Genomic DNA, 125,594 nt, shown 5'->3' with positions numbered 1-125,594 from the left:
CACTCTGTGCCTAGTAGTTCATTAACTGACTTATTAAACTGTTTATATGCATGATTCAGGCTGAAGGCAAATCTGAAGTAGTGTTTATTCTTTTAGCACAAAGAAGCAACACAACTTCTTTTCCTACCTTTCCCTACCTAATTCTGATCTCAGGAGACTGATGTAATGGTAGTTACTATACTTACTTCACCACATTTACTAGTTATAGTTTTATATGTCTAGATATTTATAGCTATATAATCCTATGCATTTTAATATATCCCCTAAGTCATCTATAATTCCGTAATCTCCTCAGATATCCATGTAATATTTGTAGTTCTCATAGGATGCCATAAATGTTCCTTTTCCATTTTAGCCTGTTCGAATTATGATTCAACCAATCTCTGTACTTTGTGTTTGGTTATAATATGCTCGTCTCTATTTCAATGTACAGTGCCACAGTTTGGATTTGCAATGTTCCCTCAAGGCCCTTGGGTTAAAAGCATTGGCTTTATCTTGACTTTATTGTGGCTTGGTGGAAACTAGTGATGGAAATGGACCTAGAGATGGGCCTAGTGGGACTAGAGATGGACCTAGTAGGACTAGAGATGGGCCTAGTGGGAGATCCTCTGGTTGGGGGAGGACAGCCCACTGCAGGAGATAGGATTCTTGCCCCTTCTTTTACCTATTTTTTTCTAACTGGCAATGAGATGCGGGTTTTGCCCTTCCACATGTTCCCCACATGATGCACCACCACAGACCCAAAAGCAAAGGAACAACCTTGAAAAATGTAAGCCCCAATGGAACCTTCTGCGTTTTAAGTTCCTTGCTTTGGGTACTTTTTTTTTTTAAAATAGGTTCTTCTGTTTTTCCCGTTTTGCAACTTTGTTGTTGCTGTTGGATGAGGAGACGCAAGAAGATGAACAGCAGAAAGAGTGGTGATGCTATTCATACAGAGCTTTCTGCAGTCTGTATTCTCGTTTGGTTTTGTTTTCTATAGGTTTGTCAGCCCCTGTATTTCTAATGTATTTAGATGGGATCGAATTCAAGTTTGTTGGTGACAGTGATTTGGGGTATGTTTACCAGAAGCTTATAATGACCATGTCTCATGTTGGAATGTTAGTAATTTATTAAGAATGGCAAAATTTGATGTTCTAAGTATACTTTTCCTTTTTTATGTTTTAGCCAGTATATGTCTAAGGAAAGATGTTCTATCTCATCCACAATTTGGAAACTCAGAATTTGAATAGAGGAAGCAGAATGAATGCTTTATGCTTTTAGTTTTCAAAATAAAAAGTAAAAGTTCTAATATTCTCCAAAGAGACCATACATCAAAGTGTTATCTTTAACTCATGGATTTAAATATTATTTAATGTTTCAACTGATGGCAGTTCATATTTTTGTTGATACAAGTATCATCCTATCTTTAAACAGTGGGAACATATTCAAATTCTTTTTGACAGAAATCCAACTAATTTTTGGCAAGAATTCCCATGGTCATCTTGTGCATTATCTCTTTGATCTCCAATCCATATTTTCTTTTTTCCCCCCAAAGAATTATATTTCTTAGCTGGTGCAGTGGCTCAAGCCTGTAATCCAAATTACTTTGGAGGTAGAGATCAGAGGATCTGGGTTCAAGGTCAGCTCATCCCCAATGACTCAGGGAGTACAAGTAAGGTCTCAGCCTAGGCCTGCCTGGGCATAAAGTAAGATTCTACCTCAAAATTAACCAGTGGCAAAAATGGCTGGAATCATGATTCAAGTGATAATCACCTACCTGTTAGGCAGGGAGCCCCAGCAAGTAGCAAATCAATGCTCTGGGTTCACCACCACTGCAACCACCAAATAAAAATCTTTTAGTAGAAAATGATGTTTAAAGACTAAAACTATTCAGCAGATTATTCATTACTTCTGGGCTGGTTAACATCTCTAGGCTATTTCAGTAGTGAATGTTTAAAATATTTTTTTTCTTTATGTAAAAAGAATGAATTCACACTGGTATTCTAAGTTAATTTAGGACTCCAAAATTAACTCACGTATTTTGATGGATACCTTACACTAGTCATACACTCCTCACAGCCTCAAAATACCCCTACTGACACTAGTATCCACAAAGTGTTTCTGGTGATTTCTTCAACCCAAAAGCTTCTCCAGGGAAAATGATGGAATCTGAAAACTGGCAACGGCCAGGAGAGCGTTCTTTTTTAAAACAAAGACTAATTACATAAGCTTAAGCATTTTTCTGTTATTTGAGATCTAGAGAAATATATTGAAATGCTGTATTAATGTGTTGGAAGTCCAGCTCAGGAGAATGGGAAAGTTTTCCTCTGAAAATTAGCACCTGTAACGCCACGTGACTTCCAAGGATGTCTATAGCTAATTCTTATCTATGTTGTGCATTAACCAGAAGTCTGACATATTTGCAGAGGAGCTCTCTCTTAATGTGACAAGACTTACAATGAGTTGGTCTCCCTCCTTGAGAAAGGCACAGTAAGGGTCACACCATACCGATTATGCCATGACTCTGTCTGGGATCCCCAAACAGTTACCATAGTCACTTTGAAGTACTCAAGTAACAGATGGTAAATTTGAAAGAACAGCTTTTAAAAATTTAAAATGAGTCCAAATGTAAACCTCCTTCGCCTTCTCCATTCCTTTCTTTGCCAGAAAAAAAGAGAGAGGGAGAGAGAAAAACATCACAACTATGATCTGAGCTGTTTATTTTTAAAGTATTACTTATCCTAAGTTTCAAAATCCATTGTAATTCATATTAGATACTTTTTAAAAATAAGCCAATGCCTCATTTTTCCCAACTTTTCCAAGCTGATGACCAGGATAGGGAAAGGAGAAGAAATTTCTAGAAGTTAGTGGCACAAACAACTGCAAGCACTGCCTAATTTATTCTTCCTAATCAACACAAGACCTTGTCCATGCATGTGAAAAGATTCTTAAAAGGTTTATAATTTTTAACGAGTTATACAAAGGGGTTTCCAATTCACCATAATAAATTATGAATACAATGCATCTTAAGGTCTGAATGTAAACTTTTAAGATTATTTCTTTTTAACAGAAAAGTGTTTTATAAAACTTATTTTTCATAGATGACTAGTTTAAGACTAGTATAGCTTCCTTTCATTCTTGAAGCCTGGTAGCTAATTAACTAACATGTTATATGGTGCACTGGAAGCTGACATTGACCAATGATGTTAAAAGACAGCATGTTGATTGTGGTATGGAGTTGTGGCACACTGTTCATTCAGTCTTTTAAAACAGATATTAAGCCCTACACTAGTAGCTTATGCCTGTGATCCTAGCTACTCAGGAGGCTGAGATGGTTCAAAGCCAGACTGGGCAGGAAAGCCTGTAAGACTCTTCTTAACTCCATATCCTTAACAAAAGTGTTTGGACTGGAAGCATGGCTCAAATGACAGATCACCAGCCACGAGCAAGAGAGCTGATTGAGCTGGGCACTGGTGTCTCATGCCTGTCATCCTAGCTACTCAGGAGGCTGAGATCTGAGGATTGTGGTTCAAAGCCAGCCCTGGCAGGAAAGTCCATGAGACTCTTATCTCCAATTAGCCATCAGAAAACCAGAAGTGCCGTTGTGGTTCAAGGGGTAGAGCACTTGCCTTGAGCTGAAGAGCTGAGTTCAAGACCCACCACTGACAATAAAAGTGTGGGGGGAGGACTGATTGAGTGTGGAAGACCCTGAGTTCAAGCCCCAGTACCAGGACGTAAAACAAATAAATGAGCATAGACTTAATATCAAAATGGTGTTCAAGGTTCACACTTTTAGGCACCCGTACCCATATTCAAACATACAACTTTTGGAGAAGATAATAAAATAAATTGGATAATCCTCTCTTGGGGCGAATATTTTTATTTTTTTAAGTAGTTATACAAAGGAGTTGCATTCAATAGAGAAGTTTATGAACACAGTATGTCTTGATCAATGTCACCCTTTCTAACATTCTCACCCACCCCTCCTACTCTACCCCTTTCTTCACTTTTCTTAATTTTTAGGTTATGTATTTAATTTTTGTCACTTAACAAAGCAACTTACATATACCATGCATCTTGATCTGTGTCATCCCTTCAATGTCTTCAACTCCCTTGGACCCACACCTTCTCTTATTTTTCTCAATTTTGTGGGATATACAAAGCATTCTTGCTTACAATCTATTCCTTTCTCCCATTCATTCTTCTGCCCATTTCCCTTTGGCCCAACCCTTTCCCCTTGCAAGTACCCACTTCCTGGTACTTATTTTGTTGTGCTTTGACTTAGTCTTTCTAAAGAATTATACTCTTGTGCTCTCCATTGAGTCTATAATACTTCAGTTAATTCATTTATAAACACTTGGATACCACCCAGTGTGTTTACTTATCGATTTATAGGCACATTCTCGGGGTAATCCTCTTATGGAGCATGATCTGAAGGAAGGTATAGAATAGAAGTCTCAGCAGAGTCAGTGAGGACACTACTAGGACCAGGTAGAAGTGCTTATGAAGACAATCATTCTCCTTCCTCCTTTCCTGTCCTTCCACCTCTAAAAGAGAAGCAGAAAAGAAAAGTGCTGATGGTTGCTGCCTAAAGTTACAGCTTACAGATCTGAGTGCCAGAGAGGATAACAGGACAGACTTACTCTTCACCACCAAGTCTGCCCAACAAATCATCCAGTCCTAAACTATTCCCAGTAATGGTGGGTTAGGAGCACTGAGCCATGAAAGAAGGCTTTATTTGGAGAGTATAGATATAAGAGGCTGAGCTGTAGCAACCACAAAACCTCTGAAGAGGAGGAAGAGAGAGAAAAGGAAAAGTTGCTCCAAGCAAGGTGGATCTAAAACAAAGTCAGGTAGTAAGATCAGATACAGTGATCCCCCCTTATTCACACTTTTACTTTTACATGAATGACTTCACAGTAATCATGTCCTGAAAATATCCAAAGGAAAATTCTGGAGACAGGCAGTTTGTAAGTGTGAAGTTGTACCATTCTGAGTAGTGTTGTACGGATGTGTGGCATTTGCACTCTGTCCTGCTGGAGATGTGAATCACTCCTTTGTCAAACTTATCCATGTTGGACACCGTTCATGTCAATATACCCCTCAATAACGGTCTTGATGATCAGATCAACTGTCACAGTATTGCTGTTTGGGTTCAAGTGACCCTATTTTATTGAACACAAGTGTAATGATGTGGACAATTCGGACATGATGATGAAGAAAAGCCATAAAGTACTTCAAGTGAAATGTAAAAGCTCTCAAGTAAATGAGGAGAGAAAGAAAATGGTATGTTATAATGGCTAGGGTTCACAGTGCCAAAAGATACTTTATGTGAGGGGCCACATTCATATAGCTTGTTGTATATTGCTAAGCTTGTTTTACTGTATCTGTATTTTCTGTTAATTGCTTGCTATGCCTAACATATAAACTTAGCTTTATCATAGGTTTGTACATGAAGGAGAAAACATAGGTATGATGGAACATAGGCCTTGTGAATAAGGACTTATTAATTGAACACTAACTAATCTTAGGTAAAATGAAAATAAAAGTACTATTTAAAAAGACTTTTGAGTATTTAGGTGTATACAAGATAAATAAATATATGTATGTATATGTATAAGTATTATTATAAGGAAGTAGGAAATCATGCCAAATTTTTTAACAAACAAGTAATATAAGTAACTTGATTTCAAACAAGTATACATGCTACATATCCATATTAATATAAGTTTAGATAAGTTTGTTATATATTTATATACTATATGTGTATTACCCTGTATATAAAAAATTACATATGTATATGTACACACACAGTGTTCACATACAAATGAGGTATTTCTATACATTGACAGTATGTTAAGCTACAAAGCAAGCCCTTTAAAATTTTAACAAGTCAGATTTATTTATTTATTTATTTATTTTTTGCCAGTCATGGTGCCTGAGCTCTGGGTCTGGGCACTGCCCCTTAGCTCTTCAGCGCAAGGCTAGTGCTCTACCACTTGAGCCACAGCACCACTTCCAGCTTTTTCTGCTTATGTGGTGCTTAGGAATCGAACCCAGGGCCTCATGCATGCAAGGCAAGCACTCTACCACTAAGCCACTTTCTCAGCCCCAACAAGTCAGATTTATATAGATCACAATTTCTGATCAAAATACAAAGATTTAATCATTCAAGTTGATAATATAGTTATATACACCTATATGCAAATGCAATTAAGAATTGTATTCTTAAATTATGCCTAAATCAAAGACATATCATAGTGAATTTATAGCCACACAACTACAAAATCAGGAGATTACAAAATTTAAGCCAGAATCTTTAAAGATAAGCCTTAGCTTTAATTTAATTCAGAGGCAAGAAATATTTACCTAAAATACTATTGTAGTTATTATACATTTAAGAATTTCCAGGGGCTGCGGAGTTGGCTCAGTGGTAGAGTGCTTGCCTTGCATGAATGAGGCCCTGGGTTCAACTACACAGCACCACATAAGCAGAAAAATTCTGGAAGTGGTGCTGTGGTTCAAGTGGTAGGGCGCTACCTTGCGCTACCTTGAGCTGAAGAGCTGAAGAGCCCAGGCCCAGAGTTCAGGCCCCATGACCGACAAAAAATAAAATAAAATAATAGTACACAAAGTTGATTTAAAAAAAAGAATTTCCAGTCAACTGTTCATATTATCCTAGTTGTCATATTCTGATTCTCCCTCCCTCCCTCTCACTCCTTTCTTCCTTCTTTTTCTGTTTCCATATATGTAAAATGTGATACTTTAACTGCTTTGCTTAAGATGATATCCTTGAGTACTACTCATTCTTCTAGAAATTAAAGTATTTATTTTTCATGGCTAAATAATATTTATGTTTATATAACACATTTTCTCAATCTATTAATCTCTTGATGGTTACATAGGTTGATTCTGTGTCATGGTTCTTATCAGTGGTGACACAATAAGCACAGGTATATAGGTATCTTAAAGGGGCTTTAAATATGATTTTATTCTTTAAGACTTTAGTAATAATAGGCAGCTATCTTCAAAAAATTAGTAAAATGCTCATTTACTTTAGATAAAAGGGTTTTGATTTTGAAAAACAAACTTTCTGATTTGTTTTTGCAGTTTTATATTTTTAGATACTTCCCAAACTAATATTTGAACTATTCAGAGAATCCAAAAGACTAGAAATGAAAAACAGTGTAGTTTTTGTGCAGTTTCTGTCATCTGCTCAGAAATAATCACTGAATGAAGAGCCATTGTACTGTCAAAAATGTTACAGCCACATTAGCAACTTTGTTGATCTTGGAGGCTTACTATTTTCTGATCTGTGCATGGTGATCTTTAAGGTTCCAGAAATATTTTCTTCTTCATGAATTACACTTTGTTCTCAGCATCAAAGCCACTGCTTTTGCGTTCATGTATAGTTTTCATTCATAGGCCATCAAGACCAAAGCAGGATACTCTGCTAGGTGCTGCCTATGGCCCCAATAGGAGTTCAGACTCTCAGGACAGACTGCCTCCCTGGGAATCTTCGCTTGGACACTTACTGGCTAGGTACCTTTGCTTAGATGAGCCTGTGACTCCGTTTTCTCATGTATAACTATTTCAAACAATGTATGTGAAGTGCTTAGAGTAATTCTGGGAGGACAAGAATTTTCTCAAGAAAAAACTGTAGAAAGTTTCTCTCTAATGGCAACTGTAAATATATGAGCCATAAAACAAAACAACAAACACCAAGTGAATATCTATAGAGGAAACAGTAGTAAGAATTAGAGCTGATTCCTTTTTGTTTTGGGACATTCCATTGTGTAATGTTTCCATTACATTCGTTTATGCCTCCTGGCTGTATAAAGAGAATCAACCAAACAAAATCATGTCACTTTCTCTTTTTAATATGTTTTACATTGTAAAAATAGTGTACAGAGGGGTTACAGTTACATGAGTAAGGTAATGAGTACATTTCCTATCGAGCATTGTTACCTCCTCCTAATCATGTCAGTTTCTATGTGAAGGTTTCTTTCAAGTCATAACCAAAATTTCTCCTTGGCAGTCCACATGCTGTACACACACACACACACACACACACACACACACACACACACACACCACCACCACCACCACCACCACCACCACCACCACCACCACCACCACCACCATCACCATCACCATCATCATCATCATCATCATCATCATCCTTATTACACTATGTCTTGTGCTATAGCTAGTTTTTCAGGTGCTTCTTTCTCCAATTAAGTGGTATGGAAATGCTATCTTACTCATTTTCTTCCTTCCTTTCTTTCTTCCTTCCTTCCTTCCTTCCTTCCTTCCTTCCTTCCTTCCTTCCTTCCTTCCTTCCTTCCTTCCTTCCTCCCTTCCTTTCTTCCTTCCTTCCTTTCTTCCTTCCTTCCTTCCTTCCTTTCTCTCTTTCTCTTTTCTTTTCTTTCTTTTCTTTTCGCCAAGAGCCTGGGCACTGTCCCTGATCTTCTTTTGGCTCAAGGCTAGCACTCTACCACTTGAACCACAATGCCACTTCTGGCTTTTTCTGTTTATGTGGTACTGAGGAATCAAACTGGCTTCATGCATGCTAGGCAAACAGTCTACTACTAAGCCACATTCCCAGACCTCAATTTCTAAAAATCATAGAAAATATGACTTGAATATAATAGATGTGTAATAAGTATTTATTAGGAAAGCACAAGTGCAGCTTGCTAAATAAACAGAAATATTATTGTTACTATAAGACTACCAAATGAGGCCTTTTAAGGTATAATTGCATTGGGAATTGCCATTCGTTCAGGTGTGGTATTAGGTGAGGTCAGAAAGTTACACCCAATACAGGGATTATTCTTACAAAATATGGCTTCTTGTCCTCCCAACTGTATATTATTGTCTTGTATTAAAATGCAACACATTAGATTATAGCAAGTGTTTTTCTAGTTTTATTTGTGTTAGGTGGAAAAGAATTCGTTTTACAGAATCTAAAATATTGTTATCATATGATAAATGCTTATGGAAATAGATAATTAAGTTCTGATCTAAATTCTAGCTATAACTGGGTATTCATTTTATTTATTTTTCAGATAGTTCCTTATCTATCTCTGTCACTAAGGCTAGCCTGGAACTCATAATCTTTTTGCTTTAGCCTGAGAGTTCTGGGATTACAGGCAGGAGCCACCATGCTTGAATATTCATCTATTAAAGATATTTTCCATTGCTACTTCAAGGTAATAAAAATAAATTAAAATCTTTAAAAATCATTTCAATTTTGTTTAAATGTAGTGATGTGTCTAAGTCCCTGTGGGACTACACGGACTATGGAACTGACAGTATTCCCTTTGTGCCACTTGGTTAACTAGGAATTTCTGTTAATAGGTATAAGTCACTCAGGCTCCATAGCCTGAATTAAGTTAGGGATCTTTTTTTTTTTTTTTTAAATTTAATTTTATTTTATTTGAGAACATACTGTACAGAGGGGTTACAATTACATGGGCAGGATAATGCATACATTTCTTACCAAGCATTGCAGCCTCCTCCTTTGTTTACCCTTCACCTCCCTTCCCAGCCTCCCCCCTACCCCCCACCCAATCATACCCCCCCTCCCCCCCCCCACCGACATTGTAAAGCTGGCTTTGACATGACATTTTGTACTTCTTATTGTTGCAACAGGTCCACCTGAATCCTTAAACGACTTGTTTGTCCCCTTCTCCTCCACATGTTATACTGACATCAAATATAGTGAAAGCGGGGGTTACACTGTGGGGGAGGGACATACAAAGCAACAACGAAATAATCTTATAAATGTGTTAGAAACACATGCATGAAAGAAACAAAAACATTAAAATACATATTTGAGGGTTCGTTTTCCTAACATCACATTCTCTGACTTTTTCCCCTTGACTCATACCTATACTAGATATTGCAAATAAGGGAAACCATGGGACCTATGTTTCTTTGGGCCTGGCTTACTTCACTTAATATAATTTTTTCCAAGCCTTTCCATTTCCTAACAAATGGGGAAATGTCATTCTTTCTGATGGAGGCATAGAATTCCATTGTGTATATATACCACATCTTCTTGATCCATTCATCTACTGAGGGGCATCTGGGTTGGTTCCATATCTTAGCTATGGTAAATAATGCTGCAATAAACATAGTTGTGCTGGTAGCTTTAGTGTGGCCTTGTTTGTGATCATTTGGGTAAATGCCCAAAAGTGGGATTGCTGGGTCATTGGGGAGCTCTATGTGGAGTCTTTTGAGGAACCTCCATACTGCTTAAGTTAGGGATCTTTGATCTCAGTTTTATAAATTAGGTATTTAAAAAAAATTCTTGTAATTTGATCTATGATCTTCAATTAATATGGTATAAGGAAAGCAAAGATAATTAGAAATTGCTAAGAACCACCATCATTTTTGTTTTTTTTTTGGTCATGGGGCTTGAACTCTGGGCCTGGGCAATGTCCCCGAGCTCTTCAGCTCAAGGCAAGCCTCTACCACTTAAGCCACAGCACCACTTGCAGTATTTTGGTGGCTGGCTTTGAACCGTGATCCTCAGATCTCAGCCTCTTGAGTAAGTAGGATTACAGGCATGAGCCACCAGCTTCTGGCTACCACCACCATTGTTATGATCAAACTTGGGCAAGTAACTTAACTATCTCATTTGCAAAACTAGAACAGGCTTGCCTTGATTTCCTTGGGAAATCATATTGGTATATTTAACAAGAAATTATGTTGCCTGTGCAATTCTGTTGTTGAGTTGATGATCAAGCTGCAGATTGATACCTTTACTAGCAGAGATGTCTATAGATAATACAAGTTATGATATGTTTATGCTATTCCTTAAACTTACTAGAATGGTCTCAGCCATAAGCATATTTTACCTAATTTTGAATGTGAGATATATGGATGTTATGCATTCTTAAAGCATAAAGTTTTTTTTAATGAGACATGTACTTTCATGTTCAGATCCTCTTTGAAAACTTCTGAAATCACTTTTTTCTTTCATTTGAAATAAAAATTAATTTGAGCAACCATGTATGTAATTTCTTTCAGAGGACACAGCCTAAAATTTGCATCAGAAAAAAAGTAAGACTGCTTAATTAAAACCTTGACACCATCAACCTCTTTAATTATGTGTTAAAGAGAATGGCATCCTGTGGCTACCATGTTAAAGTCAGTGAGCATATTGAGGGTCTTTGCATGTGTACATACTGTTCTCTGAAGGGGGAAAATGAGGGCTTTAATAAAAAGGAATGATCTAAAATTTCTCTGAGCATGATTTATTTCAGGCTTTCAAAGCAGGAAGAAGACAAGTTTGTCTTTTTAAGGATAATACAGAAGAGTAATGTAAAACAGAATGTCTCTGTCTTTCTATGTTTAAATTGCCACGTGTGCTTTTCTTTTAAAACAACAAAGATTTTTCTTTAAGCAATAATTGTTACTTCGAAAACAGTTCTAAAGCTTGACTTCTGTTTGCTGGGATGTGTTCCATAGACAACACTGGGCGAGTGGGGGAGGAGAGGGCTGTTTATTTCTCTTTCCTTAGTGTGCATAAATTTCATAGCAAAACGACTGCTTTTCCTTACATCTTAATTCTTATTGTCTTCACTATGATGTGCCTATCCCCAATTTCTATCACTAATGTGGAACCCAGCAGCTCTTTGTTCTCATTGTGTCTGTCCTCTTCCTTTCTTTGTGTTGCAGAGATACTGCTACCCGCATCTGCCACTGAGCATGCGGAGAAAAAAAATCCTTCAATAGATTCTTTACTTAGGACTTTCAGTAGTATGATTCCACTTCTCCAGGTTTTAGAAGTAACCAACACATGGAAAAGACAGACTGGAACTTGGAAAGGTGATGGGAGACACAGGTGGTTCTGAGGGAGGTAGGCTAGAAAACTGGCAGTTGTCACACACATTTGTCTTATTTATGGACGTTCTCATCAAGCAAGTTAAATGAGAACACCCACTTTGTGTGCACACAGAAGCTAGCGATGCAGAATGACAACTGAGAAGATACAAGTGGTTAAGCACGAAGGCACAAAGCCAGATTCAAACCCAATAGATACAATGTGCTAGAGGTTCAGCAGAGAGGCAGAACATTGTCACAAAGATTGGTATGGTCAGTTCCTGAGAAAGGAACTTCCACTGATAGTGTATCATCTGGAGAACCGCCAAAATAGGCTTTTCTCATGATACAATGTCAGGCTTTTTTTTTTTTTTTTCTTTTTCTGGTTGGGCTAAACGAAGTGAACAGTAATTGAATGAAACTTGATTCACGTCCACTGTTTATAAGTTCTGTTGTTGAAGTAGAAAGAAAGATCGAGTCGGGCTCTGGTGGCTCTTGGCTGTAATCCTAGCTACTGAGGACTGTGGTTTGAAGCCAGCCTGAGCAGGAAAGTCAGTGAGACTCTTATCTCCACTTCAGCACCAACCAAGCTGGAAGTGGAGTTCAAGTGGTAGAGCACTAGCCTTCAGTACAAAAGTCAGTGACAGCACCCAGGTCTTGAGTTCAAGCCCCAGTATCTACACAAAGGAAAACAAAAATTGCCCATCATGGTTTCTAAGAGGTTCGGAGGTAGCAGGTTTGCGATGAGTCTAGAAGGGTTTGGGTAGCTTTCTGAGGTTGCTGGGTTTGTGTTCTAGCAAGTCTGATATGAATAGTTGGGGGATTATTTAACAGGTGAAGGGAACGTTATAAAATTTGGCTCCTATTTTTTTCCCTACAATGAGTTTTGCCTGTTCCATTTTTTGCTGGTATACCCAGCAATAGAACCGTCTGGGGGCACACAGTAGGTTCCCAAAGATCTTTTTGTCTAAAAAGTGTCTGAAAAAAGCAACGTTTGCTTTTATGGTGACAAACTGGCGGGAATAGTTCCAAGATGGCCATTTTAGAACAGCCTTAAGTGAACACTTTCCCCTTTGCTTGGTGACAAGGGATGCTCTTTCCTTTTCCCGGCCTCCGCCTTCCTCCTTCTCCCACCATCTTGTTTCGGTATTACCAAGCACTGCATTCATCGCAGACTTGCAAAGCCTTTCTGCTCTGGGTGTCTAATTTCTGGCTCGTCCTTTTCGGTACTTTTCATGAAGAAATGCTGTGAAATCAAACAGGGCTTTTGAAAGGCAGCAAACCAGCAGCCAGAGATACAAGCCTTCGACCGCAGGCACCTGCGGGGGCATTTTTAGAACCCCGCCCTAGACTCGAGTCCCGCCGAGGCGTCCCAGTGCTCTAGGGCGGCCGAGCCAGGAAATGCCAGTGGCGGGAAAGTTCCGGCCCGGTCCGCCCAAGCACCTGGGGTTAGGTAGCCCCCCCAGGGGGCAGGTCCGGGATTCAGGCCCCGCCCCTTTGGGAGGAACCTCAGTCCTCGGCTGGTCCTGGGACCACCTGGCCCCGCCCCTAGTCCTCGCGCCCCGCCCCACCCCCGGGCCGGGACTAAAACCCGGAGCCACCACGGCGCCCAAGGGACTGGCGGGCCGCACTGAGCATGTGCGGCGCTGCTCGGCGGTGGCTGCCTCCGGCCGAGGCTGGGCCGGGGTGCTGATGCTGACACACCGCCCGGCCTCAGTCCCGGCGTGGTGGGCTCCGCGAGCTGTGGGGACGGCACCGGAGCCGTAGCCTCCTCGCGGCCCGAGGAGCCCGAGTGGCGGTCCTCCCTGCCCGCCCTCGCCGCCTTGCTGGGTGGCCGCGGCGCCCTCGGGGCCCACGATGATGGCGGAGCAGGTGAAATGCGCCTCGGCAGGGGGCGGCTCCGGCGCGGGCTCGGGGCCGGTGGTGAACGCGGAGCTGGAGGTGAAGAAGCTGCAGGAGCTGGTGCGCAAGCTGGAGAAGCAGAACGAGCAGCTGCGCAGCCGGGCGGCCAGCGCGGCCGCCGCCCCGCACCTGCTGCTGCTGCCGTCGCCGCCGCCGCCGCCGCCGCCCTCCGCGCCGCCCCCCGCCGGGGCCTGCAGCCCGCGGAGCCCGCGCAGCCCCCCGGCCGCGGCCACCGCCCCGGGGAGCCTGGGGCTGGGGCTGGCCCTGGGCTCCGGCGGCGGCGGCGGCGGCGGCGGCGGCGGCTCCAGCCCCACGTTCCCGGGGTCCTACTGCCTGCCCAGCCCCGCGCCCTCGCTGCTCTGCAGCCTGGCGCAGCCCTCCGAGGCGCCCTTCGTCTACTTCAAGCCCGCGGCGGGCTTCTTCGGCCCGGGCAGCGGCGGGCCGGAGCCGGGGGGCGCGGGGACCCCGCCGGGGGAGGCCCTCGCGCCGCCCGCGCCGCCCCCCACGCTGCTGGACGAGGTGGAGCCGCTGGACCTGGAGAGCTTGGCCGCCTGGAGCGACGAGGACGACTACACTTGGTACTGACGAGTTCCACTCCAGTCCCGGGGACCCCGACCTTGGGGACCCCGAAACTGCTCGGGAAGAGCGGGGACGGGGGTGTGTGTGTGTGTGTGTGTGTGTGTGTGTGTGTGTGTGTGTGTGTGTGTGTGTGTGTGTGTGTGTGTGTGTGTGTGTAAACCTCGCGGCCGCCTGTATCCTCTCCCCACCCCAAGTTCCGGATCACAGTGGCCTAGCAGGTGCCTTTTCACGGATGCAGAAGCCAGCTTTCTGATAACGCACATCGATCCCAGGCTGGATGGACTGGCCCCACCATCTGCCTGGATCCCCAGCTCCTCATTAGCATGAACTGCAAAATCCATGCCATCTTGTTCTGATGACCTATTCTGCTATTTCCCCCATTTCCCCCCCCCCCCCCATCCCTGTGTGTGTGTGGGGAGGGGGCATGGAGGTAGGGTTTGAGGACGGGGATTAGTAGCTTTTTTCAGCAATTTTTCTTTTTTCTTTCTTTTCTTTTCTCCCCCCCCCACCCCGCCCCAAACGAATGTGGGATAGGATTGGCATCCGAAGCCACCTAGTGATGGATCTCTTCCTCAGAGAGAGATTCCAGTTTGCATTTGAAGTTGAGCAGTGCTCTGCCCTCCTTTGCTCGATTTTCACTGGTAATTTTTTTGCAGACACTGACTTGCTTTCCTAGATGCGCTTGACCTCATGATCTTTCCCATCGGCGTTGGTGTCAGAAAGACACACTTATTAGAGAAGGCATTGGGGCGGGTTTGAAGGCACTTAAATAAATAAATTAAAAAAAAAAAAACACCAAACACCCTAGGATCCAAGTAAGTTGTAGATTGAAAAATGCAATTAGAGAAACTTTATGTTTAGAAACTTGCAAAGTTGGTTAGCAGAAAACTTGTGACTGTTAGTATTGGTTCAGCTCTGTTGTTACCTTTGTCTGGTTTTTGTTTTGATTTGTTTTTGGTGATTGACTAGGTTTTGGACATGAAGTTACCTAGTTCCTTGATTATGTGTTTTTCCCACCGATTGCTGGTGAGTAGGGGTCATTAATAGACTGACTTTTTTTTGGGTCGGTTGTGGGGCTTCAACTCTGGGCCTGGGTGCTGGCCCTGAGCTCTTCAGCTCAAGGCAAGTGCTCTACCCCTTGGGCCACAGTGCCACTTCTGGTTTTCTGGTGGTTACTTGGAGATCAGAACATTCCTGCCTCGGCTGGATTTGAACTGCAATCCTCAGATCTCCGTAGTTGAGTAGCTAGGATTATAGGCTAGGATTATTTTTTTGCTTGGTTTGTATGATTTCCTTGGTCACTAGACATATACATACATACATACATACATACATATAGTAGGATATAACCAGATGAGTTGGAACCCGAGTTCCCAAGGGAGGGGAATAGCACTCACCTCAACACAGTAGTGACTTGATGACTAAGTTGTCCTTTTATTTAGGTCCTTTCCTGTTTTCCCAAATTGGGCTTCCTCACTATGCCTGTCTTGTTGGGTGACTGGAAAGGAGGGAAACTAGAGATGGAGAGCCTTGTTGGTTTGCTATTGGAAATTCACTCTTAGGTGACAATTGGCAGTAAAGTACACTAGTTGGTTTGATTGAAAACTGTCCTCAGCTTTCCTAAGGCATACCCACCATCCTTCTTTGTACTTCACTTTTATGAAGATGTGGACGTTAGGTGAGACAAATCAAGTAATCATCCTTCCTGGAACAGTTTGAAGTAATTCATTAGAGGCTAGACTTTAAAAGAAATTGTTTATTGTTTTGTTATTATTTTTGTGCATCTTTGGCTTTATTATTTTCAGCCTGAATTTGGAAAATAGTGTGAGGGTGGCTTTTACATATAAGCCCGATGCTACTTTCAAATTGGAGAGATTTAGACCCTTCTTGGCCTTTTTAGATGATATACTTGAACAGTGTGAGGAAACTTGTTTTTTTCCATGTAGATACAGAGGAATAAACCCCAGCTTTGAAAAACTCACTAAAAATTTTGTTGTCTTATTATTTAATAAGTGTATTTGGCTTATAAGGTACATATATAATTTTAGTAGTTTCTTCTTTTGATTTCTACCGTGTTTGGTTATCCAACTGTTCCTAGTACTGTCATGTAGGTTTATGGTTTGCCATTTTATTGGTTTAGGTATTACTGGCATTGCTAAAAAAGAGTCTGATTAGCACATTAGATTTTCAGATGGTTTTAAGTTATTCTAAATTAAAGTAGCTCCTGTTGATTTAATTCATCAAATATGTAGGTGAATAAATCAAAGCCTCAATACTTTATAAATACTTCTGTGGCCATATGGCACACTATTTATAGAGCATCTCCCTTAAACATAGGAATAGACCTCAGGTGGATAAACAAGGAGAGATCATTAATCTTGGTGAGATGCATGTGAAAATGTTAAGGTTACTTGATTTACAGAAAATTTGTGTATCATAACATTTTGTATCTTGTTTTTGTATTGCAACTTTGGCCTCTTGCAACATTTGACATTATGATGAAAAAATATTTGCATATAAAGTATGTTTTAAAGTTAAAATTACTTGTTGCTTGGTGTGGTAATACAAGTTTACTTAGGAGGCTGAAATTTGGAGAATCTTAGTTTCAGACCAGCCCAGGCAGAATTCTCTAGACTCCATTTCCAAAATGGGTAGCAAAAAGTAGAGCTAGCAGTATGACTCCAGTGGTAGATTGCCAGTCTAACAAGTATGAAGCACTGCTTCAAACACTAGTACCTCCAGAAACAAAACAAAGGGTAACAAATACTTGTTAGTGTTTACAAAGCACTAAGAAGTTTCTTTATCATTGTAAAGTATCCAAATCGGTATTCTGTAGTTTCACAAGAGTACTTTTCATTTCATTACCTGATAGATTTGTAGGATGACAACTTGTTTTCATTTCCTGTGTACATTAAGAAACAATTAATGAGTGTATTGTTCCTGGTGATTTAAAATATATTTAAACACATGAAGTATGTTATATGCATATATGAAAGTGTTGCAGTGAAACTTGTGCAATTGGTATACACTAATGAAAAGGTAACTTAAAACTAGAAGTATGTATAAACTCACAAGTACAACTCCTTTCTCTTGCTCCAATCCATTATTATGGCTCAGAATCAATCCTATAAACATTCTGTAGATGCTCAAAACAAAGAACAAAAATCCCCTATAATTATATAAGTCATTATGCAGATAGATACATGGCAGGATTTTTACACTTACTTTAAAGCATTCAAACATATCTTAGACATCTTTGTAAATGTAGCTTCCTACATTTACACACTGTGTGATTACCTGTAATCACCAGAGTACAATCGAAGGACATCAGATTGGTGGGAAATGGAACCATCAGCTGCCTGCCAGACCTGGCTCAGCTGCTCAGTTCAACATGGAGAGACCTAAATGACTTATGTGAGATTCAGTAGTTGTTTACTAAGAGTTTCAACTAAACTTTAGGTTGTGTACACAGATCCACAAGTGTTATACCATTGACATTTCCTCACAAGCAGGGTTATGACAATCCAGTAGATTATAATTTAGTGCATTTACCAGCATAAAAAAAATGAATTGCAGCAAAATAAAAACTGATTAACTTGTTCCAATTCTACACGTGTGTCCTAAGTAAATACATTTGTGTGTTACCGTCAAAGTGAGAAATGATCCAGTTTCTTTGTGTTGTTTGATGGAGTAATGGATTCAGAGAAACAGGTGAAAAGGAACAGCTCTTTGCAGATTGTGTAGCACCTTGGAAAGTCAAATCCTAGACACAAATCAAGAAGAGACATATTTTAATATAATAAAATGCCAAGAAACGGCCTGTCAATAGAAATACAGCATTTACAAGACGGTTTATTTTAGTGTAGTGATAATTAATAGAATATTGAGACTGTGGGAATATAGCAGGAATTTCAAATGTGCCCAACTGGAAGGGGCAGGAAAATTATACAAGGGAAAATGTACACATTAAGGGAGATTTAATGAATGAGACGTTCATCTTCCTCGTTTAATACCAAGACCCCAGACAGCTGGCTAAAATCATTGCCAATTTTTCATCAAAGCTGGTGAACACCTTAAACTGTACATATGGCATGTCTAAATTAGCCCACCTAAACTGTTTCTTTTGCATAATTGATTTTCAGTGAAAAGACCAGAGGGTGCTTCACTTCCTGACAATGCTAATTGAAAAATGTTTAATGTTGTGCAAGAGCAAATGGAGATGACTAAAGTATATGAGATTCTTTTTTTTCAGTGTGTGTGTCAGTATGGGGCTTGAACTCAGAGTCTGAGTTCTCTTGCCAGGCTTTTTGGCCGATTGGCTGGTGCTCTACCAGTCTTCAGTCCAGTATTTTGCTGGTTAGTTGGAGATGGAGTCTCAGGATGTCTTCAAATCTTGATCATCTAGATCTCAGCCTCCTAGTAGCTAGGATTATAGGTCGAGGCACCAACTCCCAGCCTTAGTTTTGTTCTCTCAGTTTTAACCTTGTGTAGTGGAGGTCCAGAATGTGAAATGTGTATATTAGAATGATAGTTTCTAAGCACGTACTTTTTGAAGGTATTGGAGACACAAGTTGAAGGAAATTAGACTGTGACATTGCAGGTGGTAGTAGTTCTAGTATTTGAAGAAATGTGATGAGGTCATTTGAGGCTTTCCAGATATTTTGACACCATTCAGCACACCATTAACGAAACTACTTAAGTGTAAGAGGAATTTGTTAGCCATAGCAGGATCTTTGCATGTGATAGCAAGATAGGGTACTGTAAATGTCAGTGGCACTGTAACAAAAACAAATATGGTGATTCTGAGTTCTGCTTAGAAGGTCAGGATCATTTAAGGGTAACATTCTTCTCCTTGCTTTTCTAATCTTGGAGGGATATTGTACTCAAGGGGTGCAAAACTACAGGATCTCTATAACTTTCCCCTTTTCTTTATTTAAGTCTAGTTCTAGGTCTCATGGTGGAAATAGGCTCATATATGTGAACTTGTTCAGGAAAGTGAAGATGTAGTTGTCTTTTCTTCATTCCCAAACTTCACATCTCTTTTCCTTTCTCTTATTATCTTTCTATTTAATTAGAATGTTATTAGCTGAGCTGTGTTCATTGTCTTACTTATTTTGCCTCTGTTCCTCTCTTCCCTCTCTTTTACTTAAAAACATTCTTATAAAATTATTTCCCCATACACTGTAATGGAAACACAAACTTCATCAAGAAGCTTATCTACAGTTGATAATCTCTTCAATTTGTTTTTTAAAATTTCCTTTTTAGTCCTGTCCCTTCTAGAACTCTCAAGCCCAGTAGCCTACAGAGGCCCAGTACTACTATCATGAGAATTCCATCTTGCCTATTTCTTGAATTTTTTATCGTTGTATTTTGTTTGCGTTAGGTGGTGCACAATTTCCTTGCTTCCACCAACCTTCACCTTCTGAGAAAGGGAACATTCATGAGATCTTGCAGATTTGAAAATATCTTTACACTCATAGAAGAATCGGAGTTGGGAGAGGTATAAAAATGTTATCCGTCATTCTTCCTCATATTCAAAGGCATATTCTATGTGTTGTATTTTTTTTAATGTTCTAGCTACTATCTATCTAATAATCCACTGGGTAGCTAGTCCTTTTTAGCGTTTTCTTTAGCTTTCTTTATCTGCTGTAAATATATCAGATTGTGTATTGTTATGTATAGATCTTCCTATTCATCGCTGTAGTGGGCATTTGTGGATGCTTTTACTCTGGAGTCTGATGGTCTACCTTAACTCTTATTTTTTGCTTTAAGTCATTGTCTCTTATCTCCACCTCTCCCTCCTTCCCTCCTTTTTTCTTTTTCTTGCCAGTACTGGCACCAGTACTGGCATTAGAACTCAGGACTTCTCACTTGTTTACCTGGCACTTTCCCACTTGATCCATGCTTCCAGTCTAGCTTTTTCCTAGACTGGTAGAAGTGTGGAGTTTTCTGCCCAGGTTGGTCTTGAATGGAGATCCTCTGAATTTCTGCCTCATGAGCAGCTCAGATTACAGGATTGAACCTCCAATGAACATCTACATTTTTTTTCTTAAAGAAAAATTAGGTTCATTTTCTTCCATAATTTAATTTTCATATTTCTCTTTTCTCATTGCTAATTGCTAATCTGCATCATTATTTTGTTTTTGGGAGATTCCTTCAACTTGATATTCCAAATTTGTTTATTGATTCCTGTTTTTGTTACAATAGTTTTATTCTTCCGTAAGGAAGAGAAGATTTTTTAATATGCCATTTTCTTCTGTGTGCACGTATCAGTTTCTCTTAGATAGTATCTATTCTAAGTCGTCTATTCCTTGTATTTTCTCTTTCATTCTAGTTTCTTTTGCTTTTATTTTTCTTTAATTTTGTGATGGTCCTGGGGCTAGAACTCAGGGTCTGGGCACTATCCTTGGGCTTTTTCTTTTTTGTTTTTCATTCAAGGTTAATGCTCTACCACTTGAGCTACACCTCTATTGTTGGAGCTAAGAGTTTCACAGACTTTCCTGTCTGGACTGCCTTTGAACCTTGATCCTCAACCTCCTGAGTAGCGATGGTTTACATGCTTGAGCCACCAGCTCCTAGCTTAGTTTCTTTATTTTTAACCCTGGCATTTATGTTGATGCATCCAGTTACTTACAGCACTTAACGAAAGCTTTATTAAAGTACACTCAGATGTACAATTGGATGGTCTTCGGCATGTGAATATGGCCAAGAAATTATCATAATGATGAAGACAGCATACTTTGATGCTTAAGTTTTTTCTTTGAGGCTCTTTGCATTTCTTCCTTCCTAATTCTATCTACCTCCAATTTAGGCAGCTGCTGGTTTATTTTCTATCAGTATGGATTAGTTGGCAGTTTCTATAGCTTTCTTTCAGTACAATCACATAGCATGCTCTCTTTTTCATTTGTTTTGAGTTGGCTTTTAAACTTTGTCTATGTTATCACATGAATCAGGAATTTGTTCCTTTTTATTGTGGGAGCTATTAGATGGCCTGGATACAAGTGAACTGTGGTTTGCTGATCCACTCTTCTCTGGATGGCCATTGGGTTGTTTTCGATTTTTGGTTATAACAGGACTGCTGTGAACATTAACGTGAGTCTTTGTGCCACTACTCTTGTTTCTCTTGGGTAATCCTCATCACTCCAGTAACTGGAGCAGATAGGAGGTGGGAGGCATGTTAAGTTTTTAAGGTGCTGCCAGACTGTTTTCTGAAGTAGTTATACCAGATTCCATGTCCACCAGCAGTGTGGATTTCAGTTGTTCTACATGCTTATCGTGCTCATGAGTAATTGCTTTGGTGAGGGTTTGCTTTTTGTGGGTGCTGTTTGATTTAATTTTAATTATTCTCATGGATGTATAGCAGTACTTCATTGTGGTTTGAATTTGCGTCTTTTTTGTATCCTGTTTGCCACCAGTAGATCTTTGATGAAATTTCTTTTGAAATCTTTTGTTCATTTTTATTAGATTGCTTGTTACTGAGTACACACACACACACACACACACACACACACACACACACACACACACACACACACACACACACACACACACACACACACACACACCACATAAAAGTTCTTTGCAAATATTTTCCCCAACGCATGGGTTGTCTTATTGCAGGAGTGTGTTTCAAACAGTAAAGATTTTTATTTTTGAGAGTGAAGTTTAGTGTACTAAGCTTTTAGTTTGAGAAATTGTATGTAAGCAGTATTTGCCAACCCAGGGACACAGACTTGCATCTGTGGTTTCTAACAAAAGGATTTTATAGTTTCAGGTTTTACAGTTTGGTTTGATCTGTTTTGCATTAATCTTAGATACTGTGGGAAGTATGGGTGAAGGTTTACTTTCTTTTGTATGTGGATCCCTTTTTGTTCTAACATCATTTGTTCAAAAGACCACCTTTTCATTGAATTTTCCTCATATTGTATTAAAAATTCTTATTCTAAGGGTAGTTCTGTTTCTGGACCCTTTGGTATATTTTCCCCCCTTGATATATTTATCTTTAAGCTATACAAAGCTGTTGTATTACTATACCTTTGTCCTAAGTCTCAATCAGTTAGTGATGGCCATACAATGCATTGTTTTTAAACAGCTGTTTGCCTATGCTGAGAATTTCCCATTCCCATATAAATTTCAGAGACAGCTTCTACATAGAAAATATAAAAAAATTCTCTTAGGATTTTTTTTATTGGGATTCTATTAGTTACATAAATCAATGTAAGGAGAATTGATACCATAAGAATATTTAGTTTCAGAACTACAAGTCTAGTATTTATATCTTTTTTACTATCCCTTATTTTGTATTTTTTTAGTGTACAAGTCATGCATATCTTTTAATTGTGAAAATACCATATAGAGGGGTTACAATTACATGGGCAAGATAATGAGTGCATTTCTTATCAAGCATTGTTGCCTCCTCCTTTGTTTCCCCTTCCCATCGCTTCCCATACCCCCACCCCCCAAAGTTGTAAAGTTTTTCAACATAACAACTTGTACATCTCATTGTTGCAATGGGTCCACCTGTATCCCTAAATATCATTTAGATCATTTTTTTTTCGCAAATATGTGCAATACACAATCAATCTCCCTACTTTAATCTGGTTCTATAGTATTGCTACCGAATGGATTCATTTTTATACCTTTTATTGTGGCATCATCTAGTTTTTTTTTTTTTAAACCATAGGTAACTCATGTCCTCTGAAGATGAATACAGGATAATTTTTCTCTATAGTCTGAATGTTCTTGTTTGTTGCCTGATTGCACTGGCTGGAACCTCTGAAGGGTGCCGATGGAGATGATATCTTTGCTTTGTTCTACTATTAGAGGAAAAAATGTTCAATGTTTCATCATTGAGTGTACTTTCTTGTAACATCCTTAATCAGATATTTAATTGGATTGAGGACATTTCCTTATGTTTCCAATTTACTAGGAATTTTTTTTTTAAATCAGGAATTACTGTGCATTGTTTTTTCTTTGTTGAGATCATCATCATCATCATCATCATCATCATCATTATCATTATTATTTTGGTTTGTTTCTTTTGTTTTTCTTTCTCATTTTGGTTGGTACAGGAAGTTGCCTTGACATTTGGATTTCTGAGATTAGTCCAACTTGGAAGTTACGAATTTTCCTCTTTGATATTATTGGACTTAACTTGCTAAAATATTTAGATTTTTGCATCTGTCCTTGAGTGAAATTGCTTTTAAAAAATTTTATTTTCTTTCCTGTAATGTCAGTGTTATATGATCAGGATAAAAACAACGTTATAGAATACCTTCCACTTTGTTTTTTTTGAAAAATATATGAAGAATTATATTTTCTTAAATTTGTATTAGAATTCAACAATAAACATTCCTGGCATGGACTTACCTTTGTGGATAGTGTTTTTACTTTTGAAATATTTTACTTTTAATCTGTTAAGATGGCTGCATTTAAAGTGAATTGTTCCTTTATCTTCATTTGAGACAAACTCTAGCTATGTGGTGCAGGCTGACCTTGAATTTAGTGATCCTTCTCCATCTGCCTCCTAAGTGCACGGTACTATCTCTGTAATGCTGTTAAATAGGAGAAAAAACTTGCCTACAAGCCCTCTAGATGATTTACTTGCTTTTATTTGCTAGGACTATATGCAGGGCTTCAGCCTGAACCAGTCTTGGAGAAAGGGGGATAGTGGAAGGTGTGATCTGTTAATAGCATCACTTGACAACTTGATAGAAATTCAAATTCTTTGGCCCATACCCCAAAGCCATTAAATCAGAAACCTGGGAGTGGAGTATAATCTAGCAATTAGTATTCAAAGCACCAGAGATTGGCAGGAATTATGCTACTTAGACTAGAAAGTGGTACACTGTCTGTGCACACCAGGAGACTGTTAGCGTGTGTCATGAAGTGGGGCCCATTAATTAATATTCTCTTAATAGAGATAGACTACATACTAAGGAAAGAATGATATATTACGATCACTGTAAATTGTTTCAAAGAGGTATTTATTTATTTATTTAATTTATGGAGTACTGGGGTTTGAACCCAGGGCTTCACTGTTGTTAGTCAGGTACTCTACCATTTGAGCCACACTCCCAGCAGTTTTTGCTTTTTGAATGTGATCTCACTTTTTCCCTTGGTTGGCCTGGAATTTAATCCTCTTACATGTATACTTTCCATATAACTGGGATGATATGCATGAGCCACTATTCTGCAATATACTTTAGAAATTCCCTCTGTAGCAAGAGTGTACAAACTATGTGCCTAGGGCAAATTAGGGCTGTTTCCTGCTTGTATGGCTGGAAAAAATGTTAAATATGAAAATGATGGTAACTTTGTTGTAATTTTATATGTTCTATAAATAAGATTTATAAGGACATAGCCAAGCATATGTAATAATTTTCATGTCATCCATGATGTTTTTGAGCTGGAACAGCAGAGTTGTGTTGCAGCTAAGATTGTGTTCTGAAAACTAAAAGTATTTACTTGCTGGTCCCTTCATGAAAAAATGTGCCATCTCTGCGCTATAAGAATTAAGGTACCAAAGAACAATGCATTCTCCTTCCTACTATGAGTGGATAGGTAAAAGTCCTATAGAATTATAGTAAAAGTGTACATAATGAAGTGTGTTAGTGTAAGAATATGTGTTCATTATATTTGTAGTAATCTTAAAGGTGTGTTACTGTAATAAAATTTATAATTAGAATATGCTTAAGAAAAGAAAGATCAGCTGGGTGCTGGTGGCTCACGCCTGAAAAAATCCTAGCTACTCAGGAGTCTGAGATCTGAGGATCGTGGTTCAAAGCTAGCCTGGGCAGGAATGTCTGTGAGACTCTTATCTCCAATAAACCACTCAGAAAACCAGAAGTGGTTCAGTGGCGCAAGTGGTAGAGCTCTTGCCAAGAGCAGAGGGGCAGCGTTCAGGCCCAGAGTTCAAGCCCCATGACCAACAAAAACAAAAACAACAACAAAAAAGAAAGATCAATGACTAGATCCAGCAATTGCTGGGAAATAATCCCACCCTCTATACCCTTTCTTTCACTTTCTCTCTTTTGTAAAAATTTTATTTTATTGTAAAGATGATGTACAGAGGGGTTACAGTTACATGAGTAAGGCAATGAGTATATTTCCTGTCGAGCATTGTTACCTCCTCCTTTGTTTTTCCTCTACCATTCCTTCTCTCCCCACCTCCCCAACTCCTCCTTCCTCCTACTGAAGTTGTAAAGATCGTTTTCAATACAGTGTCTTATACATCTCATTATGAAATAACTGTTAAGCTTAAGTTAGCATTGTGTATCAGAGACAGAGAACTTCCATGGCTAGTTGCAGTGCCTCCTGGTGATTATTTTGAGTACTTCTCGTTTCTCTGACAAAGTAAAATGTTCTTAAAATGTATCTTTAAAGTTGGATCTTTGACTTTAATTTTTCAAAAGAAGCATCTACCCAAGTTAAGTGTAAATTAGAGATAGGAGAGATTTCATGTAAGGTTCTGAGCTTATTAGTATCTGGACAGATTTTCTTTAAATGCATGTAAGGCCATATCACATTTTCATCCATTAGCCCAAGTTTGTGTATACAGTTCTGTTGCAGAAAAGAGATGAAGGTGTTCATTTTTAGACACTAGATCATAAGATCCTCAGGAGGCCTAGCCAGTAAGAAAAGTTCCTGTTCCCTGACTCTGAAACATAGTTTAGGGAAAATGGTTAGACATGTTTTTGAAGTAGTTCTCAGCAGGCTTTGGAAAGTAGCATGTTCTATTTGGGGAATATTTGCCTGTTAAAAACAACTTTTTGATACTTTGAAGTACAAATGCAAGTTCTTTTTTTATAGGAACTGTTAAATATATGTTGTTTCCCTCAGAAGACCAGTATACTCTCTACCTATATTTTACCTATAATGTAGATTTCCTTTTTTTAAGGTTGTATGTGGGCTCTTCAAAGACCTCATCAGAGAAATCCTTGAGTCCTTTGCAGTGGTGTAGACATGTCCTGGATAATCCGACTCCAGAGATGGAAGCAGCCCGGCGTTCCCTATGCTTCCGACTGGAGCAAGGTATTGTGAGCATTTACATTTACATTTACCAGCTCTTGCCACTCTGACTTGGCTTTTGTTGTTTTTTGTTTGTTTGAGACAGACACTGAAATTGAAAAAAAAAACAAACAAACAGCAAACCAAGAAACTTATTCCGAGGCACAGGTGTTGCATGCAATTTTTTTTCGCATACCCTGCATACCAGTTTCTCAATATAGACTGTATCTACCTTTGTGCTTGTTTTAGTGTGTATTGTAACATAGGAACACTTTTTTACCTTTGTGCTTGTTTTAGTGTGTATTGTAACATAGGAACACTTTTTTTTTCTTTTTGAAAACATGCCGATAAATGAAAACTGTCAGTCTTCCATTTCCTGGAGTTACGAAACAGGTTGTGTGCTGTATCCTAAAGCAGAGAACTAGGATTCCATTGGAATCTGAATGCTAATCTTATTGGGCTCTTTCAGTGTTTAGTTAGTTGTGTAACTGGATGTTCCAACCTTCAGAAACTAGGAAAGAATCTTTATAGTGTATATAACATTACTTAAGCTGTGGAGCCCAACAGAAATGTCACTAATAGAGAGAAAAAAAAAGAGGAGGAGGAGTAGGAGGAGGAGGCAGTTATAAAAGTTATATTACTTAGGTTTTGGGTTTGTCTCTTAACCTTATTGCATCTGTTTCATTATCTAGGATCTTTTTCTGTTGCATAAAGCTCTTGTATCCAGGTGACCTTGCAAGTACAGTGTCCTTCTCCCTTCCAGAGTAAAGACTCAGGGTCTTTGGGAGTAAGGTATAGGAAATCTTCATCAACAAGTTCAACAGCATGATTTATTTATTTTGGTTAGAGACCAGAACTTGAACTCAGTACCTGCTGCTTTAGCTTGTTGGCTAGCACTCTACCAACTGAGCCATGCTTCCAATCCCAAAAGCATGATTCTTACGCACACTGAAGCTTGAGAATGCTGCTTCTGAAGCTTGGCCTGGAATGGGCCATCTCGGGCTGCAGTTTTACCACAGCTGCTTTCATTGAGTTACATATACTTTCAAAAATGATTTTGAAAAAGCAGAGGAAAAACTTTTGTTCATTTGTCCAGTTATGACGCTTTTTATTGGCCAGGGCCTCAAGGAAAGACTTAATTCATAAAAGGAATTCTGAGATCTTGGGGACATTTCTTGGCATGTTAGAGGTTTTTTTGTCCTGTAAGTTATTTAAATATTACAATACAGAGTTTAGAATTATATGTGTGTGTGTGTGTGTGTGTGTGTGTGTGTGTGTGTGTGTGTTAGAGGTTTTTTTGTGCTGTAAGTTATTTAAATATAAATAGTACAATAAAAAATTTAGAATTATATATATTTTATATATATGTATATATATGTGTATATATATATGTATATATGATGTGGTTGGGCACTGGTAGCTCACACTTGTTATCCTAGCTCGTAGGCTGAAAGATGGAAGATCACTATTTGAGGCTAGCATGGGTAGAAATGTTTGCTAGACAACCCTGCCCTCCCACCATCTCTAGGATGACCAGTGAAAAGCAGATCTATATGTCTGGCTCAAGTGAGCAAATTCAGAACTCTGAGTTCACACCCCAGTACTGCAAGAAACAAAGAAAAAAATTTTAAAAACTTAACATTATTCCTTAACCAAATTTGTGTGTGTACACACACAGACACAGACACAGACACACAAACAGACACAGACACACACACACAGACACACACACACACACCCCTTGCTTTTGCTGTAAGACTAAAAGATTTACACACACACACACACACACACACACACTCACACACACACACACACACCCTTGCTTTTGCTGTTAAGACTAAAAGATTTTGTTGTAAGGATCCGTAAATGATTTGGGCTGGGGATACAATATACAGTGCTTCCTTGCCTAACATGCCTGAGGCCCTGGCTTTGATGCCCAGCATAGTTGAGAAAAAGAGGCGTATGGGTTGTTTACTGCATAAAATTCTACTTTAGTGCTTATACTTATGAAATGTCTATAGTTTTAAAAGTCTGAGCTTATGGGTATTAAGATAAAAATGAAAACATCAGATTCCTGCTCCTATTTTATTTCTCAGGTAAATTAACAGAAGCCATTTGTTTTTATTTCTTCTTTCCACCTTCCCTCCACCCTTGCTGGGAATTGAACCTAGGGCATCAGGCATGCTCTGCCACTGTTCACTTGTTTATAAATTTCATTTCTTGTCTATTGGCTTCTGTTCCCAATTTAAACATTGTCCATTAACATTTGACTTCGATTTTGTAGGCTTAATCCTTTTAACACTTTGCTTGTATCTGGTCTCTGCATATCCTTCCATTGTGGCTTTATATAAATTTTAGGATGCATGAGTATCAACTATGTTAGAAACATTCATAAGGCTTGTGATATTTTATTATATGTCTTTTGTCATTAACATTTTTGGTTTTCACTTTATTCTAAAAAGACATCCTGTTGCTTATTTTGCTTCTGGCTATTAGTTTATTACCAGACTTTTCAGATATCTCAGTTGAGTGAAACTCACAAGTCCAGGGATTGGTCTTGTTTTTGTTCCTCCTGGCCACAGCCTCTGCTGTCTTACTCTCTTTGGAATTGGTCCTTTGCATCTTCCTCACAACTGTCATGATGGAATCTCCTTTTGCTTTATCCAGGGAGTTCCTCTGGCTTCTCTTCAATGTTCCTCTGATTCCTTGATGCTAAGACTTCTGTTTCCTTATATTTCCTCCTTCATGGAACCCATTCTTCAATTCCAATTTAGAGTGAGTAGGAAGTGAAGGAATGTATGTAGAAGGTGAGCTTTGAGAAGTTGTATGTTTAGAAATGTATTTATTCTATCCTCCCTCTAACACTGGGTTGTTCTTTGGGCTAAGCCTAGAATTCTAGGTTAAAAACCATTTCCCACATTTTTTGCGGGTGGTGGTGGTGGTGGTAGAGGTGGTGGAGAGATGTTTCTTTACCTGTGAAGATACTTGCTAGAGTTTTTAGATTTTAACTGAAGAGTTTTAGAAGTAGTTTATTTAACAACATTAAAATGCTTAGAAAACCTTCTTGGTCTGGCCTTTTTCTTCTGCTTCTTAGATCTACATGTATGAGTTGGACATCTCTAACCTGAAAATGTAAATCCAGATTTCTCCAAACTCTGAAAAATTTCGAGAGCCAGTATAACATTATAAGTGGAGAAATCCCAAACCATGAAATTTTAGTTTATGCACAAAATTATTCAAAATATTGGTTAAATTATATCCAGGCTACTGACTGTAAGATACATATGAAACAAATGCATTTTGTATTTGGGCTTGGGTGCTATCCCCAAGACACCTCATTATGAAGATGCAAATATTCCAGAATTTGAAGAAAATCTGAAATGTGTACCATGTCAGGTTGTAAGCATTTCATATATGGTCTATTCAATCTATATTCCATTTGCGAAGTGTCTATCTTTAGACTTTCCTACTACCTTCTACTCTGTCAGATAAAAGTAACAAAGCCCTATAGACTTCCATGGGTAGGATTAACTCATATGATTCCATAAATTGGAATAAGGATAATATAGGATTTTGATATGTCCATGTCACGAGGGTGGGATGTTAATCAAATAATGATCAAAAAGCTTATCTCAGTAATTCAAAACACTCAGTATGTGGCTCAGTTAATATGGGGCCAGGTAATAAAAGCTTATCTTGACGTAAGGTGCTCAAATACCCTTAACTATTGAATCAGGACAGGTCACATTTAAGGAGTGTAGTTTCACAAATAGCATAGACCTGCATAATTACCATCCTGGGTCATGTTTCCCTAGCATTTTCTCTTATTTCCTCCAGTATTGTCCAGGAAAGATGTGAACAGACAGTCTTCTTTCATTGAGCTTTTCTTTTATCTTTCTATAACTGCTCCCAATCTTGTTTCAGTGGTTATGAGGTAGGGTTTACTTCTATAGTTAGCCAGTGAAGAAGAAAGTTGTGGACTGACCCAGTGTGCTGATGGTGGCCTTTTCATTGGTAAAAACCACACAGATTGAACCAAGACACTAAAAAGCTTATCAAGTATTTGTCTCCTGGAAACTGTCCAGTCTCTCCTTGCTTGGCCTAAGATGCTATCCCTGTCAGCTCAAGTTTCCATTCATGAAGTGCTCTGTCAAATTTGGAACACAAAATTAAAACTTAGCTTATGGAGTTCATTTTAGGTAAGGTTTACAAAGGATTCCCTTTCTCCCTGGGAAAATTAATTTGAAATCAGAACTAAGATTTTTGTGCAGAGACAAGGTCTCCTGATATTTGGTAGTATTTCTGTGTGCTCAAAGTTGAAGACAGGTGCTCTTACTAAGGGTTTCTTCTATTTTATCACATTTGCTCTGCTCTTATATTCAGAATAGCCTCCATGCATTTGTTTTAGTATTGACAGTGATCTAGTACAATAAGTTAGAAATAACCAGGGATTGTATGTTTATGAAATATATAGTTTCTCTCTGTTATATCCAGCAACCTGGATATAATGTGTTTGTCAGATACCTTAAACAATCTTTTGCTCTTATCTATTGTTGATTCTATATGTGTTATGTATATTGTTCTACATTTTCATCTTATATATATAAGCTATATAAGGTATATATAGCTGAGTAATGGTGGTTCATGGTCTGTATTCCTAGCTACTCAAGAGGCTGAGTTCTGAGGATTACCCTTTGAAGTGAGTCCAGGCAGAAAAGCCAAACGTGGAGGTATAGCTCAAGTGGTAGAGTGGCATCCTTGGCCAAAAACTAAGCAGGAGCACACAAAGCCCTGAGTTCAAGCCTCAATACCAGTACACACATGCCATGCACACACACACACACACACACACACACAAGCAATTTATTAAAATAATTAGCATGACAGTGTGTAATAGTTGTTGCAGCAAATTTGTAAGCGAACATATTATTTTGTTACCCATGCCTACCGAGAAACAAAGTAATGGAAGTTCTTCCAAAGAAGGTTTTGTGTGTGTGCGCGTGTGTATGTGTGTGTGTGTGAGAGAGAGAGAGAGAGAGAGAGAGAGATAGAGAGAGAGCACATGTATGCGTGTAAGTGTGTGTGCTAGGATTAACCCTAGGCCTCCTGCATGCTCAACATGTTTTCTACCACTGAGATCCACCTTCAAATCCCCAAAATAGTTTCATTCTGCTTTCATACTGACATGATGCTGATTAAATTTGACTGTGTGACAGTGAAATTGGTTTTATTGTTTATGCCTATTTTTGAGACTTCTAAAAAGTACAGCCAAATTTAAATAAGAATTTCTAGACGCTTGTTTTCTGAAATATTGGGGTTTAATCAGAGATGATTAGGATGCTTAGTGGTGTGAAGTACTGAGTACTTATTAGCTGCAGCCATAGTGCTAAGGGTAAGTACTGAGGATACAGAGGCAAACAAGACCAGCTTAGTGGCCAGGTGCTTGTGGTTCATGCCCATAATCCTAGCTACTCAGGAGGGTGAGATCTGAGAATCATGGTTCAAAGCCAGCCTGAGCAGGAAAGTCCCTAAAACTTTTCTCCAATAAACCACTGAGAAAACCAGAATTGGTGCTGTGGCTTAAGTGGTAGAGCGCTACCATTGAGCTGAAGAGCTGAGGGACAGCACCCAGGCCCAGAGTTCAAGCCCCATAACTCACACACACACACACACACACAAAGACCAGCTTAATGCCTCACTTTTGGAGTCTGTCCAATGCAAGGAACAGATGATAGTACCCATGCCTTTTGTTCTGTATTTTCCTCTGCCTCAAATCAGGGGTGTGATGCTAAGAGGAGACCTAACTAAGTTTGAGAGGTTTCCCATCTGGGTTTTGAAAGTTGGTGAGAGAACCAGCCCCATCACTGTGGGGTGATGGTAGAAGAGTTATCATAGACCATAGGAACAGAACAAAGGCCTTGCAATAGGAAGAGAAATCCAACATGAAAGAGACTAGCTGGGCATTGTGGTTGGGGTGTAATGGGAACTGAAGAGGGACAGATCCTTACCTGTAAGACTTTCTAGACAGGCACTCTAGTGTACTGTTTGAGCCATACCCCTAACCCTTTTTGCTTTTGTTATTTTTCTACTTGAGTCTCATATTTTCCCCTGTATGGCCTGGACGAAGAGCTTGAAATAGGGCCTCATGAATTTTTTGCTGCAACTGGCCTCAAACAATATCCTTTTTGAGCTTGGCCTTTGAGTAGCTAGAATGACAGTTGTGAACCACTGTACCCAGCAAAAGATCAAATGTTTAACTTGGCTCCAAATTCTGAGAAAACTTTTGGAAAGTGGAAAAGGTGGGTAAAGGGAAAGAGATTTCTGCTTTAGACCTTTAGCTTTATTTTGATGTTCATTGGGGAGCAGATATTTTACTGATGTCATGAATGGATTTGTTTGGGACCATAAAATAGTTTTCTCTTGATCAAAACACTAAATTTGTATATTAACTTTCTACTGCCTTTGAAGATGAAGAGGCCAGAGGCCCTCTGGAATATAAAGGAAATATATTGTGCTCCAAACTTGAAGAACATTTTAGCCCAAGAGACACTGGAAAGGAAGGATTGTTGGGAGTTTTGATCTCCTTGTTCTTCTATTGGGGAACTTCACAGAGCTTTCTGACAGTTGACTGGGTTTGGCTTTTCTACCAGAGTGAGAAGACTCTTGTAAGTGACCTTCTTTTTGGAATGAGCAGGACTCTCTTCCTTTCAGACAGGTGATTATTTAGCCAATTTTTTTCAGAGAATTAAACTCCATAGCACTTTATTTATGTAATGATTGCAGTTTAGAACTTGTAGGCTCTTCTGGCTGGTAGTTATGGCTTCCATTGTGGCTTTAGTCTGAACTGGAAACAGCTGACTAGTTTGCATAACAATGTCACATTGTTAGCCAGACTAGGTCACTCTTTGTTTTCCTGTTCAATTATTACTTTCATTAAAATCTCCTTACATATTCTGTGGCTATTTTCATTATCTTCAAATTTGATTTAAGCTGCAGTGAACAGGCCTAAGAGGAAAAGGGCTTCCACTAAATAGAATTTTTTCTTTTTGTTTATGGTACTGGGCTTTGAACTCAGGACCTCACACCAGCTGGCTAGGCACTCTGCCTCTGGAGCTATACCTCCAGTCATGCATATATACTTATATGTATTTATATATACTTATATATTTATTTGCATATATACACATGTATATGTGTATACACATACATGTTTGTATACACACACACACACACACACACACACACACACATTTAACTATCTCTACCTCCCAAGTAGCTAGGATGATAGCTAGTTACCACCACTCTTGGAAATACAAATATTAAACAGGAATTTTTTCTTTTCAGTACTGGGGATTGAACTCAGGACTTTGCACTTGCTAGCAAGTAGAGAAATTGTTACACATTCCTTTGAAGTGAAATTTCTATAAAGTTTGATATTTACCTCATTATGGAAGTCTGATGATCACTTGGAATTACAAGAGCATTCTGGTCTTGGGTAATACTGGATTCAATCTATGTGTGCTTTAGGCTAATGTCCTATCTTCAGTGTTAGTCAGTGATAATGAGAACAAAATGACAATCTACAGGAGCTCCCTTCTGATCCTCATTTCTCAGGTGTACTTTTACTATCCATGTTGTTAGAGAGATCTTCCAGAAATACAGTAGTCAGAAATGCCAGCGAGGATAAGCTATGAGTTAAGATCTGAAAAATAGAAAAGATCTAATTCTTTAATTGTGACACTTATCCAATGAAATTATAATAACTACTATGACCTAGGAAACACTTGACCTATTACATTTTAACATTAAATAAATGAAATAAATGGTATTAAGTAATAAGCCTTCCTAAACACAGTGAAATTTTGTAGCTGACATTGAGCAAGTGTTTATTAAATGTTACTTGTCGTATTAGTTTCACAACCTCTTAGTTCCTTTAAACCAAATAAATATATTTTAAGCTTAATTGTTGAAAGGACCTTTCTTGAGTAGATCAGGGTATTAGTGATTAAGTAATTGAACTTGTATTAGATGTTAATTAAGGGTGATATGAGAATCATGTTTTGTAGATGTCTACATTTTGAATATAACTAAAAGTTTAAATAACAAGTACTTACAGTGTCCTGGAATCATAAGCCCTTATACATACATATTACAGTTATTTCTTTTAAATTGAATTTGTCATTACAGGTTGGATAAATGTGAACTGTAAAAAAAGATTTAAATTATCTTTCTAGTAGGTTTTCTGTCTGTAATTTGAAGATTGAGAAACTTGGAATAACAACTATTTACCCTAGTAACTAAATGGTTCCTAACAGTACCCATTAGATCACTAACCCTTTCCTTGTATGGAGTTGACCATTACATTACAGTTCAATCCTCTTTATTTTGTGTGTGTCAGAGAAAGAGCATCGTGAGCATATGTTTACAAGTAGTGGTAGGACTTTCTAGACCCCATATGTTTGTCAAATCAGTCTTGGAGCACTATGGAGAAATTAATGCCACTCACGTTTAACCAGTAAAAAATAGTAGATCAGATAAGCAGCCGACCATATGTTACCACTCTAGGCTGCTTGTTCAGGCTGAATGGTGCTGACATATGGCGGCTTGCTTTACCTCAGCCAGGGCAGTTTAGAAGAGTGAAACAGTTCAATACCATCTTCATTTTGGTTTCAAAATTCGTCTTAAGATTTGTCCAGATATTTGACTATGTCTGTACACCAAGTATGTGTGTAGGCTGTAGGTGCTCATGGTATAATATAAAGTCCTGTAGCACATTTATACTGAAGAGAATTGTTTATGGAAAGGAAGGTTTTTCTGTCTTGGTAGTTTGTGGGCATAGATGAAAATGCTGTGGTCTGGATCAAGCTTCCTGTTAATGGGAGAATAAAAAGTATTTCAAGAGCCAATGTCCTTTTTACCTTCACTAATTTTTGGCCATGTTAGTATTCATGCAGACCATGCAATTGAATTCCTGTGTATGGTGTGAATTGAGGCCTGACAGCCTGTAGCATGAAGAAAGGAAAATGCAAAAGGATTGGAGAGCTGGTAACCTGGCCTTGCTTCCTTCTCCTTTCCAGAACTCTGGGTTACTGAACCTTACTATTTAAGAGTCAAGATAAGATTTGAACAAATTATCTACGTTGATAATAATAATAATGATGATGTAGCATCTATAGCTTACTTTCTTTGATGTGGTTCTTGAACAAACAAGTAAGAACTGTTGACCATCCTGTTCATACTGTTGAGTGTTCATGGTTCAGTGCTTTGTTTCCCTACATGTGGCTTACTGCATTTACTCTACCTGAGTGTTTTGCTTATGTTTAGTTGAGGACTTTGTCTTGTCTTACTGAGCTTGTCAGAGAAGTCTTCTAATTAATGTCTCAGTCATCCGTCCATCTGGGGAATTACTTATTCCATCATCTATAGGGCTGTATCATCATAAAATAACATCTCTAATTCTGTCTTTCTTCTTCTCAAAGTCAGGACATTAACTGTATCTTAAGGAATGTACTGTTACAAGCATATGAATTTTACCCACCTTCCCAGCTCCTTCCTCACATGTACCCTGAGCACTGGCCTAAACATTCGTCAGTCCTTGGCTCTACAGTGGTCTTTCCTGCCCCATACTTTCATATGTACTCTCTCTACCCGAAGTGGCATTTTGTCTCACAAGATAGATTGCTGATCTTTAGCCACTAGTTTTGAGGCCCTGATTACAGGAACTTGTGGGACTCTAGAGAACATGCAGTATGGGAGATCTTCATAGTGGTTTAGTTTAAAACTTCTGGGAAAGAAACCTTGGCAAGCAGGATGCATTTAATCAATGCATCAGAGTTGTTTGAGCCAACTCTGTGCTATTCTAAGGAATGGAATTAAATTTACATAACCCATGTCATCTCAATTTTTCTTATAGGCAGACCTTTTATTGTGGATAGAACTTTGGAATAGAAATATAGGAAAATTTCACTGTTATTTAGAAATTTTTGCCCACTTTCTCCTTTGGCAAACCTAATAAATTTACATGAAAATACAATGAAGGAGATAAAATATCCTCTATAAAAGTTCTTCAGGCCTTAGGTTATGGCTCAAAAGGTAGAACAGTGCCTTGCAAAGTTCAAGCCCTAGTTCATCTCCCTCCCCTTATTCCTTACAAAAAATGGTTTCTGTTAAATTTTTTACAACTCTCCTTACATGGAGAAGAATGTTCGACAAGAAACGTACTCATTCCCATACTGATGTAACTGTAACCTCTCTGTACAGCATCTTTACAGGAAAATAAAATTTAAAAAAAGAATAGGAGGATGTAATCCTTTCCGCTACTTTCCCTTCCCTTCCTCCACTGTACCCTGGGGCAGTAATAGAGAACCTTTGTTTTGTGGGCTTGCCTCTACAATAATTCTCCTCCCTCTTCTTAAAAGCCTCAGTGCTGAAGAACAATGTGGAACATTCTTTCTTGCAATAGACGTTAATTGTGTTCTTAGTTGGGATCTTGCTGTCACAGCCACAATAACTGTGTCATTGTGCGGGGAGGCTGGGTTACAGTAGAGGTTGTACAGAATAATGAATGCTGTTTACTCGTGATGTGTCGGTCCCCAGCATCTGTGGCCGAGAACACACAGTCACTGTAATTCGTCTGGCTAGTGATCAAACTGATATAAAATAACATCATCTGTAAGCAGGAGATACAGTCACAAAGAACTATTGACCTTTTTTTTTAAAGAGAATTTTTAATGAGACCCATCTAATAATCAAGATGAGAGCAGCTGTATTGTGTGTGCTGCATGTTAACCCCTGTTTTGGAGTGTATTTCAGGGTGAAGTTGACCTGTGTGGAGCTGAGAGAACAGGGAGCACACTTCTGTGCTCTGACCCAGAGCAGTAAGGCCTTCAGAAACACAGTAGACTACAGGTTGGATGTAAGGGACATACAGGGCTGTGTTAGTTGAGAACCACGTTTCAGGAAATACCGGCCATGGAACTTGTGCATTTTGAGTGTTACAGTAAATAGTTTCCCTTCTTACTTCTTCACTTACATAGGAAAAGACTACACATACACACACACACACACAATTGTTGGAATGTAGTGGGACTTATTTAAGAATTCTTGCTGAAGTAAGAGGAAACACTGATCTTAAGTAATACTGATGGGAGTTTTCAAGAATCCTAGTTTGGAGGTGATTGTTCTTCAACAGCTCATTCGCATTTCTCATTAGAAGGGGTTTGGGAAGTGCATTTCAAATCCTCCTTTCTTCATGTTTTGTCAAATTTCCAGTAAATATAAACTAATGTATTGCTGTATTACTGTAACCCATTTTTTTCTTTTTTCTTTTGGTCTCTTAGTGTCCTAGTTAATATGTATGTAACATAACTTTTTAGGAAATGTACAGTTTGTTTGCCGAATTGAGTTCTATGAAGAACCAGCAGATGATGTTTGGTGTAATTAACTAAAAAAATTTTTTTTAATGATTTTGGAGGTCTTTTTCATGATCCTACCACTTAGAGTTAATAGTAGTTTTGTGTAGGGGAAATAAACCAATTAAGATAAGTAAGGTAATGTGAGAATTAGATCATCTTAGTCATTGTGAGTACAGTTTCTTAATGTTACTTTAAAATCATTGATATCAAAATGGTATTAAGATATTAATGTATGTAATCTAACTTAAGTTACATGTAACAGTATATATGCTTTTCAGAAAACTTGTATTTTTGAAAAAATTTTGGCTTGAAAACAAATGTATTTAAAAAAAGAGATGACCAATAGTTTATAACTGTTATTATATTGTAGTGTAGAAATCTCTTCCCCAATTTGTAGACTATTTTTCCCTAAAAACTGTTTTAGACTCAAGGCCATTTAAACAAAATAATCATTTTAAGTGTCTTCTGATATTAAATACAGTGAAAATAGACTGAAAACATTTAGGAATGTGAACATTAGGAATGTGAAAACATTCTCCATAATTTCTAAAGACTATAAGGCTTTTAAAAAAAAGTTTAATATTATTCTTTTTTATATTAATTAAAAACATACCTTTATTCAGAAGTAGAAAACATTTCTAATGTAGACACTGAAAACAAAGTTCTATTTTCATGCAGGCCTACTGGCTTTCAAAGTGAGATTGATTTGATTTTTCTTAGTTGATGTGTACATTGGTGCTCACTCACAAGTTGACTATTTTTATACATTTTTCCTTAGATAAATAGAAATCAGTTAAGATATTCTTATGAAAAGTACTTTTGGTTATCTCTCCCCTTCCCCCACTTAAAAAATTTTAGTTTCTTCCTTTTCCCTTTCTGACAAAGCAACATCTGCTTCTGCATATCTAACTACTGCTGTTTTCTGCTTCTGTGACAGCTAGCCGATGGCGGAGTCTCTTCTCTTCAACTGCCTCCCTGGCTTTCCCTTATAGTCCTGTTGCAAGACTCAGCCCTTATAGCAATGGCATTAATACTCCCAGCTTCTCTAAAACCTCAAATAAAGCAATACTAACACCTGAAAAAACAGGTAATATTTCAATGTCTTGACCAGTTGCTTGCTTTGCAATTCAATCACTAAATACAACTCTGACATCCATCCTTCACTAGAAAGCTTGAGGGTAATCTTATTATAATGGAGAGTTTTTTGTTGCACACTTAGTTTTTTTTTTTTTTTTTTTTAAAAATATGGAACGCTTCACGAATTTGCGTGTCATCCTTGCGCAGGGGCCATGCTAATCTTCTCTGTATCGTTCCAATTTTAGTATATGTGTTGCCGAAGCGAACACACACACTTAGTTTTGATACAAAAAGGATGTGTATTCTCCTACCACTGAATTGCTTGCTCTCTGATGTGTGTGGTAGTCTGTCTGTCTTCCCTTTGGCAAATGCACACCAACGTAGTTGCATGTTTTCAAATGCCTTAAGTGCTTGCATGACTAAATGTCAAATATAATTAGACAAGTTTTTTTTAAATGTTCGAGATCATAAGCCTTTATGTTTTTATGTAATTATTTTTTTTTCTGGTAGATTTTTTTGAAAGTTAGGGCTCTGTAGAAAGAATAGATATAGTAGGTTTTTTATTTTTTATAAGCTAAGGGTCTCACCATTTCTTTATGTGTCTCAGCACTGGTATCATTCCATTCCTATAATTTTCTTCCACTTGAGTATTTTGTTATTTATTCTCTAATCTAAAGCCATTGCTGCTTTATATTCACTTTCATTGATTATGAGGGTGTTGTATGTATTTTTGTGTATTATATGCCTAGTGTGTGATATTATCCATTTATGGCACTCCTATGTCTACTCATTAAAGAGTAGACCACATTAAATTTAAGGTTTAAAACGTATAACCAGGGCTGGGAAGGTGGCTCAGTAGTAGAGTGCTTGCCTTGCAAGCATGAGGCCCTGGGTTCGATTCCTCAGCACCACATAAGCAGAAAAAGCCAGAAGTGGTGCTGAAGTTTAAGTGGTAGAGTACTAGCCTTGAGCTGAAGAGCTGAGGGACAGCTCCCAGGCCCAGAGTTCAGGCCCCACGACTGACCAAAAAAACAAACATTTAACTAAAGAAAAGTATGCCTCATTACTAAATAAAAATGTACACAAATGTACTTTCATGCCTTACCATTTATGTAGTTATCATTACAATATCATAATAGTTATTAGTGTTTTTTTTTTAGTGATATAAAACACCTAACTGATCTGGGCATGTGGCTGAGTGGTAGAGTGCTTGTCCAGCATGCTTGAGGTCCTAGCTTTAATCTCAACATCATAAGGAAAAAAAAAAGAAAATTCACATAAATATCCTTTAAACATTAAAAAATTAACTGTCTTAAACAAAATTTAGGGAGAGGGTAAATTCTGGAAATTTAAGAAAACAGTAAATAAATTTTTGTACATATGAGTTATGAACACGTGAAGGTATGCTTATTGTCTGACTTTAAGTGATGGTATATGTTGATAATTATTTTCTGAAGTTCTGTAAATAAGTAAAAGGTATTGCCCCTTCTTTTTGAGCTGTAGAACATCTACCCATTCTTTAAACTAAATGAGATGCATATTTCCATTGTGTTTTAGGTTACACTTCCCGAGGCTCCCCTCTCAGTCCCCAGTCCTCCATTGACAGTGAGCTGAGTACTTCAGAACTGGAGGATGACTCTATCTCCATGGGATATAAATTACAGGACCTCACCGATGTTCAGATCATGGCTCGTCTGCAAGAAGAAAGTACGTTCTTTTTTTAACTATGAAAGCGCGGTTTCCAAGTGATCCAGATGTGATAAAGGAGGCTCAAGCACATGTCCCCACACAATGGGCAAATACTTTGATTATTTCTCTTGTTTTATTTAGTAGAACTGGATGAAGATGAGTTATATGTCTGTCATGTGCTTAAGAACATAAGATATTAGGTGCACTCATAACACATGTGTGTTCTTTGGATACCATGTGTACTCTGGAGTATTTACCCAGGAATAGCAGATATTTTTGTTGACATAAAATCCTGTACCTGGATGTTTTAACAGCTTTGTTTGTAATGGTCCTAAACTGAGATTAGTTTAGGTGTCCTTCAGAATGAGAATGGTTAAATAAATTGTGGTATACAGTGAGGTACTACCCAGCAATAAAAAGAAACCAACTATTGATATAGTATCTTAGATGGCGCTCCAGTGAATCATACTGAGAGTGAAGTAAAGAAGATTCCAAGTGATTGAATGTTGTATAATTCCACTCATATAACACTTGGAAATGAGAAAACTTGATAAGTGGAAGACAGATTAGTGGTTGGGAATTAGGGGTCTGAGAAAGGAGAGGGAAGTGGCAATACAAGCAACACAAGGGATTCTTTTTTTGTGGTGTAACTGATATTTTCACTGTTGAGGGATCTGCAAATCTGTTAGTCATGAAATTTTAGTACATGAGTAAACTGGGAAAATCTGAATAGAAAAGCAGATTATGTTTAGTGGTAACACCCTGGATATTATACTAGTCAGTAATTTTGCAAATTATTGAGGGGGGGAAGGGATGAAGCGCATATTGATATTTTCTAGCACTGAATGTGAGTTGTTTTAAGGAAAACGCAATTAAAATGTATTGATCTACATGTGGTGGTGAATATTTGTATTCCTAGCATATAAGAGGCAAGGACAGGAGGATTGAAAGTTTGATGAGATGAGACTAGTCTACAGAGAGTAGTCTATTACAGAGTAAGACAGTCTTTCAAAATCAAAATTAAAAGAAGACCAAAAATGCATTGATGCACCTGCAGATAAATAGTTGTTGAAGAGTAGAAAATGGGAAATGGGCAGTCATTCACTGGTTCTGCGATATAGTTACAAGTAATCTAGGTTTGTACTACATATCAGATATTATGTTACAGGAAGATGTAGATCACAAAACTGAGCCAAGCTTATTTTAGGGTTTTCTTTTCAGGCAAACTTACATAGAAATAGTCAGTTGTCCTTTAAGCATACCAGGTTCTCAATTTTTGAATTATCAAAGCTACTGTGATACATGGTAATACTTATACAGGATTTAATAAGGTATACTTTGAGGTAGAAGGTTATTATTTTTGCTTTACTATTATCAATAAATTTAAGTGCTTGTTCTAAAAATATATGGCTAAAAGGTTGTATGTCAGTTTTAGAGTTAAGTAGGCTCAAATAGACTACTTCTAGAAGAAAAGTTGTATGGGCAATCACTCAAGTAATGAAAAATTTGTAGTTCTGACTATTTATGGAGGGTTGCCATCTAGGATGGCCTAAAATATTAAAGCATCAGAACATTTTGAAACATAATATTAACAAAAATAAGAGTGAAAGAGTTATCTTGCTAGAAAGTATTTCTATTTCATATTTTAAACTTTCCTTCTGACTTTGAAAGTGTAGAGAGCAGACTGTCTTCTTACTTGGGTAGAAATTTGATTCATTCTCCTAATTCAGAGAAAATGAGTAATGATGGGTACTTCTTCCTAATCTCTGTTTTTAAAAATACCTCCAGATTTGAAAAGGGTTGATTTTGGAATATTCGTAGGTGTTGTTTGATGGTGCTGTGGCAGGTACATTCAATCTTCATTGGAATGCAGGAAGTGTTTTTACAACATTGAATTCTCTAGTATTAGTTATCTTTTCAGGCAATAAATGTATTCATTTTGGAGGATGGGTTTAATAAACTAAAAACCAAGATCTAGGAGTCCTACTTGAAAAATTTATTGGCGTACATGTTTATCAGCTACTTGATGAACTATAATTCAGTATTACCTAGATCAACTTATAACACTATTTGTTGTTCTGTAGGTCTCAGGCAAGATTATGCTTCTACTTCAGCATCTGTCTCGAGACATAGTTCCAGTGTATCACTGAGTTCAGGAAAGAAAGGCACGTGTAGTGATCAAGAGTACGATCGATACAGTCTGGAGGATGAGGAAGAATTTGATCATTTGCCACCACCCCAGCCTCGTCTTCCAAGGTGTTCACCTTTCCAAAGAGGAATTCCCCACTCACAGACTTTCTCCAGCATTCGGGATTGTAGGAGGAACCCCAGTACTCAGTATTTTCCTTCAAACAATTACCAGCAACAACAGTATTATTCACCTCAGCCCCAGACTCCAGATCAGCAACCAAATAGGACCAATGGAGGTAGGTTGTGTTTTACAATCAATTAAAAAAAATTGCTGTTTCTCAAATTTATTAAGCTCATCTTCAGGACCTTAGCAGTGTTTGGTCTTATAAATTTATATCTGAAATTAACCATGTTTCAGTTACATATCCTGAAATTATTTATTTATTTTTATTCTTTTGGTCTGTTGTGGGGCTTGAACTCTGGGCTTGAGCACTATCCCTGCTGCTCTTCAGCTCAAGGCGAGTGCTCTACTGCTTGAGCCACAGCACCACTTCCGGTTTTCTAGTGGTTAATTGGACATAAGAGTCTCATGGACTTTCCTGCCTGGGCTGGCTTTGAATCGTGATCCTCAGATCTCAGCCTCCTGAGTACAGGCATGAGCCACCGGCGCCCAGAATTATTATAACATAACTTCAAGAAGAATGCCAAGATGTAACTAGCTCAGAAGGAGTTATAGGTATGAAACATCTTTGGGTTGTTGCTAGTTTTACTATAGTATGGGGAAGGGTAGTAACGGGTTGTAAGCCAAAGGTATGAGTTGTATCTATCTTTACCTTTCATAAAACCACCAACCTTTTACTGCCTTTTCCTGGCTCACAGTGATGATCGATATGACAATGATGCCTTAGAAAGGATGCTGCTGTCACACATCCAGATTTAGGGAGAGTTTGGGTTGTTTTTCTGACTTCCTAACACCTAGAATTCAGATCTCTGTGGCAGAGGTTTATGGAAACTCTTACTTGCTTTGATAACAGGGAATTTATCTGTGCCAAAGGCACCCTAGTAGAGTGGATTATTTATCATTCTCTTTCTTTTTTTATATCTTTATCATTTATTTTTCTCCAAAATCTATATAGTGAACAATTGTATAATATTCTAAAGCTGTTACAGTTTTATACCCTCAAAGAAAATATCCCATAAACTAGAAGAGCAGCAAACAGCTTAAAAGTTTTTGTATTTAATTATAGCCTTCAATTATTATACCATACTGTTTCTTGAAGTTAGGCCTAGAAGTGCTCAAATGATATTTAAAAATATAGCCAAATGAAATACAAATTTTAGTAGCGATTAACTTTTTACCATGTTTTTTAGCTTTTTTCTTCATCTGTACTTTTATTCTCATGAGCTGAAAGTTTATTTGAAAGTATTTATAATATGAATAATTGCAAATTTGCAAATTGCAAATTTGAAAGCCTGCCAGATAGGGATTCTGACCTTTAGCTTATTAATGACAGTGCTGCATTACTGGGTGCTATTACTACCATGCTAGAATCGAGAATTGGGCTCTGGAGTTGTTTTCAGTCACCTGCTTTAAAACACCAAAGTCTCGCCATCCGGCAGGTGCTAGCTCTGCATCTTGATTAGTATTGTCAGTGGGATTACTTTCTTCTATGCTCTTGTTTGTGGCACCTTAGAAAATTGATACCTGCTTTCATTAAATACTGTTTTGAAAAGGATTAAGTTTCCTTAAACCTGTGCTGTGATACACTTCACATGGACATAGAGAACTACTGCCATGCAGGGTCTGTTTGTGGGATTTTATTTTTCTTAGATGATCTGCTTTTTCCTTACAAATACAAAGGCAGATTTTTGGTTTTGACTAGCATAATACAAATGGCTCTGAGGTGCAGTAGACCCTGATTTCTAGTCTTTCTTGCCACTTGACCCTCTCATGTTGTAGTTTTACAAGTTTCATTAGCTTTAAGATGTGAAGAAGATAATACCTATCTCTTAGAAAACTGTAATTTTACACCACTCATCTGCTGTGTATTCTCCCAGCCTAAGTATGTTATAAGGAATAAATTAAACAATGAATGTTTCATTGCATGGGTAAGTGTTCTGAATAAAATTTGTCTTCCACTCCATCCACCCTTTAATTTTTTTAAACATGTGGCTCATATATATGAGCTGTCATTTGTTAGAATATTATTTGAGTATTATTTGTACAAAATTGAGAAATAAGAATTATAACTTCGAAATTAATCTATCAAACATTTTCTAAATTGCCTCAGTGATATAAATAGGAGAAAATAATGAATAACTCTTCCATCTATCTAAAAATACTCAAAAGTAATACAGAAATACATATGTGTATCTACTTCTTCTGTAGCTCCTATACTTGTTAGCTTCAAAAGAAACAGCTCTTAACAAGTTCTTGGTGTACTTAGGGGAACCATACCATTAAAAATAGTTTGCCAAATAGTAAACAATTTGTCAGCTGTTAGGAATAACTAAATCTTGCCGATTCTTGACCAAACTTCCTGCATCTTTTCAAACATAGCAGTGGTGTTATGTGGTCACTAGCAGTTAAAGTATCTTCTGCATGAATTCTGTTGTGACTGTGATTGGCAGAGCAAGTAGTTTGATGGATAACTAAATCTCATTTTTGGTTTCTGAAGATTCCCCCGTCTGCTCTATGGAGTGTTGAGATTTGCTGCCTTTTGTTCATGAGCACATTCAATTGAGTTCTGTACTTGGTGTGTACTTTGAGCTTTCTGTTGCATCTCAGTGCTTGAAGATGAAATTACTATCTTAGGAAAATAGAACTAGGACATTGCTTCTCATTCCTTGAACTTTAAAGTGGGTGTGATTATTACTGATTCCATATTGTTTGACAAAGAAGGGAACATAAAATCCAGTTGGTCTGCCACAACTTGAATATCACAGCTTAGTTCCAAGAGACATAGTGGCCTAAATATTTATATGTAGATGGCTTTAGTTTTGGGAGCAGATGTTAGGATTAAAGCTTTGTGAAATTGGTTTGGCATTTAAATAAATACATACTATTTTAAAAGACTGTTGCATTTAGATTACTAGAGATGAGAGATATAACCCACAGTAATGTGTAAACCTTGACTGTTTTGTGGTTTAGGGGCAAAAAACTTAATAAAACATTTGAAAATTTTGTGTTTAAGTGAGAATGTTGTTAGTTTGCTTCATGTGACAGAAGTGTTCTGATCCTATAAAGTTTTCTTTTTTGTTTTTTTTGTCAGTTGTGGGACTTGAACTCAGGGCCTGGGCATTGTCCCTGAGCTTCTTTGTGCTCAAAGCTAGCACTCTGCCACCTGAGCTACTTCTAGTTTTTGAGTGGTTAATTGGAAATAAGAGTCTCATAGGGACTTTCCTGCCTGGGCTGGCTTTGACCTGTGATCCTCAGATCTCAGCCTCCTGAGTAGCTAGGGTTATAGGCGGGAGCCACAGGCACCAGCCTCCTATAAGGTTTTCTATAGAATCTTCTAATAATTTATGGTTAACGGATCAAATGTCTGCACTTTTGATTTTGTTTAACTAAAGCAAATAAATATGGCAAAATTAAATCAACTGTTAGACCTAAGAAGAAAACATGCAGGTATTAATGGCACTCTTTCCAATATTTATTTTATTTTATTTTTTATTGTTATTTATTTATTTTGGGGTCCGGTCGTGGGGCCTGAACTCTGGGCCAGGGCCCTGTCACTCAGCTCTTCAGCTCAAGGCTAGCGCTCTACCACTTGAGCCACAGCACCACTTCCCGCTTTTTTTTTTCCCTGCTTATGTGGTGCTCAGGAATCGAATCCAGGGCCTCATGCATGCAAGGCAAGTGCTCTACCACTGAGCCAACTTCCCAGCCCTCTTTCCAGTATTTTTATGTATTTAAAATCTTTTATAGTAGTTGGAAAACAATTAAAATATAGAAATTCAATATTCTAATTAATGGAATATAATTATTTCCTCCCAGATACTAGTTCTTTTGCCTCCCAGTTACCTTAAAAAGTATATAGTGAAAGTAATGTAGTCTGATACTGACTGAGATTCTTCATCACATAAGTTTTTGTGATGTCAGAAGATTCTGGGGTAGGTAACCTTTTTTCTACCAAGGGTCACTTGTATATTTATAACAGTTGAGAGCTATAAAAAATACTAATACAGGCAGAAGGCCACAGACAACCAAGAAGAATTTGTATCTCTTCTGTCATATATGAAGTGATTTCTCAGGCCTTATTTGGCCTGTAGGCTCTAAGATGTATGTTCCTTTCTCTCTTAATTCCTCACTTTGCTACATATTCTGTCTATACATAATGTGTGTTATTTATTCAATGTATTACTTGCTGCATGGGACTAAAGACTTTAAGAGGAACTTGGGGATAAATATTGTTAAAGGTAGACCTCAAGTACAGCCCAGGATGGGGCTCAGTGGTAGAGTGTTTGTTAGCATATGTGAGGCCCTGGAGTCTAGCTTCAGCCTTGTGAGGGAGGAGGGGGAAGGAAGTATGGTAGTTTCTTCCTTCCTCCCTGAGGCTTTGTTTTCTATAACTTTTTGCCTACTGTGATCAGAATTAAATGCAAAAAGTCTCAGAAATGATCCATGAGTTTTAAAGAACTTTGATTATGGTAAACTTTTATAAGTTAATTCTTACCATCATAACAATTAAACTGTCATAGGTGTGCACAATTATGAAGAAAAATAAGTTTATGTTTTGTTATTACCCATGCTTTGTGGAATCTATGGGGAACTTGGAAGGGGATCCCTGAGAATCAGGGAAAATTGCTGTAATGATGAAAATAACCAAGAAATACAACAGGCAGAGGTAGCATTTGATTCTCTGCTGCCTCTTGGTGGTAGAAGATATGCTTAGCAATGAGAAAGAAATCTGGGCATACTCTGGGTCTTTTTGTTTTCCTTCACATTTTTTGCTAGCATCAATTAATTGTGCCAGGGGCTTTCATTTTGCCATGTCTGTATGTCATATAGAGTACCTTGATCAGACTCCCAACCTCTGTCACTCTCATCCTCTCTTCCTAAACCAATCTCTGCAGTCTTCATTATCCCCTGAACATAAAATATTTTGACTTAGCCAGGCTCTGGTCACTCACACCTGTAATCCTTGCTATTCAGGAGGCTGAGATCTAAGGATCACGGTTTGAAGCCAGCCTGGGCAGAAAAGTCCCCTGTGAGACTCTTATCTCTACCAGAAAACCCAAAGTGGAGCTGTGGCTCAAAGTGGTAGAGTTCAGGGACAGGGCCCAGGCCCTGAGTTAAAGCCCTACAACTGACAAAAAAAATTTTTTTTTGGCCATATTGACTCTTTTACATGTGTCTCCCTCCTACTAGTACCCACATCCACAACAAGGCCTGTTTTATATTCCTCTCACTCATTTATTTCAGTATAGGTCACTTGTCCAAAGGGGTTTCACGTTGGTGTTTCATGCATCATACATATACAGTATCTTAATCAGATTGACCACTATGCTTACTCTCACTTTCCCCATCCCCACTGCTGCTTGTTTCTTTCTTTGTTTTTTTTTTCTTTTCTTTTTGTTTTTGTTTTTGGTCTGTGGGCTTGACTCTGGGCCTGGGCACTCTCTCTAAGCTTTTTGGCTCAAGGCTAGTGTTCTACCACTTTGAGCCACAGCACCACTTCCTGCTGCCTGTTTTGCAGCAGTTTTCAATGAGTTTTATTTTGCAAACAGTTGTTGGCATACTGATGAAAGTTAAAACTTTCCAGAAGTTGATGTCATCATGTTGATGTGATGAGTGGATAAATTAAGCCATCTCAAATTGGAATTTTGTTCTTGTGTTTCGTTTTGGTGTGTTAGCAAAATATTCAGTAAGTGTTAGTTTTGACTCCTTTATAATTATTATTATTATTATTTTGTGTGTGTGTGTGTGTGTGCTGGTACTTGGTCTTGAACACAGGGTCTGGGCACTGTCTTTTTGCATTTTACACTCAGGGCTGGTGTCATCACAGATCGACTTCTGGTGCTTTGGTGGCTAACTGGAAATGAGTCTCATAGATTTTCATGCCTGGGTTGACTTTAAACTTGGATCTTTAGATCTCAGCCTCCTGAGAAGCTGATTACAGGTTTGAGCCATTGGCGCTCACCATTAGACTCTCCTAGTTTAGATTTAAAAAAAAATTAAATAAGTACAAAACTTTATTTCTAGTATTTTAAAGAACATTCTCTACTTTATGTGATAGTTTCATCCAGTTACTGAGTAGGAGCAGCCAGCTAATTGATCTCTTTTTTTTTTGGGTCCGGTCGTGGGGCCTGAACTCTGGGCCTTGGCACTGTCCCTCAGCTCTTCAGCTCAAGGCTAGCACTCTACCACTTGAGCCACAGCGCCACTTCCGGCTTTTTTCTTTTTGCTTATGTGGGGCTGAGGAATCGAACCCAGGGCCTCAGGCATGCAAGGCAAGTGCTCTACCACTGAGCCACCTTCCCAGCCCCAGCTAATTGATCTCTTTATAAGACACTTACTTTCTTTTAACAACAGTCTATCTGGAATTCTGGTTGCAACTCTGCTTATAATACAACAGATTTCTGATATCCCATCCATAATGCACATACTTTTGGTTATAGAGCAAACTAGAGTTTTTATTTATTTTCTTTTTTAAAATATATATCTATTGTTATTATTAAGGTGTTATATAGAAGGGTTACTATTTCATAAGGCAGGTAATGAATAGGTTTCTTTTTGGGACTATGTTACAGCTTCCTTTACTTTCCCCTCCTGTCCCGGCCATACAGGTGCATAGTTTATTTATTTTTCTTTGGAAAAACAAGTGTTTCAGTTGTCAAGAAATTTAGGACTTTTAACCTAGTAAAAATTGTTTCTCCTTCAGATAAGCTTCGAAGAAGCATGCCTAATCTAGCCCGGATGCCAAGTACAGCTACTGTCAGTAGCGGCATTAGTTCTCCAGTTACCGTGAGGAGCAGTCAGAGTTTTGACTCCAGCCTGCATGGGGCTGGGAATGGACTTTCAAGAATACAGTCTTGTAGTAAGTATAGCAGCTTCTAATATTCTAATAACTTATCGTCATAACCACATTTCTTCTTCTCCCACCTCCTCTTCCTCCTCCTCCTCCTTTTCTACAAACTAAAGGAAACTTCTCCTTGTCTTATAACTTATCTTTAGTATTTTGTCACTGCATTGAAGTAACGCCAACGTTGCCAACTAATAATAAAATAATAGTAAATTAGCGACCTTTGTATCCAAGGTCAGCAGATATAGCAAATACTCATTTATGTATCCATTTAATAAATAAAAATACACTCTCCTCTTTCTAGCTGTTAATCCTCACACTTTTAGTCAGAGAATTATTGTTTCTTTTTTTAAACCATTCTGTGGCACTTTTCTCTCCAAATAAAATTACATTTCAGTTATTGTTGTTTGTTGGTCCTGGGGTTTGAACTCAAGGACTGGGTGTTGTCCCTGAGCTTTTTTACTCAAAGTTAGCCCTCTACTACTTGAACCACAGCACCACTTGCAGCTTTTTTGGTAGTTTTTTAGAGATAAGAGTCTCATGGATTTTTCTGCCGGCGCTGTCTTCAAACTGTGATTCTCAGATCACAGCCTCCTGAGTAGCTAGGATTATAGGTGTGAGCATTGGCACATGTTGTTTTTGTTTTTAACCATTTTTTCACCAAATGATTTTAGCGTAACTGAATTATTGTCACTGGGTATGATGATGCACATCTGTAATTCCAGCATGTGGGAAGGTGAAGCAGAAGGACTGTGAGTTTGATGCCAGCGCAAATTAGACTCTATCGTCTATTATTTATGTACCTATCTAATTCATTCACTCATTCCATTCGTCTGTTGGATTTTCAAATAATGCTTTAGCAAAGAATATTTTTAGAACAGCTTTAGATTTACAGAAAGTTAGTAAAAGTGCTATAAAGAATTCCTATATCCCCTTGTGCCCAGTCTTCCTTTGGAAGAGGATTTTCTATCAATACAACTCATTTGTTACAGTATACATTATTCTTACCTAGAGTTCATTCTTATCATTTAGATGCCTTTAGATTTGACTGGGTCCTTTGTCTGTTATGAAGTAGTTTTTATCTTCTCCATTTCAATGTACCTCACAATCAAGTTGTTTCCTTGGACCTGCAGTGGAGGCAGCATTAATCCCATTGCTGTTTGTTTCAGTTTGCATGGGGATGTGGTGGCTCCAGATTTATTCTCCCTGTTCCTACACATGTTCTCCATATGGATTGCTCTGGTTAAATCTTACACTGATGCATCAGGAAGACACAGGTCACAGACCAGCCTTGGGAGGCCCAAGGTGTGTGCAGAGAGACTGGCTGAGAGTTAGCAAACAGATATCTGGTCTGTAGCCCCTATCCCTCAAACTCAGTTTTAGTTTCCAAGTGGTGATAGTCTTCCATTTCTTCATGTCTTAATTCCTAACAACAAAGTGACAGCAATACTCTTTAAGGGACTGTGCTAACTGGTTTATATGAATATCTTATTTTGTTCTATTGTATGTATGATGTAGTTTCTTTTGTCATTCCTGTTTTCTGGATGAGGAAATAGTTTTAGATAAGAGAAGTCATAATTTCTCCAGGGCATGAGGCGAAGATTCAACAGATTCAAACACAGGTCTGGTTATACCTGGTTAGGTTTTTGACCGCTGTGACATTCTGATGTCACATGCTTTTCTCAGCTTAGCTTTACTTACCTCTTTATTTCTTCATTGGTGACCCTCTCACATTCTCCTAAAAATCCATAATGAATATTATTTAAGGAATATGTTTGTCATAAACTTCTCTTTTTCCTTTCCATAATTAAAACTACTAATTATCCTCTTATTTTGTTTTTACAAACCATTCCCTGAGCAACTCTCAAAAAATCTGAATGGCTTCCAAGTAAGCAAGGAAGAGTTTGTGAGAACCAAGAGATTATTTCATATACTAAAGGAGAGAAGGCTGTGCTTAGAACTAGCTTCTAAATAGAGATGATCTTTGAGCAGTACAGATTTGAACTGCATAAGCCCATGTATGGACAATTTTTTTTTTGTCTTTTCCTTTTGGAGATTGGCTACAATCTTGACAAACCTTGTGGATGAATGGAACTTTGTGACTTAAAAAATAATGGAAAAATTAAGAAAAAGGTTAATGTGCCATTAGTGAATAAAATAGAGGTAGAACATAGGCTTCTTTTTATCATTTGCTACCAGATAGTATACATACAACCATGATCAAAGGTTAAAATTCATTGAAGTTTATGCACACACTTACAGATCATACATGTCCCTATTTGCAGGCAAGGTAAATGTAAACAAATGCAAAGATGAGGAACTAAATCATAACTGCCTAAAATTAACTGAAGAAATACTGGGCTACTGTGATAATTTTGTAGCCACATCCTGTTCCTCTTGGTGAGCTCAAGTCTTGCAAGAACCTGCTGAAAATGCCCCATGGCACTGATCATCTCTGTCTGAGCATTTCTTCTCTCCAGGAAATTGTCTATCACAGTAAAAAGTTATCCCTTGCAATATTCTAGAATTTTCTTGGAACTTAAGACTCAATGAAGACTTTAATGAAAGTACAGTGAAACTTTCATTGTGTGAATACATACAATGTATTTATATTACTGGCAAAGATCTGGGTCAACAGGAAATGACTAATGAGATTTGGGGGAGTTTTGAGTTATACTTGGATTTTTTACTACACAGCTTTGTTTCTCCTGACTCCCAGATGGTTCAGGGGTTGCTATCAGTTAGGCACTCCTCAGTGCTGCAAATGGACAGAACTGGAGACTCTTGTCAATGAATTTTCTCCTACTGAATGGTATCCAGAGCCTGCCTTTTATATAGAGTCCTCTGAATGTCATGCACATTTTCCTGAGTTGGATGGTAACTCACATAAGCATCATTTTCTCTTCTAGTTCCATCACCAGGACAGATTCAACACAGGGTCCCTAGCGTGGGGCATTTCCCGGTGTCTGTCCGGCAACCTCTTAAAGCTACAGCTTATGTTAGTCCCACAGTTCAAGGCAGCAGTAATCTTCCTGTATCCAACGGCGTACAGTTATATTCCAACACCGGAATCCCCACCCCAAACAAAGCTGCAGCTTCCGGGATCATGGGCCGCAGTGCACTTCCCAGACCTTCACTGGCAATAAATGGGAGTAACCTGCCTCGGAGCAAAATTGCACAACCTGTCAGAAGGTAAGGGGCCTTCCTTTGTTTACATGCCTTCCTCTGCAATTTGACAGTTCAGAACTACTGCAGGAACCAGCCTCACATACCTTTGGCTCAGTTTAAAGTAGTTAAACTTAGGTCACATAGGTCACTGTCCTTTATGGCTTGACTTGTGTACCTTTCTTAGTAAAGTGATGGGTTAAGTCCTTTGTGCTTAAGTCTCCTCTCTTACCTCATCCTTTCCCCTTACTACCGTATCACTTCACTCTTGGCATGCTCTTCTGTTTGCTTTTGCTTGAGTTTACGGAGCCTTTGTAGTTCCTCTCTTCTGTTATTTGTGTAGCTTATTCCTGCCCTCTGTCAAGTTTTTGCTCACAGTAACTCCCTTGTCTAAAATTGCAATCTGGGAAAGTAAGGGGTAGTTGATTCTTGGGTTCATTGCTCTGTATCCCTGTAGCCAAGAGCTATGTGTCCTGTACTGGGTAGGATATCAAACGAATGTGGAAGATGTGCACCTTCCTCCCCCAGTTTTGAAAAACCATGGTAGTGATACTCACCAGTGCCTTTACCGGTTTATATTGGTAAGTTCAGTAGTCCACGTAGGTCTTTTTTTTTTTTTTTTCCTTCAAAATCTTAGGGTATTTGCAGTCACATTTTAGATAAGCGCCTGATTTTTAAAATTTATTGTAAAAGTGATGTAGAAATCAAGTAATGAGTATATTTTTTTGAAAATTTCACCTCCTTCATTATCTCCCAGTGTTTCCCCTCCTGACCCTCCTTTCCCCCACATTGTATAGTTCATTTCCAACATAGTGTCTAGTGAGTATCATTGTTGAATTAGTTCACTCTTTGTCCCACTGTTTCTGTGATTCTCCTTCCCCTCCCCAATCAGATAAATTTATACCTAAGACAAAGGGTACAGAAATAAAACAGCCACAAAAAGGAATAAACTAAATAAAAGAAAGAAAAAAGAACCACAAACAGTACAGTGAAAAACCTCTTGTTTCCACTTCTTGGAGCCATTTTGATAAGCATCATTTTCCCTGATTATAATGTAGCCTCTTCAACTGGATATCATAGACTGTTTCGTAGTGAGGAAAAGAAAATCCTTACCAGTGAGTGAAAGAGACACTGGTGGTGGAAAACAGTAAGGATTTGAAGGAGGAGAGGAGAACCATAGTAAAAGTTCGAAAGGAATTTAGTCGGGATATGTAATTTTTTCTCTATGTATCTTTTCATAGTTTTTATTTTTCTGATTAAAAGCAATGATTGTTCAGGAGTTACTGAAAAATAGAAAAGTAAATAAAGGCTGACCCATAGTTCTACTATCCAGAAAGAAATCATTTGGCTCTATGTTTATTCAATATATTTTGTCCTTTTTCTCCTTAGTAAATTCAGAGCTGTATCATGTTTGTGGCTAATTGAGTCACATAATTTGATGTTATTATGGCTCCTCCATTTATCCTTGGATATATATTTCCAAGGAGAAAAGGATGTCACTGCCAGACTGTGTGAGAGGGTTTTTCCCTCAAACACTGGGCATTATTATCCTCTTAAAAGGCTTTACCAATATGATAGGCACTGTTTTGATTATTAGTAAGACTAAAAATTTCTGCATGGACATTTGGTATATGTAGTCAACGAAGTCACCATTTATTCATTTTTGCCATGGTTTTCCCCACTGCATTCATCTTTTCTTTCTGAACTCTAAGTATTTTTATACATTCTGCTGCATGTTAAATTGTGCAGCATGTATGGCCCCATGCCATCACCGGGGCTCCAGCAGGCCAGCATCTGCTTTGAAGGCTCAGAAACATGAAACTCGAGGTACACTTGGGGCGGTGCCAGGAGCTTGTCCTTCCTGGGTGGAGAAGAGATCAAAGTGAGAGATGAGACTCACAGGATTATTAACACTCTCTTTTCTCTTTCATCTCTTTTTAGTTTCCTGCAGCCTCCAAAGCCCCTATCTTCGCTTAGCACGCTGAGGGATGGGAACTGGAGAGATGGCTGCTATTGAAGCCAGTCTCATGTACCCTGGACAGCGGGAAAGAAGTGACAATGAGGGTGTGTTACCTAGCTGGCTGGGTAACGGTGGATGTGGGGATATTCTTTCCCTGTTGCATTTTAACACATTTCCTGCATTGTTTTTCAATGGACCAATCACCAGAGACTAATGGTTGCACTTAAATATTTACATGAAGTACTGCAACATTCTCAAACCCGTGGTTGCAGTATTGTGACACTTAGATCTAGGAAGTTTTTGTAGACCTACTCTGTATCTGAATACTTTTTGAAAGAATTGAGATGTATCAATAATGCTTTGCCATATGATTTTTTTTAAGTAACCTATCCAGTTTACTTATGTGTTCTAAACATCTTTCCATTACATTCTGTTTTTTTTTTTAAAATTATATACTTTGCATTTTTACAACTAGGTTCTAAACCATACGCTTTGAATTTTACTTTTTTATAGTTTACAGGAATTTTATTTTTTTGTGCCTATTTCTTTTTATGCCTCTGTGAGCCACTATGGGACAACTGAAAATTTTGTGCCATAAAAATATTTTTGTGGTAAGGTACTATTTTTTTAGCTCTAGGGATATATCAACAAAAAATACACCATACAATTTGAGACATAATTTTATGTTGAACGAGCACAATGTAATCTGAAGCATTACAAGGAGATATAGCCAGACAGCAGAGTTAAATGGTCTTGTCTTTTTCACTGTTAATTTATTGTTGTACATGGACTTCATATTTATAATGGCATCCCAAGCTCATTGTACTTAATACAGGCAATGTTTGCTACTCTACCACCATTGATTTTCAATACTTTATTACAAAGGATAAAACTGTAATGTTTTATTAACAATGCTTCTGGAAATGAATGCATTTTAAAGCAAATAAATCTTTTTGATAGACCTTTTACAAAATCCATTTGCACTAATGAATGCTTTCTTATGGTGAATGACATACTATTTGTTACTGTGTACACTGCTGTTTTGGAATGTTCAGAAATAAAGACTCTATTTCAGCAATAACAGGTCACGCATGAGTGTGCAGCATGAACTGTGGGAACCATGTGTCTGGGTTTCACTGTAATCCTGGAAACAGTGCGGTGGTCAGATGCTTTAGATTTTAAACAGCTAGACTTAGAATACTCACATCTGTGAAAACTGTGTTTCTTGCCTCTAAAATACTACTGATGAGAAATGTGAGGCTTTAGTTTATAATCAGAGTTTAGTCCTGCTTAGAGAGCCCACAAGAACTAAAGTACTCCTGCTCAGAAAAGAGTTTATGAATGAATACTCTTGGGAAGATTTTAATGTTTTATGGGAGCTGAATTCAAAATACTTCCTTAGTATTTGTAAAATACCGAAGTGCTGTTGAAACTTCAGCAAAGAGATTTATGTTAGGTTTTAAGGAGAATTCTATCCACAGTCATTAAGCATTATTAAAACACTTTTGTTTTTGTGCTTTTATATATAATTCTATTTATATCTAATATATCTAAAAGGATTGTTTTAAAAACGATTTTACATTTAAAGTTAAGTGTGAGTAGAAGGTGATGAGATAGGACTTTTGTCTAATGACAAAACCATGCTATAAGGACTTTGTATAATTCATCCAATTTAATTCTAACAATCACCTGCTGCTGCCACCCTTTCAAAGATGAAGCCACTGAGTCCCAAAAAGGTGACACTAGTCTCTGGAAAACAATTAGCTGACAGATAGTAAAGGTGCTAGAATCCAGGTTTTTTTTTTTTTGCCAGTCCTAGAACTTGAACTCAGGGCCTTGGCACTGCCCCAGAGCCACTTCGCGCTCAAGGATAGCGCACTACCACTTGAACCACAAGAAACACTTCTGGCTTTTTCTGAGTAGTTTATTGGAGATAAGAGTCTCATGGACTTTTCTGCCTAGGCTGGCTTCACTTTGAATGATGATCCTCAGATCTCAACCTCCTGAGTAGTTAGGATCATAGGTATGAGCCCTAGTGTCCAGCTAGAATTCAGGCTCTTTTGCTGAAAAAAAAATTGTTTTTCTTAGTTATTTCCCCCCTACTGTTATACTTTCTTCCTATACACAAGTAGTTTTATATATTTAAAGTACCATTTATATATTCTGGAAAAAATGAAAGCTTTAATTCATTTTGTTTGAATATTTGCTTTATATGCAGAACACTTTGATCCCCTCTTAGAAAAGAACACAAAGATCCCTTCATCTTGGATTCTGTATTCTTGCTGGGGAGAGAGAATATAATCTGAAATAGTTATAGAAATCTCAGTATGTTGGATCCTGAGTGCCATGGTGGGGCAGGGAGGAGGGGGAGAGCTGGTAACAAGAATGAGGAACAAATGGGGTTGGGGAAAAGTCATATTATAGCAAGAATCACCCAGATCAATATCATTGAAAACCCCACTGAACAAAGACCTGGAGGAAAGAGTTAACCCTGCAGATTTTTCTCTTGCAGCTGTATAGAACACAGAACAGGGTCAGTGGTTATTTTCATAGTTTCCCCTACCCCCAAGGTGATGTGTCACTGTGATTCTGGAGAATTGAATTTAATATATCACACACACCAGATGTCTTAGGGTCTGTGTCTGTCAGAGTATGGTTCCCACATGAGCCACCACAGCATCATGTTGGGAGACTTGTTGGATTGCATATGCTGAAGCCCAACTCAGATCTTCTGAATCAACCCCCGTATATGATGATGCAAAACTGTTTGAAAAAGGCTGCTGAGACCAATCTAATTTCCAAAATGGTGGTACTACTTGACATTTTTTTCCCCCAGCAGTACACACATGAAGATGCCAGTTCTTGTTCATCTTTGGTGTTTCTTTTTAACTGCTTAGTCTGTATGTGGACAGTAGTTTATAATTGAGGTTTCATTTTTCTGCTGGGTGCCATTGCTCATGTCTGTCAGCCTAGCTACTCAGAAGGCTGAGATCCAAGACTCATTATTCGGTATGAAGCCAGCCTATTAATAACCAGTAAAATGGCAGACTGTGGACATGGCTCAAATAGTAGAATGTAGCCATAAGCAAATAAGATGAGTGTGAGTACCAGGCCCTGAGTTCAAGGTACCTTATTGCATGAAAATAATTTCATTTCCTCTGTTAGTGAGATTGAATACCATTTCCCTTACATTCATTTATTGAACATTTGTATATATTCTTTTATGGATTTCTGTTCAGAGCTTTTGTCCCTTTTTCTATGGGAATATTCGTATTGATTGGTAGTAATTTTTTATATAGTCTACTATAAATATTTTGCCCTTTATTATATATTATAAAATATCTTCACATTAGCTTGCCTTTTAATTCTCTTTAATGAATAGAATTGTTATTTTAATATAGTACAATTTGCCATGCTTTGTAAAAGATTAGTGCTTTTTCAGTCTTGTTTAAGGAATATGCCTTTAGGATTGAGAATGTTTTTTTCCCCTGAATTGTGTAAGTTTTGTTATGTTGCTTTTTCTCTTAGATTTATGAGCTGTCGCTTTGATTTTTGTATATTGGATGAAACAGGCTCATTGTATTTTTATACTTTCCTAGTGCTATCAACACATGGAAAAGACTGTTCTCATTCCTTGTCACATGGCAGAGGCCCTCTTGGGCATGTATGTGTTGGCTTTGAGGCTATCTGCACCTGCACCAGACCACATGGTCATAATTGTTGCAGCTGTATGAGTTTTCTAAATTGCAGAGCAGTCTGCTATCTTGCTTTGCTTCAAAGATGACTTACAGCCAACTGTTGGTGGTTCACATCTATAATCCTAGTTACTCAGGAGACGGAGATCTGAGAATTACAGTTCAAAGCCAACCCAAGCAGGAGAGTCATGAAACTCTTATTTCCAATTAACCAGCCAGAAGCCAAAAGTGGAGATGTGGCTCAAGTGGTAGAGTACCAGCCTTGTGCCAAAATGCTAAGGGAGAGCATCCAGGCCCTGAATTGAAGCCCTAGTACCAGCATGTGCATGCATGCATGCACACATACAGACAGATTAATGTCTTAGATTTCTTGTTATTTTTAAAATTTTTATATACAGGTTTGAACAAGCTGGTCAGGGCTCAGAGAACCTGGAATCCTTTTGGAATTTGGATAGAGATTCTATTTTAGGGGAATTAAAACTTTGTAATTTGGGGTCTTATATGTCAGTCTACCTCATTGATTCAAATACTTTAATCTTACAATAAAATGGTGCAAAGTTTCTATGGGAGACACATTCATCAGTCTACATCCTAGGTATTTGACATTTTATGCTATTATAAAAAATATTTACAGTGGTTTGTTTTGAATTTTATTCAACAACCCTAAATAAATAGTAATTATAATAATTTATCTTTAGAGTCTTTTTATATAGTTAGGTGTATGGATGTTAGGTTGCTTTGTTCCTTTTCTCAGTTTTTCTTCCATGCTAATAGCTTTTTAGTACAATATTAAGTATAAGTGATAGATATCTCTCTTTGTTATTTCCAAAAGAAAAGTTAGTTTTACCATTTAGTTTTAAATTTGCCAATATCTTTTAATAAAAGAAAATTGATACTAAACGTTTCCTATATATTATATATTTAAATCAACCTTGAATTATTTAAGTAAATCCAATCACCTTACTTATGTAACTGAAACCCCTCTGTACATCACCTTGACAATAAAAAAAGCAAAAACAAAATAGATGAACTTGATTTACTAATATTTAGGAATTTTGTCCAATTTTATGAAATTTCAGTACTCCCTATCTTTTAGATGCTCTAGTATCTAGGTCATGTATTTCTATAATCTGATTTTAAATATATTTATTTTGCTTCTTAGAGCACTGACATAAAACTTTCCTCTAAAATAATGGGTGCTTTTATTTCTCCTTATATTTGTGTCCAATTTTGCTTTATGTCTTTTGGAAGTCATATGATTTTCATGCATTCTCAGTTAACATGTTTTATCTTCCTGACAGACAGAGTGATTTTGTCATCACTGGAGCTATTTTTTATTTTGTTATATTTTTAGTCCTGGGCCTTGGACTAAGGGCCTGGGCACTGTCCCTGAGCTTTATTGCATCAAGCATAGTGTTCTACCGCTTGAATCACAGCTCTTCTTCTGGCTTTCTTGGTGATTAATTGGAGGTAAGAATCTCATAGACTTTCCTGTTCAGGCCTTGAAATGCAATCCTTAGATCTCAGCCTGCTAGTAGCTAGGATTACAGACATGAGCCTCAGGCAGACAGCTATTTCTCTCTCTCTCTCTCTCTCTCATGTTTTAAAATCTTTTCCTGATGCTAGGTGGTTTCATTAGATTTCTTAAATTTGTTTTTGGTTATTTTCTTAACCTTTTGCTTTTAGCCTTATTATTTATTGATTTATTTGTTTTCTTTCAAGAAAGGTCCAGAGAGATCTTGAACTCCCATTTCTCCTGCCTCAATCCCTAGACCTGGGATTATAGGTACGTCCTACCATGCCCAGCTCAAACTTGGAGCATTCTTTTGTATAAAACAGTTTTTTGCTGAAAAAAAAATCGTAAAGAACTGACATATTTAGATTTAAATCTTCTACTTCAGCTTTCTGTGTGCTGTATCTGTTCTTTCTTTGCATTTGTATCCACACTTGTGTTGTTTATTCTTTGTACTTTTTTTTGGTTGTTGTTGTTGGTTGTGGGGTTTGAATCCAGGTCCTGAGCCTCTTTATGCTCAAGGCTAGCACTCTACCACTTAAGCCTCAACAACATTTCTGGTTTTTGAGTGGTTAATTTGAGCTAAGAGTCTCACAGGGACTTCTTGCCCAGGCTAGCTTCAATCTGCGATCCTCAGATCTAAGCCTCCTGAGTAGCTAGGATGACAGATGTGAACCACCAGCATCTGGCTCTTTTCTTTTCTATTATTTGGAAGGTGTATAATAATTCTCTTTTGAAATTCTACTAGTGGTTACTCAAGAACTATAACTAACATTCTTAACCTATAAAAGAACAGTATTAATCTTTCCTATGCTCTAAGGCAATATACAGATGTCCAGTCTCTTTCCATCTAATTGATTCTTGTGTAATCCAACTTTCAGCCAGAGAATGGGAAGGAAGGATCATAAATAATTATGTTCTCTGAAAAGCAGAGAAAACTGCCAAGCAAAGGATGCCATGTTTGCTAAATCGTTATGAAAAAAAGACTTAAAGATAGCTCCACAGAGTAGAGAGGGAATTAAGGTAGTTACCAATGTTGGTGAGATCAACAAATTTTTAGGTAGCCTGGGTCTGGTTGTGTGATCTTAAATGAGACCTAGTGTTTGTTCCCTCAATAAATGTTTATTGAGAGGAACTGATTGCTAGGCTTTGTGCTAGATGGCAAGAATATAAGTCGAGCTAGATTTACCTTCATGAAACTTACATTCTTGATTCTTGTGGGAAATATTCAAACCACATAAAGAAGATGTTCTTTTCTCCCAGAGGGAACAAGACAGAGGATAGAACAGAATGGCAAAAGTGAAGAACTAGGGACAGGCTGATTGCCTAATAGAGTCTTCCAGGAAGGCTTTTCTGAAAGCGGAATTTTAAGCTGAGGTTGTATAGGAATTACATGAGAAAAAGGGGTTTGATGATTCCAGGCAGAGATGGGGAAGAATTTAGGGTATTTGAAGGACCAAAAAGAAGACATACTCTGGCTGGACCAATGGTAAGACTTATGTGATTTGTGGGGCCCCTGATTGGGAGCATCAGGATTTCAGCAAGATGACAGTAGAGCATTAAACCAAGCCTGGGCCCCGTCCTACCTCGTGTGCTTACAAAAACAACCCACAGTAGTGGGAAAGTAGTAAGATCTGCATTTCAGAAGAAGGATAGGACCCTGTAGAGACTCAATTTTATTTCAACTTCAACTTCAAGGGGAAAGGAATACTATCACTCACAATGTTCTTCCTAATTCTTTTTGGAACTTGTACTAATGTACTCAATTCTTACACAGCCTTATGGAGTTAAGTACTATTACCACCATTTTAAAGAGAATGAAACAAAAATACAGAAATGTTAAACAACAACTTGTTATAAGCTAGCAGAGGCTAGCGTCAAAGCCAGGCTTTTAACAGAAAAAGACGCACATGAGCAAATGTGAATGTAAAAACTCATGCTACCCTTATAAAGAATGGATTATTGAGAGTTACAGATAGAGTAGTCACAAAGTCGATGAGCATTCCTTACTGTAGAAATAGTACATTCAAACGAACAATGTGTGCAAAGAATAAATTAAATGGTAGGTAAATACCAGAATTTAGTCTTCCTATGTAATTGTAGCTTTTTACCTGGGCACCATCATTCCTATTAACAATCCTCCACCATCTGATAACCAGCATTCTACAGGTGGGATGATCATTGTTGCTCTGTATCTGCAATCCATACCATGAGGAGTTAAAATTAGTGATGAGATAGCCACACTTTCACATTCACCACATTCACTGAGATACCAAAACAACATAAAGACCCATCCACGGTTGAAAGGATTAAAACATGATGCATATATACAATGGAGTACTATTAGTCAGCTTTATAAACAGGAAATTCTGTCATTTATATCAGTTTGGGTGAAACAGGAGAATTAGGTTAAGTGAAATAAAGCAGAATTTAAGAGAGGAATTTATTGTCTCTAAGAGTGTTGGGAGAACACATAGCCATGTTGGGTGGACCTGTGAGGACAGCCACATGTAGCATCATATCGACCATGAGATGATTGCATTCACTCTGTAGACATGGACAGACCAGAAGGGACAGGATAGCTTGATGAAAAGACTTGGGTTTCCACAAAGCTAATCTAACTAGGTAGCTTACACTTGGAAGATTCTTTCCAATGCATGTCAGTCTCATCCAGGGATTAGAGGCGGGCAATGGCTGTGGTCTCCTACTACCTCCCAAGCAGAGGTATGGGCTATGCTTCACTGAACATTCTGGCTCTGATAACCATTTTCTAATCTCCCTGTGCTTGACTGCCAAACTAGTGACAGACCTTTCCCACTGAGTCAGAAGGCCTCTGCTAACTGTGCTAGCAGCTATATTAGGAAGGACTGATCTGCTAGCTTGCGTTCTCCCCAGGACCATCCTGAGACAGGCCAAGTAGCTTCATTGGTGCTGCAAAAAATATTGAAGGAGATGGGGGACAAGAAGAGACTAGGGAAAGAAAGGGCTGATTCAGCAGGTTGCCAATGTGGGGAACTAGCCTGGGCCCATGAGGAATGTCTGAATAATAGAATACATGCCTCAGACCTATCTTACCTGAACTGAAGTACTTTGCTCACCACTTTCCAACAGTGATTGTGTCCGGAAGGGTGTTAGTGTTCCTCCATCTCCAATGGTTGACGGCAAAACCACCTCCCCCAGACATGGAGACTACTGTCAACTACTATAGAACCTTCCACAACTGCCTAGGTCAGGGTTGGTGAGTTATACCCCATAGGTCAAATCCTATCTGCAGTCTGCTTTCCTACAGTTTACAAGCCAAGAATGATCAGCATGAATTTTACTTCTATATAGATGTTAGAAAAGAAACTAATCTTATGTGGCAGAGACCACGTGGCCTATGAAGCCTAGAGCATTTGCTTTGACTACGGAAGAAACTTGTCAGTCTCTAGTGTCAAAGATCTGTCAGTAGCGAAGAATTTCCAAACCTCATGGTCAAAAACAGCCATTTGTGACCTGGGCTGTGTCCTACAGCGGGCACATTACCTGTTCCGTTCTTACAGGGCTGCCTGTTACCCTCCTTGCAATTCAACAGGCCACCAGGATTCAAGCAGGAAGTGAGAACACACAAAAATATAGACACCAACTTGTCATGCTTTCAGCTGAAGGAGACATGTGTCCCCTCTGGTCACAATCCATGACACAGCCTGTCTCTACTGCAAAGGAAGCAGAGGAACACAGGGTGCTGATCCACGAAGAGGAATGTGTAAGCCTGCTGTGCAGTGCTCGTCTATCATACATACCACGACTTCCCTTCATTCCCCAGTGGTGGTTGGGATGATTGGATGATGGGCTTCATGTACTTTCCAATGTTAGAACCAATAGCAGGTAAGTATGTAATATATATATATATATATATAATAAATGTAATTTTATATATTAAATTAACTACTTAAAAAAGTGTGTTAGATTTGTTAAAGTTACAGCTTTTTTTAAAAACATTTTACATAGCTCTGAAAAATACTTCTCTAAATTCCAATTTATCAGGTAGTCTTAATCCATTTTTTATGTAAGGGTTTCTAATAGCTTCAGAAATAGTTATAATAGCTTCATCAACTCTCTCTCTCTCTCTCTCTCTCTCTCTCTCTCTCTCTCTCTCTCTTTTGTGCCAGTCTTGGGGCTTGAGCTCAGGGCCTGGGCACTATCTCTGAGCTTCTTTTGCTCAAGGCTAGTGCTCTACCACTTGAGCCACAGCAACACTTCTGTTTTTTTTCTGAATAGTTTATTAAAGATAAGAGTCACAGACTTTCCTGCCCGGGCTAGCTTTTAACCTTGAACCTCAGATCTCAGCCTCTTGAATTCAGCTAGGATTATAGGTATGAGTGAGTTACCAGCACCTAGCTAATTTTGTTGATATAATATTTTGTATTTCCATCTCTCATTAGTTTTGAAGTGTGGAAGCTTTCAGTCTTAAGGATAATTAAAGATATTCTATTACTTCCATTGTATCATCAACAAAACAATTATTAGATGGCATAAAATCCTATATGTTTTCTTGCTAGGATTAAGCTCAAATGAAATCAGTTTGGTGATTATTTTTCTTGTAACGTGTTACTTCTACTTTTAGATGTTCACGTTTTAGACTTTTATTCTTATCTTTTTAGTATCAGTTCCAAGGATGATAATGATTTCATTACAATGAGACAATAACAGTGATCAAGAGCTTAGGAAAATGTTGTGAAATGTACCCTAAAGTAATACCTATAGTCCTTAACCCAAACTAGGAGAAAATCTCATATTTGTACACAGAAGATAAACTTACATTATAGTTTGCTTCACAATAATTGTAAAGTACAAAATGAATTGGAGAACAGTAACTCCATAACAAATTACTACAAACTGAGAACAGCACAAACATAGTATCTCTCAATATTTATAGATCAACAGTCCAAGCTGGATTGAACTGGATTCTCTATCCACAAGGCAGAAATCAAAATATCCATGAACTGCCTTGTTTTCTGAAGTTCAGCAGCTTCCAAGTTCATCCATGTCATGGAAAGAACTCAGTTTCTTTTTTTTTTTTTTATATGTATATATTTATTATATTTATTTATTTATTTTTTAATTTAATTTAATTTTATTTGTGAACATACTGTACAGAGGAGTTACAGTTACATGGGCAGGATAATGCGTACATTTCTTACCAAGCATTGCAGCCTCCTCCTTTGTTTACCCTTCACATCCCTTCCCAGCCTCCCCGCTCCCCCCCTAATCCCAATCCTTCTCCTCCCCCCCCCCCCCCCCCCCCCCCCCGCACCAACATTGTAAAGCTCGTTTTGGACATGACAACTTGTACTTCTCATTGTTGCAACAGGTCCACCTGTATCCTTAAACAACTGGTTTTTCCCCATCTCCTCCACAAGTTATACTGACATCAAATATAGTGAAAGCAGGGGTTATACTGTGAGGGAGGGACATACAAAGCAACAAAGAGATAATCTTATAAATGTGTTAGAAACACATGCATGAAAGAAAAAAACATTAAAATACACATCTAAGGGTTCATTTTCCTGACATCACATTATCTGACCTTTTCCGCTTGACTCATACATATACTAGATATTACAAATAAGGGAAACCATGGGACCTACGTTTCTTTGGGCCTGGCTTACTTCACTTAATATAATTTTTTCCAAGTTTTTCCATTTCCTAACAAATGGGGCAATGTCATTCTTTCTGATGGAGGCATAGAATTCCATTGTGTATATATACCACATTTTCTTGATCCATTCATCTACTGAGGGGCATCTGGGTTGGTTCCATATCTTAGCTATGGTAAATAATGCTGCAATAAACATGGTTGTGCTGGTAGCTTTAGTGTGGTCTTGTTTGTAAACATTAGGGTAAATGCCCAAAAGTGGGATTGCTGGGTCATAGGGGAGCTCTATGTGAAGTCTTTTGAGGAACCTCCATACTGCTTTCCAAAGTGGTTGAACAAGTTTACATTCCCACCAACAATGAAGTAAGGTTCCTTTCTGTCCACATCCCCTCCAGCATCTGTTGTTGTTAGAGTTCTTGATTTTTGCCATTCTAACTGGAGTGAGGTGATATCTCAATGTTGTTTTGATTTGCATTTCTTTTATGGCTAGGGATGTTGAACATTTCTTCATGTGTTTATTGGCCATCCTTCTTTCTTCTTCAGAGAAGTTTCTCTTTAAGTCTTTCGCCCACTTATTTATTGGGCAGTTGTTTCTTTGAGGATTTGTTGTTGGGGGGTTTAATTTTTTGAGTTCCAAGTATATTTTAGATATGAGACCCTTGTCCGTTGTCTGGCTAGTAAAGATCTTCTCCCAATCTGTGGGCTTTCTATTGATCTTGCTAGCTATGTCATTTGCCCTGCAGAAGCTCTGCAACTTTATGCAATCCCATTTGTCCAACCTTTCTTTGATTTGTTGTGTTTCCGGGTCTCTATTCAGAAAATTTCGGCCTGAGCCAAGGAGACCCAGGGTTTCTCCTATTCCATCCTGTAATGTTTTCAGAGTGTCTGCTTTGAAGAACTCAGTTTCTTAAGCTGTGGGATGGAGCTCAAGCTCAGTTCCACATCACCAGTAATGTGTGGCTTGTCTTGTGATCCTTCTCCTGTGCCCCCTCAGGCTTCAGAGCTACCTTTCTAGAGAGATCCAGACCCTTTAAAGATAGGGCTCACATTTGACCCACCTGCATTCCCAACTCAAAGTTGACAGATTGTTTGATCCCAAGACTATGTGTACTTCATCATAGACCACACTTGGGTTAAATTCAAGGAGTGACAATTATACATATCAGCAAGTACCTGGAACCAATATTGTCTGAATTATGCCATTTCCAAATTCTGCCCACCACACCGTTCATTTGTGGGTGATCAAATGAACAGCCACATCTCAGAAAATCAAATGAGACACTTGTAAAGAAGAGAGGAGGTGACTTTTCTTGGCTAGGACACTTGCTACAATTCTTCAAGTCTTAAAGCATTTACAAGTTCACAATCCACATAGATCTTGCTAAGGATCCTGTGACCCCTTCTGACCTCTTCTATTTCCTATTTTTTGTTGTTTTTGTTGTTGGTTGTGGGGCTTGAGCTCTGGGCCTGGGCACTGTCCCTCAGCTCTTCAGCTCAATGCTAGTGCTCTACCACCACTTCTAGTTTTCTGGTGGTTTATTGGCGATAAGAGTATCATGGACTTTCCTGCCTGGGCTGGCTTTGAACTACAATTCTCATATCTCAGCCTCCTAAGTAGCTAGGATTATAGGCATGAGCCACCAGTGCCCGGTCCTTCCTTCCTTCCTTCCTTCCTTCCTTCCTTCCTTCCTTCCTTCCTTCCTTCCCCCTCTCTCTTTCTTTCCTTCTTAGTTGTGGGGCCTGAACTCTGGGCCTGGGGTGCTATCCCTGAGCTCTTCAGCTTAAGGCTAGAGCTGTACCACATGATCCACTTCCAGCTTTTCTCTGCTTATATGGTGCTGAATAATTGAACCCAGGGCCTCATGCATGCAAGGCAGGTACTCTACCACTGAGCCACCTTCCCAGCCCCTCATTAAAAAAAAATAACTGTCATAACTCATTAAATGGGTTTCAGGATCCATGGATTGGAAAACACATTCTTAGTGCATAAATGTCTTACTTAGTAATGGAAACTTTTTTTAAAATAGAAAAACATTGAACTATATTAATACAAAATATTTGTCTCTAAATTAATGTGGATTAAACTACAAACACAAAGTGATAAATGTGTAATCTTCAAAACCTAATTTACAATATGTTTTGTGTTGCATGTGTAATATCAGTGTGAAGGATAACAGGATTGTTGAAGTGAAAAATTCAGAGTAATCATTAAGTTTAATCAGTAATACCACATGAGTCCACAGGAGGGCAGCATGTGCTCATGGTATTTTTGAGCTGACCATAGTCTGTTTTCTAGGGAATCTAGAAATCCTAGTAAATGAATTATTTTATAGTGTATAAGTTTAAGAAAAAAGTGGCTTATGCTGAGCAATTAAGAACTGGTCCTGTCAATAAAAAAGATCTATGATTTATTGATTTTGTCTGGTCCAGGAAAAATAATTGAATTCTCCCTTTATTCCCAGCTTCTTTTTGCAGTTTTTCTTTCTGTCTTCTGTCTTATCTCTTACCAGGTGATACAGGTTAGTCCCAGAAAAACTGGGCTCTGAGGATATGCAATGAGAGACATTTTATGCAGACTCAGATTCACTGTAAAGTCTCCCTCCATTTCCTCACTGGAGTTGCCTTTCACAGGCTTTCTGACATCTATCCTGGTTGGTGGTTCTTAGAATTGCCACTTCTGTGAGTGACCAGACAAACATGCAGGAGGAAATCCTGCTCTGTAGAATAGGCAGAAATCATCTTATCTTCAGACTGAGACATGCTGGAGAAAGATTTTTCTGCACCTACAAACGACCAAAATCCAGCTGTTTAATCAAATGTTTCACTGTTAAGCCTTTGCAGGATTATGTTAGACCTTTGCAGGATTGAATCTAATCATGGTTTATAGGAAAAAGTAAACCATTTTTTTCTTTTCTTTTTTTTTTTTATTGTGAAAATACTGTACAGAGGGGTTACAATTACATGGGCAAGATAATGAGTACATTTCTTATCAAGCATTGTAGCCTCCTCCTTTCAAGTAAACCATTTTTAAAAATAAGTTTTTTATTGTGAAAATACTGTACAGAGGGGTTACAATTACATGAGCAAGGTAGTGAGTACATTTCTTATCAAGCATTGTTGCCTCCTCCTTTGTTTTTCCCCTGCCATCCCTTCCCTTCCATCTCTACAACTACACTCCCCCCACCTAAATTGTAAAGTTCATTTTTCAGTACAACATCTTGTACATCTCATTGTTGCAATGGGTCCACCTGTATCCCTATTTAAACAATTTGTTTTTTTCCTTCCCCTCCCCAAATTATACCAACATCAAATATAGTGAAAACGGGTTATACTGTGGGGGAGGGACATGCAAAGCAGCAAAAAAACTTATGCAGTACCTTATAAATATGTTAGAGGGGCTGGGAAGGTGGCTCAGTGGTAGAGCGCTTGCCTTGCATGCCTGAGGCCCTGGGTTTGATTCCCCAGCACCATATAAGCGAAAAGAAAAAAGCCAGAAGTGGCGCTATGGCTCAAGTGGTAGAGCGCTAGCCTTGAGCTGAAAAGCCCAGGCCCAGAGTTCAGGCACCACGACCGGACCCCCCCCCAAAAAAAAAATACGTTAGAAACAATAGCAAGCAAGAAAAAAAAAACACTTGTTTCCCTGTCTTGGGGTTCATTTCACTTAACTTCATCTTATCTGACCTTTTCTACTTGCCTCAGACATATTCTGGTTATTGCAAATAAGGGAAACCATGGGACCTACGTTTCTTTGGGCTTGGCTTACTTCACTTACTATAATTTTTTCCAAGTTTTTCCATTTCTTAACAAGTGGGGCAATGTCATTCTTTCTGATGGAGACATAGAATTCCATTGTGTATATATATATATATATATATATATATATATATATATATATATATATATACCACATTTTCTTGATCCATTCATCTACTGAGGGGCATCTGGGTTGGTTCCATATCTTAGCTATGGTCAATAATGCTGCAATAAACATAGTTGTGCTGGTAGCTTTAGTATTGTCTTGTTTGTGATCATTTGGGTAAATGCCCAAAAGTGGGATTGCTGGGTCATAGGGGAGCTCTATGTGGAGTCTTTTGAGGAACCTCACTGCTTTCCAAAGTGGTTGAACAAGTTTATACTCCCACCAACAATGCAGTAGGGTTCCCTTCTGTCCACATCCCCTCCAGCATCTGTTGTTGTTAGAGTTCTTGATTATAGCCATTCTAACTGGGGTGAGGTGGAATCTCAATGTTGTTTTGATTTGCATTTCTTTTATGGCTAGAGAGGTTGAGCATTTCTTCATGTGTCTATTGGCCATCCTTCTTTCCTCTTCAGAGAAGTTTCTCTGTAAGTCATTAGCCCACTTATTTATTGGCAGTTGTTTCTTTGAGGATTTGTTGTTGGGGGATTTAAGTTTTTGAGTTCCAAGTATATTTTAGATATGAGTAAAGTAAATCATTTTGAATCCTTTCCTCTCTCCTCTATTCTGGACTTACCTCTCTCACCTTAGAACACTGGGCTGATATGACTCCACCTTGTGACTCAGTCCACAGGAAATAGGCAGCCTGCCGTCCAGTTAGATATGCAGCAAGTTTCCTGCCCTTTGTCTTACATAGGCCTCTGTTGTTACAGGTGATAGCAATGGCCATAAGTGTGCATTTGTTTCAGATAATTCTATTTCTGAACGTGTTGTATTGGCTGAGTCACATTTATACTTTTTTTTTTGCCAGTCGTGGAGCTTGAACTCAGGGCTAGGGGTGCTGTCCTTGAGCTTCTTTGTGCTCAAGGCTAGTGCTCTGCCACTTAAGCCACAGTGCTATTTCCATCTATTTCTGAGAAGTGTATTGGAGATAAGATTCTCATGTACTTTTCTGCTCAGGCTGGCTTCAAATATCAATCCTCAGATCTCAACCTCCTGAGTAGCTAGGATAACAGGTGTGAGCCACTGGCAGTCAGCACATTTATATTCTTTTAAATGGCCTGGGATAGGTTGGCTATAGCTACCTAGGTGGTACCTAGGTGGTAGCATGTAGCTTTTTTTTTTTTAAGCTAAGGTGCTACTTTTAAATGTTCGGACATTCGACCTCTTTCTCTTCTCTTTGGTTGTCCAAATGTGTTGCTTTCTTGGCTCAAAATGCCATTCTCACAAGTCCTCCTTATCTCCATTTTCTGCCAGCATGGTGGTGGTGGGAGAGGTGTCCAACATAGAGTGGGTGAGGCCAAGAAACTGGCGGATGGGAGCTGTAAGCTGTATGGATCCATCTAGAGTCAGAAGCAGTTTGGAGGGGTGTGGGCAGCACAGGTGAGTGCTTTGCTCTGGTGAAATCATGACCTTGGTTACCTGGACTTGTAGGAAGGTACCACTGGCCTGTCCACTGCTAGAGTGTAGGGAGTGTGACCCCAGGAAGGTGATTCTGGAAAAATACGGGGGACTCACTGTGTACCTTGGACTGGGCCTGGATCCTGAGTGGATCCAGGGGGACGAGAAGCTCCAATTCTGGGGGGAGAAGAATGAGCATCCTGGTGGCAGAAACCCAAACCACACGTGTGCTGGAGCTCTGCAGAGCCTGCTCCACCATTCTAGAATACAGGTTGCTTTCCTTCTATTCCCTTCACTTACATTTTAAGAGTTGCATAATTGAACATGTGTAGCATGCATCTTACTCAGATCATCCCTTGCGCCATCATCACCTCCCACCCTTTCCTTCTGAAAGAAGACAACACATTATCATAAAAAGCTCGGCAGCTCTCATCACCGGAGGCTATGATAACCGGTCGGCATCACACCCCTCCCTTCACACCGCTTAAATGGCCACGGAGACAGCCACGCCCCCCGCTGGGACCGGCTGCCAGAAACAACCCATGTTCTTCAACACCTCTTTCCCAGAAGTGACTCCAGCCACGCAGCTGCGGTGGCTGCGTGGGCGACCAACCCCAGGGACCTGACTGTTATCCCAGTGCTTGAACAGGAAATAGCCCAGTGTTTAGAGGGAAACGGCTTTCGGACTTCCCAGGCAAGGAACAGAGACTGACATGTCCCAATATTTAGGGTCCCAGCAACAACTGTTTTAAATGACAGCTTGAAAACAACTGGGGAGGAAAATAAAACAGCTCTAAAGCTTAGTCATAAACCACACTGTAGATAGAACATGGCTATTATCTGCAGACATTCTCCCTTTGGTCTCGTTTACAGAAAACTCTTAGAAAGTCACACCCTTGGGCAGGGAGAGGATGGAAGCGGAGCTGGGTTCTATGATCAAGGAGGTTGCTGCATGTGGCCTAATTCAGAATAGACATTTGGGAAGGCACTGGGTCTGTTCACCATGGAGACAAACGTGAACAGGAGAATGAGGAGAGGGGGAAACATTTCTTCTTTGAAGTTATATCTTATTTTACATCATTATTACTGAAAAGGAAGAGACTGATAAAGTAGACAGTCTAAAAAACAAAGTATATGTGTGGCATATGAAAAGATCCAAGTATAAGAACATATACTGAGAATGTCATTTTTATAGTAGTGAAAAATAGGAAATAATCTGAATGAGTCTCAAATAGGAAGATAAAGAAATCATGACAGAAGACCATAGGGTGGTTGAACTGAGTGAGCAAAATTACATGGAACAAAAAGGGAAAGGCCCTAAAAACACGACTTCAAGGAAATGGCAAAAGGCGTGACCAGAATGGTGATATTTAAGTAGCTGTTTTTTTGTTTATCTCTAGTCCTGGTTCTTATCTAGCAGGTGTTCATACCTCAGATCCTTCCATTCTTGACTTTTCCTCTTCTTTTCATTGGTTGTAAGCCTTGAACTCAGGGCCTGGGCGTTGTCTCTGAGCCTCTTTGTGCTCAAGGATAGCGCTCTACCACTTGAACCACGGCGCTACTTCTGTTTTTTTTGAGTGATTATTTGGAGATAAGAGTCTCCCGGGGACTTTTCTGCCCCTGACTGGATTCAAACAAGATCCTTAGGTCAGATCTCTAGCTAGGATTACATGTGTGAGCCACCGGTGACCAGCCTTTGCCTCCTTTGAGACTGGGGGAGGGGGGAGTCTCACTTCTTGACCAGCCCTCACCTGAGCTGTGATCCATGTGTTAGGCTTTCCAACAGCTAGGATAACAGGTATAGGCCATTGTGTCCAGCTCTTCATTGGAAAGAAGTCTTGTGAAGTTCTGTTCTGCTGGCCTTGAATCACATCACATCCATATCAGCTGTCTCAGTAGCTAGGATGACAGGTATAAGCTGCTAGCCCCTGGCTAGAATTTTTCTTTCCTTATTTATGTTTTGGTGGTAGTGAGGTTTGAACTCAGGGTCTCACACTTGCTAGCCCTGTAGCTCTACAAATCTGAGCCACACTTCCAGCCCTAGGTAGATTTTAATATTGAAATAAATGATAAGTTACACACATTTTTTTCCTTTTTTTTTTTTTTTTTGTCAGTCATGGGGCTTGAACTCTGGGCCTAGGAGTCCCTCAGCTCTATGGCTCAAGGCAAGTGCTCTATGTCTTGAGCCACAGCACCACTTCCAGTTTTCTGGTGCGTTATTGGAGATAAGAGTCTCATGGACTTTCCTGCCTGGGCTGACTTTGAGCCAGGGTCCTCGGATCTCAGCCTCCTGAATAGCTAGGATTACAGGCGTGAGCCGCTGGCATCCGGCTTAGTTACACACATTATAATCATACTAACCTTGGAAAGTACAAGAAGAATAAATATCAAATTCAAGATGCTGATTTTTCCAGGGGGTTGGGAGGTGAGGTCGGGGGTTGGGGGAGGGGGCACTGGACTGCAGCTGTAACTGGAACTTTTAAAAATAAAGCCCTGAGACCAAAATGGCCCTAGATTCCCAGAGATGTTTTATTCCCTTCTGCTGCTTTCAGTGGGTTTGAAACAGGAAAGTAACATTGAGAAGAGACAAGCATGGAAGCATCTGACAATCAGGCCTCAGGTGAGAATGGTTGCCCAAAGACCGAGCTTATCAGTGTTCTTGGACTTTTAACCGAAACTTTCTTAAAATCACTGGGGGAAAGGCAAGACTGCAAGCAGAAGCAAAACAGCAAACATATACAAGTCTTTAGGTACCAGGAGGCTTTTATTTTCTCCCAGATTGGGCCTCTCGGAAGGTAAGGAGGGGCTTTGATCTTAGCACCAAGCAGCCCAGTGTGAGGAGCATGAAGGCAGCTGGGGCGTACCAGTAACAAAACGCTCTGCTTCCAGAGGGCTCAGCCAACTTTCTCTCCTGGATCCTCTCCGGCCACGGCGGTCCTGGGAACACGGGTTCAGGTGGCATTACCAGCACAGCACTGCTGCCCGATGGCCAGCTCTTGTCCTTCTCGTTAAGGAAGTGTGACCTGGAGAATCCTGTGGCCAAGAGAGGTTGGTCAGAGTGTTTGGGCTCATGACTGGATTGGTAAATGTGGAGAAGAGTGGCGGTGTGTTTCTCTGTTGGATTGCATTGATGGGAACTTGCAGAGTTTTGTAGATTTTCAGTGTGAAAGATGCTTTCCTTACCCTCTGCTTTCCTATTCCTGCGTCAGTCAGTGCCAGAGGGCCCAATGTAGTGGTTTCTCTGTGGGAAAAATGAATCCAAGGGCACATGTGTAGTACGACTCCACTCAGAGGTGTTCCTTTCTATCTTTGGTTAGATAATTAAAGTAGGGAGCCAGAGAAAGCCAGTGCAAGCTGGTTTGTTCGGATTTCTCGGTAGATGTTTGCCAGCCACGAATATCTTAATTTCTGATAATTATCTTTGATTCATGGCACATGGTTTGATTGTTCCCAGAAGATGAAGACAAGGCCCTCCTAGGTTTCCTTCGGCTGCTGAGTGCTGGTCAGGTGCACGTGGGTTCTACCGTGGCCCTAGCTGACCCACCAAGGAAATCATTCTAAAAGAGTTCAGAGAAATGACAGACATCTGCTAACCTCTTTGTTGGCTGAATCACAAATTCTAATGTAAAGGATTATTGGCAAACTATCGTTTAGTCCATTGGCTAAATTTGGCCCATCATTTGATTTTTATGTATTTATTGTTTTGGGGTTTGAAGTCTGGGCTTTATGCATGCTAGGCAGATAGAGCCTTCCTTCCTTCCCCAGTCAAAGCTATTGAGGTTCATGGTTACACCACGCTGGGATCTGAGACAGCTCAGACCTCTTAACAGCTCAAGTATTTCGGATCACAGCTAGATTTCTGCTTTCCCTCAGACAAATCCACATGAGCAGCCCTGTAAGCAATTCAAACAGCCTACGTGATGCTATTTCTACCTGCTTTAATGCACTCTGCTTTGGGCTGCTGGCTATAAGACTCAACCCAGAGCTGAGAAACTCTAGCTCAGTTTTGAGAAGCCCACAGTTCCCTTTCTCTAATAGCCTGCCCAACTACCGCTTTTGAGGTCCTAGTATGCTTTGCAAGTTAAAAACATAAGGGTTTGGAATGCAATCTTTCTAAAAACATATAAACATATAATAAAATCCAAATAAAATACAAATATAAAAAATATGACCTGCAAATATTTTAAATGAGCAGCCTAACAATTCTCTGAGGAGATAAATCAGTCGCAACGAAGCTATTTTGGGAATTTTAAAGCATTTTACTGTGCAAAATGCTTACACGTTCATACAAATTTTATACTAAATAAAGAAGGTGAGCAGGCTATGAAGGGCTTATAATATGGCCCAAGATTTTAGAAAAACATGATGTCATCCAAAAGTTCTTTACATTTGGAATGGTAGCCAAATATCTTCAAGGAATATATATATTATTGGTTTCAACTCTGTGGGTCATGAAGGTGTACCAGCAAAGCAGAGTCACATGAGTGATGAGTGATGAGGTGGGTTTGCTACAGGGAATTGACTTTGTGTAGTGAGGTTTTCTGGGCTCCATTAAGTCAGTTGTAAATGGCTCTTGGAATTCTCATCTTCTAAAATGTCATTGACATACATCATTTCCTATCATCTCATCGACAGTTCTTTTTGTTCTTACTGACTAGTATCTTTTCTTTCATTCTAAGTTTTAGGGATTGAGGTGGTGCTGGAGGTGAGTGGATTTGCTTAATCCATGCCTATTAGTGGGAAATCCCTGCTTGAGTGTATCAGCTCTGGTCACGGTACAGCCCCTCAAGACCCTTCCTTTACTCCCATGTTAAGAGATCTTATTTCAGGTGTCTCAGATTGATCTCCGAGGCTTCCTTTCTTCCTCATATATTAGCCAGCTGTTTATCTCAGACCTTGCCCGTCTGGGCTTACAGGAATTGCCAGGCCTCTCTGCAGGGCCAGATTCCTTCTTGTGGAATCTTTTGATCAACCTTGTCTCTCTTGACATTAGTAAATGCTCCACTGGTAGAATTATTATTCTGGCTTAACTAAATCAATCAGTGATTATTGCCTTTAGATACAGTCAGACATACCTTGGGAGAGCACTTGTGTGTGTTTAAAAGCAGTGTCCTGACGAACTCTGCCTTCTGGAATCCTTTTTTTTAACAATACAGTCAGTGACCGTTATTTCAGTTGTCTTTATTTGCAGGGTCATTGAAAGGGGATATTTCTTTTTCACATTGGACCAAAGGTTCGTTCTGGTCATTTCCTATCGTGCAAAAGCATGTTTGGAGGTGTGAGAGGACGCCAGAGATGATGGCCTGTTGCAGTGCTTCTGTTCACCTTGTGTGCGTTGGTGGACAGGCACAGCCAGGAAAAGGCAGAGCCAGGTGATTGGTAGGGACCCTGGGTAGCTTTGCAGGCCTGCAGACTAAGGTCTCCACTTCTTCCCTTCACCTACATCTGCCAACCTGCCTACAATCTGTGTTCTCTACTAGTGCATGGAGAACTGAGATCCTGTGCACATTTGCAGAGCTGAAATTCTAAGAACCTCTGATTGTGCCTGTTTACTTCTTGCTGCAAGGCTAAGAGGGCCTCTCATCATAGAGTGTGTTGTTTTTCTCTTTCTTTTCTTTCTGTCCCCTGTTTCTCTTCCTCTTCAATTACTAATATCTAACTTCTAATAAACTTTGAATATTGAGAGTTTTTTTTTGAGTGGTCAGACATACTTGGTGTCTTTCAAGATCTTACCCATCAATGTAGTGCTTTTTAACACTGACATTACTGTTAAAATATTTCAAAACAACCAGAGTTTGTTTTCCGTTTTTTCCCTTCCCAGTTCCATTCTCTGCTCCGCTTTGTCTCCGTGCAGAAACATTGTCATCGCTAAATTCATGATTTTTTTTTAATAGCTCAGATGCCACCCACATTTGCTCAATTTCCCTATTTTTCTCTCATAAAAGGGTGTGTCAACTTTGGAATGCATTTGTTAGCCCCTAATTAGGAAGTCTGCCTCAAACCCACCCATTCTTTCTCCTGAAACACAAGGGCTGAAGGCAGTGAACTCATCTGTTTTGGATTTCTTTGTGCATCACACATGGGGTTGGAGTTGGTTTCTCCTATTATCTTAATTGAATCCATCCTCTGTGTGTAAACATTTTTAAAGGGGATGTCAGTTGTGCTGATAAAGGCAAAGACCTTGAGTTGAAGGCCTCTTTATGATTATTCCATTATATTCAAGTACATTTTGCCTCAGTTTCCCAGAATGGCTCTATAATTTCATGAATGTGGAAAAAGCAGCATAAAAATATCTGAGAATGTGCCTTTGCTGCTTCAAATACTTTAATTCCACTTTAAAATGGCAGAACATTGCAAAATAGGTCTCCTTATTACTATAATCCTGAGCGATGTTTCATATTTTTGCATTGTTTTATATTTCTTCAGTGTAGTTCAATGTCTGCTTTGGATTCATTAGTCAATTCTGTATTTTCATTCTAACTCTGGAAAGGGGGAAGTCATCATTCTCATGAGGTAAAATAAGCTTACATGCAATCCAGTTTGGACTGATACCTTCCTTTGGCTTATAATTCCTTCTCTTGGCCTTTTTACACGACGGCTTATTTTTCTATCTATGTATTTTTCCCACTTGTGTAAGGTGAAAATAACTTAAAAAGTCTGAAGATGAGTTTTTCTCCTTGTTCCAACAAGCCATAAAAATGACCTAGTTCCATGAGTTTATAGAGGTTGAAAACAAGAAATAAACTTTTTTTTCTCCTAAATTAAATTTTTTTTGCTTCAAAACAACTTAGTTTGTGGTAGTTGAGTTTATTTAATCTATTATCCTATTTAAAGATGAAAATTTGTTACAGGAAAAGTAGATAATAGCTTAATTGCTCATGGATTCTTTGTTTTGTGAAAGTAGGATCTCTATAATGTATCAAAACTATAATTTACTAAAATCTGTTTGCACACACATTCAAAAAATTGCCTGCACTCATATATATCATCCCCACAAAGTAGATTTTTTTTGGGGGGGGGTCCGGTCGTGGGGCCTGAACTCTGGGCCTGGGCGCTGTCCCTCAGCTCTTCAGCTCAAGGCTAGCGCTCTACCACTTGAGCCACAGCACCACTTCCGGCTTTTTTCTTTTTGCTTATGTGGTGCTGAGGAATCAAACCCAGGGCCTCAGGCATGCAAGGGAAGAGCTCTACCACTGAGCCACCTTCCCAGCCCACAAAGTAGATTTTTAAAAACATAAATCAGACAAGGTCTCATTTCTCCTTAGGTTCCCCAACAAGTGTTCTAGTATGATTAGAACATTATAGTTGATTCTGTTCTAGAAGGCCCAGTGTCATTTACCGTGTCTCACTTTAGCCATACTGTCTCTTATCTACATGCTATTTCCAATTCTACCTGTCTTTCAAGTGAGCTATCTGCTCACTTGACAAATATTTAGAGGGGCCAATTGGCTTTAAGTAGTGCTCTATAAATGCCTCTGAAAACAAAGAGAGTGGAATACTTGTTTCCATGGAGCTTGCGTCCTAGTGGTGGGTAGCTAGTTAAAAAAAAACAAAACATATATAATGCATTAGGGTGAAATGAAATGCAGCATACAGTACAGGCAAAGATGGTGCACAGCATCCTTGAGAGAGATAAGTAAATGAGAGGATATACTGAGAGAGAATAGCATGTGCAAACGCCCTGCAATAGAAATGATTTTGTGTTTGAGAGACCACAAGAAGAGATCACTACTGGGAAGAAATGAGAGTGAGAAGGGGGAGGAGCACTGGGAGGAGCACAGAGAGGCAAGATCATGTAGGAACTCACAGGTCATGACAAGGAGTTGGGAATTAATTTCTAAAAGTGGGAGAGTAAGCTGAGGATAGACAGGGTTGCTGCAGGTGTAAATGTGGGAAGGAATGGTAACTGAAAGTAAGAGAGTATCAGTAGAATCTGGAGAAATATTCAGATTATAGAAACACTTTTTAAGACTGAGTCACAAGTGCTAAAATTGGCAATATTTAGCCATTTGGCAACTGGATGGGAAATACATATGTCAAAATCTCTTTAATAGTCTTATCCTGAGCAATGTTCTTAAGATGAAAATAACTGACATTGCTGGAGTTTAAGATCTTGATTAGGTTGTATCAAATTTCAGCTCATGAAAGAATGGAAACTGGAAATGGGTGGCTCAGGCCCGTGTCAGCTTGGGATATGAAGATGGTATGCAGCATCCAGGGCTCTGTGAGCAAACGCCTGCTCTTCTCATGGTGCGACACGCACTAAATTAACCACTTGAAGTAGATTCTTCATGTATTAAGTAGGAAGGTTAATGGCCATGCCACAAAATAGCTGTGAGATTTTACTAGTCAATAGAAATACCACTGTGAAATACCACTGTCCCTTAGCTTCCTTCTACCGTGTTATAAAGGAGTTGAGTAAATACCCAACCTATATCACTGAGGTCCATATTAAGGAGTGGGGCTTCGATCCCCTATATTTCTGAAAGAATAAAACAATTTTAAAATTCCAGGATATCAATCAACCTTCTATCACTGTGACAAATACCCAAAACAACTTCTAAAGAGAAAACTTTTTAAATTAATTAATTGATTGATTGATTGATTGATTGAATTTTGAGACTATAGTCCGTATTTGGGTGACTCCATTGCTTTTGGGCTTGAGATGAGACATCATGGTGCAGAATACATGTTGGAGCAAGAATCTATGCACCTTGTGGCCCCAATGCAAAGGAGACCAGGGGCCTACAATCCTCTTTGTAGGTATGCTCAATGACCTAACACTTTCCACTAAGCCCTTCTTAAAGGTGCTACCAAGCTCTAGTACTCCCCATTTGATAATGTGTCAATAATGACATCGGCTGTGAGTCAAGCCTTTAATATTTGGGCCTTTGTGGGGCACTAGATCCAAACTGTAGCAGTCAGCTTCCTTTTAATCCAAATGTGATTAAGGTTAATAGTCACTGTGCTCAGAGCTACTTCCCTGGAAAGAGCTATTTTATTTATTGTGTGTGTGTGTGTGTGTGCATGCCAGTCCTGAGGCTTGAACTCAGGGCCTGGACACTTTCTCTGAGCTTTTTTTGCTCAAGGCTAGTGCTCTACCACTTGAGCCACACTTCTACTTCTGGCTTCTTTGGTGGTTCATTGGATGGAAGAATTTCATGGGCTTTTCTGCATAGACTGGCTTTGAATAATGATTCTCAGATCTCAGCTTCCTGAGTAGCTAGGATTGTAGGTATAAGCCATCAGTCATCCAGATTTATTTACATTTTTAAAGATGTTTAAAATTACTCTCTCTTTTTCCCTCCCTCTCTCTCTCTCTACTGTGTGTAATCCTTCTTTGTATCTTTCTTCTTTCTTCTATCTGATTGTTAGTCTTTATTTTCTGACTCTACAGATATACTTGCTTATTTTAGGGTGAAGGAAACATTTTTTTCACCCTTAATAAGAAGAGTTAAGCCATTGATGTATATGTCAGGTAATTTTTCACTATGGATTTCCTACCAGGCAACTTCCTGACTCACCTCTGGCTGTTCCAGCCTCCATCTGGCTAAGGGCAAGGAAGATTCCTTCCTGCTCAGTTTTTGGCAGACAGTGAATAAACATAATAAAATTGCTCTGTGGAAACTTCTATGAAGCTTAACTTTGTGATGTCCTCTGGACTCTTCCCTTGACCCTGTCCCTTTTTGTACGAGCATCTCTGTAGCTGAAGAATTTGAGTCCTTGGCAATTTTGGAATGTCTGTGTGTTGCTATCTTGTTCACCAGGTATGATTTAACCCTGCAAGTCCTTCAGGCTTGGCTCTGAGAGGCTCTCTACCAGTTGGGCCTATTATATAACACCCGTTACTCGCTTTTCTTGTTTGAGATGAAGAAGACTTCTGGGACCTGTGAGAAATGATGACATTTCAGAGAGGCGATTCCTGAGCATTTGGGGAAGCCATGCCTGTCCTGGAAGATTGTGGGCTGAGTTACCTTTCTTGTTTATGATTTCTTGGAGGTCCATGGATCTGTAGGAACAAAATCTGCACCAAGGCAGCCCTGGACAAGGTTACAACCCCTGTTGTGTGTGTCACACTCAGCTGCTGCTCTGTGTAGAGGAAGGGCGAAGGCTTTGCTTCCAGCTGCTTGAGTGTTCAGAAGGAAGTAGGACTCACACAGCCTGTCGCTCTCTTCTTTTCTGCTCTGAGAGTCAGGCAGGTTTCTGTACATGTCTTCCTGAAAGGGTTGTGTGTGTCGGGGGTGGGGGTGGGGGGGTGTCTTCAATTGCTTACATGAACCCAACAAGCACTTTTGATTTATATTTTGAATGTTGGCCAACTTTGTGCAGCAACACTTTTGGTTTAGTCTGTGAGAAAGATTTTGTGTTTGCAGTGAGAAGACAGCTGGGAAGCCAAATATTATAGGTGGACATGCAGTTGCTCTGAGTTAATTTTTTAAAGCATATGCTAATTGTAGAAACTGAGGGGTTTCCCTGTGATGTTTCCATATACTTAACTTGAATCATTCTTACTCCATTACTTTTTATTGTCCCTCCCCTCCCTGGCTTTAGACTTGCTTATCGATTTTTGCCCCTGTTTTGTTGTGATCTTTTCATGCATACATTCTAGGTTAATGGGGTTTTTTTTGCCGAGATTTATGAACTCTGAGAAACCTTATGTATTCACTTTTTACTTTTCATCTGTTCTTTGAGAAGAAGTAGCTGTCATATCAACTGTGGAAGGCCATCAGTGTTTCTAAATCCTGGCTGAGCTGCACGGGAAATCCTAGTGACAAATACTGGATCTTAATTGCAGTTAAGCCCTACTAAAACAGATTCATTTTTACAAAAAATATTGGGCTTGGAAAAATTAATTATTAAAAAAACTCCTAGAGAAAATTGTAACTATAGGAAATAATTGTTATACTTGTGAAAAATTGTGTCCTTTTACAAGTATAATCCTGCGAGTATAAGAGTCTCATTATTTTAAGGGTATGCATTGTTCTAGTGGTCCACTATCAATAATTTTAAATAGCCAAAGCAAATTCACTCAACTGCCTTCAGAATGCTAATCAGCAAGAGATGTTTTTGTTTGTTTTTAGAATCCCATAATAAGTTCATTTTATGTCCCTCATGTGAAAGTTCTAAAGTTTTAGAGGAGAATGTTAAAAGCAAGATATCAAGGGCCATTCTGCTATTTTTACATAAATAGACAATTAAAACCCTAGAGAAACTGGACCTTAGAGCCTAAATACAACAGTCCGACAACTGCCAGATGGTTTTTCTCTCATAAAACTTCACATAGATGTCAGGAAGTCACGTCAGGAGAAGATGCTGGTGGCTTTTATCCTGTCTCCACAAGTTGATGTCCTATCTATAAATTTTTCCTGGAGTGGAAAAGGAAAAAAGATCTTTCTGTACATATCTATTCTAGAAATTGGAGTGCGTTTTCTTGTCTTTCTTAATGAGATAGAGGAATGTGTTAGGGGTGGGGAACTGGTGAAAAGAATTAATTTATAAAGTGTCAGATTCTGCTCCACTCTAGTACCAAATGCTGAAGCAGTGTTGAGGAGGCTGTTGGAAGAGTACTCAGTGACAAAGTTCCGGGAACTTTCTTAGATGTACCATTTTTGATAGCCTAAGTATAATGATATATGACCAGTGACACTTGATTACTGTGTCTATTCACAATAGCCAAGGTATTAAATAATCTAATGTCAGGCATTTAATAAAGAAAATGTGGTACATGGGCACATGGAATACCATTGCACCCCCTCAAAGAACCAAATCCTGTTATTTGCAGTCACATGGAGGATGTTCTGCTAAGTAAAGCAAGTCAGGCACAAAAACATAGTACCAAATGTTCTCATTCATTTGTGGAACTTAAAGAAATTGATCTTAGAGAGGGAAAGACCCCAATAGTAGTTACCAGTAGCTGGGGGGAGAAGGAGGAGGCAGGGTCAATGGGCACAAAGGTACTTTTAGATAAAAGGTACCTTGCACAATAAAATGATAATAGTTAATGATACAAAATAGGATTTGAATTATTTGAATAATACAAAATAGTAAAAAGGGATTTTTCATGTTATTTCTGCAAAGACATGATAACTGCCTGGGGTAATGGATATTCCCAAACCTCTTGATTGTTTATTGGAAAATACACAGTTATCAAAAGATCATTTTGTATATAATAAAAATGTACAATGCTGAGTTATCAATTAAAAACAAAATTGGAGGTGAAGATATGGCTCATGTGGTGGAGTTCCAGCTAGGAGCAAGCAATCCAAACAAGAGCATGATATCTTGAGTTCAAGCCCTGAAGATACTAAAATAAAAAGTAGTAGCTAGAAACCCATTTGCTCATGTTAATAATCCTACCTGAGACCTGGCGAATTGTGGTTCAAGCAAACCTGGACAGAAGAGCCCTTGGGATTCTTATCTCCAAAATGACCAGCTAAAAGCTGAGTTGAAGACATGACTCAAGTGGTAGAGCACCAACCAGGAACCAGAAATCTGAAAAAGTGTAAGGACCTGAGTTCAAATCATAATACTGGCACACAAAAAAATCAAAAGAAATAAAATTGTTGCTTCTTGTTCCCAGATAAGATCAGAAGTCTTCTAAGAGAGTATATTCGCTATGGGGAAGGGTCTTCATATCGATAGATGCAAGAAGGAATCACCTAGTTCTCTTGGGTATTTCTGATAGTTTAGCTTTATAGATTTGATAGCTATACTTTTTTCCCACATAAACAGCAGTCACATAAAAGACTATTTATGATTGCAGTTAATAACTAGTTTAAAATGATCAAAAGTCTATATGCTCCTCTGAAGCTATCTTTCAAATTGCGCTAATTAAAGTCATAAATAGAAATTGCTTTTTCTTTTTTCTTTTTTGTGAGTCTGGGGGCTTTACCTCAGAGCCAGGGCTCTGTCCCTGAGCTTCTTTTGCTCAAAGCTAGAGCTCTACCAGTTGAGCCACAGCACCACTTCTGGATTTTTCTGAGTAGTTTATTGGAGATAAGAGTCTCACAGACTTTCTGCCTGGACTGGCTTTGAACCATGATCCTTAGATCTCAGCCTCCTGAGTAACTAGATTACAAGTATGAGCCACTGGTGTCTAGTTATAAACAGTGCTTTTTCTAAATGATTATTATATACAGAGTTTTCCAGATTTATCTTCCCCCTGTGTATACCCTGATGTCAGACTGATTGTCAAATATGGCAGGCACAGAATATTGCTACTAAGCTATCATGTGAAGAGATTGTATAACTGTATTGGGCAATTTTTCATTTTTTCTTGTGCATATGTTTTGATTTCTAGGAAGTTACGAAGTACCTAAAGAGAAGAGACTAAATTGTCCCTCTCTCTTTCTCTCTCTCTGTCTCTCTGTCTTCAGAAGGGGAATTAGAGCTCTTTTAACTGCATAAAGGTCAGTCAGTTCCTCCTACTGATGGAACAAGACTGAAGATGAACCCACGTTAGCTCTCAGGTCTAGCTTTTAGGTTCTGATCAAGGTCCTGACTCTCTTGGTACTGTATTCATGACACTGACAGTAATGTTTATTGAGCTTCTTCTCCGAACTTGTGTACAGAAAACAAACCCTGGCTGCCCCTTTTCTTCTCTTTGCTTTATATTTTGGCTCATGGCAGAATTTAAGTGAAATTTCTGTTGTTTTCCTTTCTAAGAGGAGAAAACATCTAACTTTAAGCAATTTCTATTTTTCAGTCTTTGCTTAAAAAATGCCAAACAGTAATTGACATGTACCATATGCTAAGACTGGCAGTGTGCCAAGTGCTGAGCATGGACCATATATCTCCTTTCTCCATCTACTCTTCTGTCCTCACTTGCCATACTAGGCCTCAATGACTCTCTTTCTGTTCTTCTATAGTAGTTAATAGATTCTTAGCTCAGAGTCTTGACTTTGCTGGAGTCTCTGATTGGAGTAGCCTGAAGTGCTCCTCCCTCAGCTTCATATAACACATGCTACCCACAGCTCAAGACTTAACTCAATACTATCACAACCATTGTAGCAATTATTGCCATCGAAATGATCTTATTTATTTGGTGGCTTGTTTATGTCTCTTTCCATAAGACGTAAGGGGCACTTCCAAAGAGTAGGAACCTTTCCTGATCGATCCTGTTTTGCTTTCTGCTCTATCTGCAGTGCACACACAGAGGAGCTGGTTAAATATAGTCTAGTAGCTATTTCACTTATTGAATAAAGGAGTGAAAGCTCTTGTCTAGTATTCACAAAAAAAATAGGATATTATTTTTCACATGTAAAAATACAAAAATAGAGTCAGGGAAGTTAAGTGACTTTGCATTAGAGAGGTAACAAATGGAGGAAATTAATTTATTACTAACTTTGGCAGATCTTCAGGGTCACCGAAAGCTATATTCTTTTTTTTTTTTTTTATTGTGAGAATACCTTACAGAGGAGTTACAATTACATGGGCAAGATAACGAGTATATTTCTTATCAAGTATTGTTGCCTCCTCCTTTGTTTCCCCTTCCCATCCCTTCCCATTCTCCCCCCTCCCTCCACCTGATCCTCCCCCCACCCCCCACCAAAGTTGTAAAGTTCGTTTTTCGACATAACGACTTATACATCTCATTGTTGCAATGTGTCCACCTGTATCCCTATTTAAACGATTTATTTTTTCCCTTCCCCTCCACAAAAAAAAATATGGAACACTTCATGAATTTGCGTGTCATCCTTGCGCAGGGGCCATGCTAATCTTCTCTGTATCGTTCCAATTTTAGTATATGTGTTGCCGAAGTGAACACCGAAATCTATATTCTTATACTGACTTAGGTTTTGTTACACCATCACAAGAATCACCTGGCAGAGTGAATGATGGGTGAGCTCAACCATAAGGTATTCAATCATTCATTTATTTATTCCCTGCAATGCTCTAGAGTAATTTTATGCATATCCTGAAGTTATGTCGGCTCAAATAAGTGGCGGAGGAAGAGTATACCCAGAGGAGATACAATTAAAAGCAAAGAATGAAGATGGGAATGGAAGTAGAGCCCCAAACTCACCAGAAGCACTTGCATTTTCTAGGGTTGAACTGCAAGCCTTATGCTACATTGTCTAGAAGAGAAAGACCAATTGTGTGCTTCACAGTATACATAAGGCAAACAAGACAAAACAATACCACCCTCCCCGCCCAAAAACAAAACAAAACAAAAAACCAAACACAAACAAAAAGTCAGTGATTCAAAAGCAGAGCAATATTAAGTCCTCCAGGAAATATCCCTTCTTTCTCACAAAAAGGACACTAAAGTAAGAAACAATATCCTCTATCTCTGTTTGGTAAATATAGGCAAATCTTTTCACGTTTGACTCTTATTCTATGACAATACTATAAAGCCTGAGTGAGTAAAAAAACAATGTAATGCAACTCCACAAATAATTCTAAAGAGATCTCTCAATATAATTTCATGGGGCTCTTGCAGATGCTATTGTTTGATGCTAAAGTGGCTGAACCCAAAAGATACATTTTACATTGTTTTGGAAGGATCTCTTTTGCATCAGATGACAAAAAATATTCTCTTTAAACAAACTGACCAGACGATGTAAGGAGGATAGCCTTATCGTACAGCCACACATTTGTAATATCTCTGATATTGGTTAGATATGAAACCATAAGGCTTGACAGATAGTAAAGCTCAGAATTAGTAGTGCTGGCACACATCTTTGGATCTGGGAGGGGAAATCTTAAAGATTACACTTTAATTCCAAGAGTTATTATTTTTAATTACTAGTAATGGTTGTACAGTAGGCAGTATCTTAGACAGCACAATGTTTAAATCATGCTCTTTTCTACTACTTTGTAACATGAGGTACTGGGACCATGCACTAGCAATCCACTTGTGAGTCCTTGCTTATTCCTGTTCCATCTTCCAGAGAGTGGAACATTTAATTGTGAGGCTAAACTGACACTTCATCCAATCTTATATGAGTGATGATTTAATTTTGTCTAAATTTATCGAATCACCTGGATGGTTCAAAGTATTAAATAGCCCTAATAATATTTCCACACACTGGCAAGTTATTTTCAACACTGGATTGATTAAGAAGGAAAACCTTTGGCATGTCAAGCATGAGTACAGTTGCTGGGAAATAAGTCAAGGAAACACTAATCAGTTCATTTAGGAACTAATAACATCAGCCCCAAGGCTACAAGAGCCATTCAGACAAGGTTTTCTCCATGAGGGGCACATGGTCTCTCTGAACTGGTAGTAGAGTGGATTTCATCAGATAAGCTGTCAAATGCTTCATAGAACATGCCTCAGAGAATTAAGCTTCCACTGTTCGTACAATTTTATCAGACACTAGCAAAGTAGATTTTCCAGTAAAACAGGAAATTGCCCTAAGGCCATGCTTTTGAACATTTATTCAAGATGTACTTTAAATGCTGTTTCAGCTGTCACTTTTTGCTATCGGCAGAAATGTTTTGCTTTTGTTGCAGATGAACAGTTCTCTTTAATCACCAAAATCAACTAAAGTGCAGGGAAAAAGAAGGTCTATGAAATTAGAGCATTTGCAAGAGGGGAGAGGTAAGTTTTGATGCAAAAGCAATTTGAGCTGATTTAGAACCACGATCGAGAACATGAATTGTCAACAAAGAAACATGTTTCTTTGAATAATTTTTTTCTCTGAATAAGTTTAATAATATATACAATAATAGAAGAAGGCTGTAGAATATAATGTTTGAAAGGACAGACTTTATCAGCCCAGTTTCAAATGCCATTTACAACAGTTATAGGATTTTTGGCTTTGAATAAATTACTTATTTGCCTCACAGTTTCCTGAAGAATAATTACACAATACACAAGGAAGAGAAGATTTTTAAAAACTTTTAATTTTGGAATATTGGGATTTGAATGTAGGGCATTGTGCTTGATTAAGCAGGCATTCTAAGGCCATGTGGAATATTAAGATTAGGTATGATACTTAAAAAGCCCTGCATAATTATTGGCTACAATTATGATAGTTCTTTATAAAAGTAGTAAAAGATCATACGAAAAGTAGAATATAAGCATTCTGATACTACATAGTAATTTGAGTAGCAGAATCAATAACTTGTAAAAGCTACTAATTTTGGTGGCACTAGGAATCAAACCAATGGTCTTACGCTTGCTAGATAAACATGTTATCACTTGTGCTACACTTCCTTCCCATAACAAATGAACCATTTGATTATCTGTAATTGGGATGAATGAGCCCTTAATAGCTATATTCAAAACAGTTTATCATACAGATCCTTTTATCATAGCCAGTAAGTGAAATATAACACAACTGTTTTCCATTTTATTAATTGTGAATCCAAGCCAGAGTCTCAGGAAATAACTGGCTGATCTCATGTGGCATTCATGTGCTTCTCTTTCTTCTATTTGAGCATAGAAGAGTCATTAATGACTTTTGCCTCAAGTCATTTTTGAAGAGCGTGTTTATTTCCTCAGTATAGTAAAAGGAAATGAAATTGTCCCCTTGCTACTTATCTTAAAATTCACACTTAATATTAAACTATACTTCAAAGCTGTAAGTTATTTTTTTATTATTATTGAAGACACAATCTGCTTCAGGGGGCTTTATTGACCAGCACGATAGCATGCCAACACTAGTCACTAAATAGTTATTGCAAAGATTAATTGGTGTTATAAAGCTACATTAGGAAGAAATTTATAACAGACATTCTCTCTCTGTATCATCTATGTATCTATGTATCTATGTATCTATGTATGTATGTATCTATCTATCTATATCTTAACAGAAGTGTAACAGGCTAAGAAAATGCTTTCTGTTCTGTTATCAAAGTATAATTTGAAGGTAGAATTTTAATGAAGCATACTTATAATTTAAGACTGAAAATATATTTATATAACTCACTATGCTATTAAAATGATCTTCGTTCTTATAATCAATTATAATGAAGTTAGATTGGGTAAAATTATAGTAGCTAAAAGGAAAGAACAAATGTATAACTGAATTTATTAAGCTTGTGCATTTGATCATTTTAACCTCATTAGCTTCATGAAATTTACATAATACTTATTATAAAGTTGGAAGCCAGGAACTTACTCTGATATTTCTATAATATATGGGGATATTTAAAGTGACAGATGGTCAGGTATTTCCAATCCTCATTCATTCCCTCTTCCTGGGCCTGCAAGAAAACTTTCCCCAGTGTGTGTTGTAGTTAGACTGACTGACACATGTGGCTGCATTATGATCCCATGGTGGCTTCGTATGACACGTGTTTCCTGTGGGGCTTTTCATAAACCAAAAAAACTCATCCAACTCTTAGGTCTAATTTTTTATTTTATTTCTGGGGGATGTGGGAGAGCGACTCTGGGACCATGATGTTTAATCTTACTTGTAAACTTGAGTAGGTTGAGAAGCACATCTCTGGGTGTGTCTGTGAGGGCATTTGTAGAGAAGATTAACTAAACATGGTAGCACCATCCCATTTGCTGGGGGTACTGGAGGGATTAAAGGGGAAGAAGAGAGAAGCCAATGAGCAGACTTTTCTGTCTGTCTGTCTGTCTGTCTGTCTGTCTGTCTGTCTGTCTGTCTGTCTGTCTCTCCTGTCTGCCAGAATTTGAGCTACTCTACTCTGTCATGCTTTCCTCACAAGGATGCCTGAAACTTCTGAAACCAAGTGCCAAAACAAATCCTCCTTTTTAAGTTGATTATGCCTGGAAGTTTATCACAGGGATAAGAAAGATAATTAACACAACTGTGTTTTTATAAAAAGAATCCTCAACTTATAGCCTGAACTGCATTGTACTATATATTAACTCACTAGGAGTTTGAAAAAATAATATTTATCCTTAAGTAGTTGTACAAAGAGGCTTTAATTCAACATGTCAGTTTTTGAGTGCAATATATGTAGAGGATTTCATTATTGACCTACTTCTGTTTTCACATACATACATTGAATAATATGAGTTTTATCAGTTTTTTTTTCAAGTTAAGTTTTTAATTATCTTTTAAAAATGGAATTAAAAGCAATAGAAACTCTAGACAGGAGAAGCTGTTACTTGGCCAGTGACATGGCATGCCACTTTTCCTTGCTTTATTGGGGCCACAAGAAAGTTGGAAATGATGTTGCAGAAATGGCTGGCTGTGTCTAGACATGATTAATTTTGCTAGATGTGATTTTTCTGTGAATAATACACATATAGAAATGTTGATTTTCCACCCAATGCAAACAAATGTTGACACAGCTCAATATTTGATGTGTAAACAATTTAACTTTGTTACAAAATATATATAGACTCATTCCTCTGAGCTTATCAAAACGACTACCATCTTCAGTGGTCTGTAGAATATTCTCTAGCTGTCTTTTACGCTATTCCTGTATGACAAAGAGAAAGCAGATTATCCCTATTTCAGAAAATATAAGAGATAAATGGAATAAGTATAAGTGATTTGCCCACCTTAATTATGTCCTGAAATGAGATCATAGTTCCTCCTTTTCTCTTGTAACGCCAGGCTATCATTTTATTTTAACTTTCTTTAGAAGCATCAGTGAATGTGTTTTGGTGTAGTTTGCTGCCTATTTTCAAATCCAAATACAGAATATTTATCCTGTTTATGCAGTGTGGTAAGTTAGTTGTGCTAAAACACTTAGGTTAAAAATGTGAACTTGTTCTGGCATGACAGTGAGTGGATGATTTGAGCCTGATGTGAAGTTCAAATCTGTTTATGTGCAATTTTATTCTAAGAAACATGAGGTAAACATGGGACACTACACCCAGCTGGCTGTAGCAGCATGGGAATATACAAAACTCACCCCATACTCCACACACCTACCAGCTCTTAGGTAGTTGGCTGTATTTTGAGCTCATTTCCTCCCCATCTGTGATTACAACTGGCCCTCCTGCTTCAGAAAACCCCTTACAGTGACTCACAATGCTTCTGCAGGCAGACTTTAGGACTTGTTCCAATTAAGTGTCAGGTTTATTATTGTGTCTGTTTATTCCTTAACCACTTAACATGTGCAAGACTGTAGTAGTGCTTTTTACCAGATTCCTACTTTGTTTTAATTTGTGATAACTGTTTTGTTACTAACTCCATATTTCCTATTTCCCACGGTTCATATTGCAAGATAAGGTGCACACAGTGGTTTCTCCAGTGCCTATGTCACATTCTAGGGAACTGTATGTGTAATACAGACCAACACACACTTCAGCTTCCCGGCAGTTATACACACTGCTCATGTATCAGGAACTACTCCAGACATAGCAGTGGGTACAAGATGAACAACTCTTGTCCCTGCTTTGTGAGATCAAAGGGATCTTGGAGATGGTTGGTTCCTTGGAGAGATGGTTGCACACATGAGCATCTCATAAACATACTGTGTGCATGGATGAATAATCACGATGTTAACTTGGAGAGAGATAAAAATTGGACCCCAGAGGATCTAAAAGATTTCTTAGAAGACACAGCATTGAGTCTGGATTCTGAGTGTCACGAGAGCGAGCATTTCTGGTGATTCTTACATGGCTCTTTGAAAATGCTTCCGTTAATGAGTGACCAATTCTGTCTGTGATCGAAGAAAGTTTTAAACAAAGGAACCATGGCTAATGGAGGAAGATCTTTATGCACTTCAAATCGTTTTTGGATCCTTTGAAGAGACTGACAATGAATTGGCAAATTTGACTTTTAGTAGCTATTCCTTTATGAACAACACTTTTTTTCATTCTTACTTTCTTCCTCTAATTCAAAAGGCACTTCTCTTTCTAATGGTTTGTTCTTGTGTAAATATTATTTACTAATATAGTTGTTACAAAAACAGAGTGTAGCTCCTTCAAGAGGGACTTAAAACCCTAGAGGCACTTTTAGAGAGGAAAATGGAAGAACATAATTGTCCCAGGACACATATTTATTGAGCACCTACTATATGCCATGTATTAAGCAGGTCAATTGTCCTAATTATCTGATGAAGGATGAAGAATTCTCCCCAAACCAACAGCAGAGGTTTTCATCTTGGATGTACATTAGGATTACAGTGGATGGGGGAACTTTTAAAAGACCCTTTTCTTAGACCATGCACAGCACCATGCAATAGGAGCCCACGGGATTGGAGCCCAGGTATTGGCTGCTTGGGTAGTGTCCATGTTCAGCTCAGGTTGAGAACCATTTTCCCAGGTAAGGTCTGATGCTTCTTCTATTCTTGCTATACCTGCTGTACAGAAGGAAATTTGAGAGAAAAACTAAGAACAAAGTCAATGTTCTTTGAATGACAATTTTGAGCAGAGTTAGCCCTCGCTATGATACTCTGTGAATAAAGGAGCTCAACATTTTCCTTAAAATTACTTTAAATTAGAAACGTACTTATATAGAGTCTATGGAATTTGAGCAATAGCTGTTTCTTTTTCAGCCCAGGACATAGGAAGTATCAGGTTGTTATTAGCATGGAGATGCTGGAAACAGATGGCAGGTGAAAATGATGCCTTTAATGATCCCAAGTAAGCATCAGAGAAGCAGGATATCCATTAAAGGATGCAACATGGGCCACAGAATCAAGAAGTTTCCCGGGATATTTTACAGTGAAAAGAACTGAAGTTCCTCAAGATACTGAAGTGGATGAATGACCCAGCTGAGAAAAATTGCTTCTGATAGGTTTCAGGATCCAGCTACTAGTGAATTTGGAGGATTCAGAGATGACCATATGAGCTGGGCATGGTGGTGTATGTCTATAATCCCAGGACTTGGGATTCTGAAGCAAGAGGGTTTCCATGTTTTTGCAAAAAAAAAAAAAAAAATCAAAACAAAACCCCCAAACTAAATCAAACAATAGATGATGATATGATCATACCAATATCCATATTAGAACTAAGGATGACAGAAAGAAAATTGGCTTTTGGCCATATATGTAAGTTTTAGAATAACATGGAAGTCTGTAGGCAGAAGGTGATATGGCAAATTTGCCTTTGGCACTGGCTGAGTTTTAAAGGCTGTATGTTTTCCCCGCCTTGGGAAAAGTGCTTGAAAGTGTTTTAAGTGCTAGAAAGAAAGTGCTAGAAAGTGCTTGGAACTGTTTTAACAAGTGAGTATAGAGATGAGAAAGGGGAGAGAAGGAGGGAATGAGTTTGATCAAGGTACATTGTATGGGATGTTAACAATGAAACCTCCCTTGTATAACAACCTATGTTAAATAAAAATCTTAATATAAATATTTTTTAAAGAAAAAGAAAGAAAAAAGCTGGATCCTGGTGCTTGTGCTTGTAATCCTAGCTACTCAGAGAGCTGAGATCTGAGGATCATGGTTCAGGGCCAGCTCAAGCAGTAAAGTCCATGAGATTCTTATCTCCAATTAACCACCAAAAAGCTGGACTGGAAGAGTTGCTCAAGTGGTAAAGCACTAGCCTTGAGTGCAAAAGCTAAAGGACTATGCCCAGGCCTTGAGTTCAAGCCCTAGGACCTGCAAAAGAAAAGAAAAAAGAAAAGAAAAAAGAAAAGAAAAAAGAAGTTGCTCTGAGTTTCAGTGGATCACTAACCCACACTAGCAGATACTTTCAACCAAGTCTGTGGTTGGCCAATGTTCACAAAAGCTCTTGGTACCTCTTTGGGTAGCCACTCATGGACTAGACTGGTCTTTTCTATTTCTTTCTTTCTTTTTTTATTGTTTTGTTTTTGTTTTTTTAGTCGGTTGTGGGGCTTGAACTCTGGGCTTGGGCACTGTCCCTGCACTCTTCAGCTCAAGGCGAGTGCTCTACCACTTGGGCCACAGTGCCACTTCTGGTTTTCTAGTAGTTTATTGGAAATAAGAGTCTCACGGACTTTCTTTGCCTCAGCTGGCTTTGAACTGTGATCCTCAGATCTCAGCCTCCTGAGTAGCTAGGATTATAGGCGTGAGCCACCGGCGCCTGGCTTTTTTTTTTTTTTTTTTTATTGTCAAGGTGATATACAGAGGGGTTACAGTTACATAAATAAGGCAATAAGTAAATTTCTTGTCAAACTTGTTACTCTTCCCTCATTTTTCTCCTATTTTCCCTCCCCTTCATTCCCCTCCGCAAGTTGTACATATCATTTCCAACATATTGTCTTGTGGATATCACTGTTGCTTTGTCTTACCATTCTATTGTTCCCCTTACCTTCCCTAATTCAGATAAACATGTATCACTGCATTTTATTTGGTTTCTATTTCTATAGGTCTTGGTAAAAATCTTCAAGTCTTCCCCATTCAGTTTGTGACTGTTTTTCCCAACCATGTACAGACCAGGACCATTTGAAATGCTGTCATAAACTTCTCATCAACCAAAGAAAAATAGACACAAAAATTAAAGGGGTTATATAGTTCTTTTAGTAATTTACACAGAAATTTTGGGGAGTTTGGAAGAGATAGGAGCCTATGCAGCTTTTGCTGGTTCTCCTGTTTCTTTGTTCCAGTCTATTCTCTTTTCTGTCCTGATCTGTGCCCCAGGAGTCAGAGCCCTGAAACCTGCTCCTGATTGGGCTTAGCCAATGGGAAACCCTGGCAGGCGATCAAAGGGCAGGAGGAGAGACAATCAGGAATTTAATCTCCAGTCTCTCCCTCTTTTGGTACCCCATCTTTGGCAGTAAGTAAAAACAATCTTTGCCTCGAAGACTGTTCCTAGTGGTTCCAGTTTTCATTGTATTCTGATAACATAATTTCCTCCCTTTTTTCTTTAACCAAAGAGTGGTAATAACTTCCTTTTGTTGCTTCTCAGTGTCTTGGTTCCTTTAACACTGCCTTTAGTTCTGTAATTATTTCCTCTATTAAGAGCCTACATAGGAACAGTCTGGAAGGAGGGGGGTGAAGACTTTCATGTCTTACAGGGACCCTGACTCTTACAGTTGCTTTGAGAATGGATACTAGTCTCAGTATCCTTAGCCCCAAGTTATCTCTTATAGATTATAGGAGGCTAGGATTTGAATATGAGACATTCACTGCCTTTAGGACTTTTAAAATTTGTGAGGACAGGCCACTTACTTTTGGGCTAAGAGGATCCTGAAGTATCCTTCATGTTCCAAGATCAACATTACTTACAATATTTATTGTTACAACAGGATGTGGTTTAATACATAATAGATAACTCTATACACATCAGATGCCATAGTGAAAGATCTGGAAGATCTTCTCACTAGTGTATTTTATGATAGCTTACACACAGAAAAGGATGATGCATTAACAAGTTATTCAAACTAAAGTTTTAGGTTTCCAATTAAGAACAGGTTTGCTCTCCACAGTGGCTTTTAGACATAGGGTATTTTATCTGGTAAGATGATAGATTTCCATCCTCAGAATAATGGACAGAAGCCTAATTATTGAATTCACTGTATCATCTACCTATAAGCAAGTTCTCTTGAGATTTACCAAAATGTGATATAAATACATGAGTCAATGAAGCAAGAATTATAATCACTACAAGAAGAGATGGGACTTAATTATTTTTGTATCTATATTGTGACTGGAACTCAGGGTCTGGGGACCATCCCAAAGCATTTTCTCTCAAGGTTAGTCCTTTACCACTTGAACCATAGCTCCACTTCAGCCTTTTTGGTGGTTAACTGGAGATAAAAATCTCATGAAGTTTCCTGCCCAGTCTGGCTTCAAACCTGGATCCTAAGATTTCAGCCTTCTAAATAGCTAGGCCACATGTATCCAGTGGAACTTTATTTTTATGATATGAAAAAACCAGCTGTGCCTCATTTAGAACTGTGAGGAACACTTTCGAAAGTTTTTAAGGAATACGTAAAAATGACTATAACATTCAAAGTAAAACTTCCTGGTGTCCTTAAATGAATGAAGGTAGTAGTAAGTAAAATTGAAAGATGAGAGTTGTTTAGAAAACACCTTTGAGGGCTGGGAAGGTGGCTCAGTGGTAGAGTGCTTGCCTTGCATGCATGAAGCCCTGGGGTCGATTCCTTAGCACCACATAAGCAAAAAGAAAAAAGCCAGAAATGGCGCTGTGGCTCAAGTGGTACAGCGCTAGCCTTGAGCTGAAGAGCTGAGGGACAGCACCCAAGCCCAGAGTTCAGGCCCCACAACCAGACGCCCCCCCCCAAAAAAAACCCACCTTTGATATGACCAATAGTGTTAGTTCCTCTATACTAGGGAAATTCTACGTAGTTGAAAGTGTCTGCAATTTCAGCATCTCTTGGATTCCCTGGCTGGAATCTTTCTCATCTAAGACATGTTTGTTTCTCTGTCTCAACTCTGAGCTTCAGGGACAAATATAGGCAGTAATCCAGCTGTGGCTGCAATCAATAGAGGCTGAACAAACAATCTAGCAAACTGGCCACAGGATGGGCACTGGGTACCCCATTAGAGCAAAGAATTCATCACTAAGGTAGCAAGTTCTTGTTATGGCAGGTCATATGTAACGTTCTTTGTTTGCCCCTTCTCTATTGCCCGTTGGTAGGTATCTTGAGGTCAGGAGTTATGTGTTCATTTAATTCTTTACAACGTTCTGTTAGAAAATTGATTTTTAATTCAATTGATTTATAGTCAAGTCAAAGTTAAACTGTAGATAATAATGCTAACACAAATAGATGGAATTCTTTTTGTTTGAGCATCAATCATCTTCCATTGCGCATGATCAAGGAGGAGGGCTGCACTTACTGTGGAATGGAACTGAGATTATTCACTAAGATCTTTTCTGGCTGTAGGATTCAAGAATGGAGTGGCAATTAGTGAAGTCCCACCCTGTGGATTGCCAATGGATTTATGACTTCAGTTTAAAGTATATGTATGGGGTAGACTACATGCTGTATCATGGAACCCACATCTATGCAGGCCTCCTTTTCTCAGAAGTCTCTTGAGTAGTTTGCACATATATTTGGGTGAGATTGGGCTAATGGGCACAAGAGGCAAAAAGTAAAGTCTTCCTTCCCAGTATTCATGTAATTGTTACCGATCTTCAGGGCTCACAGCAATAAGCAGGCTATAGAGCTGATGAGAGGGTTGGCTGAAAAGCCCTATTAGAGGTGAGCAGGGTCCTCTCCCTCTTCCTCATTTGCACTGCTGGTAGAGTTAATGTTTTGAGTCTGAAGGACACTATGACTGTTATCAGTTTTATTGGACAAGTGACTATAAAGGTAATTAAAGAGACCATGCCTAATAACCCAACTCTTACAATTTAAAAGTAAGAAAGAGGCCTGATGGGGTACCAGGGATAGACCTATCATCCTAATTAAGTGCTAACAAGACAGTTGTCCTCAGTTTGGTAACTCTAGTGTATTCCCTGTGTTAACCGTCTCCATCCAGTGGGCTCATCTACAATTCTTAATTCTTCTCCACGTTACCCTTCTTCATTCTCCACACAAGCAATGTTGCTATAGGTTTCAGTGTGTAGCAGGTGGTGTTCCCAAAGCACTCAACCCAAGTTGTTCATCCAGTTTATTCATTTGTCCACCTTTTTACACTTTCTCCCTGCAGTTCAGATTTGGCCAAATTGCCACACAGCTTGAACTTGTCATCTCCCCTAGCACTTCTACTTTATTAAGCAAGCATATCTCATAAATGAAAACAAGAGAAGATGTGTGGCAAACTCATTCTCTTCTTACTTAAATTAAAAAAAAATCTCCTAGCTGACTTGCATTGCTTCAAGGAAGTGGGTAAAAATAAATCAAATATTTAAATGTATGTTGAGGATAAACAAATGAACATGCATAATCAAGGTACAATTTTCTAAATCAGAGAAGCCCCTGGCTCTAGCTTTATTCCAGTACTTGGACATTTTGATTAAATATGCCAAAGGAAGTATTTTTAGAAAGGTAGAACAATGACTTGTGAGGTATACAAGTCAAATAAAATGCTTGTTGCAGAATTTCTGGTGAGTACTTCTGTGAGTAATTAGCTAAGTTATTACATGCTAAGTTATTATTTTTTTGCCTTTTTAATTAGTTAAATTCTAGGTTAGTTGTGTCTCCTTATTTTTTATGAGGTTGATTAAAAAAGTGAGAGAAAGGAATCAATATTTGCTGCATGTTAATTTTAAGAAGCAATGGACTAGTCATTCATACATAACACAGATCCAGGAATTGTTACAGGGACTTGAAAGAGTCACTTGAACAAAGGGAGTTAGTGGTGAAAATATGATAGTTTAGGCTCATGATTTACAAAGTATGATGTGGTCTTGGTACATGGACTACCTACCATGCACATCAATGTAAACAGAGACTTAACTATAGAAAATGATTAGTCACTATTTAGAAAAATATCACAGATATGACTCTTATTTTTAGGGACCACATCCATTTTCCTGTGACATTTCTGTATTAATTTCTTCTTTATAATGACTTCAAAATCATTCCTAATTTTTAATGTTTATTATGTATGTCTTTTTTTGTGAGTACTTTACCTAGGTTTATAAAAGACAATATTGAGTAGGTCCAATATATTTTTTCAAAAATGGAAGTGATCTGTATCCAAGAAGGAGAGGTATTTTATTTCATATTGGCTAATTGCTTATGGATACAAGATAACCAGTTAAAATCAGATGGACAGCGGAAAAATGGCATAATGTGAATTACAGGAGGTTGCTGGCTTGGGACTGTTCAGTTGAAGATAGTTATGAATTTTTCAGAATACAGTAACGACATTTATTTGGTTAATGATTTTATATACTATCATGCACAAGGAAGGGATTTAAAAATCCCAGAAAAGGCAAACCAATGCATTTCTCTAATAAAGACACCAATGATTGAAAAAAAAAAACCTGACAAATATGACAAAAATTCATCTTTGGATTGAAGACATCCACTAAGACAGAAACAGACTGTCCCCTCCTTAAAAGACAATAAATAGGTGTTATGAGTCTTTAAAGTATCTCAATAAAGTAATTTAAAATCTGTTTTGTTCCTTTGGCGATAGCTGAAGTTTAAAATCAGGGCCTTATACCTGCTGGGCAAATTCTCTATTCCTTGAGCTGTTTCTAGTTTTGGGCTTTTGGTTTTTGCCTAGGCCAGCTGGACCATATTCTGCCCTTTTACACTTATTGCTGCAGCAAGGATTACAACATCACCACATCTGTAGAGAAACTGTTGTAATGAATTTTTTTTTGTCCAGGCTGGCCTGAGACCATGATCCTCTTTTGGCCCAGACTGACATTAAATCATAATCTTCCCCATCTGAGCTTCTCAAGTAGTAAAACTGACAAGTATGGAGACACTGTCCCCAGATTTTTTTACTTTGTGCGTATCCTAGTTGAACAAAAAAAGTTTAATTGTGTACATATAATGTGTTTTGATCAAATTTACCCATCTATTATTCTTTGTTACTTATTCTTGCCCATTTTTGATCATATTTACCCTTTAATCCTTCTTCTTAGGTCTTCCTTAACAATCCTTCATTTACAACTCTATCTTTTCTTTCTTTTCTTTTTTTTTTAGGTCCGAGACTGGGACTTGATCTTGGTTTGGTACCTACTACTTTTGCTCATTGGCTAGCTTTCTATCAACTGAGTTATACCTCCAAACCTGACTTTGCCTTATTTTAAAGGTCAAGATTATACAAATGAGGAAAAAAATATATTTGTCTTTACTCATTGTAGGTATTTAAAAATGTAATCAGGCTCATTTCTAAGCAATATAATATATTAGAATTATATCTCCCTTATTTTATATCCTTTAGTTTTTCTTAGAGTTTAGATTTTCTTTTTAATTTACTTCTTGGTGCTTTTGGGAAAAAAAAAACCTGTCTTCGACTTAAAATGCCTCTCAAATCAAACACTGGCTATGGTAAAACTATCATACAGTCTATTGGCTTCTCTTCTGAATAAACTCTGCCTGGAGCTTCTAGAATGAATTGGACAAGTTCCTTCCCAGCATGATGCACAGCTTTCACCCTGGTACCATCTCATAATTGTTAACAATGAGTTGTTCATATTTAAAGTGTTCATGAGATAATTTTACACGCCCAGTCCTGTATAATGTAGTTGATGCACAGTATTTCACTGGGTCCTCAGAAGCTTCTCTATTAGCATTTACTAAGTGCCCCAGGCTGAGAGGCAAAAACACTCAAGTAAAACAGATGTGTAATGCATAGACCAATGGGACTACGCTGTCATAGGAAGAGCAGGAGGTGCCACACCCTAGGTTAGTGCAGGAGTAGTGAGCACGGATAAAGTATGTGACGGACTAGTCTGAGGTTTAGGGAAAATCTCATTGGGAAACTGACTTGTCAAAGTCAAGTAGTAATGAGTAAGCCCTCATAGAGCATAGAAGAACAAGATGTAGACTGGAAGGGAGATTATTTCAGGTCTTGGGTATTATGCTAAAGGGTTAGTTTAATGTCAATGCCTGGATCTTGCAAAGTAATAAACTCTTTAGGTTAATTAGGCATTATTTTCTCTGCTCTTTTTTGTGCCAGTCCTAGAGCTTAAACTTAGGGCTTGAGTACTGTCCCTGAGCTTTTTGCTCATGACTAGTGCTCTACCATCAGCCACAGCTCCACTTCTGGCTTTTTGGATGGTTAAGCTTCTCATGGACTTTCTTGCCTGGCCGGTGTTGAGTAGTGATCCTCAGATCTCAAGCTCCTGCATAGCTAGGATTATAGATGTGAACAGCCAGCACCTAGCTTCTCCTGTTTTGTAGAACATCCAATATTAGTAACTGCTGACTTTAATCTTGATCCTTAGGAATTGACCATCTGACCTCCAGTCTGAGTTTTTAGATGCCTGTAATAAGGGCAGCCAGAAATAGAACTGAGAATTGGAGATCTGGAGACAAATAGGGCTGGTGTTGGTCACATGTGAGCTTAGTGCTGATCTTCCAGCATCCCAACAGCATCCTTTGGGACCCATTGCACAGCACATACTCCTTCCTATCACTAACAATTCTCTGGTGCAGACTGGGCAACTGTAGTACAGACAGAAAGTGTTACGGTGCTGAGCTCCAAGTCACAGTACGCTTTTCCAGGGAGTGAATTCTGTGAGAACAGGTAGGCTGAGCCAATGATGTCATCACACAATACTTAAACAAATTGTCAGAAAAACAAATCAAGCAGACCTAACCTGCTGCCACTACAGAAAGAAAGGATTTGAACTGGGATTGCTTCACAAAACTTCTTGGTAAAGGCAGTATCTGAGTCACAGTGCTATTTCCTAAGGCATAGATCCTTCAAAGGTGTTTCTTCTGTTCTGTAAAGACATCACTTTCCCTTACACAGAACACAAGAACATTTGAAGAAAACGTGTGCTTTATGAAAGTTTTAACTATTTGAATAGTGGATCCACACAAAAAAGCCACTTGCACCTTGGAACTAAGTTTTCCTTTGGTTCCTATGGTTGATTACTTCTTTGCAGGTGAGGTCTTTCCCCCGGCATTCGTGCTAACACTGTCCACACTGCCTCCTGCCAACCAGGTTACAAACCAAGTGGCTTGCTCGTGGCTTCAATCACAGTATCTGCTGGCTTATCCTTGAGGATGTTTATTAAAGTTCTTTAGCTCAAGAAAAAAATAGGTTGTGTTCCGTCACACTTAATAATAACTCCCATATGCCTGAGCCACGTTGATCACATTCAAGAATTTTCAGTTTATTTTTTTTCTGTGATCATAGTCACAGAATGCAAGAAAGCAGTTAAGCTTCCAGCCTGCATTCTGTCATTGGAAGGAAGAGAAAATGTTGACTTTCTTTGGGAAGCAAGAATAAGCTAAGAATTTCTATCATGTCGTAGCCTGGTTCTTGGTAGGTTGGGTTTATTTTTCAGTCTCCATGCCTCTTGTGAACATCTATATTTTGTATCTTCAAGGATTACTGCTAGAAAGCAGAAACCTGGTTGATGTCATTCATTGTACAGACCAAAGAACAATGTTAAAGAACTCATTAAAGCTATTGGATGTGGTGTCTAGAATTTTCAGTCTGGGGCTGCCATTTTCAGTTGACCTTGTGAGCAAAGAATCTAGGGTGTTAGTTTATTGGTTGAATCATTGAAGTTTGTGATTAATCCATAATTAAGACCATAATTTCATTGGTATCACAGGTGAGTTTTGATGTTTACTCTAATTAATCTCACATGACACAAATCGGAATATAAACTTAGTTGAAATATATCTCCTTCCTTCCTTCTCCTTGTCCTTGCTTCTTTCCTGAACCATTTAGCAAATTCCTCTTATTTGTTCAAACCTTCATATAGTTTCTTTTATTGATGAATGCCCCAATTTTATTTATAAAAAATTGAATTCAACTAATAGGGAAATTCTTTTTATTTATTCATTTCTTTTTGTCAGTCATGGGGCTTGAACTCTGGGCCTGGCACTGTCCCTGCACTCTTCAGCTCAAGACAAGTGCTTTACCACTTGAGCCACAGTGCCACTTCCAGTTTTCTGGTGGTTTGTTGGTGATAAGAGTCTCATGGACTTTTGTGCCCAGGCTGGCTTTGAACTGAGATCCCCAGATCTCAGCCTCCTGAGTAGCTAGAATTACAGGCGTGAGCCACCAGGGCCCAGCTAGGGAAATTCTTTTTAAAATGTTGAATAAACCATCCATGTGCATGCAGTTTATATGCAGTCCAGCCTAGGTATGAATTGAGGTCTGTCTAGCTTCAAAGCTACTTCTGTTCACTTTTTTATTGCTTTCTTAAAAGGACTACAATCTTCTGTTCCTTAACTGCCTTATTTCCATATAGGAAAATCTTCATTGAAAGCTATATTTTAACTGGAAATCTTCACAATCAGATATGCTTCTCCTCCTAGATATGAGTTAAATGATAAAACATCCAGGACTACTGTAATTGAGTTTAGGTAGATTATTTTGTGTTCTTAAAAAGAATATATATCTACTCCACAAAGGGAATTCACTGTTTAATCTCATAAGTTTCTACCTCTACAATATTTGATATATTAAAAGAAATTCTCCCTCATTGAACTTTCCTTTTTTTTGTAAACCTGCTCTCCTTCAGATAGAACACAGCCTAGATCACAAGAAGAGAAGATGCATATTGCTGATTTTCTATATATGATAGAGCAAAGGAGCAAAGGGGCTGGGTCTTGAAAGACATCATTGAGCCACTGGTCCTATCTTGGTACTGCCTATGTTGAAACTGTTCAATAAGAAAACAAAAATACGAATTTACCATCTCTGCAATTACTAGTCACATTGATTGTTAAGTAGCCACTGAAAGTATTCCTGTGTTGTCACAGGAAAGCAAAGCAGAAGACTCTGCCTAAATGCAAACAGTTGAAAAATCACATTTATGACTATGCTGAAAAGAGAACAATTTCCAAGATGCAGAGCTTTCCCCAGAATTTCTGAAAATGCTTTTAGAGTAGATGTGCCCAGTTGTGAAATCTGGTGCTTTATGAGGAAATGACTTTGCTGACCCTGAACACCTGAGTGGAGGCTGGGAGACAGGGCTTCGCGGGTAGCCTTGAGAGATGCCTGTGCCGGGTGGCAGTTTGGGTAAGATGACTTGTAAGTCTCAATCATTGCTATTTCTTTAAGTCTTAATGTCTTTAAATGGAAGTAGTCTCTTTATCATAAAGGGTCTACATTGGAAGGAATTCAGACAAAGTCCCTAAATCTAAGCTTTGGGTCTGCCTCCATGTGGCTTCATGACTCTGAGAAAATAGTTTTCTCATCTCCTTATTTTCTCCTCTTAACAAGGAAGGATTTTCCCTTCCCCTCTCCTCTCCTTTCTTCCTTTCCTTCTTTAGAAAAACTAGTGGAACCCTCTCCTCTCTTCTCTTTAAGAAGTCTTGGAACAGATTGGCCTTTCAGAGGCCAGACTATGTTTCCTCCCTGGCTTCCCCCTCATTTTGCCTCTCTCCTGACAGCTTTGCAGAGCTGAGAAGTCTGTAGATGACAGCTTGCAAACCTTCCTTTTGCCAGCGTTTTTGGAGATTCCACTGATAGGGAGCACAGAATCATAACAGGAATATCTGAGTTCACACTCACCGTGAGGAGAAAAGCTGACCGGTTGTTCCCCTCCCCTGTTGTTGGGCAATGGTCACTGAAACCATGGCACTCACTGGCCCAGGAAAATAAAGGAGTTTTAATCCCTGTAAGAGAGCCGGCTTTCTAAGTAGTATATCCTTTGGTTGACATTTTTGGTCACGTCCGCATATTGGTTAAATTTATAAATTTGTTTATCCAAAAGAGAAGAAAGAAAGTGAACTTTTGTCAAAAATAATTAAATGCTTGGAGTCATATTTGTTGGCCTTATGCAAATGTGAGTACCATGGGTACTTTGAATGCAAGTTTGCAGATATTCTTTTAAACTGCCAGTCTCTTTTCAAATGTTCTAACACAAAAGTGTTTGTCCACTTTCCACAGAATGAGGCTTTTTGGGCTCTATACAAATGATGCATGGCTTGCATTGGGACAAAATAACCTGCTTACTTCTCATCTTTTGTCTGACCTAGTATTTGCCCTCCTCTTGAATGTGTTCCTTGAATAAATACTTAAAGTCCAAATACAAATTTCCTTTCTAAGGAGATTTCTTTGGGCTTGTTTTGTATCAGTTTCTTACCCTACTTGAAAGTTAAAGCCATAAAAACATTGTTTTGGCCTTTACTAAGCTTTGAAGATCTGGCATGCTTCTATGTGAATATCGTTTCATCTGGAGCATTTGAATTGAGAAAATCCTTTATGTGATTTCAACAACCTTTTGTCCAGATCGCTAAATGCACTGACAGAGCTTTTTGACAGTCACAGAAAATTCTCTGCTGAATACTTAATCAGTTCCTTAACTGGTTGGCTTCCATTTTTCCCTTTCTTTAAGGCTATACTACTAGAACTCTTTGCCTGAAAAGTTGAGATCAAGTATATTTTATATCATGCTATTTTTATTATACAGACTCGGTATTTCATATGCATGCACATACAGTAGGATATATTGAAATTATTTGCTTATATTCTTGTAAGACTAGTTTTTTCTTACTGATACAGTTTTTTTTTAATTCAATAGCTTCAGTCTTAATTATGTAATAAGATTATTAGGGTATATTTGCGTATTAACACAGAATTCTAAGCCAAATGACATTCTTTTTCTAGGGGTCAAACAGAAGACTTTGGGACAATGAAGAATTTATGATCAATTTCTATCCTATTGAATAAAGTCAGTAACATTCAGTTTTTCCTCTCTTTTGAGTGTTTCACAACAGAGCTGTTTCTGGCAGATTTTGTAAACCAAGGAAGACAATACTTTTTTTGTGGTGAGACTTCATTGACTAGGTATTGGGAGTGAGTGGACTAGAACTTGACTGATTGATTCCTCCTCTTCTGTCTTCCAAAATTATTAAGTCAACCATGTGTTCTCATTGTTTTCTCTATGTAAACAGACTTCCTTTGGTTGTTATAAAGTTTTTGAAGGGTCAAGTCTTACTAAAATGCCTTTTGTACAGATATGGGCAATGATGCCACTGTCATTATAATCATGTAAGCTTATTTCTTTGGATCTTGATTTTAATGTGGCTAGAGGTCATTTTTGTTTAAACAGGGATTCAGTTGGGGAGAAACACTACTTTGAGAGACACAACATGCATTACAACATCATAATGTATTCATCCAGATGTCTGCAAGACAGAAAATTACAAGGCTCAGCAAGCTGTGTGAATGTTTTTAAAAGGTGGGAAAAAAATGACAGAAAAGAAAAGCTAAATATTTCTTTTGTATCACATTGTTTCAAATCATGTTTGTAATTTGCCAGTAATGAAGTTCTCCATGTATATTAAACTTAGACATCACTGTTATTTTATGTGTGTATCATAATCTTGTCCTATTTATCCATGTTTATTTAATTATAATATGGTTACAAAGAATGTAGCATTCAGGGCTTCCAAGGTATCTGTTAAAGTTATTATTAAGATATATTAGATGGGCACCGGCAGCTCATACCTATAATCCTAGTTACTCAGGAGGCTGAAATCTGAGGTTTGCAGTTTGAAGCCAGCCTGGGCAGAAAAGTTCCCATGAAACTCTTTTCTCAAATTAACCACTCAAAAACTGGAAATGGCACTGTGTCTCAAGTGGTAGAATGCTAATCTTGAGTACAAAGATGCTCAGGGACAGTGCTCAGGGCCTGAGTTCAAGCCCTGCAACTGTTTAAAAAAAAGAAGGTATAGTGAGAACTTGCCTTCTCTTTTTGTCATTCACAACAAATTATATGGAAGTGCATCTACTCTCTTGGGATCTGGCCCATATTTTCAAATACATTTGAAATATGTGTACTTGATTATCCTGAACAGTGCTGGAACCATTTGGATTAATTTATTTTTTCAAAGTTGTTAATGCTGTAGTCAGTATGTCAATAAGTATGTCCCACCTATCAGAAAGAATGACATTTTACCATTCATAAGGAAATGAAAAGATTTGAGAAAATTATATTAAGTGAAGTAAGCCAGACCCAAAGAAACAAAGGTCACATGGTTTTCCTCATTTGTGGTAGCTAGAATGTGTCTATAAATCTATAAGTAAACAGATTGAGTAGTATGCAAGTGGTTAAAAACGAAGTAACTGAAGTATAGTAGAGTCTAGGGCCAGCTGTAATTCCTTAGAAAGTCAAAGTCAAAGCCCAAGGAAAAAAACAGGAAATAGGCACTTATAAGAGCTGGGTGAGGCCAGGGGAGAAGGATAGACAAATGAAGGCAGGGTGAAAGGGAGAGATATAATCAAGAATTCACTGTCTATAGTATAAAATTAAGGAAAGTAAAGAAAGGGGTAACACTCATCAAGATGCAATGTAGTTATAAGCAGCTTTGTATAACTACTTACAGATAATTTTTATAAAAAAAAGACCTCTGAGATTATAAACCAAAATAAGTCTGTCTTCCATTTTTTCAAATTTTTTATTGTGATTAAGTGGTTACATAATTTCCCAAATTTCACAGTATTATGGGATAGTGATGCTTAGTTAAAGTCACAAACACATTCTAACTTTCATGGGGCAAATTGTCTATCACGGGCTATAACATTTATGAGTTCTATGAGCTTTGCGATACAGTTATTTCTTCCACATGGGGTGATATGTACATTTCTTTTGGTTTGCTTACCATCATCTGTTCCCTCTTTCCCACTTGTTCCCTCCCTCCCATTGCTGCCATTGAGTTGCTTAGTTCATTTTGGTCAATGTCCAGTGCAGCTGATGGATCCCGCTGTTGTATGTTTTTCCCTGATTCCCTCTAGTTCTGTGTTGTCCTCCTGGTTTCCCTCTGGGGTGCACATATATACCATATATGTGATCAGCAGCGTGGGGTTATTTAGTAGTGATTAGACCAGATGAATGGAAGTCCTTTGTTTCTTAAGTCTTGTTAATTTTGTTGTATCCTCTTATGTTTTGGACTTAACATCCACTTATCAGTGAGACCATGTGCCGTTTATCTCTTTGCTTTTAGCTTACCTCACTCAACACGATTTCTTCTAGCTCCATCCATTTCCCTGCAAATGCCATTATTTTGTCCTTTCTAATGGCTGCATAATATTCCATTGTGTATAGATACCACAATTTTTGGATCCATTCATCTGTGGTGGGACATCTGGGTTTTTTCCATATCCTGGCTATTGTGAATGGTGCTGCAATAAACATGGAGGTGCATATGTCCTTGTATACTGGTTCCTGTTGTTCAGGATAGATGCCTAGAAGTAGTATGACTGGGTCATAAGGGAGGTCAATATTTAGCTTTATGAGGACCCTCTAGACTGCTTTCCAAAAGTGGTTGTATAAGTGTACATTCCCACCAGCAGTGTAATAGGGTTCCTCTTTCTCCACGTCCCCTCCAGCATTTGTCGTTGGCTGACTAGGATGTGGGCCATTCTTACTGGGGTAAGTGGTATCTCAGAGTAGGAGAGACATTTGAACTTATAGGCACAGGCAGGAACTTCCTGAACAGAGTCCCAGGGTCACAACAAATTGGAGAGAGACTTGACAAATGGGACTACCTTAAAATAAAAAGTTTCTGTACAGCTAAAGTTATAGCAACCAAGCTAGAAAGACAACCAACTAACGGGGAAAAATATTTACCAGCAATATATCAGACAAAGGGTTAATATCCAGTATATACAGGGAACTCAAGAAACTAATCCCTCCCAAACCTAACAAAGCGATTACTAAGTGGGCAAGGGAACTAAAGAGAAACTTCTCAGAAGAAGAGATAAAAATGGCAAAGAAACACATGAGGAAATGTTCATCATTTTTTTAAAAGTATTTACCTAGTGACTTCTGTGTAGACTAGTTTTTCAGTCATACAGGAATGGTTGGGGTTCTCTAGGGATGTCTGTACGTGAAGATAAGATATCAGAGCACTTTTCAGAAAAGGGAAGGGAGATTCCAGGTGGGAACAATGGTCATGAATTTATTGTGACATTCACTCTATTTTTTAACAATCCAATCACTTCTCTAGTGGCTACTGCCCCATGCAGCCTCTGGCATATGCCAAGTACCCAGTGCATAATGGCTGGATGAAAGAACAAATTCACTCTCTGGAGCACACCCTTCATTTTCTCTGCAGCTAAACCACTGATATGGCAATCGCCCACTCAGCTTGTTATTTTTATAAAACTTTTCCTGTTTTTCCTTATGTTATTTTCTTTCTTGCTTGCATGCTTGCTTGCTTGCTTTTTTTTTTTTTTTTCTCGGTTGTGGGGCTTGAACTCTGGGCTTGGGCGCTGTCCTTGCGCTCTTCAGCTCAAGGCGAGCACTCTACCACTTGAGCCACAGCACCATGTCTAGTTTTCTAGTGGTTTATTGGAGATAAGAGTCTCACGGACTTTCCTGCCTGGGCTGGCTTTGAACTGCGATTCTCAGATCTCAGCCTCCTGAGTAGCTAGGATTACAGGTGTGAGCCACAGTGCCCGGCTTCCTTATGTTATTTTCTACAAGGTAAAAGGTTTCCACACTTTTTTTTGACACGAACCCATGTTAATTGGCAAGTTTAGTGTCATACAAACAGGTATTTTGTGAGTAAAATAGGGTATTACCTTATAAAACATATTTAATCATGAAAAAATAAGATCAATAGAATTTCTAATAAATTATTCTTGCATTCTGTTAGATTGCTTGCCTGTCTTTCTCACTCTCCTCTTAGAGATTGTTGGCTATAAATAGTCAATGAACAATGCAGTCCCTGTCCTGCAGAGTTCACATTTGATCAGTAGTCCAGATGACTGACCATAAGGCAGGCTAATGATGGAGAAGTTTATTTGATGATACACTAGAAGTGAATCCTACTTTATAATTTTGTTACAGATACAAAATTTAAAGTATTTGTTACTATGTACAACCTTTCATCTGTGGCTAGACATTTCTCACACTGAATTGAGTTCAAATATATTCTAAACTTTTCAGTCTTTAAATCATGCACACAATATTGGGTAATTTTTGTTTAAAGTTCCCTCCTTCCCTTTTTCTTATCATCAGTAGCTTGTCCACATGAAATTGTCCTGTTAGTAAGTTTTACTTTTTTTTTTTATGTTGTTCTTGGGGTTTTAAACTCAGGGCCTGGGTGTTGTCCCTGAGGTGTGTTTTGTTTTGTTTTGTTTAAAGCTAGTGCTCTACCACTTGAACCACAGTTCCACTTTCAGCTTTTTGGTGATTAATTGGAGATAATACTCTCACTCTTTCCTGCCCAGGTTGGCTTTGGACTGTGATCTTGGATCTCAGCCTCCTGAGATGTGAACCACCCACACCTGACAGTTTTATTTTTTATTTATTTTTTATTTTTTGGGGTCTGGCCGTGGGGCCTGAACTCTGGGCCTGGGCGTTGTCCCTCAGCTCTTCAGCTCAAGGCTAGCACTCTACCACTTGAGCCACAGCACCACTTCCGGCTTTTTTCTTTTTGCTTATGTGGTGCTGAGGAATCGAACCCGGGGCCTCATGCATGCAAGGCAAGCGCTCTACCACTGAGCCACCTTCTCAGCCCCCAGTTTTATTTTTTTAATGAGATATTGATTTATGTTTGATAAGGAAGGAGCTCTATCACTTCAGCCACACACCCCAATTTTTTGTGCACTGACTGTTTACAGATAGAGTCTTACTTTTTGCCCAGCCCTGTACCTGGACCACAATCCTCCTATTTATACTTCTTGCCATAGCTGGAATAACAGGTACATACCACCATTACCAATTCCTACTATTGTGATGAAATCTCACAAACTGTTTTGCCCAGACTGGCTTGCTTCATGATCTCATCCTACCAAGAAGTCAGTATTATAGACATGAGCCATCATACCTGACTTATTTTATATATATGTATAAATATATTTCTTACACATATATTTCTCATATATAGTTCTTAATTTTTACTTTGAGGAAAGGCTCTTAAGTAAATATTTACTAAACATATTGTAGAGTTTCATTGACTTTAGGAATATAGAATGATGTCATACTGTGTTATGGATTATAAACAAAAGTATAGTAATTCTGCAAATAACCTCAGTTTTCTTGGCCAGCAATCTAGACACTGACATCAGTGAAAATATCCTTTTAGTTTGGTGTGTACATCTTTTTTTCAGGACTCTTCATCTCTTTCTGTCTAATTGTTTCATTCCTTTCCTTGCTTTCCATTTACTTTCTTCTTGATCTTAAGGCATATGTATCTGCTTTTAGCAAATCCAAGTGGTTTCCAGAATGGTAGAAAAGGACAATGATTTACAGAAGACTGGTAAATCCTACACAAAGCAGTAACATGCTAATTTTTACAGTAGATACATTGTGCAATTAGTTTATTTTGAATGATTATAAAATACTACCACCTACTAGCTGCTATGAAATTCAAATCCGTGAAGTTTAGCCACAAGCAGAATATACTTTCTTCTTCTTTAGAGAACACTCTAATGCAGATGTCCCTGGGAGTGGGGAGGGGAAAAAACTTTCCCTTACACAATGTAGGGGTCTGAGTTGCTGGGGGCTACCACCTTCATCACATGCACCCCATGTCACCTTGAGTGTTGATCTAATAGGGAAAGAGAGTAGATGTAGGTAGGAAAGGCAAACCACTCCAAAAGAGAAGTGAGATATATATATATATATATATATATATATATATGTATATATATATGATACACACACACACACACACACACACACACACACATATACACACACACACTTCTGCTCCCTGCCCAAATATAGATGAAGGAGTGGATAAGGAAATGCAGTCTCCGGCACCAGCCACTTCCCAGCAGAAACCCCACAGAAGGAGAACTGAGAGATTTGAACAGCTAAGCCCTCCCTGCCACAACCCATAGCATTGTGAAATGTTCCTAAGGACAGGAGAAATGTTAATGTAATCATTAAAAAAAATCCCTTGCCTTGCAAAGTAAACCTTTGATGCAGTGTTTTAGTCCTAAGAACAAGGTATGCATCTTATATTAACAGTGCTAGTTTAAATTATGAAGTACAGTGTTTAGATTGCTTTCAATATACAAAGTGATGGTGAGCTATAACAATCACTTACGTTTTTTCACCAGTGGAGACAATGGGCTCCTAGACCTAACAGACTTGAAGCTGAATTATCTGACAGTTCACTACACATTTAAATAGGGACAAGCAAAATGAACTCTCCCAATTGTTTTATATGACAAAAGTATAATGAGAATATACTGTTTTATTTTTCCAAATTGTTTCTAATTGATTGGAGGAAAAAGTTTGTCTTTCTTGATGTGAAATAGAGCAGAAAAAAAAACCCAGACATTCATCTTACAGTCTGAGGATCTGTTCATGGAAACACTCTATGGTTTAAAATGCAAGTCTATGAATCAAGTTACAGAAAAATATCACTCAAAAGTAAATACATATTTCTTAATACATGGTACTTTAGAAACATAGAAATATTTAACGGGCAAGAGATACACTGAAGTAAATATTGAAGCTACTTCTCCATAAAAAGACTTGAATTCTGTTTTACTATGTACTCTTAAGCATGGCTAGTCTTCTTGTTGAAGGAAATTTTTCCTTGAGGGTTCCTCAGTCTATTGATTCTACATTCAATTCTACATTCAATGAAACAAAAAACAAACAGAAAACCAAGCAAAGTATTTAAAAGTCAAATATACATTGTATACTGCACTTGTCTTTTTCTATTTTATTTAATGTACTTCTTTTTTGGCCAGTACTAGATCTTGAACTCAGGGCCTGGTTGCTTGGCTTTTTTTGCTCAAGGGTAGCAATGGAGCCACAGTTCACTTCTGGCTTTTTGGTAGTTCATTGGAGATAAGAGTGTCACTGACTTTATTATCTGGGCTGACTTCAAAACACGATCCTCTGATCTTAGTCTCTTGAGTAAGATTTTTACAGCATAAGCCACTGGTGTCCAGCTTATACTTATTTATTTACTTTTATTATCTTTAAATAGTTGTACATAGGAGCTGCCTTTCAACAAAGTAGTTTATGAGTGTGAGGCATCTTGGTTCTTGTAATAAACCAACTTGTTCTTAATACTATAAGTAAATTTGGTGGTTAAAATAGTAAGCCAAGTTGTGGTCAACTTGCTCAGAGAGGAGTCCAAAGGGAAGGCCTATGTCACATCTAATCAAACAAAGAGGTTAAGGCTTGGAGGAGTCAGAGTTTGAGGAGTTAAAGGGATGTATAAATGCAAGAGAATTTTCTCAGTGATTTCTCTTGGGTTGTAGGTATAAGTGGACAGTACAGTACTTGCCTAGCTATCTTGAGGCCTTTCATTTAATCCCTCACAACACACACACACACACACACACACACACACACAAACACACACACACACACACACACACACATACATGCACAGAAAATGGGGAGCAGAAGGGGAGAGGAGAAGCAAACGAAAGAGGAGGTAGAGAGTAAGAGGTCTGGATGCTTTGTTAACTTTCACTTAACCATTGGACATAGGATGGAGAGGCTGAGTATATTACAGGATGGATGGACTCTGGGTCTGCTGCTTCCTCTCCAAAGCTACATGCTTTGTGAGTTTCTTCAGCTCATACCACAGTGTCAGGTTGGTAATGAAATGATGACAACAGTAGGTTCTCTTGGGTACTTACTCTACTTTAGGCATGGTGTTAGAGGTTGGAAATTCATTCAAAATCAGATTATCCATTCAAGCAAGAGTCTCCTATTCCTGGTTTGCATCTGTGAACTATGAAGTTCAAGGAGGTTGAGTAATTTGCTCAAGGCCACAGAATTATTTGTGGAAGAGGCAGGATGCAGCTCACCTTTGTCTGACCTCAGAGTTCTTGTACTGTCTATGAGGTGTCTATGAGGTGTCCACAACAAACTTTGTGGATCCATAGACGACTTTACCATCACATATTTTTTTCAGGCTTCAGGCTTCAGTCTTCCCCTTGCTCTGACATTAGTGACTGCCCCAGGCACTAGCATTTCACTGCACACCGTAGCAATTATTTATAACTTAGAGATTTGCAGCCTGGGGCTGGTTTACCAGAACTGTTTTGAACAAAAACAAAAGGAACTCTTTTTCTTGGTTGCTCCATGATTCTTTGATGTGGAGGAACTCTATCTCCTGTAGGAGATGTGGACGAGGAATACACCCAGAAGAAAAACCTCTGCCAGGCCCATGACCTTGCTTGTGTTGGATGAGTTGAATTTTCATAACAAATCTCCATCAACTGCAGCATTTTATTTACAGTCATTTTAAATTCCCTGAGTGCTGTGGTAGGACAGAGATAACTGAAGATGGTATTGTTGTCTCTAGGGACTGGACCATCTATGTGTATTATGTAGGGCCCAAGTAAAAGTATCATTTTATATTATAATGACATCATAAATCTTTGTTATGGAATGTTGAGACAAATAAATACTAATCACCCACATATCCTCTTCTGTGCCTTCAGAAGGGGATATTATACATATATATGTATATATATATGTGTGTGTGTGTGTATATATATATATATATTCCTCCAGCCCAGTCTTTTTGCTGGTTAATTGGAGATAAAGTGGCCTTTTCTGCCCTGGCTGGCTTTGAACCTTGATCTTTCAAGTCTCAGCTATGATTGCAGTTGTGAGCTACTGGCATCTAGATATTATTATTACTATTTATTATTATTACTATTAGTAGTAGTAGTATTTATAGGTATGATTTATTGTTTTTTGTTGGTTTGTTTGTGTTTTTGTTGGTTGTGGGGCTTGAACTCAGGGCCTGAGTGTTCTCCCTCAGCTCTTCAGCTTAAGGCTAGTGCTCTACCACTTGAGCCACAGTGCCACTTCTGGTTTTCTGAGTGGTTTATTAGAGATAAGAGTTTCATGGACTTTCCTGCCTGGGCTGGCTTTGAACCATGATCCTCAGACCTCAGCCTCCTGAGTATCTAGGATTATAGGCTTGAGCCGCTGGTACCTGGCTTGACCTATTGTTTTAAGACTCAATTAAGGCTTCCACTTCTTCAAGAAAAATATTATATTTTTCCATGCCAGAGTTAGGTGGCCTGTCTGTGGTCCCATAACACTCTGTTGTTGCATTTATCATATAAATATCCCAGCAAATGTTTGGGGCTGACAATTTATAAAGTAAGGTACAAACCATGTCTATTAACTTTGTACTCCCAGTACCACCTGCTGATACCATAGAATTCTTTACAAGTCTTTGAGAAGGATTGAGATTCACTTTTTATTTAATCAATATTTGGCAAATACCTACTATGTGGAAATGCAATGAAGTAGGAAACCAGGCCTTTCCTTTTGCTCCGCAAGCCCATATATTTGTACACGCTAAATGAACAATGTACAATGGGACTTGACATCATGACTGGAAGTCATTCAGACTTTACAGAATTGGAATGCATTGTATAAGCATCCCAAAGGTAGGCAAAGTAATATTCTTTTTGTTCTAACTTTAGGGGATTTATTGTTATTCTTTGACTTTATATATTATATATATATGCATTTTTAATTACATTTAAGTAGTTGCACACATGGGTTTCAATTCAACATGTCAGTTTGTGAGTACAATGGATCTTGATCAATGTCCCTCCTTTCATCACACTCCACCATCTCTTATAGCCCTACCCATCGCATTTAATGAGTATTCACAGCCAGTGACTAATGAATCAGTTATCACTGACCTGTGTGTACAGGCTAACTACAGAAGTAACGGATATACACACATAGCTTTCCATAGCAAAGAGAAGCAAAGTATCTTCTTGGAAAGCTTGGTTATTACCAATTTATTCCTCTTCATGCCCAAGTCTAAGGAGAAAAAATATCAAGAACTTTTGCTGTGGTCAAGTTTTTCAATTCATATAGAAACTGCAGAGTAAATCTGGTTGGTTGTATTAGTCTCTTGCTTGAGAGTATATGTATAATTTATGCTCTCTCTGAAATATATTTCTAATATATGTACTATATATTATATAATAAATAGTGTACAATGTATAATGTATATTATACATATATTATATTATATATATAAAGGCAAATATTCTGTCCCATCCTATTCAGGTTCTATTAGACACCTCTCTGTCATTTGTATCCTGCATACTATGACTGCACCATAACAAACAATTCCCCAGTTAGCTAGAAGTCCACTTCTCCACACCTTTTCCTACAATCTGTGCTTTGAGAAGTTACCCATTTTTCCCTCTGAGGAGCTTTCCACAACTCAAAGTTCAATAGCCAATATATGAATCTATGAGTTCCACTGCATTGTGCATACCACCCAACATACATCATGCTTTGCATATCTCATTATTTCTTTTGGTTGAAATCTGAGAAAACAAGGACCATGCCTTATTGTTCATATCTTTCTGGGTAGTGACTGGTACTTAAATAGGTCTCCATTTTTATTCTATTCCATTACATTTGATTTATTGAGGTAATTTGAAAATATACAAGGTAGTTATTGATGAAAAACACAGTTGTGTACAGCAATTATTTTCTTCTATGAGTTTGACTGTAAGTATACTCAGGCAATATCTGTACTTCTATACCTGGCTTGTTTCAGTTAGCATAATACCCTCAAGGTTTACCCATGTTGTTGCATGTTATACGATTTCTTTCTTTTTAAACTCTGTGTGCTATTCCACTGTATGCATATATGCCACATTTTCTTTACCCACTCATTCACTCATGAGCCTTCACACTCCACATCTTGGCTATTGTGGGTAGTACTGCAATGAGCATGTTAGTGCTACTGTATTTTTGAGATCCTGATATAATTCCACAAAAAATGGAATTTACCATCGAATATATAGAAGCTTTATTTTTTCATAAAAAAAAACCTCTATACTATTTTTCCATAGCAGTTGGCAATTTTACCAGTAGTTTTCAAAGATCTATATTCTAAATATCCAGTCTAACATCTTGTCTTTTAAAAAACTTAAGGGCCTTCTACTTGTATAAGCTAGTATTTTATTGTAGTTCTGATTTTCAGTTTCCTGATTAGTGACATTGACAATTTTTCATATACCCTTTGTATGTTTTATTGCACCAATGTCTATTTAAATCTTTAGCCCATTTTTCAAGTTACATGAGTAGCAGTTTTGCTATTGAACTGTAGGAATTCTGTCTTTTTTTTTTTTTTTGGTCGGTCGTGGGGCTTGAACTCTGGGCCTGGGCGCTGTCCCTCAGCTCTTCAGCTCAAGGCGAGCACTCTACCACTTGAGCTACAGCGCCACTTCCGGTTTTGTGGTGGTTTATTGGAGATAGGAGTCTCATGGTCTCTCCTGCCCGGGCTGGCTTTGAACCGCGATCCTCAGATCTCAGCCTCCTGAGTAGCTAGGATTACAGGCGTGAGCCACCAGCGCCCTGCAGGAATTCTGTCTTTATTAAGAAATTAATCCTTTCTCACTGCAGCTGTTAGTGGTCATCTACTTGCACGTATCTTTTTTTTTATCACAAGATATATTGTGCTGTTTAAGATTCAGTTATGTTAGAAATCAGGAGAAAAGGTGACTTCATAGCTGCTTCCCCATTTGCAGTCCCAAGGACTCCCCCAATCCCACAATTCCTCCTCTGTCTGGGGAGACAGTTTCTTGGCAAGACTATTTTAGAGTTTATGCTAATAAGCTGGAATCCAGGCAAGAAGCTTTGGAATACGTATTCTACCTATTACCCCTTATTTATTACTTCTTTAGCTTCCCTGAACCCAGTTTTCCTGTCTGTATAATGAAAATAATGACAACTTCTTCGTGGATTATTATTTTTAAGCATTAGCGGAAACTGAACAGAGTAGAGGTAGGCTCTTGAGCATTCCTTTAAACTCTTCTCTTTTCTTCCAAGTGTTTGGATTTCCATCTTGTTCATTTTTGTTTTATTTATACTGTAGTATTTAAACTGTGGGCACTGAAATACCTACTAGTGACTAAGGAACTTAGTTGAGTAGAATGCAGTTTTCTTTCAGCAAGTTAGGTCAGAACAGAATTGTGTCATAGGGACATGAAGACTACATGAATCACTTCTTTGGGGATTTTTAATTCTTGAATTTGCATTTGAATAAGTTTGAAGAGAATACAGTGATATATTTCCCTTCTTGACTCTTGCAATTTTTATTTTGTTATGAATCAACCACAGACACTCACCTCATTGACTGCGGTGCTTCATGTAGGAGTTAAGAGTGATGGTTTAAGTGTAGTCTGATGGGCGATTCCCTTGCAATTGTATAACTGGAACATGTCCTCTACAGAACAAACTGTGGATCAAGAGCTCAGGACTGTAGACATATGTATTTCCTACCATATTGAGTCAGTCTGAGAAAATAAAGGTGACCTCAGACCTATAGAGATGGGGGGAACAGGATGTTTTTGACATGCATTGTTCTGTGGTTCTGGGTCTGGCTCTGGCTTTGACCAAGCTGTGCTTTGCCTTCATCTGACTATGTAACATTTCCATAAAATTCTCCTGGCAGCATGTTCGATTTTAACCAGACCTCATTATTGTGTCACCTAGCAAGAAACAGACTGGTTTGCTTAACCGCTGATACACAAGATGAATAAAGCCTGTTCTTCTATTTTGACTACTATTAAAACATTACAGGCATTTTTATGTTTCTAAACACTCATCAGATACATTACTTTCAATGACTATATGATTTTTCTATCATATACGTATCCAACTTCATTTAACCTTTCCCCTAAGTGAGGAAAATTCCTGTAATTTCCTTAGGCTATCATTTTGAAGTGGAAAGGCCGAAAGCCCTTGAAATATATTGTCAAGTTGTTTTTGAAGAAAGTTGTAACCCTTGGGATCCTATCTGTATTCTACCAGAATGTCATTTTTCCAAACCTTGCTGACACTGGGTATGGACACTATAAAATATTTTCATAATAGGAACTAGTAAAGTTCAAAACTTTCTATAAATTTAACATACATCTTTTTTTTCTACTTAAGTTTGGGAGTTTTATACCTTTATACCTTTTTATACCTTTCCCCTTGGAATTATAACTACTGTTTTTGAAAACCTTATCAAAATACTCTTCTAGATGCATGTACTGGGGCTGATCAAGGCTAAGATTCTGGGAGTGGGGGTGGGAGGAGCTGTATAAGGACAAATAAGGGTTCTCCCAAATTGGACAACAAGCTGAGAGGGAGATTTATATATGCAGAGAGGGGATGGAGTGTGCTGGTCCAACAAGAATCGCATACATATTTGCATATATAACTCTGAACTTTCCAATATCATTCTAAAAGAATAAAATTGAATTAATTTCATTGATCTAGTTTATCTCACTCAAGCTAGTCCAAATATCATTCTATCAAGTTATTGCCATAAAAACCATGAATTGAAATTTTGCATTATTTGTGTCTACTAAGTATTTGAAATTATGAATTTTATATGCACAGTATCATATCAATCCAGACTAGGCACATCATTAGGGACCAGTAGATGCAGGTGGTAATGACTATGGAATAGACAGTGTGAACATACAGAAAACCTCCCATCTTCAGAAGATGACAGAGAGAGATGAGGCAAAGGAACTAATCTTCAAGATCGTTCCACAGTTCAGATAGGTGAACTTGGAGATCTTCCTCAAAGAGAGACAACTGAGAAATATACTCTCTAGAACAGTCTATATCCTGAACTGGGTGGGCAGCAGTGCTGATCCTGTTCAGACAATCTCATTTACTCTTCCCACGTATTATATAATTTCGGAGTGAACAAATAACAGATAATATGCAACTAGCATATTTTTATAGTTGACTTTTTATCTTGTGTATACTTTGGTGTTTGGAAAAGCATCACGGGAATAGAAAAAGGAAAAGTTTGAAAAGCATGTTCAAAAAATATGAGGGTATGAGAGAGGAAAAACTTACCTTCTTTTTGTTTATTTAGAGAAGGATTTTGAACTGTCTATTAATAATAAAACACAGGACAATACTTCTGTATGTACCTGTGGAGGAGCATAGCAAAATAGAAGGTTTGTTTACTTACTATAGATGTAGAAGTTCAGAAAACAAGTCCAGAGCTAACAGAATAAGTGTATAGCTTTATATTATAATGGAACATGCAACATTCTCAGGAGACAATGGTATCAAACAATGTGTCATCCAAAGTCATCACGAGTGAAGACTCAATGTTGTCTTTATAGTCTTCTGATTAGCAGTCATTCATCCAGTTCTATTGGAAAGGATATAAACAGTCAAAGTAGATGTCTTCAGAAATAGTAATAAAAATATTTGACAATAGAAAATTGCCAAGATGTAAAAGAAAACGGCAGATCAAGTAGGCAGCAATCAGTGTAACAGTAGAACCGTTTGCAGTCAGCATAGAAGTGTTGAAGGGCGTATAACTTGGTTGTACTGATAGGAAGAATAATGCATATATTTGTCTATAGCAACGTTTTACAATTTAAAATAGCATGTAGGTGATGAGGGGCTCTGGCTTTAGGAGCTTTTTCATGAATAAAGTTATTTCAGATAGAGCCATATGAAATTTTTGAGGTACGCTAACAGAAATGACAGATAGACTTAAAGATAGCAAGTGTTAACAATGCTGTGTTATCAGGGATATAGAAAATTTTAGGAAATCTTCAAATCTCCAATTGTCTACCCAAATAATTCAGATGAAGTAATGAGGCTGGAGTTTCATTGGAAGATAGTTTGTGCCGTGTTCTGGCTGGGGAATCTGGCTTCAGTAATGAAATATACCTATATATATATATATATATATATATATACACACACATATATATGTATGTATGTATATATATATAAACACACATATGTAATATGTCATATATATATTATAATGACTGTACATAAACCTCAATTATGGGACTGTATCAGAGAAGTGGCCTTTCAGGAAACCTCCACATATGTCCATGTTTTGAAGTTTGGGGTCATTATTTAATTACTTATTGTGTAGCATTCTACTAGATACATAATATACCACAACCAGATTAGAATAGCAGGGTGATAGTGGGCATATGATTCAGAAAGAGTGAAATAGTGCTTTGCTCTTTTTTTTATTTGAATATTAGAAAAAGTATGCTAGGACATACAAGTAACTAACCTCCAGATTTGCCTCATCCTCCCTAAGAGGGGATTGGTTTTGTAGCCTCTTTGTATAGTTTATAGTTGCTAGAAACTGAGGTATAAATTGAAAAAAATGAAAAGGTTTGGGAACTGGAACAAATGATAAGAGATAATATTAGCTTATAATGTTAACTGTTATTATTTTTTGATACAAGATCTTGCTATGAAGTCCAAACTGGTCCTAAGTTCATTGTACAGCTGAGATGGACCATGAACTTAATGGTCTTCCTGCCTCTCCCTTCCCAGTACTGGACCTACAGGCATGTGCCACCACCCCACCTAGACAGTTTTATTTTTTAAATTAGAAATAGACTCCATGGAAATAATCTGCCAAGTGAAAGAGTCAAGCTACTCCATGGTAATAAGTTACTCCAAGAAAAGCAAAGTTAGTGTAAGAATCCATTCTTGTAGCATTGCCTATTATGCAGAAAAATCTTCATCTGAAGCCAAATTCCCATTTCTGTAGCTTTAATTATTTGCTTTTTGTACAGTAATTTGGCAAAGGCTTTGGTAGGTGTATATTCTTGAAAAAAGTAATGTCCATTTTGTTAGATGACTTCTATTTAATTAATTTAATTGGTCTCCATGTGATCTGATTTTATTACCATCTTAACACGGTAAAGATAGAAAGTAATTGTTTAAAAAGAGAGAGAGAGGCAAATGAGACAAGGAAGGACCCCTTTCCCTCAGTTCAACCTCCTCCATTAGCGACATGGGAAGAAGCAGGAACAAAGCACTCTGTGTTTCTTTCCTCTAGAGGATCCTTCAGAGCCGAGTCTGTCTGTAAGAAGCTTTCTTTTTGCTAGTGTGGACTGAATCACTGACAAAGGCCAGTGTTAATTGTTGGCTTCAAGTATCTAATCCCTGGAAAGGAAGCATTTCCTTGGATAGCTTCGTAATGCACTTGTCAAACATTTTAAACCACTGAACAGAAAGGAGTATTGTGATGACAGGACACAAGATTGCCAGTTCTTTGCAATGGGAAGATCCTTCCTGGCTTCAGTGGCTCAGGCACCAATCCAAACTCAGTGTGGAGTACATTCTGGGGCTCCGTTTTGATCATTCATTTTGACTGGGCTTAGTTTGCATGTTTCCTTGTAGAATATGTTATGAATATTTTGTTGCAAACAATATATCTTCCAGTGTATCCTAAATGTCTTTTACAGGACTTTATGATTACAAACATGTCTTATATTCTCAGAAAAGAGACTAGAATAATGGTGGTAGGTAGGAGGATTAGAAAAAGAAAAGAAAGACAATGGAATCTCCTTTTCTTTCTGCAGATTGAAGATTAATTTTCAGGCACCTTTTCCAAATCAAATACAACCAATATCTAGTTAGTTCCTGTCCATCTAGAAGGCTGAATGTATTCCTAATTTATTCTTGGGACTGACATATCTATTGTTCTGACTTAACAATGCACTGGCTTTATGACTGCCAAACATTGCTGTACTAAACCACACTAACCACACTATTGATGATAATTGCTGAGTTCAAAGAGATACCAAACAGCGCTTACTCTCCAAACCAGTGATAATAGGTACATTTATCCTTCTATTACCTAAAGTAAGAGAAGGGTAAGGAGAAAGAAGGCTTAACTCACCTGAGGCATTTAGTGTACTTATATACCTTGGCCATCCTCACAAGCCTAGAAGAATTTGTTAGAGCAAAGTAGTATGCCCTTGGTTACAAAAGACATTATTGGCAGCAGAGGGGAGAGGTTGACTTCCCAGCCTCTCAGTTTAAACAAAAGTGCTCTAATAAATATTTGCATCTCCTTTCTTCTTTTTTTTTTTTTCTCTTTTTCATGTTTCCTTTTTTCTTTTTTTTTGGGTCCTGTCGTGGGGCCTGAGCTCTGGGCCTGGGCGCTGTCCCTCAGCTCTTCAGCTCAAGGCTAGTGCTCTACCACTTGAGCCACAGCACCATTTCCGGCTTTTCTCTTTTTGCTTATGTGGTGCTGAGGAATCGAACCTAGGGCCTCAGGCATGCAAGGCAAGCGCTCTACCGCTGAGCCACCTTCCCAGCCCCTCCTTATTTCTTTTCTTCTCTACCCCCTTCTAAGTCCCTTTCATTTCTTCTCAAGGAAGTCTCGTCTTCCCTCTACCTTGACGATGGGCAGTGAGTCTTGCTTGGTACTTGGGAACACTATGAGTTCAATTTGCTACCAGCCCTTAGGACTGCACTGCTCTTTGCCCTCCGCTTCTTAGTCTAATAATCGGTCAACATTCTCTTCTGTCTTAACCATTATCTTCCTTAGTATTGGGAGTGCTAGGCTTTCATCTTGCTTCATGAAACAAGAGCACTAGATTCCTGTCATTCTCCTGTGTGGTGAGATTAACTAGGGCTTTAATAAATACGGCCGAAGCCAGGTGCTGGTGGCTCACGCCTGTAATCTTAGTTATCTTAGTTACTGAGGAGGCTGAGATCTGAGGATCAAGGTTGAGAGCCGACCCTGGCAGGAAAGTCTATGAGACTCTTATCTCCAATTAACCACCATAAAAGCCAGAAATGGAGCTGTGGCTTAAGTGATACAGTGCTAGCCTTGGGCACAAAAACTTAGGGACAGCACCCCTGAGTCCAAGCCCCAGGACCTGCAGATCTGTTTGCTTTAGTCTCCAAACTTTGAAGACTTTCTCAGCATCCTGGAGGTATCGTCAGGCAGATGTTCTCTGAATATGCTTAGTTGGCATAGCAGGTAGTCAAGGTATACCTGATGAAAGAATTAAATACACTAAGTCCTCATTCACCTGTTATGGGGTGGGAGCTGTACCAGGAAAATGATTACTCTATTCTGTAGGCCTTTTGTTAATGGTTGAATCCTATTCATGTCATTAGTAATTTAATATTCACCAATTAGACTAAAATTCCCAATGTGGCAAACCTATTTTGGAATTTTAGTCTAATTGGGGAATAATAAATGTTGATGTCCCTTGAGGATAATGTTGTTTATCCCCCTCATTTGTTTTGTGTGTGTGTGTGTGTGTGCGTGCATGCATGTGTGTGCACACATGCTAGGACCCAGATGCATGTGGCTGATACTTAGCATAGACATGGAGCCTATGCTTACCACCACCTCCTCCTCCTCCTCCTCTTCCTCCTCCTCCTCCTCCTTCTTCTCCTCCTTCTCCTCCTTCTCCTTCTCCTCCTTCTCCTCCTTCTTCTCCTTCTCCTCCTTCTTTCCTTCTCCTTCTTCTTCTTTCTTCTTTCTTCTTCTTCTTTTGATTGTGGGGTTTGAACTCAGGACCTAGGTACTGTCCCTGAGCTCTTTTTGCTCTAGCCTAGCACTCTACCACTTTGAGCCACAGTTCCACTTCTGGTTTTCTGATGGAGACTAGAGTCTCAGAGGGACTTTTCTGCCCAGGCTGGCTTTGAATCATGATCCTTAGAACTCAAGCCTCTTGAGTAATATTACAGGTACAAGCCACTGGTGCCTGGCTTTTTTTTTTCTCTTAGTTTTGTGGTTCTTGCTTTTGAACTCAGGGTTTTGCACTAGCTTTTCAGGCATTCTGCCACTTGAATCCATACCTCCAGCCCTTTCTGCTCTGTTTCTTTGGTATTTGTTTTTAGTTACGGTTCCCATTCCTTGCTCGGGCATGGATGGCTATCCTCCTGTTTTATACTTCCAGACATAATTGGATGGTCTCCTGAGTAGCTAGAATTGTGGGCTTGAGCCGCCTGCGCCTGGCAAATTTTTTCTTGTTGTTGTTGCTTTATTTTCTCAGTTCTCACCAAGAAGGAAGTCATATAAGCACACTTGAGTGATTCAATGGAAATAATCTGTCTATATAGAGGAAGGCCTGTCCCTGTCCTCATTGCTTAATTTATCACTATCTGCTGCCTTCAAAGTTAGGAGAACTGGATAAGAGGTTTACACTGATGCTTTGTTGTCCTTATCCATACTACATATAAGCTTGATGAGAAATATGTCTTGCCTAGCTGCAAGAACTATAATTCTATACTGGGCAATACATTTTTATCATATTTGGGATGCCATCTTTCCATTCTTCTTCTTCAAACTGAGATAATTTTCTATATGGTGCAATCCTAGTAATTTTAATAAGTATCCAAATGCTTATTAAAAGCTAGGCATCACAGCATGCATATTAACATTTTCCTTTTTAATCCTCTACCAAAAAATCCTTTGGAGTGAGCTATCCTACTATTCTTATTTATGTGAATCAGCTTTCCATGACTGCAACAAAACACTGAAATAGTCAATAAGGAAAAAATGTTTATTTGGCTTCATCATTTAGAAGTTACAGTTTATGATGGAGTGACCTTATGGCACTAGAGACTGTGCCATTCTGCACGTCATGGCCGAAAGCTGCTTATTTGGTAGTCTGGATGCAGACACAGAGACTGAAAGATCAGAGTCCCATAACTGCTATTCAAGGAAATGACCTCAGAGACCAGAAGACATCTCATTAGGCCCTCCTCTTAAAGGGTCACCTGCCATGATGGGCTGGAGACCAAACTGTTAAAATTGGGACTTTGGGAAACACTTGAACAAACAGTGCAATACCATTTTTACTGGTAACTAAACTAAGACTTACAGAGATTAAATAACTAAAAAGGTGAGGTAGGTAGGAAGTAGAAGCAATTGGGTAGCAACTAAGTTACCCATATGGTTTCTGCCCTTTTGGCTTGCCTGTAATACACATGTTTTGTTGGGAGAATTCCTACTCTAGTAGTGTTAATTCCATGAGCTCCTTCAAATTAGTTCTTTTTTCATTTCATAGCTGACTACTATTACGGTGCTACTTTCATGAAATGTTTTTCTTAAGTTCAGATAATTTTGGAAACAATGTCTATCTCCAGTATTTGGATCTAGGGTACAATGACAGGATAGAAAATGATTGGAATTGATGTTTCCTACCTAGAAGAAAGTGTTCCTTAGTTTATTCCTTCATTCTTGTTCTTCTAAGCCCTTGATTCCTAAGCTTTCCTCACACTTCTGTGGATTATCTGTGTGTGCCAAATAAAATCATGTCTGGCTTAAGACAGCTGTAGCCAGTCACTGGTGCTTACACACAGTAACCCTGGCCAAACATGATTAATCTGATCAACCATGGATTCACTCCCTTCCAGTTTTGCTCCCTTCTGTTTTCCTCTTGTCAGCTTTCTCTCGTCCTTGTTTTACATTTTTGTCTTTCTTTTTATTTTTTTACTAGTCTCATGTTTTTCTTTCTCTTGTTTGGAGGCTTTCCAGGATAAATGAAGAATAAGCATGCTCATACAAAAATAGAAAAAATAAAAATATGTTGAGGGTGTTTAATCATAACTGTTTTATTTTTCTTTTCAATTTAA

The 125,594-nt window shown here is 38.4% G+C and overlaps 1 protein-coding gene and 2 non-coding genes across 4 annotated transcripts; 1 reads left to right on the top strand and 2 right to left on the bottom strand.

Moving 5' to 3' along the window:
* The first annotated feature begins 13,481 nt into the window (after nucleotides 1–13,481).
* Slain1 (SLAIN motif family member 1) lies at nucleotides 13,482–55,734 on the top strand. 2 transcript variants are annotated; one of them, XM_042685493.1, is made up of 9 exons: nucleotides 13,482–13,970; nucleotides 14,022–14,291; nucleotides 26,192–26,325; nucleotides 38,653–38,802; nucleotides 40,350–40,499; nucleotides 42,566–42,907; nucleotides 49,496–49,651; nucleotides 52,546–52,828; nucleotides 54,743–55,734. In XM_042685493.1, exons 1-9 carry the CDS (start codon nucleotides 13,669–13,671, stop codon nucleotides 54,816–54,818), a joined length of 1,863 nt encoding a protein of 620 aa, XP_042541427.1. In that variant the 5' UTR covers nucleotides 13,482–13,668; the 3' UTR covers nucleotides 54,819–55,734. The 2 variants fall into 2 exon arrangements, with proteins under 2 accessions (XP_042541427.1, XP_042541426.1); XM_042685492.1 differs by lacking the exon at nucleotides 38,653–38,802 and having other exon boundaries at nucleotides 13,482–14,291.
* Nucleotides 38,955–39,061, bottom strand: LOC122112929. The gene has a single exon (XR_006148306.1). It is a non-coding gene; the product is annotated as a U6 spliceosomal RNA (small nuclear RNA).
* A 29,850-nt stretch (nucleotides 55,735–85,584) lies between the features above and the next one.
* Nucleotides 85,585–85,691, bottom strand: LOC122112928. The gene has a single exon (XR_006148305.1). It is a non-coding gene; the product is annotated as a U6 spliceosomal RNA (small nuclear RNA).
* Nucleotides 85,692–125,594: the final 39,903 nt, after the last annotated feature.

The sequence above is a fragment of the Dipodomys spectabilis genome, unplaced genomic scaffold (assembly GCF_019054845.1).
Source record: "Dipodomys spectabilis isolate Male_0828 unplaced genomic scaffold, ASM1905484v1 ptg000095l, whole genome shotgun sequence".
Taxonomy (NCBI): Eukaryota; Metazoa; Chordata; class Mammalia; order Rodentia; family Heteromyidae; genus Dipodomys; species Dipodomys spectabilis.
The sequence above is the reverse complement of the archived record's forward strand: the minus strand, read 5'-3'. Positions and strand labels throughout refer to the sequence as shown.

Coding starts and splice junctions, on each gene's coding strand:
- Slain1 (XM_042685493.1), top strand. CDS start 13,669: ATGATGGCGGAGCAGGTGAAATGCGCCTCGGCAGGGGGCGGCTCCGGC. Junction 42,908..49,495: donor ACCAAATAGGACCAATGGAG/GTAGGTTGTGTT, acceptor TTTCTCCTTCAG/ATAAGCTTCGAAGAAGCATG. Junction 49,652..52,545: donor TTCAAGAATACAGTCTTGTA/GTAAGTATAGCA, acceptor TTTCTCTTCTAG/TTCCATCACCAGGACAGATT.